Here is a 144,179-nt window from a genome sequence, read left to right on the forward strand (position 1 = left end):
TTATTGAGTTGCTGCTCTGTTTCTTGTGCAACTGGTTGAGACTGTTCAGATAAGTTAACAAAAAGGAAAAGGTAATCTGAAGCTGATGTTTTAAAAAAAAAATGTTCTTAAAATTAGCACTTTATTTTGTTGTCTCTGTATATGAATGCTGCCCTTACTAGGGTTTGTCATATTTTGTTCTTTTATAAGAGAAGAAAATCTGTAATTTGATTTTCAAAAGCCATTTATAGTTGTCAAACTAAAACATTTTGATATTGTACTTTTTTCTCATATAATATAGATTGGCCTATTTTATAGGCTATTTTTATTTAAGATATTTTTTTTATTTAAATGTGCACCTTATGGAGCTTTGATTTTATAAAAGGCACTCCTGTTGCACAGTGTTTATGTTTTCATTTTATTATTATGAGTAGTTTTCAATAAAACTACTCATATTTGGCTTTGACTTTGACTGAACATACACAGCTCTCACTTTGCGGAAAAAATATCGAGATATATATCGTATATCGTTATTCAACCAAAATATATCGAGATATGACTTTTGGTCCATATCGCCCAGCCCTAATACTGTGGTAAATTGTGTTTCCTTGCCAGAGATTTGCACTGTCATGTGTGCTTTCTATTTTTAACAAGTCTTTTGTTTTATGTAGCACAACACCATGGAAAGTCTTTTGGACAGAGGAGAGAAACTGGATGATCTTGTGGCAAAGTCAGAACACCTGGGAAACCAGTCTAAAGCCTTCTACAAGACTGTGAGTACTGACCACCACCATCATCTGAGTACTGAACTGTAAAGGCAGTTGGCCGGTCGCTATTCAGATGCCTGACTTGTGTGCATGTGTGTCCATGTAAACCCCGCAGGCACGGAAACAGAACTCATGCTGTGAAATCATGTGATGTCACTGCCTCGTCCTTGTGGAAACGCGTGTCTCTGCCTTTCTGCATTTCCTACACCTCCCATCATGCACTGGTCACCAGCTCTCAACACAACGGACAGAACAGACACCGTCTTGTAGGGAGTGGGGTGCCAGGATGAGAGCAGGAGAGGGTGGAAGGTGATATACTGTCTTAAGTGTGGCCTATCCGGATTGTGACTGATGGGGGGGGATGAAGGAGTGATGGGGCTTAGTCAGGGGGAGAAGTAACGTTTGAATTATTACTAACCTTGTCAAAGGGTAACTATCTGTATGGTGTTTTAAAACCAGCTGAGGACATAATGGTGTGACGTTGTATGTCGGTGATGTTTTATCTTCAAATCATTTAATATTATTTGGATTGAATCAAATCTTTATAATTTGATCTCAAATCTTTTTTTTTTTTTCCCAACAGAGTATTAACCACAGTTGTACTTTTGCGTCAATGCAACTCTGACAATCCCAGATTGTTCTTATCTTGTGAACTCGTACAGTGTGTCACTGTTACGGTTCAGATCTTCATTATTCACTTTACTCGCAGATGTAACCTTCATGTCCACTAGGTGGCCCTGTTTATTTCCTTTAGTGTTCAACTGAGCCTCAGTATTGAGGTTTAAACTAAGCACAGCCAAGATGGCAAGTCGCTGCTTGGACATGTGATCTCAAAATCTCTCCGAATTTTACGTTGATTTTAAAAAATATCTTTATTATACTGGATTGAGTTACAGGATTTCTTTGCTTTTTTTTTGTCCTGTAGTGGTAAATAAAATCTTAAACATTCCCGCTTTTGGTGATTGTGTTATATTGAGTGATAAAATGTCAAGATGGAGATGAGATGTTTAAATGTAGATACATGTTTCTCCATAGATGCAGCCTTATCGCAGTGTGACTTATGTGTAACTTTACTGTCCTGTGTAAGAATCGGGTCATCTAATGTGCAGAATTGGACTTGTAAGCTTTTTCTCTGTTGCTCTGCGTACCATGCTTGTTACTGTGGTAGCTGCCACACAACAATGGCACAAAAAACAATTTTTTTTGAAAACAAATAATTAATTATCTGCAAATAATATGGGTATAAATATTCAAGACACTTTGATAAGAATGACTAAATTGTTAATATAGGCTACAGAGTATCATTTTTAAACATTTTTGTTTGGTGGTGTGCCTCTGGATTTTTTCAATGAAAAAAATGTACCTTGGCTCAAAACAGGTTGAAAAACACTGCACTATTCCACTCGGGCCCATCAGGGCTCGTCTACACCTCTCAGACTTACCAACATAGAAGTTTTACTGTCATTCCTTGAGATATGGATCTTAGGAACCTACAGTGCTGTTGCACTCTCTGTCCTCTGATTATATACCGTCACTATAAATGGTTAATTTCTTATTGTCAGACACTCCACAGTTGACTGTTTGCTATTGGGCTGAGTGGTGAGAATCATTTTAAAATGAAGTCATGCCTTTGGTTGTGTGTTTTTAGATGTGTATCTGCTCTGTTCCCGTTCTGCAGTACGATTTGCTGATCTACAACATGCGCAGGCTGCAATGATGTCGAGTGTTTGTGTGTTTGTGTGCGAGCGATCAGAATTTGCTCTTTCTGCTTTTACAGTGTAAACATTTGTGCAATATCTCTGCAGACTGTTGGTGTTGCTGTGTAAAGCAGAGAGAATAAATTGAAATTTACCATAAAGGACACTACCTTTGTATTTGCTATTTTTAATTACTAACTCATTTATGGATTATTTCTGAGATGTTGCTATTTACAGGCAATGTCTTGCTGAACAGTCTGCATCTAACATTTTCATATTTAGAAAGTCTTTTTCTGTCAATATTAACAGTCACTTGAGAAAAATAACTTTTGTTGTGGCACGACTTCTCTGTTTTAAACATGCAAATGGGAAAACGTTTTCTCAGGCTTTAGTGGTGTGTAGTTGCAGAACATCCTGTAAAACAAGGTTAAGGTTAACCTGTTCTTAAATATACCTTATGTCAACATTTCATCTCCACCTCACTGCAGGCAGGCTGATTTATTTATTTTAAAGCACCCTTCATGAAAGAATTGCAGCATTGAAGTAAGTTTTAGGTTATATATTCAACACATTCCGTTCAAGTTTTTCTTCTGAGCTGTAACTAACTAAATAAATAAATCCAATAACAATGTTTGCAATAGCTTCCACACCATGTGACATTGTTTCCAAATCGTGAGCTTACAAGATTCCTCCTCACAAAGGCTTTACGATAAACCGATGAATCAAGCTGATTTGGAAGGATGTCTACATCCGGTTTTCAAAATAAAACACCGAGCTCACTATCTGAATGGGAGAAATGAAGAAAACCCTCACAGCTTTAAGTTTCAGAGGCCGAATAACTTGACTTTGAGCAACTGTATAAAGAGAGTTCTCTATGAGTTCTGAACAAGACTGATGCAATTATGTTCAGCTCAGTGATATCTACCAGTGTACTAGAAATTAGACATTTTAATGTTCAATATTAGAGAAGTTTCAAATTAAAAGTCCTGCATTAGCACCTTTAAATCAAAAGAGTTCTCTCAACTGTGAGATGTAATAATAATGCATGTTAATGCAATGCAACTTGTGATTATTCTTAAACTGATATAGGCACAACAGAAGAAAGATGTTTTTTATTGCATCATAAAGTTGATTGTGAATGTGGGAATTTTAACTGTACAGTAAAAATGTCTGATTTCCAGTATCCTAGTAATCATAGATGTCTCAAGCACAATTTAATCTAGCTTGTCCAAAACCCGTGGAAGTGTTTGTTTCCCCTCTATTTTTGGATTGAAAGTGTGAATATGGGACTTTAAACTTGAAATTTCTTTAAAACTACTAAAACGTCTGGTTTCCAGTACACTATGTGTGCTTTCAGGGATACGGTGCTCTGGGTGTTTTATTTTGAAAAACAGATTATTATTTTTTTTTTTACCGTAAAAACCTTTGTAAGGAGGTTGGTTAAAATTCAGCGTCAGCCTCAGGTAGACCCGCAGCTTCACATTCACAAACGTGTGCCTTTATTGGCGTCTACGCTGAGAGTGTGTGTTTAAAGCGCTGGTTCCAGCAGAAGCACCTGAACGCAGCACGAGAGGAGGACGTGAAGGAGGGGAAACAACTGACGAACACCGAGATGAAGTCTGAAAACACGAGCTCACTAATGTGGACCGAGGTGAAAAACACGAGCGACACTGTGAGCAGCAGCAGAAACAACTCGAAGGTGAGAGTGTGAACTTGAAAACGTGTTATTGTTATGTTTTTTTTATGTTATGGCACTTTACACTCTTGTTTACAGGCCTTACGTGTCTGGGTTTAAGCAATTCTGTACACACATTCATTAAGACTAAGCCACTATTACTTCAAGAGTCAGGTCTCTGTGGAGCTGTAATGTCTCCCTCTTCTCTGTCTTATCTCAATAAACCCTCAGATTTTCCACATTACTGGACTTCCTTCTGCTGGTTTCCTCTTTTTTTTTTCCTTCTTTCGATTTCTCTTCTGATCCAAACAAACATAAGTGACACACGTTAATGATTTCAAGCTGCACAGAATGAGACTGGGTGTGTGTGTGTGCGCGCGCGTGTGTGTGTGCGCGCGTGTGTGTGTGTGTGTGTGGCTGTCCTGTCTTTGCCCCCATGCTCTCTAACTCTTTGGACACGAATGTTTTTGCTGCATTTTCAGATGGTTGACCCAGATCTTCCAGGACAGCTTTTACATGCTGTTCAGCAGAGGAATGGTGAGGGCTCATTTCCTCTGTCCTGAAATGTGTACTTCTGATTGACTATGTTGAGTATGCACATGAATGCATCCTACTGATGGTCAGGGTTAGGTGAAACACTACTGGTCACAGTATGGAGACAAACATGGGGTTATAATATAACATGGGCTAAATGGAAAGAGAATTACAGTGTAAGATAAACACACTTAAAAGTAAAATCCCAGTTGAAAGTACTTTAACTTCCAATCAACATCAATGTTAATCAAAACTATCCAAGAATTGTGCTTTATTTTCGGAGAGCAGACAAAACTGAACATGTTCAGACAGACATGAGTAACTGTAAAACCAGTAATATGACTGTTTTAAATGTGCATTATGTAATAAATCTAAAGCAACTGGTCATAAAATCCTCCTAATATGTCACAGAGACTCGGGAATAATGTTCATATAACAAACTGAACTCACCAACAACAACAGTACAGCCAAAATATTTGCATTAAAAAATATTTTGCAGACTGCAAATCATATTTATGTTTTCAAAATCATGTTTTTAGCATGTGGCGCCACCTACCGCCGTCTACCAATCATTGCAGTCAGTAGAGTCTCAGCTGCTGAGCAACCACGGGTTGCCAGTTACGTCAGAAAAGGAAATATTATCGGTATTTTGAATTTGAATGTAGTAACTGTTTTTTGGCAACATTCTTACATATGGCACCTTTAATATTTATATAGTACATGAGCTGAAGAGAGTTGATGATTAAAAGATCAGGAGAGTGAACTGATTGATTCTTGCTGTTTGACAATCGCTGTAGAGAACTTAACTATATAGAAATAACCACAGTCCACAGTTCTAACACTTGTTTGGAATAAAAACCTGTTCACAAATAAGCATATTCTAGTAGCTGTCATTCAGGTTTTATAATTTGTTTTGTATTTAGTGCATGACTGAAATGCTGCGTACATTTTTTTTGTTGTTGTTGAAAATATTAATATTTTTCAAAATAAACTGAACGTAAAATAGGTCAACACTCGTAGCTTTTAGCATAGTTTTTATCGTCTCTCTCTTCTCTGTGAAGGTTCAACAACAGCTGTCACTGGTCCTTCCGACACAGAGGAGCCTCTAACACAGAGCAGTGGGATCATCCCAGGTGAGAACCACTTTGACCACAGTCTCATGTCTGTGCAGATCCAGGTAAGACATTTGTAAGACATGCCTCCTTGAGTCAACAGCGAAACAAAGACCACTTACTTCAGTCGTAATTCACAAATAAAAAAAGTTACTTAACGTGGTCTGAAAACGTCTTAAATGGCACAAGACTGAGAACAAAGTTGCAAGGGCGTCTTTTAGGTCACTGCATCGCTTTAATCCACCAGAAAGGCACTCCTTAAATTTACATTTGGCTTTAGAGCTCACATAATATGAGTGGCAGACACTTCCTCATGTTTTTACCACTCTAGAGGGAACTTTGGTGTGCGTTGTTAGGACATTAGGGCACCGGGGGGGGCAGTTGCCCCCTCTGTGCACGCCACTGGGAAAACGGGACATTTCTGTAACACCAACAAAAACATGACTCTGCTAATGTGACCCAGTCTCTTAACTGTTACGATGTATTACAGATTACTTCAGCGTTGACAGCTCACGTTATTTGTATTTTTGTGTGTGTGTGTGTGTTGTCTGACTTTTGTGTTGCCTGCCCTTATCTTTGTCTCTCCACCTGCCAAACTACTGAACACGCCAGCAAATGAAAACCACACCCATTGCTCTCATCAGCTTATAATAAAACAGTGTGTCTGCAGCTTAAATAAACTGCTCCCAACACAAACTAAATATTAGACTAGCATGTAATGTTTTTTTTTTTCAATCTAGTTGCGGTGTAAGAAAATACTGCAATATTTCACAGCATGATACTGTATCGGTTCTTTGAGGCGCTGTATTGATACGCTGTGGTTTATATTTAACCTGTCACACGGTTGGTGTAGAGGTTAACATTCTTACCTTTGCAGCAAGAAGCCTCGGGTTTGAGTTTGCATTTTTCTCCCCGTGTGTGCGTGAGTTTTCTCCGGGTTCTCTGGCTTCCTGTCCAAATACATGCAATATGGGGATTAGATAAATTGGACATTGACCATACACTAACGGTTCAAAAGTTTTGGGTCACTTAGAAATGTCCTTATTTTTGAAGGAAAATCACTTTTTTCAATGACATTAAATGAATCAGAAATGCACTCTATACATTGTTAATGTAGAAAACAACTATGGTTTTTAATGGAATATGTACATAGGTGTATAGAGGCCCATTTCCAATGTTCTAATGGTACATTGTGTTTGCTAATCGCGTTAGAAGGCTATTGGATGATTAGAAAACACTTGTGCAATGATGAAGCTGAAAACAGTTTTGCTGCTTCTTTGACGAAAGCAACGTTTGAAGGGCAACATTTTGCAACTCTCACACCGAATAAAAGTGTGAGTTTTAATGGAAAACACAAAAAAGTTGTATATGTAACCCCAAACTTTTGAATGGTAGTGTCGTTGTGAATGGTCTCTATATGTGGACTGGCGATCTATCCAGGGTGTACCCCGCCTATCGCCCTATGTCAGCTGACATTTGCACAGCTCCCCCCGCGACCCTCTGGTGGAGGATAAAGGGTTAGAAAATGGATGGATATTTAAACCTACAACAAACTAGTTGGCAGCAGGTTTTCAGCCATTTGCCTCTCACCTTTACTTCCACCTCTCTCGCCAGACAAAGTAACACATATTGTTTATGCATAAATACATTACATCACCCTTGCATGTAGTATTGCAACATCCCATTGTCGTCGTTGTAATGGCGTGTGTGTGTGTGTGTGTGGTTGCAGCTGCCGACCAACAGAATACCTTTGGCCTCACGTTCCCCGTTTTTGATTCGTCAGTTTTTGCACCTCATAATCATAATCAACAAGGACTTATAATGTAAACACAGCAGTTCTTAATTTTTACAGTTTTAAGAGAGCCTGGGTTGTACTGTTAACTATATAAGGTTTTTTTTCCCACTTTGTGGACGTTATTGATATACTGTATGGTCATAAAACAGTACATACTGTATATAGTACAACTAAAATACAGTGTAAGGGAGAACTTTAGATATGAAAATGACGAGTACAAATAAACAAATGAGCATGCACATAAATCACACAAAGCTCAAAGCAAGTAAACACATTTTTCTATGGAACTCTCTGCAGAAGATAAGATCTTTGAAAAAAAAAAATGAATCACCACTGCTGTTGCCTTTCTTAGAGCATGTGTTTGTGTGACACAGTTTTATTTTAACTTGTAAAAAATCAACAACATGCTGTCTTGCTTTTAGGTCTAATTGCAGCTACAGTGTTCATCACCCTTTTACTTGCTCTTTATGCCGTCCTCTGGAAGTGCATGGTGTCGCCACCGCAACGGTAAAGACGAGACAGATTTTACGACCCCGTTGCTTATGTCCGTCACTCATTGGTGTTTTCCCTTTCAGAAAGCACAGCAAGGTGAGGGTGAGAATACATCAGAGGAGTTCTGTGTGAAGACTGGCCTCCAGGTTGCACCTGTGTTCAGCAGGTTAATATAAGACGCCGTAATGGTACAGACTCCACTCTGAGAGCAGACTTTGCTCCCAGTCATATGAGAACAACCAAGTGGTAAAATACGCCACTGAAGATTCTCCAAATGGATCCAAAGATCAGACCATGAAAAACTGACTAACCAGTGTCACCAGTTTCCCCTCAGTGTGACTCTCCACTGGTGACTCCGTGATGATGATGATGCTGTGAAATATTGTTGTTTTACTAGGTCACTTTATGCTGCTTTTTTTCCTTTTGTTTTGATTTGAACTCTGCATTCACTTTAGGCCACGACTCACTTACACTTAAATTATTGTTTTATTTTTAAAAGCTGATGCTCAGGCCCAAACTGTTTTTTTTACTTTAAATACATATTTCTTCATTGAAATGCACATTGTTATATTTAATCGTTTACTCGGGGTGTTGGAACTGCTGTATTTTACAATAAATTGTAGTTAGTTCAAGTCGATGTCACTATATATATAAACAATAAGGACACAACTTAATGTCTGACGGTCACAGCCACGGGCGTAAGGTCTGACAGGTTTTCTGGACCAGTTCTGCAACTGCGAAAACACGGCAGCAACAAAACACTTTTATTGTACAGTTTTAGAGAGATTTCAAGTTGAAAGTGCCACATATGCACTTTGTAAATCGACAGAATTGTCAATTTTGAGGACATGTGTGTTCAGGACATGTATGAATACGAACATACTGGAAATAAGACATTTTTACTGTGCAGTATTACCAGAAACGTCAAAATTAAACGTCTCACGTTGACACTTTTTAAGTTGAAATGTTTGCTTCTTTCATAAGTTCCGTCACAGCCACAGGGTTTGTTTTCAGGACCAGTTCTGCAACTTTAAAAAAACAAATGAAGTATTGAGCAGGGAATGTGGTTTGGTGGAATCTGGAATAGTGTCATCAAATGAGACAGACAACTGCTCAAAAACCTATGATTGACTAAATATGAAATAGAAAAATATTAATATTGTGATCATTCTAGATTGAGAGAGGCATGAGAAAGACATCGGGATCTCCACAGGTCATGTCCTCTTCTGTCTGCTAAGGTCAGAAATCAGAGGCTGTTGTGGACACAGGCTATTCAAACCTGGGTTGATGAATCTGGATTCTTCTCAGGTAGGGGCCAGGTCAATATCTGGTGTGTACAGCAGAAATTGAGAAAAATAGAGCAAACCTGCCTTTTGGCAACAGCTTATTTGCTGCTGTTGCCTCTGGTGTAATGGTGTGTTAGGGAATGCTTTCCTGGCATGAGTTTAGGCCACAGTTTTTACTGGTTGAGTGCTTCCCTTAATGGTCACCTTTTACCATCATTTAGTGCACGTGTCAAACTCAAGGCCCGGGGGCCAGATGTGGCCACGCCACGTCATTTTATGTGGCCCGCGAATGATTAATTGGTCTTAAAAATCGGTGTTAAAATAGGTCTATGCTGCTTTAAGGCGTGCGTTGACCATAAACTACATTTCCCACAACGCATGGCGATCGCGTTACCCGCAAAGTGACGGCATCCCGCCACTAGATCGCGGTGTATCGTTGTATATGTGACGAGTGAAATTGAGATTGAGACTGTGATCGCAGCAGAATGTGTTCACAAAAGCCACAACCAAAAAACGATGAGGCAGTGAAAGCTCGCTTTATTGTGGCTGAAGAAATCACCCGTGCTTCAAAGTCTTTTTCTGAGGGTGTGTTTTTGAAGCAGTGCATGCTGAAGGTGTGTGAGCAGCTCTGATCCGACCAGATACAGACTTTTAAAACTGTTAGTTTGTCAAGAAACACCATCGTGGACCAGGTTACATCTATAATGCATCATATTTGTAACTTGAATAAGTAATAAATACAGAAAGTTATTTAGCAATATGTTACGGAGTAGTTACCTTTATTTTATTTTAGTTAAGTTACATTTATTCTGTATGACAATTACATCTGGCCCTTTGAGGGTAACCATTATGCTGATGTGGCCCTCAGTGAAAATGCTGCTCTCGTGGTAACAACAAGTATAGTAATGTACCATGGCAACAGTCTCACTCTGGTTTCCTGAATACTGTTTGTCCGTGAACTTTAGTAGCCTGAGCTGTTACTGTTCAATGGAATTGACAGAGCTTTGAGGCTAAAGTAGTTTCTCACACAAGCTCAGTGAGTGTCAAACTAGTCTAAATCAGGAAAATCAGCAAGATTCCTCTTCACACTGACCTGAATTTCCACCCCCGGAAACAAAACCAAGCTCATGTTTGCGTACAGCCGTGTCATTCCTGAACAAAAACGCCTAAACACAGCAGTTACCGGTGAAGTGAGACGATGCAGTAGACGGCAGTTCGCTGCAGTCAGATTTCCTGCTGTGAACCAGTTAAGTGTGTTTTCTTCACGAAGCTGTGAGAAAGCGCGAGAGGAATTCACTCCACTGAGCGAACTTCCTCCGACGTCGTTGATAATGTCCGTGATAACGTGTCACAATGTTTTCTGCTATCAGCAAGTGACCTGTTCCAAAACATACGAGTCAAGTGTGAGATTCCACAAGGTTTTCATATTCAAGTCAAACTACAGAGAACTGAAGTGAAGGTTTCTCAGCCTTTGTTCTCCTAACTATTCGATTAATTTTGCATTTTGTTCATGAATAAATCCTTGTACTACTTTATAATGCCTCATCACTGGTATCATCAGCATCCTGTAGATACAAAAAATAATAATCTCCAGTTGCTGCAGAATTAAACAAATTTTCATTGACTTCCTCTTAAGCCCCCATGTATGCAACCAAAAGCATGATTACTGGACAACGTGGTTAAAAAACTAGCTGCAAATTCAGATTATAGACAATAAAAAAAAGCATATCTGTATAGTATTTAGACTTAAAATAGACTCTGTGCTTACAGAGCATCAATGGAAACGTAACCATATGTAACTGAACATGAACTCTGCTGACGATCAGAAAGGTCAAAGCTCGGTTTGACTTCACTGGACGTCATTTCTCCCCGCGTCTCAGAGGATTCCTCCTCGGCCACCGGGTGAAAGTAGCTCTTGTTTATCATGCAAGTCATTTGCTGAGGGGCCGGTCCTTCGCCAAGCGGCGCGACCGAGTGCGGGCAGTAGTCTCGGACTGGCACGACACAGGAAGTCGACAAAGACGGAGCAGGAAAAGGTGTTTTCACGGAAACAGGATCTCTCAGCGAGGACGGTTTGTCCGGAGGAGGGTGGGAATTTAGGATCTCAATGTCACAGCTGATGCACTCCTCCATCTTGTGGGAGTGCACCCTCTCACCAGCCTATGCAAACAAGTACGGTGAATTATATTAACGTGCATTTATTTGTGTTTCATTGCAGTGATTTGTCCATACCTGCTGCAGGAAGCTGACTAACTCAGGCTTTTTGATGTTCATACCAGCAGGATAAACAAAAACCTCTGTCAGTCTTCTTTTCAACCTGAAGGTGAAACACAACAACGATAACACAACATAGTGTAGATGTGAGAGTCATCTTGTTGTATAGATTTAAATGCTCACAGTTTTCTTTGACACCACAGGAAAATGATGCAGCCGAGTGGAAACAAGGGAAAAGTCAGTATCTTGGCCAGTTGAGCAGAGTCTATGAAAAGGAAACACAGAGTGCATAGAAAAATCCAAGCCATAGTATTATATATTAATGGAATATGATAAATAAAGTGAATTATAATGGTGCTCACAGTTAGGTCTGGTTTTAAAGGTGATGCGGGTCGGTTGTCCCTGCCCGTTCTTAGTGAGAGCGCTCACACAGAACGTGTATTCACAGCTCGGCTTCAAACGCTCTATGGTCACAGATTTCCTTCCGGGGTCGTCCACTGACACGTTGAACACATCTAACGTAGAAGTAGATAACAACTGTTATATTAATGCCTTGTCACTGTGGCAACACAGCGTGCTTTACCATGAAATCTCATTTTAACCCTTGCCGTACCGATCAAGTGCACACTTGACACGGGAATAATACACAAAATGCATTTTTTCATGTTGTCGAGTCAAAGTTATGATTGAAAATTAAATAGTATATGAGTCAAGTGAAGTTTGATCTGTGACTTTTACAGATTTACAAAAAGAGACATACATACATATGAAAAGTGCAAAAGCATACAGTAAACGTGTGTGGGTTCAGTGAATAGTGTCTTTTTAACTTTAACTTTTCAGAAAAGGAGCTTCTCTCAGGCAGCATGTGCCATCTACTTGGCTCACTTGACACAGAGTTGGTGTGAGGGATGGCTAAAAGGCTGCTGCTGCTGCTGCTTGTGGATCTGATTGTTCAAGCTGATTTGTATCTTATGAACATGTACTGCAGGCCAGGGGTCTGCAAACTGCAGCTCTGCAGCTAAATGCAGTGGCTCCCTGAAAACAAAACAAAACAAAAAATTATTTTGAAGTAACACCTCTTATCTGAAGATCGAGGCGATAAAGTGTCACATCCTTATGACGACAAATGTGATACTGACAACCCGACAAAGTTGTTTTTGTACGATGGAAAATCATTCCGAGCTCCGGTTATAATTTATTTCATTAATTTTCCACAAACAATGTAAGGACTTAAATGGGTCTCCATAGTACTGTGTTTTTTTCCCCGTTAAATGTCAAGAATTTTCTTTTTCTAGTTTTCCAATGTACAAACTTGTTTATACATAGTACAAGTATCTAAAACTTGATATACATGACATTATTTTCATTATTTGGGTGAAATAGGTTTTGCAGCTCTGCATTTTTCAGCCTCTTTTCATACTTGAAAGCTTTAACCGGTTCTCATCGGGAGTCATCGTAAAGTTAAACACTGTAATACTTCCTCTGCACCCACCTGCGGAATGACCCGGCCGCACTTCCTCGACAGTAACCAGGTAACCAGTGATGAACGCCACATGAGACGGCTCGTCCTCATTGTAGCGCCATTCTAATGTCGCAGAGGAGGATGTAGTCTGAACTGGTTCAACCAGAATCGGGGACGGTACTTCTCCTGTGGGGGAAAACAAGGTTTTTTTTTTTGTTTTTTTTTGTAAAAGATAACCCACACCGTAGAGCTGGTGCCAATAGATACGTTTGAATCCTGCTCTTTCAAACCTAATCTGCCCTGACAATTAAAGAGTAAATGCACAAAACACATCAGTTCGAATTAAAACAACTTCAAATAAACACTGAGTGCTGATTTGCAGCAAAAGCCTCCACCTGATAAGCAAAAATAAATGCTGCTATGCTGTGTTTTTTCACCTATGGCTTATTTACAAAAAAGAAAAAACAGCTTTAAACCTGCTGCTGTGAATCTATATCAAAGATTTTTATCACTTCCTCCTCTCTATATATCTTACAAACAGGAAAGAAAAGGTGACATCTGGACGATGTTTTCACAAGAGCCTCAGATGAAGACATCCTGTGTCAAAAGTTTGCCTCCCACACCTTATTTATGCTGCAACGGTTCATTTTTAAAGACCTCTCTGTGTTTCGACACTCACATTTACAGAACATCAAATCTGATCACTCAGTTTCAACACTTACCAAGCTCTTGCGAGTATCCAGTCTGCATCTCCAGCAGTCTGTGTCCGTTTTCTGTGCACCCAAAGATATTGAAGGTATACCTACTTCCTGGTTTAAAATGCCCTGAGAAGATAAAGGTCTTTGACAATCAATGCAGGAATTCATATATGAGTATATGATGCACTTATATCAAAAGCCATTACCAACAGGGAGGAATAATGTGTTGTTTCCATGTGGGATTTTTTTCCATTGCAGAGAGCAAGGTGCCACATTTCCCAGGATGCACCACTCCACTGTATAGCCACACGTTGCTTCGTCCCACTCGGACCAGGACAGATTGAAACCACCAGCTGAGCCGCTGCTCAGCCGCTTCTCCGCCGGGAGGTTCTCTAGACAGAAAACAGTTCGTATATCATTATGTCAAAAGTGCTCAGTGAAGGAAAAAACTAAATGTCACTTTAAATTCTGTAATTAACCATATATAAAAGTACTGTAAGCAGCCAGCCGTGGATCAGTGGCAGATTTGATCCCAGCTCAGGCTACATGCTGCTGTGTCCCTGGCCAAGATACTTAAGCCCAGGTTGTTCTTGTGCTGGCAGCATATTAATGGTATGTAAAATGCATGATAGAAAAAGAATGCTGAATAATGAATAAAATGTATGTAACTGAATGGATGTGAAGGGGAGAGAACTGCAGCGTAAAGCACTTTGAGTGGTCATCAGTACAAGAAAGGTGTTATGTAAATACAGATCATTTGCTATTTGCAATGACACAAAAAATCTTAAAGGTACAGTTGGAGATCCTGGGAAAACCTTCTTGTATTCAAAAGTCCAAGCCCCTTTTCTTCAGACTTCCCTCTGAAGCCACGCCTCCAGAGCACAGGAACGCGCAACGAACACCGATTCACGAGCACTGCGCAGCATTGCTAACCTTCGGTAGTTTTCGGTGAAGTTTTTTGGATACTTTGATCAATTGATGATGAAAAACAACATAAAGACATAAAGTTAAACTACCGTTCCAGTAGAAACGACGTCACTGTGTCATCACTTTGCAGCCCTTTCTGGGCTTTCAGTTTCCGCCACCGTTCAAACGCAGCACCTTTTTTTTTTGGAAGTAGCTTTCCCAAAAAAACGTCTTTTCATTTGTTGGCACGTTGCTACAAGTCTTGCTGACCAATGCGCGATTAGTGCACTAAGAGGGGTACGAGCATAAGGGGGTTGAGGCAAATGGCAGTTTGACTGATGAATTACGATCCAATGATTTTGTTCGTGCCGTTCGATCTGATTTTTACAGGCCTGTCTGCTCCACACTGACTGACATTTTAAATTTTTGTGACAATGCATTCATTAATACGGGCCCACGGTTGGTGTAGTGCCTTGCAGCAAGAAGACCCGGGTTCCTGGGTTCGAGCCCCGTTTGGAACAACTTTGGAACAAGGGCCTTTCTGCAAGGAGTTTGCATGTTTCTCCCTGTGTGTGCGTGGGTTTTCTCCGGGTTCTCCGGCTTCCTCCCACAGTCCAAAAACATGCGATATGGGGATTAGGTTTTTTATTAGGGCCACATTAGGGTCACTCTAGAGTCTACATTGACCATAGGTGTGAGAGTTGTGAGTGAATTTGAAGTTGTTTGTCTCTATATGTGGCCCTGCGATGGACTGGCGACTGGGTGTCCAGGGTGTACCCGGCCTATCGCCTAATGTCAGCTGAGATAGGCACAGCGACGCTCCGGTGGAGGATAAAGCGGTAGATAATGGATGAATGGCATTCATTAATTGGTTACAGTTGGGTTGTCAAGAGGATTTTGAGCAATACAGTAAAAAAAATGTTCCAGAAAATGATCTCCCACCATACCTTTAAGCACCCTAATGAGGCCCTCATGCCACACACTTGCTGCCAAACACATAACTCTCCCATTGCTTGGGAGGAGCCCCAAAATCCCCTGGAAAAAACATCTGAGAAGAAGTTAAGATGAAGAGGTGAAGGCGACTGAAAAAGAGAGGATCTCAGCTGACTCCATGATTTGCCCACCTCTGTCATCCAACTTCGGGATGGTGATATGAGCAGGGACGGAGGAGCCGGCGTGGAGATCAGCCTTAACAGTGAAGTCACACCGTTGTGGGCCAATGGAAACCTCCGCATGGGTCTGTTCACCATCCGTCCGCACAGTCCTGTTCTTGCCCTCCAGCCACCACTGAACTGTGTAAGCTTTGGCAGTCACGGTGGTCGCCGAGCCAGAAACATCCTGAGAACAGAGGCGGTCATAAAAGTAGATGGTTTTACATGTACTGTATATTCTCCCATATTAAACCAAACACAATCAAAGACCGGGCACCAGTTCTTTAGTTAAAGTCTCACCATTTTCCACAATAGAGTAACTTGACGAGTGTAGGGGTTAGACATATGCTTTATTTTCCTCCATAAGTTTAAGGTCACCAATGGATCTGAGGGAAGCACATGAACATTATGTTATTATTATTCAGTGCATACATATACACACGGGGCAATTGTGTACTAATAAGACACGAAGAGCAGTGATAATGATAAAAGAAACAGAACTTTAAAAAAAAGTTTAACAAAGTGAGTTTAGTTTGAGATTTATTGTTTATTATTTTTAAAATGAGCTTGTTGAGGATAATGTAAAGATCATCATGTGTTTAGTGCATCACAGGCATCAACAGATCTATAGATCTATCAGTATGCTGGTACAGCAGGAAGCTACAGCTTGGCTTTGAACCAGTGTTGTGATGTCAAGGCTTTATTTTTTTCTAATCCCAGCTATTTCTGGCTGCTTCAAATAAAGATAACATTTGATAACATACAAGAAAAATGTCTTCTGTGGGTCCTTTTTGGTCATTGAACTCAAAGGACTTTTTTTTCCAGAATTTTGTACTCACTTGTTGTAAAGGTTTTTGGCTGCGTCCAGTTTCCCCAAAGTCTGCCATTTGCAGAGCAGCGCACCCTGGTAGAGTAGTGAGTGTTGGGGAGCAGACGCTCCGCTTTGACTTTGCAGGGTCCATTTGTGCTACTGCAGTTAAGCTTTGACACAAACACACAAACAAAATGCACTAAGAGCTCCACGTCTACTGCTTCAATATTTTTAGTTCTGTAGCGTGTCACTTTAAAATACAAACACATATCCACACAATTCTCTGTGTTTTCCATGTGTAGCGGCATTTAGATCTCGTGTCGCCCAGTGACATTATCGCACTGCAGCAGGGAAGCATAGGAGGTGAAGCCAAGATAGACAAATGCAACTGCTATGCATTGTACGAGTAAAGCGAAGCGCCTGCAAACTGAGGAAAATAAACTGAAAGCATCATCAATAGTTTCAGAAGTGAACTCTGCTGCTCGAAAAACTGCAAAAATTGACGGGATAAAGACTTCTTGCACCTTCCCAGCCTTGTGGTGCTGCTGTATACACACAAATGCTCCCTCGATCAGGTCTGACAGTATTGCGCGGTGCGAGGACGCAGCTTACAAATAAATGTAGGGAGAGTAATCATTCATCCATTATCTACCGCTTTATCCTCCACCGGAGGGTCGCGTGGGGTGCTGTGCCTATCTCAGCCGACATAGGGAGCGATAGGCGGGGTACACCCTGGACAGTTCGCCAGCCCATCACAGGGCCACATATAGAGACAAACAACCATTCACTCTTACTCCTCAATGCATTTAGAGCAGGGGTTCTCAAAGTTTTGATACCTGAGGGCCAATTTAAGAACCCAACATTGGACTGAGGGTCCAATGTTGGGTTCTTAAAGTCAAAGGAGTCAAAGGGGAAAAAACTGGAAAAAAAACTGAAATAAATCCCATTTGTAATAATTGTAATGACCAGATTGCAGTTCTACAGTTTAAACGTATTGGTCTGTATCCAGTTATGTCAAATAAACATTTAACAAGCTTAGTAGCTCCTGGATTAAAACTATCAACTGTAATTCATTGCGGGCCACCAGAAATGTTTCTGCGGGCCGCCATTGGCCCCCGGGCCGCACTTTGAGAACCACAGATTTAGAGTGTCCAATGCACCTAATCTGCATGTTTTTGGACTGTGGCAGGAAGCAGTAGAAAACCCACGCATACACGGGGAGAACATGGAAACTCCATGCAGAAAGGCCCTTGTTCCAACCGGGTCTGGAACCCGGGTGGCAAAGAGTAATCAGAGGCAAAAAACAAACAAACATCGACGACAAAAAAAAAAAGAAACTTTAAAATGGAAGAACCTCACCTCTGTGGTGGCTGTTGTGTTGATGGTGAGCTGACAAAAGAGTTGAGTCAAGTTCCCTTGTATGAACCATGACACGGTGGCGTCTGTCACTCCTGGGCTCACAATGACCCTCTCTGCAACAGGAAACACTAACACCCACGCAGATATGAAAACCCACATGGTTGATAAAAAAAAAAAAAAAAAATTAGGTAGGTAATTTCCTAAGAAACGATTTATTATTAACATGTGATTATATCTCTGGGTCATATGTAGTTGTGCAGACTGTACAAATCGTTCAGGCTCACAACTTTTCACGACGTTTGAATAAAAGCCAGACCTCTGTCAGAGATATTGAAGCTGTAGCTTTCTGCCTCCTCTCCCAGCTTGTCCTTCACTACCACAGTGATGTTGTATTCATTCAGGTGTGGTACGGCCGGGAAAGTACAAGACGAAGATGTCTGGCATTGGATGGGAGTCAGGTTTGCATTCCTGTGTTTACACCAACAAAGAAATTAGAGATATTAAACAGAACATCGTTATTCGGTGACGTTATATCTGTTGCTCAGGTTCACCGTTTTCATTCATTTTTTGTTGAGTTTTTAAAATGCGTTCGCTTTAATTTGTTTTATATTTTTAGCAAATGCTTAGTTTTTATTCGTTTTAGTGTTAGTTTGAGGTCATATGGAGTATACAAGATGAAAAAATGTCATAATAAGTAACAAAAGATGCCATTTTAAATAAATGTTTGAGGGCAGGTGAACAACCATCCCTGAATCAAATATAAGAGTGTACAAGAAATTAGCCTGAAGTGCAAAATGACACACATGAACATAAATAATAATAAATAACCCTCATGAGATACATCAGCTCAATCTCAAAAATAATCCAAATAAAAGATTTGAGGTTTTCTGTGTTATATTGTTTGACTTATTGAAACAATATAATATGTATTGTTTTATAAATCTTTATGTAAACATTTGTTGACATTTGTGTGCTTACTCTATATGAAGGGTGATCGTTTGCTTGTTTTCGTCATTCGGGTGTCGTTTTCTGCCCTGATCCCAGGTGCAGGTAACAGTTGTCATATATGATGTCGCACAGCTGAGGTTTCTGGGCTTCTGCGAAGGAACTACAGAAACATAATATGTATAAGACTGTATGCTGAGGTGGAAAGTAATGAATTACATTTCACGTTACTGTAATTGAATTGAGTAGGTTTCTTGTGAACTTTTTGTGAAGTAATTTTTTTCAAATTTGTAGTATGTTTTTTTTTTGTAGTATGTTTTTTTTCTGGAAGTACTGTACTTTACTACATTTTACATCACATCTGTTACTGAGTAAAGAAATGTTGGTCTGAATTTAAAAAGTAAAATTCAAGCACCGGAACCTTTGGCAGTTAATGATGAGGACAGGTGAATGATGAGGGCAGGTGAATGATGAGGACAGGTGAATGATGAGGACAGGTGAATGAGTGGTAAGGACAGGTGAATGATGAGGACAGGTGAATGAGTGATGAGGACAGGTGAGTGATCAGGACAGGTGAATGAGTGATGAGGACAGGTGAATAATGAGGACAGGTGAATGATGATGACAGGTGAATGATGAGGACAGGTGAATGATGATGACAGGTGAATGATGAGGACAGGTGAATGATGAGGACAGGTGAATGATGAAGACAGGTGAATGATGAGGACAGGTGAATGATGAGGACAGGTGAATGATGAGGACAGGTGAATGAGTGATGAGGATAGGTGAGTGATGAGGACAGGTGAATGATGATGACAGGTGAGTGATGAGGACAGGTGAATGATGATGACAGGTGAGTGATGAGGACAGGTGAGTGATGAGGACAGGTGAATGATGAGGACAGGTGAATGATGAGGACAGGTGAATGAATGATGAGGATAGGTGAATGAGTGATGAGGACAGATGAATGATGATGACAGGTGAATGAGTGATGAGGATAGGTGAGTGATGAGGACAGGTGAGTGATGAGGACAGGTGAATGATGATGACAGGTGAATGATGAGGACAGGTGAATGATGAAGACAGGTGAATGATGAGGACAGGTGAATGAATGATGAGGACAGGTGAATTGGCGTTAGTTAAGTAAGACCTAACCTAAGTTGACCTATGTTGACTAAAAAATTATGTTTACATATTTTATTTTGTCAGCACTTTAATTTGTAAAAGTTTTGCCTTTAATTAAAAACAATTCATGTGAGATATGTGTCCCCTTGTAACTTTGCACGACACAAGAAAGAACCCCAACTATTGAAAAAGTAACTTTTACTCTGAGTAAATTTTAAAATAGTTACTTTTTTACTTTTACATTTTTAGACTAGTACTTTTACTGTACTATTGAGACCTCTGACTGTATGGAAATAATATTATAGTAATATTATGGCAATATCACCTTATTTCTGTAGCAATAACCAAATGTGTGCGGGGCATAAGTGAGGCTGGTTTTCACATTTATAACATGGTAATTAATCACAGTAGCCTATAGTAATTTATTATTATCAAGCTATAACCTGGATATCACTTTGGACCTGATTTAGTGCGACGTAATACCACACTGTTGTTATTGTTATCACCAAGCTGGAAGTTGAATTACAAGTTATATGGCATTGCCATAATATTGCCTCCCAAAAACAAACGTAACCACCATAATATTATCATTCTTCTTTCTGTGCTGTAAACGTAAAGTGTTCACAAATAACGTGAATGTAATGTTCAAACTCACAGCTGACGGAGTTCAAGATGGACTTGCGGTTGCCTTTTGAATCGCTGCAAGTGAGTCCTATGACTTTAAAGAATTCTGTTGGGAAAGGCAGGTTCTCTACAGTGATGGCCTTGACTCTGGATCCGATGCTGATCAGAGGGTATCGATCTGGCCAGTTATTGAACGTAATGCTGGTGATGTTGACTCCTGCCTGGGGAACACAACAGAATGTGCTGTTGCTGCCCTCTTTTAGCATCTGGTCGACTGGAAACATCTTGATCTCCGTTGCCTTTGCACCTGCAGGCCACAGAGTCGTTATGCAGTGTGTAGATGATATGAGCAGCTAATTTGATCTTCGGTCTTCTGAAACTCTCTCTGCCATCACTCCTTAATTAGTTACTGGAGATACTAGACAACAAAACTGTGCTACTGTACTCCTATCCAAGCATACTGTAGACATATTGTAGGAGGTGCATTACAAAAGACACTTCTAATCGCTGCAACTCTTGTTGTGAAACACTGATATTTAGAATGGTGAGAGCAGAAAACAGGAACTAGTGCAACTATCTGATCATTAAACTTGTTCCCCCGTGTGTTTGGTTCATCTTTACTTGTATTAAGTACATTGCCAATGAAGGATCAGAATGACATCATCTCACCATTGTTAATTTTCCATTTGCTCCAGGGACTTGGAACAGACTGGTTGTAGAAATGTCGCACCCTGACAAAGTGATCCACGCACTCCAGAGGCAGCTCTGAGGTCCAGGTCCATTCATATCCATGTGAACCGACAGAGCGCGCGCTGACATTTTTCTAGATAAACAAAGACAAACGTTACAGTTAATACATTTAGTTTGATTGGTGACATCATCATAGTAAATTCTATTAGAGAAAGCAGGATAGTCAGTATTGTTAAAATGACAGGGATGCAACTATGCAGATGCTTTAAACAGCACGACTGCAAGGGAAAAGTAATTACTCACATTGTAGATAACGATGTGGTCTTCAGTGCGGCTAATCTGGATCTCATTTATGTCCCCAGCTGAGCTACTGTGGTTTAGCAGCCAGCTCACCACGAGGCTCTGCTTGTCACTGACAGCCTCCAGATGACTGATAGTTGGCTCCGGTGGCCGCCAAACTGAAAGTGGTGCACAATGGGTGTTAAGTCAAATATTTAAGGACATCCAGAGCAGGGATGTGGAGAAATTAAACTCACCAGGGTCAGAGCAGCATCCACCGTCATCCTCAGAACACGTCAGACACAACCAGAAAAGGTTGATGAAAGATATTCGGTGAAAACTTTTCATTCTTTAAGTAGAGAAATGATGGGTTAGCATAACCGGAGTGAAGCGCTGTCCATTCACTGCACACACTGGTCATTTGTGACTGCGTTAGACAGTTATAAGCAGCCGGCCTACGATTACAGCAAAAGGTATTACGTAAAATAAACCCCTCCCCCCCACACACACACACACTGACGTTTGCCACAACAGTTTTATATACAGCACAATACGAATATGGTGCGTCATACTTATGATTACAAAGATTACAAGAGCACACATATCAAACACAATATTATTCATCTTGATAGTGAATGAAGTCATTTACATACAATAAATTATCAGAAAAGCAGAGAGAGGGACAAAAAACAAAAAATACAGCCGTTCTTTAAAGAAAACAGTTAGAGCGTATCAGATAGTAAAAGATTTTTGGCACTTGTGTGAAAAAGAGGAAGTTGTGCATAGGTAGCTTGTCCATAACACTATACATATATTTATTATTTATACAATGATGTCATGTATATAATTTATATCTTTCAGAATCGCTAATAAATACCACTGAACATGACATGGAGAAATAATAGCACTCTCTGTTGGCGTCTTCTCAAACGTTTTCCGTTTTCTTATAAGTGCTTAGGGGGAAATAAAAATCCAGATTTCCTGACACTTTAGCTCCCAGTGTTTGTAGAACAAAAGGTTCCTCTTTCCCGTCGAACACATATTAAAACAAATCAAAGTAAAAACACAGCAGATGCAAATAGAAATGCTCGTTTTAAGAAAGGCACAACGGGTTTGATCCCAAAGAGAATGATTAATGGCTAATTAAGGCACATAAAATATGTCTTCCTATTGTTCCCTTGTGTGAACTTCAGAACTTCAATCCATCATTTAGATGGATACACACGCACAAACACATACATATAAGCAACAGATATATATATATATATATATATTAATGTTGGTCCAGTTATATATGTCAGGCAGCTTGTGTTTATTCTCAGAGATAAACAACATTCTCTTCGCCTCCCTCCTCCCCGTTCTGTCCTTCAAGCGAGAGGTAAGCCTGCGGGTGAAGGAGTGGGGTGAGAGTTGGCGAGGTGGAGGAGTAGTCCTCGCAAAGTCCGTGACCTGTGACCTCAAACCTCCAAGGACTTAGGGATCGTTTGTCTGATGGTGGAGTGAAACCTGCTGGAAGAAGAAAAGGACGTCATGTTTTGGAAAGACAAAAGAGTAACTTACAGAGACAGTATGTAACATTATTCATGCATTAATCGTCAAAAGGAGTCCCTCTGCAGTCAAAACAAACGAGCAGCTCCCAGCACAACACAGACTCCATACACACACACCCCACAATAAAAAGCATTGTAAGTATTGCCTTGGTTAACTCAAATAAAAGCAGCATCACGCTCATTTCAGGCCCAGATATTTAAACATAAACTCTTACATAAATTCTACAAAGAACAACTAGGAAGTGCAATAATTATGTAAAACTGAAATGCTATAATAGTGAAATGAAAATGAGCAATATCGCAGAGCAAATAACCACCAGCTATTTGTCCACAGACTTCCCTCGCTAAAGTCCACACAGGACTGAGACAGAAAAGGCTCCTTTGTCCTGTATGTAGTTCTGCAACGCTGTCAATCACACAGCTCCTCCAATCATCTTACAGAAGCCCAGCGGCCGTGCCCGCCCACTGCTCCATTGACTCGCAGAGAAACTGAGCTTCCATGGAAGTGACGTTTTTGCGCCGCCCTCAAGTTCACCGCAGTGAAAAAAACCTATACGGTGTCGTCTCGTACAGAACAGTTTAAGCTGAGCGTCAAGTGGTTTTTAATGCGGAGGCCGCTACGGGAATACGGAAATTACGTAAGACTATCTATTGCCGCGATAAATAGCTGATTCTGAACAAACCAGTGACTGATCGCGTGCTAGCGCTAGATTTGTATTTAAATGTAAATATAACACAGTACATATTCGACAATATGTTGTTGTCACAAAGCCCCGCAAATATAAGCCCCCTTAATGTGTTCTGTTATGATTCACCAGACTAGTATCACTTTAACTTGTATGACTTCATGTACGGCACATAGTCTTACTCGTATTTGTCCTCTGTGGTTGTGCCATGACTCTGCTGTTGAACGGGTGGACAGAGTCATTCAGAGGCTGAGGGCAGCTGTGGTTGTTGCCGAATTTCGGGTACGTCAGACAGTCGGGGGGCTGTTTGCTGTGGGCCTGACTCAACAGGGTGTTGAGGCTGTTGTAGAGGCTGGCGCTGATTTCCAGGTTAGCGGTGTAGCTGGAGCTGCGCACGGAGTCGTCGTCGTCGTTCGTTCTCGATGTGGAGAGCAGACACTGGTGTTGGTTGTTGTTGTTGACGGGCTGGTGTTGCTGCAGCGAGGTGAGCAGGGCCGCTTCACTGTACACTGACGCACAACCGTCCAGGCTGCCTGAGCGGCTGTGGCTGGACACCTGGGACAGTGGAAATCAGAGGGGGACATGATTTGCTCGGCAGTCTTCAGGGTTTTGTTTGTTTTCACATATCCTGCATGTTCTCCTGATCCCTCTCATACCTTGAAACCATCCAGTGGTATTGCAACAGGCAAGCTGCTCTGGCGGCTGTGTCTCCAGCTCTGGAGAAGCCTCTGCTGTGCTTCAATGTTCTCCTTCTCCCTCTCCACACCCCTCTGTCCCTCCCTCAGTCTGTCCAGATTCTGCTTATACTCCAGAAGCTGGGCCTCCAGCTCCTCACGCTCGCAGCGCAGGCGCTCAGCCTCAAGGAGGCACTGCTGCTCTCGCTGCTCCAGCACACTCTCCTGCTCATTCTATGAACAAACAGGACATAAGCACATCAGAAAAAAACAGCAGCATTTAGAAGTTTAAAAAACTTTAAAGTGCTCTAATTCAAACTTTGGTGCCGGGTTTCTCACTCCTTTTCTGCATCAGGTGTGTTTGAGCAGGGAAACATCTAAAACATGCAGATCCCCAGGACCAGGAGTGAGAACCCCTGCTTTAAACCAATGCTCCACTGAATGCGAGAGGCTCACCTGCTGTTTCTCTTTGACCAGACACTCTTTGTCCCAGCGCTGCTGCTCTTGTTTCAGCTTCATACTGAGTTTCTGCACCTCATGCACTTCTTCTTTCTTCCTGTCCGTACCCCTTTTTTCAGCCTCCTCCTTCCTCCTATCAAGGCTCCTCTGCTTCTCCTGCTCCTGGATTAAAACAACAGACAATGGATTTATCTTTTCTGACATTATTCACCAATAAAAAAGCAACAGAATTACAGTCCAAGTTCCCTTAGAGCACTCATCTGGTAGCCTATATGTGGTTAAAAAAAATAAATAAATACAATTTAACGTGCAAATAATGTGTCAGGTACCAGAGTGTTTTGGAGGGAAGTGAGGGTTCGTAGATGTGGTCTTTCTCCGTCCTGCAGAAGGAGTTTCTGGACTTCGTACCAGCTGTCCTGGAGCGTTACAGCAGCCTGCAACAAGGAAACGCCTGCTCACTCTCATCTCAATGTTATCAACGTGAATGCTGCCACAACAAGGTTGTCTATGCGTCTGTGTCAGTTTCTATCTCTTATCTTATCTGCCATGTTTGACCTCTACTGTAAACAATTTTAACAGGGTGGAGCAGGTGAACAATGCCATCATCCATCAAGTCTTTTCAACATACTCAGGCAGCTACAAATCAAAACAAGTCTTTGTCTTATTTAGTTTTTTCTTACCTGAAGACTATAGAGAAGCTGAGTCAGGCTCTGGACGCTCTCTGCCACCTACACAACAAAGGGCTTATTATTTCCAGTCAGACAGTTAAAGCTGGGGTGTGTAATTTTTCAGTATTAACAAGTATCTTTGAGCTGTGCCCAATGGCCATGCCAGCCAGATACGTAGGGTGATGTTATACCGGTGTGACGACAACAGCGACACACTGGACAACAATGGAGGACATTCAGCATCGTTACTCTGGTATCCCAAGGGTATTGAAAAATGGAACAGTTGGGGCCGGTTATTTTGGTACTATTCCAAATGGAAACACCCAAAAAAAAAACGTACCGCACTGAACCAAACTGTTCCACAGTATTTTGTTTCCGCGTCTGTGGTGACACTCAAAGGGAGTGAGACAGTGGCAAACTTTAGGTTAAGGAATTGCCCCCAGTTCTCTGAAAAACTGAATGGATTCAGAAAACACAATGTGACACTCGCAGTGTTCTGGTGACAGAAGTTACACGACGGAGCTTTAACCCTTAGTGCTCGCGTGGCACAGATCTGTGCCACAGATGCACCCATGGTAAACTGCCGTGGGAATAATACACAACTCCTTATATGGACATCCTGGATGTGTGTGTTTATAGGTCACATATTCAGGCTTTGAAGGTCTTCTTACATGTTATTGAGTCAAATTTATGATTCATTTTATATCGCACTTTTAGTAGTGATATAAACTAAGTAACAACAATTGTGCAGAAGTCACTAAATAGACTGCTTTTCTTTTTGTTCACAAAATCGAGCCGTGTGACGCATTTCCAAATGTCACCAATTCCATCCGATTTCAAATATTTTGAGTATTATTTGCTCATGTGTGTTTATATAGTTGTAATCAGATTGCCTATAGATAATGCTGAAAATAAGACGCTCTATATTGTACATTATTATAGCCCCTGTATATACTGTACGTATAAATAAATAATAAATATATAAATAGTAATGGGAAAAAGCAGCCATAATGCTCTGTGTTCTAAGGGTTAAATAAAATAATCCATTCACAGACAGTGCTAATGAGGAACTACAGTAGTCCAACCTTTAAAAGCGTCCCTTTGTTGTCTCCTCGTCTCAGCTCAATAGCAGATCCCCACAGCACGCTGTCCAACCCCGTCAACTCTGTGTCTGATCCAAGAGAAGTGGAGCTCACACTGTGCGTGCTGAGATAATCTGCTGTAGGAACAAGGCATATAGAGAGTGAACATGGTGAATTGCACTGCCTTTATATTATGCAATGTAGTTCATACACACATCAGTAAAGGCCACGCAGTATGTGCACTGCAATATCCATGTAGGATCAAATACTGAAAATGACATTCAGAACTAGGGCTGAACTAGTGGGGGGGGGGGGGGGTTGTGCCAATCTCAGCTGACATAGGGCGATAGGCGGGGTTCACCCTGGACAGATCGCCAGACCATCACAGGGACACAGAGAGACAAACAACCATCCACTCTCACATTCACACCTATGACCAATTGACCTAATCCCCATATTGCATGTGGGAGGAAACCGGAAACCCAGATGAAACCCATACACACACGGGGAGAACATGCAAACTCCATGCACAAAATGTTTGTCAAATTCCTAATCGCAAATCACATCGCAATTTCAGTCAAAAAATCATATTAAGTCATATTCGGAACTACAGCATACAGTATATCTGTGGCTCACGTTCAGAGGGAGACTCATGGATGCTGCTGCCATGACTGTTGTAGCTGCAGCACTCTTGTCCTCGCACAGGAGACTCTTGACTCTGTACAGCACTAGCAGAAGCCTGAAGGATGATGATCAGGTTCTCTGCTGCAAAAGTCAAAATATAATACAGATATAAGTCAAAAAAAGCAATATTATTAGGGGAACAAATCTGTGGAATAATATTGTTTTTCCAAACTCAACTTAAGTGAAAGTGAATTTGTTACAGCCAGAACTAAGTTCTCTAATTTAATTCTCTAATTGGATTAGGTTGCTTCATTTGGTGTCCAAGGAGGCAATGTTCAGTTTTTATTTTTACACATAAAAAGAACTATGTAATACATTTACTGGTGTGAAAAATCAAAGTCTCACATGCTGGGAGACGTCAATACAACATATCGGTGTCGGTCAGGGTTTCTCACTGGTCCTGGGGAGCCACTGTCCTGCATGTGTGTGACCAGGAGTGAGAAACCCTGGTGTAGGTGAACCATAAGGGGCTTACAGTAGTGTTATTATTTAATATCAATTTTATGGAAAAAAAGGTAGTTATTTCATATGTGTATGGAGATGTAACTCAGAGAGCGACACTGTACCCACACAGCAGAAACCTCACCTTCTCTGAGCGCAGCTGTGAGAAGCGAGGACGCCTGTTGTGGTGTCTCGCTGTCCGTGTCTGGCTGTACCAGCAGGTGGCGATGTGGCACAGTCTCTGGTGAGTGGAGGGTTAACTCCGTGAGCTCAGCATACAAATGAAGCTTCTCCTCCAGGCTGCTGCAAATATGCTGATCCTGACCCAGCAGTGTCTCTATATTATACGTAACCATATTAAATGCTTAAGGTGACATTGCGCATTATTTGCAACATAATTCCCTTCAAAACAACCATTATTAATATATTATTTACCCTGGAACTTGGTGATCTTCTGAACCTTGGCCTCTGCAGCTCGCTTGACTTCCTCCGACTCAACACTTCGTTCCTCCTCCTCCTCTTCCTCAGGACAACTGTAAACCAGTGGGTCAGATAATGAGTAACGCACACATATTTATACACACTGACCCCCCACACACACAAACGTGCACACACACACCTCTCTACAGCTTGACGTATGTGTTTCATCCATGCATTCCTCTCCTCTCTGGTGGTCGTGTGAACTTCATACATCTCTGGTCCCACTGAGGAGGCGGAGATAAGGAACATCCCTCTCTCCTCATTGGCGACTTCTCTAACAATGAGCTTCTGCAAGGGGATTACAGGAGGCTTCTGGTCCTGAAAATGTGGATAAAGCAAATTTAAAAAGTGGGTTAAATGTCGTAAAGGGATGGAGAGTGAAAGAGAGCAAGTGTGTCGCTGATTTTAAAGTGGAATGGCGCTTACAACAGCAGCAAATACAAAGCGCTGGTCTTTCTCTTGCAGGAAAACCAGTGCGTCTGTGAGCAGGAGTGCCAGAGTATCTGAAAACAGGAGTGGAAATACATATGCAATGGTCATCTCGAAACAAAAACAAAAAAAATCTTACCGGTATTGATGACATCATACATACCTTTTAGACGTCCTGTGGCAGTCTTCCAGTAGACCAGACCTTTATACTGCAGGTCCCTGTGTGAGCTGTGCAGGTTCTGTTTCCGAAAGACCTTGCCATTCTTCAGCTTGGCAAAGCTCTTGTTCTCCAGCCGGGCGAGCACTTCCTGCAGCTCCTGACACCTCACATACTTACTCACACTCAGGTCCACTGCTGCAATTACGTCACGGATCTGGGACAAGGCACTGGACAAGTCAGAGTGTTCTTGACTTGGCTCTGTCGAGAGAAAAAGTGAACATAGTCGTAAGAGAAAAAGAAAAACAACAATTTTCCAGCAATGCTGCAGAGGAAGTAGAAATATTGTACCCTATTTCTCCAAGTTAACCTAGTTCCCTGGTGTCCTAATGAACATGTCTGTGACATGCTTTGGTCAAAAGACCTCATGGATGAAGCACCACAGCAGTTCAATCACCCTGACAAAACAGCCCTGTTCAGAACGCTCTGTTTTGAGTGCCTGTCTCTTTAAATGCAAATGAGACACAGGAAACTACGTCAGCGACACTGAAGCTCCGGCAGCTAACAGCAGATAGCATTTGGAAAAGCGATCATTTGCCGACTCTAGCCGGCACATTACCATCATATATAAAATGTATCCACTGGACTGCCGCTCTTTCAGATACTTTTGCCCTCGCCTGCACGTTTTTTAGGGACAAAGCGGAGCTCCGTGAGACAACAATTGCAGGAATGTCTCATTGTGACGTTGCAATGAGTGCGGAAGTCAACATTGTTTGTTTCATCTCCTGTACTTAGACTGAGGCGGACTACAAAAACATGAGTCATCTTTTTTCACACTTTCACACATAGGGCCTCCAGAGTCTCAAATATAAGTATTGAAATGATAAAAAAGTAGATTTTGTATAATATGTCTCCTTTAAAATAAAAAGTTCAGAAATGTACACACAAATACAATACATGCTAACCATGTGGCATCATCATACTATGAGTTAAAACAGGGTTTCTCACTCCTGGTCCTGAGGAGCCAATGTTTTAGATGTTTCCCTGCTCAAACACACCTGACGAGGAGTGAGAAACCCTGAGTTAAAACATCTATAAACTGTACAATTTTTTTCATTTATGTTGATTGTATAATACATATCTACACAATACATTTTTAAATATTATTCTCTCTTTCCCCCAGAGTTAACACAGTTGCAGAAATAGTAAGAGTGGCAGTAGTAGTAGAAGTAATAGCAGTTTTATGACCCTATTCAAAAACTCAACTGAATATCATTGACTATGTAAAAATCTTAAAGGTCGTTAATGTTTAGAGTTTTGTGTATTTGTGCAGAACACACGGACCTGACCTACCCTGAGTGTAATGTAATATCCTCTCCAGCAGCACTGGATACTTGGTGATGCGCTGAGTCACCAGCAGAATAAATTCTGGCACCCCTCGCCGTCGGACCAGAGAGTTGTTGCTCTGTTGCTGTGAACGCAGGCAAAAATCAAAACACTCAGAAAAGATATTTTACTGTAAAACCTTGATTTTTTTTCGTTTCCAGGTAACTTACTCTGACAAAGTTTTGTAGTTTCTTGTTCTGCTGCTGCAGCTCTTTGAAGACGTTGACAGCCTCGGTGTGGTGACTGCAGAACTCGCCGTAAACCTCCTTCATCTTCTCAGCATTTTCATCTGAGAACTGAGAGAGAACACTGAGTACACACAAGTTACTGCGTTTATACACAATGAATGAGTGCTTCCCCAACCTGTTGAAGCAGGATATCTCCAATATGAAGGATGAGATAATCTTGGGGGTTGTCAGGTTGGGTCGCGGCCTGCCGACGTTCCTGCAGCGCTCCGAAGAGGTTCCTGTGGAAGAGCAGCAAGGGATCCAAGCATGGGAAGATCCGGGCCACGCAGTCCATGTCCAGCTGTAGCTCCTCCAGCATCCCTCTCCTGAACACCTCGGACATGACCGTCAGGGTCTGGATGTGGTGCAGCTCTGTCTGCATCAATTCTGCAGGTGAAAAGCAGTGAAAGTGGATTATGAGGCATCTTGTGAAAATGTTACCAGGTGCAGGCGACTCATTTATTTATAGAACCCACGGTGCAACTAGCCTATTTGATTAACTACCAGCACTTAAAATAATTTCATACAAACAAACACATGGAGAGTAAGTTTCACCAGATGTTTTTGGACTTAATAAGGATATTAAGGCCTGCTTTAACCTCTCTACATGGAATTTGCATGTTGCTCTGGGTTCTCCAGTTTCCTCCCATCGTCCAAAAACATGCAGATTTGGGGATTAGGCAAATTGGACACTGCAAATTGAGTGTGAGAGTGAATGGGTGTTTGTCTCTATGTGGCCCGGTGATGGACTGGCAACCTGTGCCGTGTGTACCCCGCCTTTCGCCCTATGTCAGCCAGGATTGGCACCAGCGCCCCCCCACGAACCTCATGTGGAGGATAAAGTGGTAGAAGAGTAGTAGAATGAGTGAGTAAGGTCTGCCGTTGATGGAAGTAGCACAGGTTCTTTGGGTGAAGCACGTTTAGTTGTTGAAGGAAAGAACGGAGAAAGAATCTCACCATAGATGACATCCTGTCGTTTGACGGTGTGCCTGTCGTGTTGCCTACAGAACTCCGGACTTACTGCCAGACTCCATGACTCCGCATCAAGTCCCAGCAGGTCAGCTGACAAGTCACTCAGCAGAGGAGCATCAACAGCATCTGTGAGGACAACCATCGAAAGGGATGAGCTGATAAGATCTGACTATGAATATCACTACTGGACCGATACTGGTCAAAATGACTACATTATATATCAGAAAAAGAAAACCATAGAAATCCAATATGATCTTATCACTCGAAATATCACTTAAATGCTTCACTAAATCGTAAAAATAAACTGATATATACTGAGTAGATACTCCTTTAATTCTCTTTCACTCACCCTGCGTAGCGTTTGGTGGGTCAATGGCGGGTGGAGTCGTCGTGACTGGTGTCCCCTCATCAGACAAACTGTTAGAGCAAAGTGAGGCCGTGCACTCTCCGTCCATCCCTGCTGAATCGCTCAGACGCCTGCGGCCACACAAATCACAAAGTTGCTTGTGTGCAAAGACTATATTTATTTATTTTATTCAATCTTAGGCTGGAGACGGAAAAACTGCTTTGTAGGAGTTGTCACACATCGAAGTATAGTTTCGATACCTGCTGTCTATGGAGATGGAAAGGCTCTTTGTGAGGGGAGCGACTGTTTCTCTTCTCTCTCTGGTCATCGCTGGCAGTGAAGAGGTTGAAGAGGAGGAGACGAGGAAGGCTGGAGAGTTGTCCTTCATCAAGTCTGAATAGGAAACCAGGAGAAAACGCTTTGGACGCATTCCCATTCAACAAAATAAAAACTCTGAAAGTCTGTTTCGTGTTTTCATGTTTCGTCTGCGTCTGTGTAGTCCCTGAATGCAACAGTAACTGGCTTATACAACTACATGTGTTATTATTCACTGTTTATCTGGGCATGCGGTCTACAGCTATGATCGGTTATTGATGTGGTGTGATGTATATACACTACCGTTCAAAGGTTTGGGGTCACCTATACAATTTTTTTGTGTTTTCCATTAAAACTCCGACTTTTATTCATCAAAAGAGTTGCAAAATTAATAGAAAATATAGCCAATTCATTGATAAAGAACCAGCAAAACTGTTTTCCGCTGTGCTAACATCATTACACAAGGGTTTTCAAGGGTTTTCTAATCATCCAATAGCCTTCTTACGTGATTAGCAAACACAATGTACCATTAGAACACTGGAAATGGGCCTCTATACACCTATGTACATATTCCATTAAAACCAGAGGTTAGCAGCTAGAATAGTCGTTTACCACATTAACAATGTATAGAGTGTATTTCTGATTAATTTATTGTTATATTCATTGAAAAAAAAGTGATTTTCCTTCAAAAATAAGGACATTTCTAAGTGACCCCAAACTTTTGAATGGTAGACAGCTGACTACGCATTGATTTTGCTGATGACAGAATCTCTCTTCCCCATTACTAAGACACAAACACACATGTAAACACAATCCGGGACAGATCCCCTACCGAGAAAGATTAAAATTTAACTTTTTCTGAACCTCGGAAAAAACAAAAGGGAGGAGGGGGAACGAGAACGGAGGGTGAGGAGGAGGAGAAATGGTTTACTTAATACATGACATGCAAAACGAGGGAGGACAGGTGAAAACCACATGAATCAAAGACCAGAGGAGGGGAGGACATGGCAGAGGTGAGGGTGGGTGGTGGTGGTGGTGGTGGTGGTGGGGGAGACAGGTTGTAATTTCTCACTCACTCTGTGGGAGGGACAAGGTCTTGCTTTTCACTAGAAGTGCATTCCTCTCCTGCGGCTTCTGGGGAACGACACAATCGTATTAGCAACAACAGATATCACAGTTTCTGTTGCAAATATCAACTTGCTGTGATTGCATGACACGGGAGTCGACTTATGTCCAGCTAAAACATTAAATAGACCCCCGTCTACACAGACAATAGCCATTTTGTTGTTGTTCATTACATTCCAGGAGTTCCTTTGTCTGTACCCACCTCCTCTCAGTCGGCCTGATTCATATATATTGTTTTTGGCATCAAGCCTTTACTCCGAGAGTGAGAGGAAACACGGAAAGAATAACCTGCAGTAAAAGCCAGATTTGAACGTGGGATGTTGTTGCCACACAGCACGCTTCACCCCACTGGACATGGTCGGTGGACACTTAAAGAAGAATTTTGACAACCGAGTGATAATGTGTGAACTTCCTCTTGTCATAACACTGAGTGGACAGTGGACAGAAAGTGTTAATACTGTACTTTAAGGCAATATATGGAGTTTTTGACCTCGGAGCCATGGTTCCATTATGTCTCATTTCGTGAATGTGCACAAGGACACAAATAAGTGAGTGTGAGCAGTGGTTTGATGACTTTCCACTGATGGACAATTGATGGAAACAGGATGCTTTATTCAAAAGACTTTTAAAAGAAGGGCTCCCAACCAGCCAGCAAAGGTCATATCTGTGACGGACCAGTGGGGGAGAAGGGATGTTAAAAAAAGCTGATAGTAATCTTCCATTGTACTAACGTCATGTTGCGATATACAATATGAAGTAGAGCTGGAAAACATTTTCATTTTCATATAAAAATAGCAATAAGAAACCAACGTAAATAAGAAAACGACAAAGGCACACAAAGTTGTCATCCTTGCATTGCAGCAGCACGGTTAATATTCTGATGGTATCTCGTGTGCTGATGCTCCATCTTGTTTTCACTCAATAACACACCAAATATTGAACTGAAGCTTAAAGTTATATCACAATCACAAAATCGCAGCACATGTCATTGTTCAGCCCCAGCACGAAGCATAGAAGCATAATTCATGGTTCGTCAAATGTTTGACAATGTTTGTGAATTGTAAATTAGATATACTGTATATTAGAGTTAAAACAATTAATCGATGAATCAATTATTAATCGATTACTAAATTAACAGTCAACTATTTTTGATAATCAATTAATCTGTTTGAAGCTTTTTTCATTATTAAAACAAGATTTCTGATTGTTTTAGCTTCTTAAATGTGAATATTGTCTTTGTTTCTTTGATCGAAATAACAAAGAAATCATTAAAACTCAATCATTTTGGTTTGTGGACAAAACAAGACATTCGAGAATATCGTCATTTCCCGGTTTGACAAACACTGATCAACGTTTTTTTTAACACTTTTCTGACATTTTATGGACCAAACGATTAATCGATTAAATAATCGACAGATTAATCGATAGCGAAAATAATCGTTAGTTGCAGCTCTACTGTATATAAAGTCCAAACATGCTCAATGCCTCCTGTAGCATCATCTCTGTAACAACTTTGCAGTCTCCAGGATCAACCAAGGATTTCCTTGATGTATGTCCTCCAGAGACACAGACAGAAAACTGTCACTGAGAAAGGGAAAGCAATACTTTCTCGCTGAGACAACATTTGACTTACTAAATCCTTTGTCACCAGCGCAAATGTCTTGAAATATAGTTTATTTGCACCTTTATCCATATTTGAAATAAAAACACATTTAATAGTTCAGGTTTGAGATTTAAAAGAGCAGCATGTGATGTTAGTAGTTACCTTGACACAGGCTGCAACTGACTCTCTGCAGCTTTTGTGGACGTTCAGGAAACAGCCTGCAGACAAAGGCAAATACCAGTTAATTTTGATCATTTCAGTGATCATAAATAAATGTCCAGATGTGTTTGTGCTGTGTGCTCGTCGTGGTCCATGGTGACTTCTGTGGGAGGAAGGAAACCGACTTCTCCTTCTTCTTCCCAACAGCGCAACATCAAGGCAACGCGAGCAAAGAGATTTACCCAAATCCTAAACAGTTCAGCCACCGCAAGACATCAAACAACAGAAACACTGACAATATAATACTCACTGGAGCACTGCAGCAGCTCCTTCCCAGAAACAGACTTCTCACAGGCCACACAGAGAGCAGGACCAGATGGAGAGACGGGAACAAACTGGTGTCCACTCACAGCTCCAGACTTCTCCTTCCCCTCTTTCACCTCTTTCCCCTTCACCTGGAAAACAAGTCATAAATATTCCTCATTTACTAATTCAGCCGTACTGCACTGAGTGCCACGATATATTAATTCAAACACAAAATTAAAAGTAACACGACTCTGAGCCAGATGTGGAGGTCGTCTGCTTGCTGAAAGACACCTGTTAAAGTTGCGTTAATGGAGATAAAGAGGCCTCAGAGTGAACTTTTCTATTTACTTTCTTAAGGTCCACAGGGACAGCTGCTGTTGTGCAGCTTTACCCTCTTCTTTGACGTCTGCCATACGACAATGTTTATTTTCAAATGAGACTTTACAGGGAAGTCTAAGAGAGCGTGTTTGTTTTTGTTGTTTTTTTTCTTCTTTGACTGCATGTGTGCATTGCGTGTCTGTGACATACGTGGAAAAAACGTTGTCGAGCACATGTACACGTTTATATAATTGAAAGTATACTATGGAATGTGTTTTGGTTCCTCATGCTGTGTGGAGGGGGGGGGGGTCTATGTATTATGTAAGAGGATATTTTCTCTGTGTCCCGTTGCTAAGACCTGTCCAGAGAGAATTTTCTCTCTCTCCAAATAAAGGCACAGTGAACATACAATGGCTCCCCAGCACAGGAATTCTGACCTGGCTTGTCTGAAAAGTGATAAAACCTTTTACTGCTCTACTTTGGAAGAGACTTCCAGTCTGACCTTTACTCCCAAACTAAAGGGCTTTTTCAGTAGTCCTTTGACTTCAACTATCTTTGAATAACCGCAATTCTAATCATGCACAGTGCTTAACAAATGTATTAGACCACACAAGAAAACTGAAATATTTTAGAAATAACAACCTGAATTCATCTTTTCATCGACTCACTGGGCTCCTGTTCAGGAATGCAAGTAGATAACTATAATTTGTCATCTAAATCATGAAATAATAATGTGCTTTATTATTTTTGATTGGTTTTTTTTGTACGTGGATAACAATAACAATTATTTCTTAACCCTTACAGAAACATGATTATTGCCATTGCTGTTAATTTAGGGCATCTGTGGCAAACCTTACATTGGGTGGTGGTCTAATAAATATGCTAAGCACTGTAGTATTCTTACCTTTAATCACAAAAACAGAATAAGACAGGTTTTTTTAAAGTTTTTTTTTTAGACTGTATAGCTGAGATAATAACATTTTTTTTAATTTTTTTTATAACAAATGTATAGCTCATAAACCGTTACATCCACGTTGGTAAAATGCCGGCTAAAAATCCTCATCCCCACTAAAGCTCAGGCCAACACCACAGCGCCTCACCTTGGTCTTGTTGCGGGTGCTGGACATCCTGCTCTTTAAGAAGCTGAAGGTCCGGCTGACTTTGTACTTCTCCGACTCCACCTTGGACGGGATGATGTATTTATCCCACTCCTCATCCTCGATCCTGTTTCCGTAGCGAACGTTTAGTCAGTGGTCATTTTTTTTTATTTTCAAAGCTGTGCACATAATCTTTGGCTTATGGAACGCTGCAGATTTCAAACGTCAACATGCACACACTTACAAAAGCAAATCCTTATTTCAGTATCTTTTAATATACTAGTTAATAATCCGGTTTTACTGGTGTCATGCTGGAATGAAAGAATGTCCAGACAGTCTTCCAGCCCCCCCTGCTCTACAGACTATTACTCTTAACAACATGCTTGGCATGCTTGGAAGTCACTATGGACTCTAGTGGATGCTATTTATAGAACAACCTTGACAAGATGCAATTATTAATGTGTCAGGTGTCTGAAGCAACGTATGCATTAGACATTCTCAGTGCGAGGCAGCAACAAAGTCAAGAGAGGATAGAAACATGACATGCAACATCTCATCCGATCTATATTGTCATATTAAACGTGTTAATATCATCTTTTCTGGAAGATTTGATGTCCACAAGGTTAATGGATGAGTTTTTTTTTCTGATGGGGTTAGAATGAGTTAAGCCACGCATGCTTGGTCGCGGGGGGTTGTTTTGCTGAAAACATACTCTTTGAGGAACTCTGTGAGGGTGAGGTGTTGGAGTGAAGCGCTGCTCTCCTCCTCCGCTGACTGGGCCCGCTTACGGAAACCCAAAACCCTGCATGGATATAACACACCTCAGACCAGGTTTTTGAGTTTTCCACTCATCAGGAGACACAAAACGTGTGTGTGTTTGTGTGTGTTTGTCATCTATGATTAAGTCTACAAACATCTTCTAGGCCTATGTATGGAAAAAGTAAGGTTTTACATGTGCATATGCAAAAAAATATCCACTTATTAGTACTATGTGAACAATGAATGAATCAAAATATTGTAATCAGTAACATTAAAGGTCCCATATTATACCCTATTTCTCCAAGTTAACATAGTTCCCTGGTGTCCTAATGAAAAATGTCTGTGACATGCTTTGGTCAAAATACCATAAGGATGAAGAACCACAGCAGTTCAATCACCCTGCCAAAACAGCCCTGTTCAGAACGCTCTGTTAAACAAAATAGTAAACAAAACTTAAGGGACAGGAAATGACATCAGCCACAGAGGCCACTGGGAGCTAACAGCAGTTAGCATTTGGAAAAGTGATCATTCGCAGGCTCGAGCAGGCACATTGCCGTCATATATGACATGTATTCACTGGACAGATAAATCCTCTGAGGCTGGAAGTTTGTGTAGGACTCTGTGGAGCCAAGAATAGAACTCATCGCAGAGTTTTTTCGGATGCCGTTGCCCTCGCCAGCACTCTCGTGTGTTTTACGGAAAAAGCAGTGCTCCGCGAGATAACAATTCCAGGAATTTAGTGTCTTCTGACGTCCCAGTGAGCGTGGAAGTCAACATCGTGTGTTTTATCTCCTGTACTTAGACTGAGGAGGACCACAAAAACATGAGTGAGTCATCTTTTTCACACTTTGGCGACTGATAGGACCTCCAGAGTCCCAAATATAAGGATTTAAATTATTAAAAAGTTGATTTTGCGTAATATGGGACCTTTAAAGTATTAACATGACCTATTCTAAAACAACAATCAATTTATCCTCTATGATAAAGTTGATTTCCAAAAGTGTTTCCACTGTCTGCGGTGCATAGTTATTAGCAAACAAAAAAGCATATTAGCACATGATAAATGTATGAAGCTGCGAGATGAAGTAAACAAAAACATGAATATGGATTATGGTAGTTGCAGGAGGAAACAGACAATTTTGACATGGAATGGATGGTGAGTCAGTACACATGGTAAAACGTATAGAACACAGTAACGCCAGCGTCGCCCATGTGATCTAGAAACGAGTAGGATGAGTCTGAGGTTTTATGTCCAGGAAAACCCTGGCTTTTTGCCGTTTACTGTTTACGGTTGTTTTTGAGGTTGCAATCAAAGCTTGTCCCTGCCCCGGTCTATGTCACATCCTGCACACTCAGACCTCAACCACACTGGAGATACACATACGCACAAGCAGACTCAACTGAGCCGACCTCTAACCACTCATCAACACTGATACCAAAAAAAGGGAGGGGCAACTTTGCAAGATCCCGCACAGTCCGGCGGACCTTGTCTGAACTCATGGAATTTCACACTGGTTTTACCTCTTTTCTCTCAGCGTCTCTGTCTGGGTGAACGCTCGCTGCTCTGTAACGTAGCGAGACAAGGAAAAATACATTTTAAGACATTATTACAATCAGACAGAGATGAAGACAATATCACAAAGTCATTCAGCTGAGAAGGTCAATAACCATTATTCCAAATCAAATCGAGTTAGACACAAACACAAGAATCCCTCAAGCAGTCAGTATCCAGCAAGCCCCAACAGAGAGAGAACAAACACAGCAAACAAGTTCTGCCTCGGAAACCCAGATGACAGTAAACATGGGAAAAATAAAAAGCAAGAGTGAAAGAAAAAAGAAACCTCAGAGTAGAAAGGACTTCTCCTACAGATCATCTAGCAGAGTTATGTGGAGAACATTTTTCCAAAGCCTTGGGATATAAAAATCTTACAGATTCAGACCTTTACTTGTGAATCATGTTTGAGATGTTTTTTTATTTATTATTAAGATGACTTGGCATTAAACGTTGGAGAAAGTGTGTTTTTGATTAACCGGCTCGTCCAAAACAAACTCCCATTTACATTGAAAAAGTCACATCAGCCACCAACCAAAACTAAATCTTACCACCACGAATTAAGAGTTGCACAATTATGACCACAACGAGAAAGACTGCTTTGTAAAAGTTTGTCACAAAAACCTCTGCAAATGAATTCGAATGACATGACTGAGGCATGTTTGGTAGATTTAAACATAGCAAATATGATTTATTAAATGCCGCAAATGAGCCTTTTAATTGTGCAGCTCTTGATAATCAGAAGATTGTCCAATAGTTTGTCCCCAGAAAGAGCCAAAAGACACAGAGAAGTGTATTCCACCAACCAACCAGGACTAGTGCTTGTACTTACTAACTTGGTTGAGACGAGTAAGGGATTTAGAGAGAAATAAAGCCTGAAGTAGAGAACGACTGCCGCTGCTGAACGAACCATCTATGTGGGACAAAGCAGGGACTTAATGCTGCACACTGGCTCGCACAGAGGAGTCGTGGTGCTGTATCAAAGTCGACCGTGAACACGCACATGCAGCGTATACACTAAAGAGTTTTAATTTACGACACCTGGCCTCCCCCTCTTGAGACATGTGTGGCACATGTGTCCGTTCAGCTGGCTCCTGAGAACAGAAAGGTCACAGGGCAAAAAGGGTCAAAGATCACTCACCTTCTGCCAGGTCAGTGACGGCTGCGTCTCGGTTTAGCAGCGGCCTTGACGGCTTTGCCTTGGGGGAAGAGTAGGAGTAGGAGCGCAGACGGACTTCCGCCTCCTCTGGATTCTGGATGAGCAAACAGATCAGACGGAGCAGTAAACAGATGTTTACAGGTTCAGTTGTTAAAGGACTGTCAGCAGAATCCTGTCGGGCAGACAGACTCACGTCTGCTGATGGTCTTGGTTTATCAGCTGATATTTGACTGTATTATCTGTGTTTAATTGTGACCGACTGTGATGCACTTTTACTTTATTGCTGCAAAAATAGTCTGCTAATATAAAACTAAAAAGACCTGTGTAATTTGATGTTATCAGCCAACTGATTACTAAATCGGTCTGTAAAATGACAGACATAACTGTTAAAAATCAAGGTGTGATTAAAGTGTGAATTCTCAGCTTTTATTAAAGGGATTGAACAAAAAAAAACATTAACCGTTGCGGAATTATAAGCATTTTTATACATTTTTGTCCATTTTCAGAGGCTTAAAAATTATTGGACAGTTGACTTAAAAGCAGTTTCATGGCCAGACGCCACGTCCTCACTATTTCCTGCCAGACCAAGCAGATAAAGGTCTGCAACTGATATGCAAGTGTTGAATTTGCGTTTGGTGGCTTTTTACTGACATTTTCAATATGAGGTCCAAAGATATGTCAGTGCAAGTGAAAGAGGACCATCATACGACTGAGAAAACAAAAGAGAGTGGGTCAAATCAACTATTAAAAGAAGGAATCCACTGGTAAAGAAAAAACACTTTACAACATCTAGCAAAGTCAAGAACACAATCAAGAGACACCTTCATGAATGTAAATACAGAGGGTTTGCAACAAGGTGCAAACCAGTGATAACACTAGAGAACAGGAAGGCCAGATAATAATGAAAATAAAAAAAGCTTGCAGAGTTCTGGAAAAAGATGCTCTGGACAGATGAAACAAGGATGTACTTGTACTAGAATGATGGGGAGAGAGAAAAGTGTGGAGAAGGAAAGGAAGAGCTCATGATCATCAGTCAAACAGTGGAGGAGGCAGTGTTACGACAGTGCCAGTGGAGCAGGCTCACTTCTGAAGTGTACAGGATTATAGTCCTTTCTGCTCAGATTCAGCCACATGTTGCAAAACTGACTGGACAACATTTCACCTCGCAGATGGATAATGACCCAAAACATGCTGCAAAAGCAACTCAAGAGCTTTTAAAGCTAATGAAGTCACCTGAGCTCATGTTTTTCAGTTACTGAAGACTAAACTGAAGGCCTGACAAAGCATATCCAGGGAGGAATCATAGCATTTGGTGATATCCATCGATTCCAGGCATTAGGCAGTCATTGCCTGCAAAGGATTTTCAAAATAAGCCTTTTATTTATCATGATATGAGTTTGTCCTATTATTTTGTAGACCCTGAAAATGGACGACAATGCATAAAAACTGCTTGTAATTTCTCAAAGTAAATGCGACTCGCTTGTTCAAATCCTCAAATTAAAGCTGCAGACATTTATAACAACGGTGTACCTTGGTGGGCGTCTGTGCACTGTTGGACTGCATGCAGTTAATGTCCGGAGACGCGTTGAAAGAATCCCTCTCCTCTCCTGAGCTGGATCGCAGGAATGGCTGCTGCTTTAAAGAGGAGCAGGGGTAGGAATGTCCCAGTATGTCCTCTTCCCCACTGTCACACTCCAGACTAGGACTATTTATATAAATACACACACAAACACATGCTTAGGTTATGAGCCTGCAGCCACAATATTCAGCAATGACTGCATCTCATTTTTGGTATCAGCTTCTTCAACCTGAAAGTCTGATAACTCCGATGCTAATTTTAAGCTCAATAATCAGGCTGCGCAGCCTCCTAGTCGTCGTACTGTACGTCTCAGCACAGAAAAACACTGCCGCTCTGAGGAAATTGGAAGGAATGTTCAGCAACTGCAAAACAAACAGCTCAATAGTGTCCAGACTTCCTGCCATTTTTCCGCACCTTCACTGACAACAATCGCTGCATGGGAACATCAAAAAGCGCTTCTGCTAACATTCCAAACATCTGATACTTGGCCGTCGCAGTGGGATGAAGTCACTGGACTGTTTTGTGACAAGTCATCATCACTGAGGAATCACATTAACCATAAGGTAGATAAAAACTGAATCAGTTGTGAGGTGTTCTTCTATTCTATTTAATAATAAAATTGCATTTTTAAATCGAGAAAACAACAGGAATAACAGTCTTACCTCAGGCCGCGGTTTGCCTCTGTCAAGCTGCATTCTCTTCGTTTTAAAGTAGGAGAAGCTGGAAGGCACGACTGTTTTTGACGCCTATGTGCTCCTTCAAACAAACGGAAGGCAGAAGCCAACGGGGAGGAAGGAAAAGACGGAGAGGAAGCGCAGGGAGAAGGGGGAGACATACGATGGTTCTCCTGACTGGGGCCTTGGATTCCCCTCTCTTCATTATAAGGTGAGGACGGGTGCCGGTGCTGGGGACAGTTTCCTGAGTCTGGGGGAGTTGTGGAGAAAGAGTCCCAGCACTGGCTGTCAACGTGGGAGCCCGGGCTCACCTCCTCCGGTCCTGGAGAGCGGTATCTAATGTCCACTTCCTCCACCTGGAAGAGAAACGCCAGAAATGGGTGACAAAGAGAAGAAGAATTGGTCTCTCTCTGTAGTTTGCATTCAGGTTTCTTTTTGACTTAACTGTACTTGAATTGGAATTGGAATAAAAATCAAAGCCCAACTCACCTGGTCCACCAGCATGGCGTTGGCATACACTCGATCTTTGCCGTGTATCATCGCCGTCAGTCTGGCAGCTGCAGCCAGAGTTGGGGACAAGGCCTGACTTTCTCTTATGGACTGGCTTTTCTCTATAGAGAGGGAGGGAGCCATAGAGAGAGAGAGAGAGAGAGAGGGAAGGAGGTAGAGAGAGAGAGGGTTTTTCAATATTACATTTGGTTTCCACAGCGACACCAAATAACTCCTCACAAACACAGGAAGTGACATAGACATCCTGAGCAGTTGCATGTCATTGTTCTGAACTATGAGTCTCTGTATGTGTGTGTCTGTCTGAAAGGCTCCACACACACACACACTCACACACACGTGTATGTGTGTGCATGAACTTGTGAGTAGGCATCTGTCGGCATGTTTTTTCCCCCCACCCTGCCTTCGATACACTGGGTGAGTGGAAATAACTCCCGGTGAGCACACAGTAGCATTGACTTGAAGTCTTTCAGCACAGTAGAGTCACTGTGAGCCAGTCGCCACGTTTTTTGCTGTTAAACAGAAGAAAACACTCCTTCTCTCAAAACACACACACACACAGAGCTCCCTCTGGGAAGTCGCTCTGTGCACCAGCTTCTCCACAACACACGTTCTTAGAGGAGTTCTCGAGCCAAGCGCTTTTTAAAACCACAGCCCCCACTACAACAAACCTTTGATGAGACGTTCATGCAGCACACTGATGTATTGTTGAAGCTTATTTGTACAGTGTCTGGAGACCTAATAAAATAAAACAGTGAATCAAATTGTAGCGGGATCGTGTGCAAAAACAACTGAAAGACAGAAATTCAAACACAAAAAGTTTTCCGCTCAACAAAAACATGAACTGAATGAAACACAAACAACTTGGAATTGACCTTTAAATCTGTTAAGAATGATTAGCATTGAAAAATGAGGATTGATTGATGAGGAAAAAAGGCCCAGAACAGCAATAAAAAAAGAGCATGTGATTGTTCTCTTTGTCATCTGCTGCTTCTCAGGCATTAAAAACAAAAACAAACTGTGGAACTGAAAAGCCAACATGTACAAATCTTTGGCAAATGCTGATATGACACACACCTTAAAATAAGCTCCTAAATGGACCGACCATGAGAATGAATGAATGCTGTTTTAAGGTTGGAACTCAAAGGCGGAGGGTGTTTTCTTGACAACCAAGTGTATGACCTAAACCTTAGCTTCTAACTTGGGTGAAGTACCACATGGGCCATAGTTTCCACTGGGTTTAAAGAGAATATGGCTGCAACTTAAGATTATTTTCTTAACCAATTCATCTGTTGTTCTCAAATGTCTTGTTTAATCATGTTGCAAACCAACATGATTCAGTTTTAACGATTTCTTTGTTATATGGAGCAAGGAAACCAGAAAATATTCACATTTAAGAAGCAGGACAATCAGAAAACCTGTTTTAATGACAAAAGAAACGCCACTGAATTAATTGATTTTTTTGATTAATTGATTAATTATCATTTAATAGAGTAATTATTTCAGCCCTAAAAGAGGTTGTTGTCTAAATGTATATAATCTCAGAGTCAATGTGGTGCGTCCCACACACTGTGTAAACCATATGTTCTTGCAGTTTTATCACTTTCAGTTTAATATCAACTTGAACATTAGTAAAAATCATTTGAGAAGAATAAAGCAATGGAAATGTTTAGGAGGTAAAAACTCCAATTAAAGCTGGCCAGTTGTCTGTGACTCACTCAAACAGACAGTATATTTGGCTCATGTCTCTACCTTCTCTGCTTCAGCAGTGTTTGCCTCTCTGGTTTATTGTGAAAACTCTGGTCAAGCTTCGCAGGAGTGTGCGCAGAGTACGCAGCAGGTAGGCCGGTCACTTAGTCCGCTTAATCATTCCATGCAATCTGAATGAAACTGTTTGTGTTAGAATTTGATTATTTATGGACACTAGTTTTAGCAGCACTAAATTACAAAGGCCTTAATGCTCAATAGATTGTGCGTACTTTAAAGCTTACATGTTATGACTATGTTATGCATTACAGGTGCAACACTGAATAGGTGATTTCATACTTCATACCTAAATAGAAATTAATTCTAACCTATGCTCATTTACTCCCATTTATAGAAACAGATGACTATTTCTGAAGCAACAGACTCCACAAAATAAGAGGAGTCCAGCATCTGCAACAGAAAATAAATCAGACCAACAATTGGCTGTGCTTCCTGTAGGCGGTGAATCCAATAAATCTGAAGAGGCAACGTGGAGTCAAGCGGACGTTGATGAGGACACCAGATGATGCCTGTTCCATCCACATCCACAGACTCAAGTTTAACCGCTGCAGGGTATACAGAGACCACTGCACTCCAAGAACTAGGTGGACTTTAACACAAATAAGCCTGTTTGAACAGCAACAACTGGTTCTTCTGCTATCAAAAAACGTCTAAGGTCTTACATGAAAACAGTATACAGTGTGTGAACCTGAAGCCTAATCCATAATACCTGCTGAAGTCACAGTAGATCTTCTACTACGTATTGCAGGATTAGTTTAAGTCTAAAATCAGATCCAGGGAGGGGGTCAGGTCCTGGATGTGGGTCAGACTGTTGTTTGAAAGCAGATACTATTTCATATCAACTCACTTCAGGAACCTGACAGACAGACCTAATATTTGAAGTTCTGGGCCAGATCCAAAGCCACAGCTGGCCGCCATGGGCCCGATCATTCACACACCTCTGACCCATAAACGCCGCTTCAGCGAACATTACTGTCAGGCACTGTGATCTGTGTTTAACATTAGTAAACATGTGGAATAACAAAGAAGCAGAGAGTTCATATTACTTGGACGTTTAAGCTGCACAAAATCAATCTTTCTCCAGGAGAGGCTCATCAAGGCAGAGTCACTTTTAAAGAGCGCAGACCAATGAGTGCGGCTGTATGAATGGGATTAGAAAGTAGACTTTGAGTGTTGTGATATTTATGTCCACGAGCGAGAGCCAACCCGATACAGTAGCAGCGCCGTGAGCGGGCAGAAGAGAGGAAAAGAGAAAGCTGGAGCTTTTACAGAGAGCCAGACAAAGACAGCAGTCACAGCCAGGTTTCCAGAACGGGGCAGTTAAACACAGAGTGTGACCCTTCAACCCATGCACACCCCTGGGAGAGAGATTGAGGAAAGCAGGATAAAAGGGGGAGGACGGGCTGTCACAGGGGGTTCTTTCTCAGGGTTCACTCTAATTTAGGAGCTGCAGTGCAAAACAAAAAGTAGAAGATAAACACAGGATTATGATTTTAAGTGCACAAACACCTCGGCTTGTTTGTTATGAGTAGAAAAATTATTATTTGTCCGGGCTGTGTCTCCTTTTATGATGTAAGTGTCGTTTTAAATCACCGCATTAATCAACCGTCACTTTGGAGAGAGCTGGGAGAAATTAGGAGCAGAATAAAATAATAAGCAGAGTCTAAAAAGAAGGGAGAAAAATAATCACAACAGAGTGTTTTATTACATCCTGAAGGGAGAGGTAATTATTTAACTGCACTATCCCGGGAAAGGACATTTAATTTATTAGAACTATAATCTACCAAAGTCCACAAACTCACTCCGAGTTCTGACACCTGTGGTCAGATGATCCCGATCCAAGCATCACATTGTGTGTTCCGACTTTGTTTACATTTCAGTGCGTCACCTGGATGAAGAGATCCAGGAGGAGATGAACCCCCAAAGAGAGCAGCCATCAGTCCTCAGAGTGAAGAAACAAGCAAACGTGAAAACACATGTCATTTTGCAGGTGAGCGGTTACACCAGAGCTGTTTTGCGTCTAAAAATATCTGAATTCGCTTGAAAATGGGGTTTAATGTTACTCGGCACGGTGGTGTTTTTTTTGGTATTCAACTGGATAGCACCAACAGACAGTTTGTGTGAAGTTTTGCCGACGTCAATCACAATTAAGAAGCAATAACTTGTTTAATCTTGCAGAGGTTTAGAGTGAAAGATGAGGAAAAGACCACTGGAGTTGAGCCATGACACAGACATGGCAGTAACCTGATCTTGCTCTGTGTCTGTCTTTCAGCACAAAGACATTTTCACACACAGGCAAAGAAAATGTTCAACTGTTCTGGTTTAGTTTGGAGCTTGTACGTAAGTTGAAGCACAAGAATTGACTTAATTGAGAAACTGGTAAAGCCTGAACTTGAGCTCCCACACAGACACATCACTGCCACCTGAACAAATCACTGATTATCATTGATTATCCATTTGCGGGTGCCTGAGCCCATGAAAGGACACATTAAGCTCTCATTTTTCTTTGCACTTCCAGCTGTCACACGCGGCCACAACAACTCCTCGCCAGGGTTCATTCATGCACAACAGTGTGGCCTGAGAACGCCTAAAGCCCAGAGCCACTTAATCAGCCTCGAGTGGACATCTGACATTCCCCAACATACTGTCACATATCAGGTTACATCACTGGCAAACATGCCATTATCTCACTCTCTGTGACTTGGTGATGCAGTGGAGGCCGGTGAGTAAAAATCTGTAATGGGAATGGTCTAATTTTAACTTTATTGTTCCACAGTGAACGGTGAAAACGTGTCCTGCCAAGAGCGCAGTTTGCTGTAAAGTTTTCCATTTGTCATGTGTAACATGAGGCAGCTATAAGGCTTAGCTCTGTGTACATTTCAGCGGCTCTCTCTCTCTCTCTCTTTGAAATCAATCCACACGCGTCTCAAGTCTGCCAAACACTTCAATTATCAACATGTCACATGAATATTTCTGCCTGAAGTGGAAACGTGGCTCAGTCAACATTTCTGCAACTGTCAGAGTGACAGAGGAGTTAAGAGTTACTCTCCACATTTACTCTCCGTTACCTTTCTTTCCCGTCTTCCTGCGCATCCTCATCTTGGGGAAAGACGGCCAAGAGTAGTTGAAAGGAGAGTCCGAGTCAGAATCCATGATATGATGCCTTCAAGAAAATCTTCATCTAAGCTCTTCAAGGTGTTTGATAAATAAAAGGAACAGCTCACAACATCCATTGCCTCATGGCTCTACAGAGTGCAGCACTCACTCGGCTATTCCCAGAGTTCCACTGTAGACACTGACACTTCAGGACTGAGGCAGCATGTTCCCCTCTGTCTCCCCCATCCACCCCTCCCCCTAAAAACCCTAACCCTCCCCCCTTCACAACTCTGAAACAACTGTCAGACAGTGCTGGGACCAAACTCTGCCTCCTCTCGGCTTATAAAGTTTTCTCTTTCCTTGTCTTCTTTTTGTCTCACTTAAATCTGTGCCACACTCCGATTACTTTCATTCGCTATACTAACTTCTAGTATGAAGGCAGAGGTAGAGTCACTGAGGCGAGGAGAGCGGGGGGGGGGGGGGAACAGTATTGACAGCCGGAAAGAATGAGGGAATGAGGGCAAGAAACAGGGGGAGACAAAGTCAAACACAGGAGTGACTTCAGAACCTACAGGGAAGACAAACATGTGGACAGACAGCTTAGTGGAGGTGAGTCTTAGACGCAAGAGAAATCATTAACCCTGTGAGTTCATGATTGTCTCACATATTTGGAGGCTACAGAAATGTAGAGCAACTCATTCACTGTAAACACGCCTGAGGATCACACCATTCCTTTGTATATTTCATCATTTTAGAGCCAAGCTGCAAAGGGTTTTCTCTGTGTTTGTTTGTGTGTGTGTGTGTGTGTGCGTGTGTGTGTGTTTGGGGGTGGGTGGAGGGTATCAGCAGGTCAGCAGCCTCACCATGGAGACAGCAGTGAGAGCCGCCGCTGTTTTCTCCGTCTATCCCCCCCTTGCCAACTTGCAGGCGTACAGTGCTCCATTTGCGACAAGCAGATTTCACATGGTGGTATAATCGAGAGAATGGGACGGTGGAAGGGGTTTAAGAGACAAACCGGACAAAAGGCTCTCTGGAAAGAGGGCAAACACGGGTTTATATACGCACATAAATGAAGGAATGTGATAAAGAAAAAGACAGAAAAAGGGGGATGAGTGGAGTTTTGTAGGCAGAGTATGTGCAGAGAGGTGTGTATTTGTATCGTCGTGAGGACGATTTTGACTTACAAACCCTGGAAGTGGGGACAAAAAGTGAGCACATTTTAGTTGGTAAAAGGGCTGATTATGGGTTACAAGCTGGTTTTAGGGTCAGGGTTAGAATTAGGTTAAGATAAGGGTTAGTTATTGAGGATTAGAGGCTAGGGAATGCATGTCTATGAGTGTCCTCACTAAAACAGCTATACAAAACTGTGTGTGTGGTGAGTGCATTGGCACTGTGCTGCAGAACATTAATGCTGCCACTGTTGGGTCTGTGTAAGACTTTGTCTTTTTTTTCCGTTTCCAATTAGATCCCTCAGCTGGGGTCAGAGCTTGTTAGTGTTCCTGCAGTTTCGCTCATTGTCTTATGTCACCATGCCAAACTATTTATATCATACATAATTCCAACTCTTACAACCCATTTTCCCCCTAAAACACACACACACACACACTCCTCCTCTCACCTCCCTCTGGGGATCTCACCAAACTGATGGGAAGACTGCATTCAGCAAAGCCCTGGCAACCTCCATTCAGCTACAAACAACCCCTTTTTTCACTTCCCCACACTCCTTGCCCCCCTCAGCGTGTTCTTTCCTACCACATGCTCCCTCTCAAACACACAAGTGTGCGCACACACACACACACAAGTTTCATTCTTTCTTCCGCAGAGCTCCTCGGGATGAAGTGGCCTTTGCTGTTTGTTCACTGAACTCAAATTAAAATGCTGTCCTGAGAAGATGGGACAGGGAGTGTACGGCTGAGGTTCTACCTGGAACCATTTGCTTCTGAAAAACCCTTTCTTTCCCAAAGAAAGGGTTTTTCAAGGGTTTTGGTAACACTAATGGTTCCAGTAAGAACCATTTTGATCCAGAGAACCCCTTTCCTGAATAAAGGGTTCAACCAAAAACCAAAAAGGGTTCTCCTATGAGGACAAGCCCAAGAACCTTATATGGTTCTACTTAGCATTTTTATTTCTAAGAGTGTAGGTATCTGGGTGCAAGTGTGTGTTTTGGGTGGGGAGGTGGGGGGGGGGGGTTGAATGTTGGGGGAATTAGAAGGGCAGAGGTGAGGGGGGGTATAGAAAATGAAAGACTTCATCTTTGTCTATGAAGATGTAAGAATATTTACAGAAAACACTGCGGCCTGTGTTTAATTTCAGTCATGCTCAAAAAATCATGGTCATTTAAAAACTGAAAAAGAGGGAAGCGCTGACATCAAGTAGAGGGAGGAAAGGACATAACAGCTACGTTCAAAATTCCACATCTCTTGCTGAAGCTCGGGCTATAGAAGCTCTGTCTGTCTATTTGATGACGCATTAGCACAAGGAAACGGCCACATAGCATGCAATAAAAACAGGCTGCGATCACAACACATGATTCATTTCTGTAAGAATAACTGTCACTCTGAAAAGCCTAATGAGCACAGAATCAAACAAACACTGTAATCCCGTAAGAATGGCGCGGACAAATCCTGAGTCATTTTCAATACAATTTTTCTTTTTCTTCATTCAAACAATTGAGAAAGAAACTTGAAGGGAAAACTTGAAGAAAACAGAAATCAAGTGACTAATGTTATTCGTCTGAACCACAAAAGGCCTTTGAGGGATTTGAACAGGGTCATCGGCAGGCAGCTTGGAATGACTGCACAGAAAATGTGAGACCAGCCAACACACACACACACAAACGCACATACACATGGAAATACAGCATGGAAAACAACACCAGCCACAGGACGTTCAGATTGCAGATGTCCAGCGCCAAGTGTTATAAAGCCTGAAGCCTCAGCTTGTAACCACAGCATTCTTACACTAAGGCATCAGTCTGCCCTGCAGAACACAAGCCAATTATTAACCCACAGGATGTTCCCTTTCTCGATCCCAAATCCTTCCCTTCCCTTCCAAAAGCAGATCAGAGAGAAGCCACCTTCTACCACCTAGTTAGGCTTTTTTTTCCCCTGCCATTCCTGGCAGGAATAACATGATTCAGGATTACAGCGGTCTCTAAACAGATCCCCTTTTATTGCTGTTGAGAAGATGCTTCGTCACGCTGGCTTTGTTTGTTTACACGGCACCAAACTAGCTGGCGTACTCGAAATCAGAGGTGTGACATGCAACAGCATCATCGTGTCCTACCTTGCTGATTCATTCCTCCAGCATAAAGCTGTAAAAAGAATGCCCCCAAATTGTTTTTTTTTGTACCTTTTACACATAACATAGGAGGAATAGAGGTACAACATTTGCACCTTGAACATGAGCTATAGAGTGACAAGACTCCAGAGAGAGAGAGGGGACGCATGGCAAGCCAGGTAACTGCAGAAATGTGATCTTTTAGTCTATGGGGACAGTGGACAACCACAGGCAAGGATTAGAGCTGAGTTTCAAGTTCTGTTCAGGAAACAAAAATGTTTCCTTCCTGATTGTAAGCCACTTGGATGACTTCCTATGACTAGAACAACACCTAAAAAAAACAATCATCGGTTTCAGTCGGCACAAAATGTGATTTACAGCTGAAGCACCACAAGCTAGACAACAAAACCATATCCAGAAACGGAGAAAGTGGCCTTGCTGGGAAAGAAGTTAAAAAAGACTTTAAAAATATATATATTTACCGGAGTCTGACTGTGATTGATCGTCCTCTTCATCCTCCCCGTTCAGGCAAAACATTAGCGGCTCCTCGTCGTCCTGAGAGAAGAAACGGGGAACAGTTCACTCAACAGCGTGCAACCGCACTCGGACTTCACCAAGCTACAAGGCTAACACATGCGCTAAAGAAAAAGTGTTTGGGCAAGCGTGTATACCTGCGTAGTGTATAGAAACGGACTTATGTCACCACCTGCACCACATTAAAAATGTCCCTCTGGATTCTCAACACACGGAATACACACTTGACACCTGACCACGAACATAGTCGCCTATTCAGTGGCATGTGCGAGGTGTCAACTCCAACACCTTAACAATGAATGTGAAACAATGTGGAGCATTGAGGAGCAGTAAAAGTCTTGTGTTATTAGCCATGGATGCAGTGGCAGGTGTTCATGGAGAATGAATGGAGCTTTGAGAGTTTTAGATTTTCGAAATCAAGATAACCCAGTGGCAAAATAGACTGTCGAACAAAATTATTATGGATGTTTTAGTAGTGTAGGACCCAGGTTCGCGTCCTGGTCGGAACAGGGGTCTTTCTGCATAGAGTTCACATGTTCTCCCTGTGTGTGCGTGGGTTTTCTCCACGTTCTCTGGTTTCCTTCCACAGTCCAATAACACGCAGATTTGGAGATTAGGTAAATTGGACACTTTAAATTGACCGTATGTGTGAGAGTGGGTGGTTGTTTGTCTCTATGTGTTGGCTCTGTGATGGACTGGCAACCTTTTGCCCTGTGTCAGCCGGAATTAGCACCAGCATGTGGAGGATAAAGTTGTAGAAGATGAATGTATGAATGAACAACAAATCACTATTTTTAAATCTTTCGGCCGCTCACATTAGGGGTCACCACGGCAGCGATATATTTGACTCATGACTCAGTAGATAGTGGTATATAATCACGCTAACATCAGTGAACTTGTTAAAGTGAAAGGGTTTTAAGGGAAGATGTTTCTTTGACCAGCTGAAGATCTACGGACAGAGGAAGTCGCTTCATGCAAAGTGTGATTTATGAATTATGGTTATAAGAACGAATTGATTTGGTCTGTGTATGCGAATTATGACGACAAAACCAATAACTGTCCGAGCGTCAAATACGTACATTCTCTTCCACAGCTGAATTTCCTCCGCTGATATCTGGATAGAGAGCTGAAAGAAGAGAAAACATATTCAGACGCAGCCATCAAACTTCAAAAGAATCTAAAGTAAGCACAGATGTTTGGCAGTCTCCAACAATGCTGTGTCAAGTCTTATGTTAGTTTACTTTTCATAACCTGAGGCGATTCTTAGCGTATGGCCTTGATCTCCTTTTATTTTATTTTTCTACCATGTGGATCCCGGTTTAAAAGACAGAAGTGTACTGTATGATCACTTAGCAGCAACACAAACCTTTAAGTAAGGGTGGTTCAATGCGTAGCTTGAGAAAAAACAGTAAATAAAAGAAGGTGGTAGCAACCCATAAAGGACATATAGGTTGGAGAGAAAACCAGAGACAAGAAGATGTCAAACAAATCTGCTATCATACATCTTTTAAAATTCTTCCATAATGCTTCTGGTTCAACCTGTTGGAGCTAAAGAATGCATACTGTTGGGCTGTGTTCCACTTCAGGGGGTGGGAGTGTGCAGATGGTCATGAGATTGATAGACCTTTTATTGTACATATTAAAAGCTTAACCCCTGAAGTCAGAGCTTAAAAGAATGAATAATCACTTATGGCTGTAGAGGTCACTGCTGCTCAGCAAAGTTTGGTTTAAACACACTGTACAGCTTGGCTGCTCCCTGGACATTCTTTTTCCCACATATATGTAGTACCTCTATTGCCCCAGAGGAGGGCAGCCAAGTTATTTCAGCCTTTGCAAATGTTAGTCTTGGTTTAACCAGGCCAAATCCCCACAAATCAGGACGATTATGAAGCGTGTGATACCATTCTCTGAAGGATCATCCACGAGTTCTTCCTTCCCAACAACGATCTCCAACCTTTCCCTCCTTAGTGCCTTGATCTGAGGAAATACAGGACATATTGCAAATAATAAGATGCAATAAATGTTATACAAACATCAACCAGTGAGAGACTGCAAGCTTGCTTCACTACACAATTACAGACACACACATGTATAGAGCTTGTATCAACTATCAACGCTGATAAGATGTGCTCACCTCTTTGAGGAAGTCCTCGTCTCTGAGTCTCTGTCTGAGAAGCAGGATGTCGGCGTGCCGGCTCTCCACTGAGCTCCACCTCAGGTTCTGTCGCACGGTCAAAGTCAGGTTCCCCGTGTCATGGCAGAACCTCAGCAAGCGTGTTCGGTCTGCCCACACCTGGGAGAGACCTGCCGGAGGCGTAGCTAAAGGGTTGGGTGGACTGGAGCAGAACAGCTGGATTAATTTACCAATTGTACAGTTATATATCTTTGTGATAATGTTAATAACTAGTGTTAAATGTGGGTATACAGTATATGCCACAATCAGAGAATGCACAACTTTTTTTTATACTGTAATAAAGTACTTCTGACATCCATTAATATAAACACATGTTGGTGTAATTTTCACACTTATTTTATATAAGCTTTAGGTCGTGTCTACATGAATAGGTTCTAAGTTGCAGATGCATTTTTGAAATACGGATGATATAATTTGTGTGACTTTGTTGTGACATCACTACTGATATAAAAATATAAGATAGGGATCAATCTTCACTTGTGTACATAAAGAAATATAAATAAAGAAAATGGATAGTCTGGTGAAAACCATGATAAGTTAAATTCTCACAAAATTTAGCGACATTTCATCAATATATTTTTGAATTAGCTGTGTTGAGCATTTCTAAAGGTACTAATGTTCGGTGCAAGTGATTTGTGTGTGCTTTTTTAGGTAAATGGTCATTTAAAGTTATTTTATGATCCAGGCTAAATGAAAAAATTTTACAAGTGTGAAATCTAAAAAATTTAAATTATCAGGAATAATGTTTTTCACATTTAGAAAACCTTCTCTTACTTTGGTGACTTTTTGTTTTCTGAAGAACTCTTCACTGAAATCATCACGTTACAGTGCACCAGCAATTCGTATCCCAGTGTCTCTCACTGAAGTCCTTTGCTGGAGCTTATAATCTTACTGTGTGAGGAGCTCCAGGAGTTCAGTGTTCCCTGCCGTCTGTGCCAGCTGCAGCGGAGTGATTCCCTCTTCGTTTGGCAGGTTTACAGCCATCAACCCTCCTGGTTGACAAAGCAACAGCTCCGCCAGGCGACAAAGACCCCAACGCACGGCCAGGTGAAGGAGGGACTCTCTGGGAGTGTGCTCTGCAAAGGAGTAAAGACGTACAGTATAAACGATACTAGTCATACTTTACCGGGTCACTGAGGTGGGGGTGGAACCAAACTCAGCTCTCAACAACCACCTACTCATGATAATTAACCTAAATATTAATATATTCTGAATCTCTCTGCTCCACTGACCCACTTTAAGAGACACTTTTCTGTGTCTCCTTTCCAGCATTTTCTGAATCCAGGTGATCAGCTGTATGCGTACCTCAAATCCACTTCAAAACTCGTAGATGATTACATTTACAGTATTTAATGATGTTTTTTATTTTTATTCTTTCCCTACAGGGCAGGGCAACTTTGGTTACAGAGCACATTTTATCACAAAGAAACTCAATGTGCTTTTCATCGAAGGAAAAAAAGATGACATGAAACCACAAACACACACACACAAGTTTGCACTTCTTTCATGGCCAGGACAGTCTTGTAAAATAAATTTTTATTCTCAATGTGTCTTTTACTGCTTAAATAAAGGTTAAATAATAAATATCTAAATAAATAAATAAAATAGTGAGGATCCTTATGCATTCCCTACTCCCTTACCCTAACCTTAACAATCACAACTAAATGTCTAACCCTAACCTTTACCCTAACTCTACCATAGGAAGACATAATGGCTTAATGTGACTGTGTAAACAGAGTTAGGTGCCCACATGATTAATATCTGAAACACACACACACTATACTAAACCAGCTTAAAAGCTTGGGACAACAGGGAAGTATTGAGTTAAGAAGTAAAAGTGGAAACCATATCTATAAAGTGCAACTCATTAGGTGACGAATTCCACAGTGCAGGTCCACAATAACTAAAGTATAGTCAAGGAATGTTGGAATATCTGAGTGGTCAGACAGAACAGTTACACGGTTACTGTAAACACACTGTTTAGGATATTCTATGCAGGATTCCTGAAGAGATTCCATAAAGAAGCATATGCTTACTATGGCTGAATTTTACCTCTGCAGCAAGTCCAGAGAAAACATGGTGATGTAATAATAACAAAAGAAAAGTTGGAGCCTGAAAATTCAGTCACACACACAGCGTCAGCGATAAAGTGATGTCATGGGTCAACATTATCGAATTAACCGCAGACATTTAGGCGGGCGACACTGCGATGAAACAGACTGCCGTAACAGTATTAGCGCTAAATCTAGTTTGTTATTTATGTAGGTGGCTCTTCGCAAAACACTCAAATCATACAAACAGATGGTGGCATCGAGTAGTCATAGTGGTCACACACACACACACACACACAGATTTATTGAGCTGTGCCGAAGGCTACTTCCAGCTGGAAAGGCTCTATTAACCACATTACACGCTGCTTGATTGACTTTGATGAATTCAACAGGAGGTCACATGACCATGCTCACTTCCGACTTCAGCGCAACGAGCATGGAAAATGGGAATGATGGCGGAGACAAAATAGGAGGGTGTATCAGAGTTGAAAAGTTCACGTTCTCCTGCCACGATCAGCTTTAGCACAATGATGACGGATGAAGATGTCATTAAACCTGTGTCAATGCTCGGTAACAACACCCTCAAAAATATTGGCTTATTAACCGACATGTAAATGACTAATTAGGTCCTTCTATTGTTTCATAATAAAACACCAAAAACAGATCTGTGCAGAAAACGCCGTTCGTCAAGGTAAGATAATCCTGCTCTCACCTTCTCCACTGTGGCTGCCCAGTACATTCCAGTTTTGAGGGATGTCCAGGTTGGCCATGGCCAGAGCCACGCGGCGGTCCATAGCCCAGCGAGAACTCTCCTGACCCACGTTGAAGAAGCTCCTCAGCTCTTTGTGATCCGTGGAGCTCAGGCAATGTCCGTGGATTACCAGGTGCTCTGCAAGGTCCTGAGAAAACAGCAGCAACCGTGAAGATGCAAACTGAGATAACTGATAACAACAGAACTGCTGCAGAAGTGAAATGACTGATGCCAAATATAGGACGTTGTATGACTTTTAATGGACCAAACAAGGAATCAATGAATAAAGAATAATTGTTAGTTGCAGCCCTAGTGAAAACTCCATCTCCTCAGTGGAGTCGTCACTGCTGTGCTGATGGATGAGGTTATTTTTTCCAGTACTCAAATAATCCAAGAACAACCTGACTAATGTTTCACCTAATGTCTGATCACCAGGGAAAACATTTTTCATAACAGTGCCCTCATTTACAAAACCATAAAACATAATTAAGACACTTTTCATTTTGCAAAGAACAACAATCTAAGTTATGCAGACATTTTGTAGCTGCAGGAATAAAAAGATTGTCATTGTGTGCACCATATAAGATCACGTTTGTGTATTTGTCTCTACCTGCGCATCGTCTTGGACATACTCCAGTGAGGCTCCGCCCACCCATATGAGGGGTGTGGTTTTAGAGCACAGGTAGGCCTGGACAGAGACCATCTCAGCCTTGTTATGTCCTAGAGAAAAATACAACACAGCAAAAGCTCAAATTAAAGCTGCACTGTGTAAGTTTAGGTGATTTTTGTTGTTGATGTTATTATTCTGCCTGTTTAGACTTTGTGAACAGAAAGGCTGTAACACTATCTGTATGATGAGCCATTCATGTGAAAATGGACTTAGTCAAGCTAATATCAGCATTGACTAAGGGGGCGTCTGTATGTATACAGCAGCAGTGCAGGAGTGGGTGGGGGCAACAAGAGTTTATTGTGTGAAACTGCTGAACAATTTTTTTGAGCAGTAGTTTGTTTTCCATAGTCTAAAATGTTTTGCAGAAATTTGCTTTATTAGCACAGATACCTGTTGCCTTTGCCTGTCTTGACATAAAAAAAAAAAAAACAAGTTCTGTGTGTAGCACAGGAATGTTGCATTGTGGGAAGTTTACAACATTTTCGAGTTAAGAAATTTGAGGATGTAATGCTGCAAGTCTGGAATAATGTCCAATGTAGCAGTTTCCATACTCATGAAAAGCACCCAGGGGTTTCGTGAGGATTACATAAATTCAGTCTGACAGGTTCTGAGATTTTTTTTTTTTCTTGATCTCTGCGGATTTAAAGTGTGCATTGATCTCTTAAAGCTTGAAACCAGCACTGGTGCTGCTAATGTTTCAGGAGCTTTTCCAGCCAATATGGCGCTGTGAGCAAACTGTGTCATGTGTATTGAGACAGTCCACTGTGAATGATAAAAAAGAAAACTGGCTAAAAATGATGACTGCCAGGTTTCTATTGAATTGATAACAATAACACCTTTGCAGAAAGAAGACCCAGGTTCGAGCCCCACAAACATCGAATACAGGAATTAGTTAAATTGGACACTGAGAGAGTGTATGGGAGTGGAGCGAGTGGATTTGGCCCTGTGATTGGAGAATAAAGCGGTAGAAAATGGATGGATGGATGATGACAATAATGTGTAAAACAAGTCCAATTACACACAGTTTTGTCATACACTAGTGTTAAAAAGTTTATAAATATAACATTAAATGAATCAGAAATACACTCTACACATTGTTAATGTGGTAAACGACTATTCTAGCTGCAAATGTCTGGTTTTTAATGGAATATATACATTGGTGAATAGAGGCCCATTTCCAGTGTTCTAATGATACATTGTGTTTGCTAATTGTGTTAGAAGGCTATTGGATGATTAGACAACCCTTGAAAACCCTTGTGCAATGATGTTAGCACAGCTGAAATCAGTTTTGCTGGTTCTTTGACGAAAGCAAAGTTTGAAGGGCAAAATTATTATTTTGAATTATTATTATCATTATTTCTAATCTTGTCAATGTCTTGACGGTATTTTTTTTTAATTCATTTTGCAACTCTTTTGATGAGTTTTAATGGAAAACACCAAAACATGTATAGGTGACCCCAAACTTTTGAACGGTAGTGTAAATACAAAACAAGTCACATTTTTAAAATGCCTTAGTGCTTAAAAAAGCCGCAATGTAATTAACATGTTCTCACTTTTTCTTTATATATACACTAATGAAGGCTTTTTTGATGAACAGAGAGAGCAAGACCTGGTTTGCTTACTCCGTCAGGCTCAGTGCACAAGCCTGCAGGACTTCCTGCTGTCTGTGTCAGCCTACACAGAGGCTCACTAATGATGACATACTGTTTATATGGTGCTGCTTCCCTCCTGAGAGGAAGCTGATAAGATTCTGTGCCGTTCCAGACCTCAACACAGACTACTGTATGCATCAAGTGTGTGTGTGTGTGTGTTACTCGTATTTCTTACCTATTTAGGACCTGTTCTGGGATAAACACTGACCTTGTCAGGACCTGTTGTCTTTGTATGGACCAAAGTCTGATCGTAATGAGGCAGGATCTCATTCATGAGGAACTGGTTGTTTAGATCTCAGATATGAACTGTGGTTAGGTTATGGCAGGGGTTTGGAATCGACTGGTATTACGTTTTATTAGGTTAAGGTTAAGGCTTTGTTTTGGCTGTCCTAATGAATGGAGGTCAAGCAGGGTCTTCAGAGGAATAGTGGTGCAAACCTTTGTGTGTCAAAATACAAATAATGATACACTGCTCCTTACTGTACTGTATACACAGTATGGAGTTAAAAACCTGGGGTTGTCAGTTTGTTTGACTTATGAGGATATTTTGCTAGATAAATTCTCCTTGGATGAACATCAGAAATTGGCCAAATAGAGAAATCATCCATCCATCCTTTCACGTCACATTCATATAATGAGATAGAGTACATGTGCAGATACAGATATATTTGTGCACGTACCAGGCACTATAAAGCAGAGCATGACATCACTATGAGCCCTGGTGACATGGACGAGCGTGGATCCTTCCAAAACAATATAGACCTCTGCATCCAGCGGCACAGAGTCCAAACCCTCCAACAAAGCAAATACCTTGGCCTGGCCCTGTAACAAAGAAAGTCGAGAGAGGTTGTGGGGCAAATTTATAAAGGAACATGCTACAGAACAAAAAATAAATCTACTCCCATAGCTGCAGGCTCATTTTAGAGTAAGGTGTTCTAATGTTCTACTTTTCTCTAAAGTACACCAAATCTCCTGACAGCATTCCTCTTGAGGGTATAATAAAATATTACCCCTCAATAAAAAGAGGAATGTCTTAAGTGTCTATTGTGGAAACCTGCACTGATCCCAACAGGGCAAAACACTTTAGATCAGAGGCAGAGGAACATGAAAAAGGCCTGAACGCTCACACATATGCACCCTGATTGGTACTTTTTACAAAAAACACTTGTGCAGGTCAGGAAGTTCAGGGCGAGTTGCTCTTGGGTCACCGATTCATCTACGGCAGGGTTTCTCACTCATGTTTTAGGTGTTTCCCTGCTCCAACACACCTGATTCAAATAAATGGGTCATTATCTGGCTTCAGCAGAGCTTACTAACGAGCTAACGAGGGAAACATCTAAATCACGCAGGACGGTGGCTCCCCAGGACCAGGAGTGAGAAACTCTGATCTACGGTGTAGGGTTAGGGTTTGAAGTTTTGACACTCGAGCTAGCACTCTAACTGAGCGCTCACCCTTGAGTTTTTCTGTTTTTTTTTTTTTGATGAATGATGTCCAAAAACTTGGACGTGGATGTCGAAGGCTGGGGAAACACAATCAATATTGTGTGCCATTTTGTGCGTTTTAATGACACAAAAATCAAAAATCCTTCTGGTAACTTTTGTGAGGCTTGGTCCAAGGATCATGTACGTAAAGTTTCGTGAAGATCGGACAAAATTTGTGACAGGTGAAAGTTTAGTTTCGCTTTCTATTCAATCCAATATGGCGGAAAAAAGACAAGGGTCAGTAACACTATGGAGCAGTGGAGATATCTCAAAAGGTCTATGAGCAGGAGCTGACCAAAAATCTGGCTGACAGGAATAAGAAAACTTAAGAAGGACAATAGTGTGCTGCCTTTCAGCAAGCACACTAATTCCATCCATCTTCTACCACTTAATTCTCCACATGAGGGTGGTGGGGGGGCGCTGGTGCTAATCCCAGCTGGGCAAAAGGCAGTGTACACCCTGGACAGGTCGCCACAAACAACTCTCACATCTATGGTCAATTTAGAGCGTGCAATTTGCCTAATCCGTAATTCTGCATGTTTTTAGACCTGGAGAAAACCCATGTACACATGGGTATAACATGCAGAAAGGATCACAAACCCAACCTAGTGCTAACCCACTACACCAACCGTGTGGCCGAAAGATTAATCAATGATAAAAAAAAAGGATTTTCTTGTAGTACCAACAACAGGTCAAATTAATTTAGTGTTCCCACAATGTTGGTTTTGATTGCAAAACAAATCCATTTTGTTTCATGCCATGAACAAATTTGCTCACATACTAATGAGATTTACCTGATATGTATCAGCATATTAGCATGGCCATTGTGAGCATCTGAGCAGGCTTGTTAGCATTTTTGCTCCAAGGAGGCTGTAGGCCAACTGTGGGCCACTCTTGTTAAATCAACAGTTCACTTAAGTGTTGCAGCAAACTATCCTCTGCTGCATAAATGCATTCACTCATTTATCTGAGCATTAATGTGTGCGCCCCCGGAGAAAACATGTACATGTAAAGGCTGTGTGGTGGTGCATCGACAATCAAAGCATAGTGACCTTTAAGTAACCTCACGCACGCACAAGGAAAACATCATTTCACATGTCAAATTATTATTGACTAAATGTCCAACTGTACCTCGTCTTTGATCTTCAGAGCATTAGTTCTTATTAATGTTTGTCTACTAAGTGAAACCAATCAAATATTATATACCTTGTTTGACTACAGCTTAACCAAACGTTTCACAGATGCATCACGAATCAAACTGCGAGCAAATAAGTAAAATACAAACAAATAACACCACGGTGAATGAATAACGAGAGTTATTAATTTGCTAGTTATACACAGAAGTGCCAGGCTGCCATTGTCGCTGTTGTGCTGATGGATACGTTTATTTTTTTTTTGCCCTGGAGAAACTATGATTCAGTGCTCAAACAATCCAACAGCTAAGCCAACAATTTTTCCCACCAAAGACCAATAAAAGCCATGTTTGATCAACAGGGGAGACATCTTTCACAATGTTGCCCTCATTAACCTCTGTGACAAATCTGCCGTCTCACTCATACAATCGTGAACTGACTGACTCAAAGTTAGTGGACTACAATCATGACACATAAGCAGAAAACACTTGTGTCTTTTCAGATATTAGATGTTGTTTACTGTTATGTTTTCATCTTCAAATATACCTTATTTCAGTTTATCCCTTCAGGGGTCACCACAGCAGATCAACCTATCACTTGCGTCCTCTTCTGTTACATCAACTGTCCTCATGTCCTCCTTCACAACATCCATGAACCTTCTCTGTGGTCTTCCTCTTTTTCTTCCACCTGGAAGCTCCATCTTCATCTCCATCTCAACCTTGCCTCTCTTGATGTATCTCCAAACTATTCAACCTGAGCTGTACAATCGGATAAGCTCATTTCTCATAATTTCCATCCTATTTTTTTTTTTTTTGGCTGCTGTCAACCTCTCTGGCTACTTTCCAAACCCAATTTTCAGAGATGTTCCAGAGGGATAACAAACTCTTGGGATTAACTGGAAAATAAGAAGACTAAGAGAAAGCTGGAACATATACTTACATACAAAGGCACTTTCCTCCTGCTCAGCTCCATCTGTACAGTAACTGCAGGCGAAGACACACATGAAACAAAGGAATAACGCAACAATTAAAAAGTCCTAGCTCATTCATTCTGCTTGCTCCTTTGATCCCAAAGAGATTATCAAACCTTAATCTGTGCCAAGTAGAGAGTCGGAGGTTGTCTGACAAGACAGGATAATCTCTTGATCACCAGTGTGTGGGTAATGATTTTAATGATGATACACTCCAGCTAAAGACAGTGCCAGAGCACTAGTGTGCCCAGTATGCAGTGTAATGTACACCTGGACAAACATGTTTGTTTGTTTGTTTGTCACCTCTGTGGGCCCTCCAGTAGTCCTCTTTGAGACCAAAAGCTCAGTACTAATTAGGTAAAACCTCATTTTTGTGGGCTCTGGTTTGGGTTAGTAAGATGTGATTTGTGGTTAGGTAAAGATTAGGGCAAGGCATTAATTGATGTGGTTGTGGTTTAGGCCATGGATAAGGCTTTAGATAGAATGTTCAAATGAGTCAATGCTGTCCTAACAACTGTGTGTGTGTGTACCTGGTATTACTCATGTTGTGGGGACCTAAATCTGTTTACACAAACATATTATGGGGACGAAAATCAAGTAGCATAAATGACTACAAGGTGAAGATGTGTGTTAAAGTTAGGCTGTTAGGGTCAAGGTTAGGGATTATTAATTACTGGATTAGGCCAGTGGTAATTATGGTTAACCCTAGAACACTATTGCCAGGTGGTTTTCACCCGAGCAAATAAATGCATGTGATTTTCATGAAAACCAAGTTTTCATCTTCATTATTGTTTTTTTTTTTGTTTCTTTGTTCCCAAATTCCTTATTTTCCAGTAATTTTTGGAGGATTTTTATATGGTTACCTCGTGATGCTTTTCTTTTCATTTTGTTAGACATGACACAGTTTAAAATAAAAGAACACTGCTCAAATGTGTCATGTATTGTCATGTTTTGAAATATTTTGATGATAAAAAAAATCACCCAGCATTAGTGATGGTGTTTTGAATTTGAGCGATAGTGTTCTAGGGTTAAGGTCAGAGTAAGTCTCCAGGAAATGAATGTAAGTCCATGTAATGTCCTCTAAAGTGATGAAAACCTGTGTGTGTGTGTGTGTGTGTGTGTGTGTGTGTGTGTGTGTGTGTGTGTGTGTGTGTGTGTGTGTGTGTGTGAAACCACTTCACTGCTGTTCTTCATCACTGGTCACTTTCTAAACTGAACACAACACTGTCTAAACAAATACAACCATTTTGTTCCCCATTAAAATACACACACACACATATATATATATATAGAAATGCAGTTGCAAAATATATAAATATGATTAAGTAGTTATTTAAAAAATGATTTAATGATATAATTATGTCGTTAACAGACCAAACGTCACAGTGAAGTCAAAACACGAACAAACCAAAGAGCAGAGGACTTCTTAGTGAAGTGCCATTCTGGCGCCATGACTCAAACATTCAAACACGTAGTGCTAATTATCCTGGAGTTGTTGTAGAAAAGCGTTTAAACTGTTCATGTACTCACCCTCACGAAGACTCCAAAGTCCAGCAGAAGAAACCTGCGTGCTGCGTTTCATACAAAACCAAAGAAGAAGAAAACAGCAGAGGCTTTAACTGGGACTCATCCTCCCTCCAGGGTCGGTGTTGAAGCTCAGTGCTGTCAGTGTGGAGCTGTTGCTTCTGTTTCCAGTTTAAACAGCATCCTCCTCCTCTGCTCTGACCGTCTTTCCTTCCTGATGAATGCAAATTCCTCCCTGTACGTTAGTGTTTGAAGTTACAGCGCCCTCTACAGGATATAGATACAACTGCGACACTGTACTCTCTCATGATGCACACCACCCTATTTGGAGTACATAAACGACTACGCTCACCTGACACCTTTAGTTACACCTGTGTAACTACTTGTAAATGTAAATATCTAATCACACAATCACGTGGAAACAACTCAAAGCATTAAATAGTAGAGACGACCTGCTGAAATCAAACAGAATGGGGAAGAAATTCGATTTAAAGTTGCCATATGTAAGAAAGTGGCCAAAAACGGTTACTACATTCAAATTCAAAATACCAAGGTCTTTTAGGTTTCGTTTTCAGACGTAACTGGCAACCCGTGGTTGCTCGGTAGCTGAGACTCTACTGACTGCAATGATTGGTAGACGGCAGTAGGTGGCGCCACATGCCAAGACATGATTTCAAAACATAAACATGATTTGCAGTCAGCAAAATATTTTTTTTTATGCAAATATTTTGGCTGCACTGTTGTTGTTGGTGAGTTCAGTTTGTTATATGAACATTATTCCTGAGTCTCTGTGACATTAGGAGGATTTTATAGCCAGTTGCTTTAGATTTATTACATAATGCACCTTTAAGGGACATATATTTCACATATGATTATGTCAAATGTTTACAGAGAATGAGAAAATATCCAGTTAATGTTAGCGTGTCTCCACACTGCACCTGATGAAGTGACCGGGAAATGTATATTTTAGGTTTATTAAGTGAGTCAAAATATACATAAATGGACCAAAACTGTAAAACCAGTTGCTAGTTATGTTGTGGCAGAGTAAATGTTGTACAGTAGTGATCGGTTAAGTTTAACAAAACATTTGTTATTTGTCACTTTCAATATTACAAATTATTTTTTATTTCATCTGCTTATAAAACAATTCTCAATGTCAAATATTATGAAAAAAAAAAAATCACAGCAGACATTTACAACGAAACATTTCATACACACACTGAGGCTCAAACTATTGAAAGTGTAATTACTTACACTTCCAGTCAAAGTGACGCCTCGTTTTACAGCCACGCGTTTCTCATACAGTCAACGCATGTTCTCTGCGCCATCAGTCAGGTTATGTTAAAACTCCAAAATGAGACCTCCAAGTTTGTTTGTCTCACATTTGGTGACATGTAGCCCGACATGCCGGCTTGTGTCTGACATTTCAAACAGAGGTTTATAGATCTGTGATGGTTCTCGAGCCCAGTCTAAAGCAGTGTTTCCTCCTGCTTACCAGGCCTCAGGTGGCCTGAAGCTGTGGCCTTGCTTCTTCTTGAGCCAAGCCATTAGACCTGCTGATGGCAGAGCAGGGCACTTCCTTCTTAGGGATGGAGGAGGCGAACATTGTGTCCAGCATGCCCAGCACCTCCATGAGGTTCTGCTGGAAGTCAATTTCCCTTTCCAGCAACTCCTGTAGACGCAGCAGCTGTCGGTCCACGACCGGTGACTGGCCGATTACCGACTTATAAATGTCCAAGATCATCTCAGCTGCTGTAACAAGGACGGGAGCAAACCTGGGGTCCACCAAGTTCCTGCATAAAAGCAGTCACAATATCTCTGCATTAGTTCATCCAAATATAACACAGGATGTCAACACTTCAAGTTTGTGGGGTTTTTTTTTTTTATTATCTGCCTCTTACCCAATGAGGAAATTAAGAAAACGAGAGAGCCCTTGCTCGTCCCTTCCCGCCAGAGCGTTCTTCAGCGTTCCTCTTCGATCCAGCTCTTTTACAACAGCAACTGTGATCTCTGGTTTTTTCAATCTTGTCCATGACTATAAAGAAATTGCATACAAGTATAATAACCCCACTGTAAAGCATGTTTGTGCATCAGAAATGGTGGAGAGTTTCCCCAAATACAAGGCAAAACACTCCACTTTACATGACAAAGTGAATGAATTTTTTTTATATATATATAAAAATTGAAAAAAAGGCCATTAAATAAACAAATAAATTATACCTCCAGAGCTGTATCCAAAGCCTTAGATACATTAAATCTCTTCAGTTGCTTGTCATATTTTTCCAAATGCTGTTTCACTGGTTTACTGACAAGATAATCATCCTGAAAAGAAAATAAGAGAAATTAGTCATAAATTAACCCAGAGTCATAGATAAAGTTGTCACAAGAGCCATACATAACATCAGCAAGCTAAAATGAAGTAAGTGTCAGACAGTTTGACCTTTGTCTCAGACTGTTAAACCACAGCTACTGCTAAATGGGAAAAAAAGTACCTGTTTAGGGACATAGTTCTTCCCCTTCACAAAAACACGATACGATGGCCGTCGCCTCTGTTGGCCAGAGAGTTCCTTTGACTCCTCAGGGTTTTTCCTGTGTTTCAAACTCAGAATACCGTTGGTCATACCCACAACAATGGACTCGTCATCCGGCTGAGAAGAAAGACATGAACATATATTGATAGTCTTACTGTTTAGGTATCCAAACTCTTTTTCCTAAAGCAGGAGCTTTTTGTGCGTCTGTTTACAGAACAAATCATTTCTACTCTTAATTACTCTTCAAATAAAAATAATAGAGTTGAATGAAATTTCTTACAGCCAAAGCCAGACTGAGGATTGAGGCAGAGTAGTCGAAGTTGTGGACCACTTTAAAGTTGGTTGTGCTGTACACCTTAACATGCCTGAAAGACAAACGGGGACTCTGCATGAGATCAACTTCACATTTTTGAAAGTGCTACAGAAGAGTGGCCACTGATTTCCACAGTTACGATTTTTTTTTTTCCATTTGTCTGCCACGTCAGACGCACACATTGTACATTCACCTGTCCAGAGAACCAGAGAGCAGTCTCTGTCCGTTGCTGCTGAGACACAAACAGGTGACTGTTTTGTGATGATTCTTCAGGGAAACCAGAGGCTGGCCTCCTTTCAGCAGATCCCACACCTTCACATAGCGCCCACCTGCAGGGAGAGAATTTGCACAACACGTTTTCTGATGTATTCGGTGAACATGAATAAACAGAACAACAATATTGTTTATATTGCAGACTACCTGCAGAGACGAGGAGACCCTCCGAGGGATAGAGGAGCACACTCTCCACTGGCTGACCATGGTCCATGGTCATTGCACTCTTATTCACCCTGGCATCAAACAGTTTCAGTGTGTGGTCATATGACCCTAGGATCAAACAACAAATATTTAGTCACACAGACAAAGATTTTCATTACTCAGAACTTTTTTGCACATTATTTATGAATCCTGTGGCATGTAGAGAAGAAATACTTAGAAATAAAATTTTAAAAAGATCAGACTGGCTGTGTCTGTCACTTTAATCTAATAGCCACATTTTATACTAGATTAAAGTAAAGTGGCTGTTGAAATTATAAAAAATATAGCTTCCTTCTCACCAGTAATGAAGAGATCTCGGTTGAGCTTGCTCGTGACACCACAGCGGATGTAATCGGTGTGTTCTTGGTAGGTGTTGAGTTCTGCTGCGTTTGCGAGATCCCAAAGTCGACAGGTGTAGTCGTCTGAACCGGTGAGAATCTGGTATCTGTCTGACGTGAAGTCTGCTACGTGAACAGCCCTTAATAGGAATAAAGACATTCGTATTAGTTGTGTTTCACCAAGAGAGAGAGAGACCTTTATAAGTCAGTACGACAGTTTGCATGTTGTCAGAACTCTTGAGCTCATCATGAAATTCAGTCGATGGATCACTCAAGATATCATCATTCAACAGTTGTTTGACAATAGCAGACTAGTGCAGTGTGGCAGCGCGGAACGGTCTGAAAACTGTTATTTATGTCACATAATATCAGCGGAAAAATCCACACAACACACAGAGGCTGTCAACCTCTGGTTCTTAAACTGGTTCTATTCAACTGAAAATGTGAAAAGCAAAATTGCATTTTGAATTCCTTGAGCTCTATGAAAACCCTCCACTTGATTTTCTGTATATTTATCTTATTGAGAACACACAGTTCTGAGAAAACCTGGCAGACACACAGAAGAAGAAAAAAATCAGTAAAAGTAAAGCACCATCATTGACACCTACTTTGTGTGCCCTCTGAACATCCTGAGTGCCACCTTGCCACCGACGTCAAATAGACGGACAACAGAGTCCTCACATCCTGCAACGAGCAGCTGGCCATCTGACCTGAACCTCCCGCAGTACGCTGTGTCTTTAAACCGCGTAAATGTCTTCACGGGCTCTTGGGAATACGGCCCATAAATGTGGATCTGAAGAGGAAGCAGGGTTAAAATGAGGATACATCTTGAACAAATGCTGCCTTATTAATACCAAATTACCAAGTGACTAATCAGGATTTAATACATACTCTTGTGAATGCTGTCACTGCAAAATTATGTGGCGCCACAGGGGAAAAGTCAATGTTTGTGATTGCTCCAAATTCCTTTATTTGCACCGGAGCCTGTGGGAGGAGAAATAAAAATGTCTTGTTAGGTAAGGAAAACAAACAAACTTGAAGAAATCAGCCATTGTGTTTTATTTTTAAGACACAGTAGCACTTTGAGTCCACAATAAAGTCTGGGATAGAAATGGATTACATTTGAATACACTCACCTTGTAGTTTTTCCAATACAGGGTGTCTTGTGTGATTTTTTCTCCAAGTTTGGGATAAACTAGAACTTTTGTAGGTTTGAACGAAGCCATGTTCGTGGTAATTACCGTCTGGTAAGATACAAACAAATTAGATGTACATTAGAATACAGTACAGAAGCATGACAATAGCGTCAGTACAAGATTTCTCTTGTAATCTTGTACTCTAGCTCTACGGTATTGTAATTTAAAGAACTCAGGCATAAAGACACAGTACTATAATAACTAAAATGAATAGCTGAGATGGCAAAAGCTGTGCCAACATAATCGCGATTTATTACTGTTAACAACATCAACAGTAATACAGATCATATTTGTTCATCATATGTGGAAGTTAGATACAATATGTTTATGATTACCTTTCCTGAAGAACAAAATGATAGTTAACTTTTTTGGTTTGAAACAAAAAGCCGCTTGTGAGACATTTCCCTGAACCAACGTGGTCTGAGCAGTACAACTTAGTTAGCAAACTGCGCTTTAGCCAGTTAGCATTCCCTACTAATCTGGTTCTGATGGCGATTCTCACCTTTACGGGAAAACGTCCTGGAGCACCAACGACTGGTTTTTGAAGGGTGTACTGAAATCAGATGATACAGACACCAGCAGTTCAAATAAACCATGAATTGGTTATTTCAACGGGTGGTCACGTTGCCTCTCAGTGAACTGGAGGACGCCATGATTGTATCCGAAAATTACTTCCGCTGCGAAAACTAGCAAATCCTTTTAAATATTTCGAAATCTTTTTTCTTTTTTGTATTTTTACACTGATTTATTTGGATATGGGTAGTTTATTTATGTATACAAATATAACAACTCTCAGTATACATTCATTTGTAATGATTAAATTCCTTTTGGGTGAAATAGTCTAAGCACGTCACTTCCGCTCTTCGTTCCTTTCTCCGAGAGCGTCTGTCGCTGGTGGAACCCGCGTGTTTACACACTCACAGGTCAGTTCGTGTTTATGTGGCCCTTTTCAATCGTGTCACACTCACATAGTGGAGACTTTGTGAAGAAAGTACAGTTCCCAGTGTAACGGTGTGTTGAATTGTGAGGAAATGTTCAATCTCGATTGGACGTCTGTTTGGTTGGCCTAAGTTAGCTGCCTAGCATGGTTTGCTAACTAGCCGACAGTTGAGTGACACAGTGGGGGTTTATTAACGTTTTCCACTAGTGGCAGTTCACGCTAGACTTTTCTCGTTAGAGCTCACTTAAGATAAGGACACGACGTGGTTATTAGCCGACTCTTCCCTCTTCGCCTCTGGTAAGGTTGTGAACCTAACTTAGCCATCAACTTTAGCTTCTCACCTCTGTCTTATTCATGCAGAGTCGAGGCTTCAAATGTGTGTAGCTATTTGTGGGGCCCTGACAGCTGTGCATTCTTGTTAGATTGGGGGAAACCGTCCGTCTGCAGTTATTTGAGTTTAAAATGTGTTTTTTTTAAGTAAATAGCCTTTCGTCTATTTGTGTAGTTAGACGTGTGGGGGTTTTGTTTTGCATAAGTGTTATTCTCATAGTTTCATTCCCACCATCACAATGGTGTGTGAGCAAATCGGTATTGATTGTAAATTTGCATTGGCCAAACACCCCCATCACGTCAGTGCTGTGTTGGGGCTGCAACTTACATTTGTCACTATTGAATAATCTGTCCATTATTTTCTTGATTAATAAGTAGTTGTTTAATACTTATAATGCAGAGTAAGAAGCTGGAAAACAAATGGTTTAATTAGAGATTAGTGATTGATTTAATAATGAATACATTGCTGTATATATCCAGATGATATAGTGAAATGACTCATTGAATGAAAATGGTTTATGTGCCGTTTCAGATGAAGGAGTCCATAATGAATCAGGAGAAGCTTGCCAAACTGCAGGCGCAGGTCCGCATAGGAGGCAAGGTGAGTTGGTGTACATGCTGGTTACAGATCTAAGACAATGTTAGTCATCAGGCTACGGGTTTACACATCAAAGCTCACTGTTGTTCTTTGTAGGGGTCAGCCCGCAGAAAGAAGAAGGTGGTGCACAGAACGGCAACAGCAGATGACAAGAAGCTGCAGTTCTCCCTCAAGAAACTAGGAGTCAACAACATCTCTGGCATTGAGGAGGTATTTGGCCATTTCATTCCAAAATTGCACAGTAATAACTAGGCAGAAATGTCTCTGTCAGCTTACAGTTATGTACATTTACTAATATTATATAAAACAGTAAATGCACTAAGCATTTTTGGAAGCATTGCATGTATCAGCAACTGTCAAATAGGTCAAATGTTAAATAAGCTGCAGAGGACACAGCCTTTCAAGCTGTTGCATTATCTCTTCTGACACAGATCTCAATTTCCTCTTATTTTTCTCCTCCTTTGTTCCATTCATCACTTCATTGTAGGTGAATATGTTCACAAACCAGGGCACAGTGATCCATTTCAATAATCCAAAGGTTCAGGCCTCTTTGGCAGCCAACACCTTTACCATCACAGGGCATGCTGAGAACAAGCAGCTCACAGAGATGCTTCCCGGAATCTTAAACCAGCTGGGAGCTGACAGTCTTACTAGCCTCAGGCGATTAGCAGAGACCCTTCCCAAACCAGGTAACCTCTAGACTGATCTGTTCACATACATCGATAATTGTGTCTGTTTTCTGTGACTAATTCACTTGTAATTGTTCTTTCTTAGCTGGAGAGAACAAAGCACCCATGGTTGCTGCTGAAGAAGAGGATGATGAAGTTCCAGGTAGGCAAATATCCCCACCTGGTTTTAAACCAATTTGCATTAATTCTTCCATATAACCAAATTAATATCAGTCCACAAGTTGACCTGTTATTGGCGTTTACCTATAATCACATCAGAGTACCTATGAGTTTATAAGTTAAGTCCTTGGTAGGTACGTAAAAGTTTCAGACAGTCTTGCCATCATTGAATCAAAGTCCTGATTTTGGTGGCTCACAAGTGTTGTGCTAATTCATTTTATGTTTTCTGTTCTAAGCCAGTATTTTACCTTTTTCTGTTTTCATTTTCAGATCTTGTTGAAAACTTCGATGAAGCTTCAAAGGACGAGGCCAACTAACAAAACACCGTTGAACATTTAGAAGCTCCTGGCCTCACCATATCTCCACACACATTTCTGCATTTGGAGTTGGTCATCAACAAAACTTCATTTTTTATTGTAACACTTAGAATTGATGTAAAACAAGTAAACACGCCTTTTTATGGCAACTGTTACCTATGCCTTGGTCTCATTTAGTTCATCCCAAAGCACACGTGATTTTATTTAATTCAGTGCGATGTGCAGAGCTTTGTCTTTCTCATGCTGCCTCCTACATTGTGATACCCACACATCAAAATTGCATTGTTGGAATTAATCATGTAATAAAGATTACATTAAAGTTAATCACTTTTTTTAATGTTCCACATTATTTACTGTGAAAATGTCCACTTTGATGACATGATTGGTTGATATAAATCTTAAGTTTACAGTGATATATTCTGGTAAGGCCCATTTTGACAGCTGCATTGGACAAATTGACTTTAATTAAACAATACCAAAGGCTAAATGCACTGGAACAACATGAAATGTAGACAGTTGACAGCAAAATTGTGCTTCAGAAGTAGTACTATTGTGTCATTGGCTCTAACTCCTGCACAACCCAGACAGAATGTTTTCACAGTTTTTAGAAATATTTTAATGCTCGTCCTGTGCATTTTCAAGGTGACCCTATCTCTGGATCGACACGGGTCACGTTTCCTCTGTTGCAACAGTGTATATCGGATGATGAAAGAATCTGTGATGCTCAGCTTCTTGCGAGTAATCATAGGCCACAAGTGAATCTTGAAAATTTACTGAAATAACTTGAAACTGACAAAGGAATAATACTTAACTGAAAATAAACCAATGAAAATCAGCTTTTGAATTGTGGTTCAACAAAATTATAATATTAAAAAAATGAATCTGGCCGTTAATCTGTCCATAATACCTGTCAACAGGTGCAGAAGTCTCATTGAGTTACAGGAATCACTTGATTGCAGTGATTGTCCAAAAGGTTGTGCAACAAAATATTAAGTTAAGGGTACCATCATTTTTTTCCAGGCCAGTTTCATATTTTTATTTTTTAATTATTCTATTGCACTTTCTACACTTCAAAAGTAATGTCTGATTTTCATTAGTTAGTTAATTATTATTATTATTATTATTTATTTTTTTATGTAAGTTTGTAGTTATTTCAGTGAATATTGTGGGTTTTTCTTTCTTTAACCCTTTAAGGTACACACCAAGAAAAAAATAAAGGAAAAGTCATTTCTTTGCATAACAATAACGACAATCAATATATATATATATATATATATATATTTTAAATTAGACCCTACAATATTTCAGATACAGTCTTCTACCAAATAATTGAGTCGTCTGTTCATAATAAAACTACAACATTCAGAGAAGTCACATTAAGTGCAATTCCTTGATCAATAAATTAAAGTGATCATTTAAACAACACTCACTTTACCATAAAATGACAAGTCAACTGTTTGGTAGAGCATGTTTTGAAAAAAATATTTGACCCTTATAAGACTTATTTTGGTTGAATTAATTTACATAATTCTGTACAACTCCTCTGAAACGATAATATGTCAACAAAATAGTCTTGCCTTCGAAAGTCCCTCTGATATGCGTCATCAAAGGACGAGTGAATTGTCGTTGTGTCACTTGCTGTTTGAAGGAATGCTGTAGAGATGGCTCATTCAGGCTGAGTTCAGCTTGATGCATTTTTCAATGAGATATAGTGACTTAAAGTGTGGTCGACCAAATAGTTGAGTAGTACCAGGATTAACGAAATAATTTTGTCCAATATATGTGTGACCTTCATCACCTCTGCGGTCACAATAACTCATTTAAGGATGTATATGTTTCAAATAGTTTGAGGTCCAAAACATTCACCGTCATCACTGCAGCGATTGAAAAAAAAAAAAGGTTATTCAAGGTCATTTACATTTCATTTACAGAACTATATCTGTTGATATGTAGTCAACTGGAATTGCTTGAAATCCTGAAGTTCACTCTCATGTGAAACTGTAGATGCCTTGAGAAGTGAGAAGTGAAACATCTGCAAAAACCTCAAGCAAGTTAACATAGAAATGCCAGGAGTGCCTTTACTAAGAATCTTAGTAAAGTTATTTATGCTTTTAAGGAAATGAAACATGAGGAGAATTATTTGTGTTTGTCTGACCTAATGGGTAAACACATGATTTATATGAGATGATCAACACATGAGCAAAATGCAAATGTGTTTTCTCTTTTTGAATGACCTAATTCTTAGAAAGCTGACATTTGGCTGCCCCACATGTGACTAGGGGAAGTCCATTTATCTGTCCCTTTGTGTGTGTGTGTGTGTCTTTTCATGGTAAGTTCTAGGACTGAACTTTGTTCCACTTTTTCCATAATATAATGTTAATTTAAACAGTGTTTAAACTAAATGTTTTCAGATATAGTCTCCCCTAAAAAAATGTCAAACAATTAATGGATGAAAAACAATGACCAGTGCAGTGATCAATTTGCAAAACTTCTCGCTCGTAATAGCGTTCCAGCTTAAAGGCCCAGGGCAAACCCCCGCCTCACTGAACACCCACACTAACACCTCTTATCGCCATCCTCTCAGTCCCTCTAGTTTATCTGTTTACATCATTTGTCTTGCAAAGCAACACCGAGGAAATGCACTGCCTATCACCTCTGTAATCAGTTTTATTATCACGGTTTCTCTCTCGGGGCTGAAACAGCGATGATGATGATGATGATGATGATGATGATGATGATGATGCATGCTCTGTATGGCAAGATATAAAAATGAAGCTCAGTGGGCTGTTGGCCCATTCAATCATCAGGATTACTACAAACCTGTTGGCACCGCTTCATCCACTTGCATCTCAACAGTAAGATATAATATTTGTACTAAAATTCAGTTATTATTAAATGTTTCATTTGATTTTTATTTGATTTTTTTTTTTTTTTAATAGCCTGTGATAAATAATTGATTATTTTTTATGATCATGTTGTAAATTGCATATTTTATAATCAAATGCATTCAGCAGTTTGGAAGGTCTGATGAAGTGATTTAGGTTGGCAATTTAAGATGATTTTTTAATGGTCTCCTCTTGCTGTCCCTTAGATGTCAATGTCTCTGTGGATCTTTGGGCTTCTGCTCATTAGCGTCACAGAAACTCATGGACTAAGCCCCTTTCCAGAGAATTGTACGTTGAATTGAAAATGTGCATTTCTTCCATATTTTCAAAGGTTATAAATGTATTCATGTCTTCTATCGCTCTGTGTTTTGCATAGTCGTTGTGGCCAAAGAAGGTGATGCAAAGCCCGTCATACTGACCTGTGGAACGGAGAAACCCGTCACATGGAAACATCTTGATAAAGAAGTGTTAGCAGATGGGGTCATGATTCAGCACGAAGGTCAACATTTGAGCTTGTCAGGTGTCGTTGCACCCATGTTGGGAAATTACAGCTGCTGGGCTGGTGATGAGATGATATCTTCAACCTATCTACTGCTGGAGGCTGAGGAGGAAGAAGATTTAGGTGAGACGCTTCTTTTATGTTTCACTTAGTCTGCAAATGACTGGACGCTCACAGACAGAGGAACATGCTGCCCACAGAGCCAGTGTTTTCGTATTTGAAATGCTCTGCATGGTAGTCTGAGTGGAAACTTCCTTCTTTTGCTCAGTTAGGGTCTTTCAGCAAAAACATTCTGGTAACACTTTACATTAGTAACAATATGGTGATAGTATGGTAATATTTGACCTATTTCAACTGCAACTTCCAGCTTCATAATAACAGTGGTGATAATGTGGTAATAAGGAAAGAGTATTCCAGTAATACTGTTATTTCCAAAGTAATATCCAGCTCAAAGCTTGGTAATTAGAAACCTGTGTCATACATCCTCAAGAAAATGTTTGAAAAACAGAATTGATAATGATCATATTAGTAAGCTGAAATTCACCATCCCCTAAGCCATGTAATGCACAATAAACAACTTTCTTTTATTCAGTGATGTTTTCTCCACATGACAAAGTCAAGACATTTTCCACTAAACTTCAAACACACTGTGTGTGTCTCTACAGATTCCCCCATCACCTATTGGGCAAACTCTTATTACTGCAACTTCACCTGTAACTGGACTGACAATAAATCCTCGGCAGTGCGTCTTGGACTAGGCCATGAATGGTAAATTAAAAAAAACACAAAGAATACATATATTGATAGAACAAATGTTATCCTTCTCAGGTACACATTTCACTGAGTGTGTGATTTACTCTCTGGCTCCACAGCGCTGAAGGTGGGAAGTCGTGTCACTGGGTCAGCATCTATGATTCACTCCCGGGTGGGGTATCGCAGTTCGTGCTGTCGCACACCCTCTCACCCTACGCTGAGGAAAGCACCAAGCTCCAGCTCACCGCCCAGGCCATCGAGGACGACTACATCCGCAAGATAAAGAGGACGTTTTATCTCAGAGACATCAGTAAGTAGAAACTGAACCACATTAAAGGCATTCAGCAGAAGATATAGGCCAGTCAAAGTTGTATTTTTTAAGATGTGCAACAATCAAAAATGACATTACATCGACATTAAGATACAGTAATTAAGAAATGCTTAAATTGCTCACCTTTTTCTAAATACATGTGATCTTTTTGCAGTTCATTTACAGTAACCCATAGTGACCCATATTTTCACTTTTTTTTTTTAACTTTGAATTTCTTTCTGTCAAGTCCGACCTGATCTTCCCAAGATTGTCAAGTGGCAGGTTGTGGGAAAGAAGCTGAATGTGACCATTGACCCTCCGTCCACGTGGTCCACTCCTCACAGCTTCTTCCGCCTGGAGCATGAAATCGAATACATCCGTAGAGACGATGGCAAGGTACAAACAAACTTTACTCTGATCTCCACGTGTGTCCGTCTGTCCACTGCAGTCTGTATTCTGATTGTGTGACCTGTCTGACCTTTAGGGAGTACGCACTCTGTCTGCCCTGATACCAAAGAGCATCAGTAAGATGAGGGTTCGGTCCAGAGACCTGGTGGTGCCATCAAACTGGAGCGATTGGACTCAGTGGGAACATGTATAAAACCCCTGACATTATTCAAAGCTGCTACTGCTCTGTCTTTGTCCTTCATTTCCTCTTCTGTCCTCTCACTTTGGCCAAGAGATAAGACAACACTCACCAGAAGCTCAGTGATAAGTGTAAGTGATGCTTCATTTAAAAAGCATTTATGTGTTATATATTTTTAATACTGATTATGGTCAAGTTATTTATTTGTTTAATTATTTGTTATTTATAGTAAATACTGTATGTTTCACAAGAGAGCAAACTAATGCAGACACTGTTGTTTCATCACTGTGATGTCACAGCTCACATCACAGACATGTCTTTGAATTAAAACGGGATCAATTACTATTAAATAGGTTCTCTGCCGTTTTGTCAATTCAAGCATAATTTGTGCCATACAAATGTATGGAGATCTACATAAACATACAGTAAATTACATCAGCCACAGAGATTACACTGTGAGATTACACACAGGAAACCAGTCAGTAGGCAGAATTTTTACGTTACGCCTCTTTCCCTTTTTGTTTCCGTGTGATTTATTGTTTTTTTTGTGTATTTTGGCGACTTGATGTGCAAAAAAATGTCTATTAAAAGCTTGTGCTTCCTTCCTCATATATGTTCCCTTTTCATTTACGTGATCCTCATGACATCCTCATGAAGTCTTATGCCCTGTCAAACCACATTTACGTAGTTTAGATGAATGAGTAGACAAAATCTATGTTTTTTTTTTAAAAAGCAGCAGATGTTTAAAAAATATTGATTACTTTACAACAGGAATTCAAAAGGGAAAAGTCACTATACAGCAGGAAAGGGGACAACAACTAAACTAGATGATAGTACTTTTCATTACAAATCAACAGCATGTTTCTTTAATTGCATACAAATACTGTTTATTAGGCAATGCATTTATTGGGTGAATTATTTATTGTTTTTTGATGATGTTGGTGATAGTGAATGAGCAATAGCTAGTTTTCAGAATTCACTTCAGGTTGTATTTTTAACTGTATCACTTATCTTAGAGACAAGGAAGTTGATATTAAGACTACTATGACAAGGATCTCTTGAATGGGCCTTGTAAGCAACTTTTTATTTATTTATTTATTTTAAATAGGAAGAACAAATCAAGGTTTATTCAAAGTAAACATGTCATTATTGTCATTTGTCATTGATTAAGTTCAAACTATTCAGACCTCTCTGGCACCAGCTAAAGCAAACATTCAGTAAAAGTTGATCACAGCACTTTACCTGATTTAGGGAATTAACTGCTATCTGAAATTTTATAAATTATTTTTGCTGTAAATCCACAAAAGAATACAGCAATGGCTACCTTAACCCTTAGTGCTCACATGGCACAGATCTGTGCCGCAGTTGCAGCCATGGTAAATTGCCGTGGGAATAATACACAACTCCTTATATGGACATCCTGGAGGTGTGTTTATAGGTCACATATCAAGGCTTTAAAAACATTTTTTGTAGCATTTTAGTAGTGCTATAAAGTACCAATAATTGTGCAGAAGTCACAAAATAGATCTTTTCTGTGAACTGTGAAAGACATTTGTCTTTGTGTATAAGTTTGATGTGTGTTTAATACTCGCTAAAACTATCACGGTTTATGTGCTATGTTCTTTACATGAAGAATGGAGTTGTGGTTATTGTTATTATTGTTATGTTTCCGCTTTTGCTGTTGTTGTGTTAGTGCTTAGAAACATAACACATTGGAAATGATTAACAGTGCAGTCACATCGAACTTGATGCAAATGTTTCCCATGACGAGATAACATACAGTGCAAAGTTAATGAGAATATACAAAAACAAAAATATGCAAATACTGATTTTGTGATGCTGGACAACACAAATAGCACAATGCAAATTCAGTGTCACTCACTCAAGTTGAACTATTTAAATTGGAGCACAAAAATCGACAAGTGATGTCACAAAAGACTGTCAGATGTAGTAATAGGTATTCACAGGTAGATGTGATGAAGTCAAGTGAATGCACCAAATTTCTCCATTTGAAATCTGACAATAAGTACCCTATCTTAAAAAAAACAATTTTTAGTAATTTCTTGACATACTTTTATATTGTTTTCATGTGGCCCATAGAATGGATTCAATTAAAATTGAGTGACCAAGTTGCCTGTTTGGTTCACTCAAGTAACTTGCACTAGAATTGCGAGTGAACACATGTGAAACAGTAACACGAATCATGTTCACATTTGCCAGAGCTGGCCCAAAACAAAAACAAACTAAGCCCCATGACAACCAGGTAAAAGTAAACTCAAAACATATTTATTTAAAATGGCATTTAAAATTCAGTAGCATGGTGACAATTTCCCTCTGTTCTTAATTGTACATTTTAATTCTAATGATTATTATTTTACTTATTGTTTTATTGTGTAGTTTAATCCTACTAACTTATTGAGGGTTTTTTTATTCTAACTTTTTATGAGAAGCACTTTGAGTTCCTTGCATATATTGTACTACATAACTACGTAAATTAAAAGAAATGATTCATAGCTAGATAGATATTCACCTCTTATTATTATGCCATTTTGAATAGAATGTGAAAATCAACACAAGAGCATTATTTCGATTTTTCTACCATTTAAGATTAAAGTCATTGTAAGGGTAAGAACATGAACATAATTTCCCCACAACCACTATGTCCTTACTGCTTTATTATTGGTGTTGACAATAGGCCCCACAATCTAATTTTTACTTAGGGCCCCTTTCCGTTGGTGCCCAAAAGGCGCCCGAGCATTTGGAGCCGCCTCTGCTACTGACGCATGCGCATTATAGGGAGACTTGCTCGTGTCAACCTGCTGGTTTGTTGTTCCCTGGCACAGATACAATAAACGCAACAAATGAACGAAACACATTTGACAAATTTGAAGCCACGCTGAAGCCCAGTTTGTCTAATTTTTCAAATGTCTTGAACATGGCACATGCTGTTCGTGCTGCAGCGTTACTTTTATACATGTGGAGTGTTTTCTTGCAGTTCAGTAGCTTATCAGGTGAGAGAATCAGCAGAGCTGAGGCGAGCTAACTGTGTTAGCTAGTTAGCTAATTTAGCGAACAGCCCGGTGTTAGCTAAATATTCGTCCGTAGCCGTACATGCGCTCTTTTACACAAGTGTGTGTTTGAATCGAGTATCGAGGTCCGAACTGAGTCATCGTCCCCTGTGAATTTCCATTTTAATGTCACTACTACCACAGAACTGACCACATGGTTGTTGATTCATATTTGTTTCGCTTTTCTTGGAATGCTCCACCAGCACTTGGGATCAATGAGCTGCTTTATTTCCGGGTCATCAGTCCAGAGGAAATTGGTTACATCTTCAGTGCAGCACCTGCTAAAGACTTTGGAGGAGATTTTGTAAGTAATTTCTTCCCTCCTAATTTTCATTTCATTCCCTGTGGTGTGTTTGTGTAAATATAAAAAAAAAAACACAGACACATACATACCTATAATGGGACAGTACATTGCTTTCTATCGCTTTGATAGGTTTATTTTTGTTTTCTCAGTCGAATGATGCGTTGACATTGGACATAGTCTTTGGACCTCATTTTGAAAATATTAGTGAAAAGCAACCACATGCAAACCGCTGAGCCCCTGAATATGGACAATAATGTATATAAAATGTTCATAGTTCTTCAGCAGTTAATTAAAGCTGAGTCCACACTCTTTCATTGTACAGAGGTAACATGACATGTGTGTCCTTATCCAAATATACATATATAGTGTGTGTGTGTGTGTGTGTATGTATATGTATGTGTATATACTCTCCAGGATGTTGTCTATGTACAGTGCCTTGAGATAATATGTTATGATTTGGCGCTATACAAATAAAATTGAAATATATATGTATTTATTTATATATATATATAAATACATATGTGTGTGTGTGTATGTGGGGGGGGGGGGGGTTATATAAATACTACCTGTTTTCTAAATGGAACTAGACAGTCTTGTCTGGTGGAAATTACCCTTGTCGCCCTATTTTATATATACATACTGTGTCTCTATCATTTATATTAATGGAATATTTCAATAGATCATTTTAATTTCTGGTGTAGTACATATACTGAACTCTCTCTCTCTCTCTCTCTCTCTCTCTCTCTCTCTCTCTTTCTCTCGCCATAGAGTACTGTAAACCACACGTTCAGTTTTAGTACATGTACTTCACTAGAAATGAAAGTAGTATATACAAATACTACTTGAATGTAAATTATATAGCTAATTAATCTTTTATTAGACTGACAATGGGAAAACAAAGAGCTTGATATATACTGTGCTTGAGTATGTATAGTATTTTGCTATTAAAAGTGTGGATTTTGAGAGTTATTTTATTAATTTACCAACTTGAACATTCAGCTTAAATAAATAAATAAATAAATAAATAAATAAATAAATGCCATCTCACCTTCCCACCCACTTATTTTAACATTTCCTCTCCCTGTGTTACCTAAATGCCAATATTAACTTCAGTTATCCCAGAGGAGCAATTGGCTGTAAAGCAGCATTAAAAGAATATAAGAATATTTGATAAAGCAAGGTACAAATAAGTGTTTTTGTCTTTATTTCTTGTGTCTGGGTAATTTTAAAAAGCTTTTAAAAGGAGGAGAATGTCATGCATAAGATATTCCTGCGCATTTTGCAATGCAAAGTAGTTTTTTGTTGTTGTTTTGTTTATTTTTTAGGCATAAGAGGCACTTTATTCTGGAAGAAGAATCTGTTACTCCAACATCTTTCTTGTTCACATGACCTGGAGTGAATTTCTTCATTATCCATGTATTTTGTCTTGTGGAATTCTCCCAGAGATCTTTATGGTTGCTAACATCTGACACGCTACAGTTTGCATGGAAATGTACATACAGTGACACCTGTTTTCACGTGGATTTTGTTAACCAGTGACTAAACACTTCCATCTTGCCTTATCAAACCTGTTGTGTTTTGTTTTGTTTTTCCCAGACTTCATTTTATGATGAAATTTTGTTGGTGCCAGCAGAGCCTGCAGATGCCTGCTCTGAGCTGAAAGACAGAGAAATCGTCCAAGGACAAGTTATCCTGGTGGAAAGAGGGTATTCAAACATTCTTCAGCACATATACAACACTTGTATGAGTCACAAACAGTGAAGGTAAACCGCACGATTCATATGGAGGTGTTTTACGTTGTATATAAGCATCAAAGGTTAAAATTAAACTAGAGTAAGGGAGAGACAGCTGACAATAAATCATATAAACATGGTATTAATTAATGATTGTTAGGTTAAATGTGGGAGCAGACGGGTGGAAAAGTGTAAGTAAGGGCAGCAAAATGAGTCCAACCCAGTTTCTGGAATAACTGGGCTAGAGCATGGGACAAGAGAGATGGGTATAGGGAGTATAGGTTATGAGGTTATGTAAAAACCCCTATTCTTCCTGATACTGTACCACAGTTCCTCTATTGGCATCCGATCACATCTTTCTCTAGATCCACAAAGTTCCTTGACGTGAACCCATACTTCTGCTCGCTGATCTTCACTTATTTACTTAATCAAGCTCAAACAACTCTTTCCCACATCTTCATGGTGTGTCGCATCACATCACCTTACAGATGGACACCCCCACGCTTCTTCTCCATTCCTCAGGCATTTTCTCACACTCCACAATTGTCTTAAACTGGTCAAAAAGTCCACTGGTTTCCCTCCTAGACATCTCCATCCCTCCACAGATACTGTATGTCATCTGGACCACCTGCCTTCACAGTCTTCATCCTCTTCATAGCCCTCATTTCCTGCTTACAAATCCTCTGCACTTCCTGCGTCGCTAACTCCCTCTCCATCGTTCCTCCTTTCTTTCTCATTTTCCTCATTCAGCTCCTCAGAATACTCCTTCCAACTTCTCAAAACACTCATGCATGTCTTCAACTTTTTTCTCTGCCATCCCCTTCCTTTGGGTACTCTTCTATTTTTAGCTTCCACCATTCCACCTTCTCACCTGGCATCACTTTACAATCGCCCATCTCTTTCAGATTGCATCTTCTGCATAATATATAGTCTTCTTGTACTCTTATAGGTCACACTCTATGCTCCTCCTGTCCCTGAAGTAGGTATTTACCACAGCCATTTCTATCCTTTTCGCAAAATGGATTGAGAAACCACGTTTACTTTTGTAAGGGTCATCACGCTAAGAAAACCTTGGGGACAACCCCAGTCCCAGTTATACTTGGGCCAGGCGGATGTCTTTTGGCAAGATATTGGTTTGAACTCTTCCCTCTTAGCCTTAATACTTGACTCTCTGCTACAAGGACACATACTATATTTCTGACTGTAAAAAATCATATTTCTCATGTTAAATAGTGTTGTTCGAACCCCATACAGAGGTTTAATGTATGAAGGAAACCTCTAGATGGAATGGGGCTATTTATAGTTGAAAGTAATGGTTGGAGACATTTATACAGCTCAATAGACTCTGTATAAATCCGTGACACAAGAACTTTCATATAATATGATTATTTTGTTTTTGGTCTCACATTTTAAGAGTATTTCTTTTTCTGTCTTACTCCAGAGAGTGCTCCTTTGTCCAAAAGACACATTATGTAGAAGAAGCAGGAGGCAAAGCTGTTCTGATCGCCGATAACGCGGTGGACAATGACAGCCAGTACCTCGACATGATTACTGATGGAACCTCAGCCAAACCGAACATACCTGCTCTGTTTCTGCTGGGACGTGACGGGTAAGTCGGACGCAGGCGGTCATTTAATGCTGTTCTATCTCAACGCAACTTTCCCTTCCCCTGTTTTTGTTACAGGATGATGATCAGGCGATCTCTTCAAAGACAAGCTTTGCCTTGGGCTGTCATTTCCATTCCTGTCAACGTTTCCTCCCTGGCTTCATTCCCCCTCAAGCAACCACCATGGACACTGTGGTAGAAGTGACTCACACGCCCACAACTTCATCCTCTTTCTTACTCAGTCACTCAGTCACTCATCATTCTTTCTTCATATCCTGTCAGCCACAAATGCACCCGCAGCCTCACAGGAAAGCCGTTGAAGGCGGTTTAAGAAATCAAACACGAGAGATGAACAGATAAAACCGGCACACGAAATGGATGTTAACGTGGTTAGATCACACATAGAACCAGAGGCATGTGGAGGAAACCTCTTTGTTGGAGTTTTGATGACACGTGAAGACACATGAAGAAACATTTGTGTGCTCACGAGGTGCTAAGCTGAATTTTTGAATTACTTGTTCAGTGCCCTCTTAAATTGTGCCTGTCGGACATAGAGCTACAGTCATAGCTTATATGACATCAGATGTTTGTGTAGGTGTAATAAATGTACAACTTTAACTCTGTATTTTCAGTGAGTCAAACAGATGAGTGGGCACACAAACACACTGGAGCACTCTGACTCTGCTGCCTTGTCTGATTGTGCATGTGGTTTTTATACATGAATTCCACATAAATCTATACGAGTTTTGTATCTGGACATCCTCTAGAGTTTGCCGTTGTGAACACATCAGTTGACTCGCTGAACTTGAGCAGGTGAGGAGGTGCTGTGAATGATCCGATATGATTATAGTAGGAAGCTGGCAGAAGAATATCAGGAGAAGTGACTCCGAAGTGACGTTTGTGTGCGCCTGTGTTCATACATGCAGCCGCTCTGGATAACGTCCAAGTCTGACGGTCTGCTCTGATACACTGCATATGTGATAGTAACTTATGAGAATGAAATATAACATAAAAAAATAAATCGCCTATGACTGCAAATGCTATGATGCCCACGACATGGCGTCTTAATATGAAATACATTTCTGTTTATCTGCATGAACTAACAGGGTTAAACTCAGTTTTTTTCTTTTGGTAAATAAATATGAGATCACACATTTCTTTACAGAACAGCAGTCATTTATTTCATTTCTGATACATTTTTATTTTTTGTACTTGTGCCTGCATCACAGAGACTAAGCATAACTATGTTTCCTTGTATTATGTCGCGCTAACAAATGTATTGTTTTAATACTCATCAGATGAAGAAACTGTGAAAATAATGAAAAGTGAGCAGTTCTATAAAAACGTTCCTGAAAAGTACGACGCATTATGACAATATTGGAACATCTGTTGTTTTTCCAAACACTCAAAATAGTTCTTTAAAAGCTCCAAACACTCTTTAATGCTGCAGTTTTCGCCAACCTTTTTATTTATTTCTTAGTTAAGATTTAAAAAGTTTGTAGCCTGTGATGAGAAGCAATGATAACAGAACCAAAGACTTGTTTGTTAATAATATAAGTACAAATAGTTGCAGTAAATTAAGCCATTAGTCGCTCCCCTTTTATCAAGTCTTTCAAAAATAATACACATAGAGGTCACAGAGATTCTTAAATATCAGCGTTGGTGTGTTTTCCACAGTTCCCTTTAACCCAGTTTTTCCCCTTGTTAATTTAATGTAGTTTTAAACACCAATGAAGCACGATCTGTTCACCCGACACGCGTCATCATCACAGCGATCTACAATCTAGTTGTATTTATTTATTACATGCTGCTCTTGAGAGTCTTTGACAAAGTTGGTAATAAATGAAATACAACTATTATTATTGTAGTTGTTGTTCATACATTTTATAGTTTGGATTTCTCTGATTTCAACAGTGCAACACGACAGCAATCGTTCCACATTTGACAAAGCGACAATCTGGACATGCACATCCTTCAGTTTTTGTGATTTCACAGTTTTTCTTTTCAGAAAAAAAGCGCTTGTTGATGATGCTGATGATGATGATGAATGTGTGGATGGAGTCGTCATAGCTTCTTGTTATTTCCATCAATTCTTGGTTGATTTATCTGCATTCCCTTGAATGGATTCCACTCTGAGGAAAAGAATCACAATGTGAGTATTAATTAATTAATTGATCATGATATTGTTTTCCTTCACAGTCTAGTGCTTGGCAATATTCCAATAACAATGTGTGTATCCCAATATTTTTTGTTCATTACATTGCTTTACCAATGCTATAATGACCATACAGTTTATTTATTTCTCTATCACTTAAAAGGAATAATGTTTATGCAGCTTTAAAACAACCATTCTTAAATAAAAATAACCTACATATGTTAAACCTGGAGTGGAACCTTAATTCAATGACCATTCAAACCCATTGTGACCATTAGCACTTAATTATAATATAGCTAGGGGAGTTATTAACAGCTAATTTTAATCACATTATTCAAATTCAAATGCAGACGTTCACAGAATATAGTTGGCATAAACACAACAAAACTGGTGGAGCCCTAGGACATTTGCACAGCACTATATAGAGATGTTTGAGAAACAATACATAGATTTGTGAAATGTTCCTAATAAGTGTTTATTTGTTACCTGTCCATTAAAATGTTCAACTTTACAGGAGCAACATTTGATCTTAAACTATCTGAAATGTTTTCAAAATAATAATTATTATTATTGTTAGTACTATATACATATTACTATTGTACTATTGTTACTATGTTATTTTTTTTGTTTAATTTAATTGTTTGTGCATGACAATAACAGTGAGTCTTTTGCACATTTTACAGAGTCGTTTTAACATATTTTCTTCTCGAACCATTTTGTTACAGTTCCATCTCTTGATTTATTATGTAAGTATTTATTTATTTATTATTGTTTTGATAGTGTCTTTTGTGCATGTACACTTATTTGCTATATTTGACTTTCATTCTAGTGTGATTTCTTTTTTTGTATTGTAACTTTAAAGCATTTTATGATAATGTATTTTATTTAGTTATTATTATTGTTATTATTACAGTTTATTGTTTGTCGCTCTTTAATTGTTGCTGCAATTTTGCACATCGCAATATTTCTTTCTCTTTTTTTAAAGTGAAATCATCGGCATGGTTACAATAAATGTACAGTCTATAGTTTTATCTTGTTAGTGTTTATTGGGCTGACACTAAATTCACCTCTTAGTGTTGTGCCATTTTGAACACAAGCTCTGATTTTGTTTAATATTTAAAATTAAAGTCATTATAAGGAAAAGAAAATGCAACACAGCTACAATTGTGCGTAAATATAATATAATATAATATAATCATAAAAATACTGCTTTATTATTGGCGTTGATAAAGGGCCCCGTAAAGCCTTGGGCCGGCCCTGATTCATCGTGATATAAGATTAAATAAGACTTTATTGATTTATTGAAAATTCCCGTTTTTGCTGCACCTAAAGGACACACTAGAAAAATGAGAACAATTGTAGTGCAACGTATAAAATAGGATGTATATCAATGTACATTTACATTCTGTGTTTACACCGTTTTAAGACAGAGCGATATATAGATGGGGGGGCATCAAGGTGGATATTTCATCACAAAGATTGTGCTGTTATCATAACATTATTTCAACATTATGAAGAGTGTCCCTGCCTCTGTTACCTCCTCCTGCATCCAGGACACAGTCTCCTCCACACTGTCCTCACCGTGGCCTCCCTCAGAGCCGGACTCCCCCACAGATACACCGCAGGGGTGCACACTGCGTTAAAACGCGCCATGATGGCGAAGAGGTTCGTGGCCTCGTTTCTAAACGACATCGCGCCTCCTCCCACGAATCTGACGACGATGTTAACGAACGAGGGACACCACAGCACCAAGAAGCATATGACGACGAAGATGACTATTCTCAGGGACTCCCTTTTGTTGTCTCTCTCCGCGCTCGGCGGGTCTCTCTCCAGCTGCACTCTGGCGACCACGTACAGTTTGATGGTCATGGCCACTTTGGTGAGCACGACGAGCTGGAGGAAGACGATGCTGAACACGTACAGCTGCATGGCTTTGGACAGCGGCAGCACGATCCGGGCCAGCACGTGCGCCGCGTTGTACAGCCAGCAGTACAGGTTGACACCGATGACGAAGTGGCGCGTGACGAAGCGGCTGTAGACGAACGGGTGACACACGGCGAAGTACCTGTCGAACTGCGCGAACAGGAAGGTCAATATGTTGACGCCGAGAAGCGACGACAGCACATTATACGTGCCGTTTCTCGGGGGGTAACCCTCATACACGTCGAACAGGCCCAGGTAATAGACGGAAAACCCCACCAGGGTGTCACAGATGCTCGTGTTCAGCATGAATATGAACCTGTTCTGCAGGCGCAGCGCTCTGGTGAACAGGATGCCGATCACCACCGTGCCCGCTATGAGGACCGTGGTGGTGGCGAATAAGATCTGGAACATGAAGACGAGATAGTCTTCAGGACTGTCGAAGTCCACAGAGAGAGGGACTCCTCCTGTCATGGAGTCTGTGAGGTTGGAGAAGAACATGGTTTACAGGCGTCAGTGAAGTGCTCCGATTTATTTTATATGTTCACTGTGACGTCACCAGCCAGTGCTATAGTATCTGTAAGTTTAGGTGCACGTACAGCAAGTAATAATCCACTTACAGTCATATAATAATCAAACGGCCCAAGCAATTAAAAATGATAAGTAATGAGACCGGACACCAGAGGGCGCTGTGGTGTTTGATATAGAGAACAGATAGTCGTATAGACCCACTTAATATTCTACATTTTCTAAAAAGGAAATACAAACTAGGAACATCGAGGGAAAAAAGATACACGTTATACATAAAAACACACATATACATGTAAAAGATACCCACATACACGTGTATGAACAAATACATACAGTGTGCACATTCATATGCATGCACACATGCCCACTTAAAAAATACGAAGCATTTAATTTGTCAATCAAATGTGTAATTAATTAAATATAAATTATATTTGAAAGAAAATCTGAAATGCGAAAGGATTTAGTAAACTCTCTATAAATTACATGCTAGCAGGTTTATTTACAATATATTTTATATAGTGAAGTCCACACATTTAAAAATATTAGAATTTATTTTGTGTTTTTTTTTAAAGTTTTTTTTTTTATTATAACCAGCATGAACAAAATAACTGTTTATGGATTAGGAATCGTATCTTGATAATCCGTCATGGTTGTTACAATTAAAACTATTTAGGGTTATATTGCACAGAAAGTGTTTGTTTTGATAGATTATATTACACGTTCATGATGCAAAATGAATCCGTACATAGCAAAAACCGAAATAAAATAGAATCAAAACATTAAATCATAAATAACTCGTACACCAATAATTAAAACACCGGACACGCTTTTATATGGTTATGATTAAATGTTGAATTTAATAATGTGATAAATATGATTGTATTATTACTATTATTATAATAACCAAAAATACTGTTCACTATTTTGCAGTTTGGGCCAGTTTTCATTATCATTTTTAAATAAATATAGGACCGCAGGACATCGACTGTGGACCCGAGTTTTAGAGTCCTGGGTTAGTAGGTTGTAATTTCAGCACCGGGAACTGTCCACGCCGTACAAACTGCTGTCACCGCATGTTTCACCGAGAGTCGCAGGCCCTTAACGTTTATCAGTGTTTTATCCAAACTGTGCACTTATTTTATGCTTGAACATTTTTCTCTAAAGGAAACTCTTTGCAGTTCCAAGAGAATTTTAGACATATTTTTCTGACCACATCTCTGCCATCAGTGTACTTGCTTTTGTTGGATACAACATTATTTATTAAGGCTTATGCTGACTACACACATTTACTTTTTTTTGTTTCTCATTTAGAATATTTGAGCTGGAAAGTTTTTAAAACAAGCTGACATTTCTAAAGGATACGCACTTAATTCTATTTTTAAAAGTGCTATGCTATTCACAATCACATTGTTTTCCTGTCTCCACTACATTTCTCTTGAGTAGGGAAATATTCTGACTTTATCTTCAATTAATTAAATTATTACATTTAGATTTAAATTATTATTTACATACGTTGTGTAAACAATTTAGAATTTATTTTGTTTTTGGCGCTTGCCTTGTTAATTTTGCTTCCTTTTTTTTTTACACTCAATCTGGAGTCCATTTCAAAATTTCAAAGAACATGTAAACAAGATTGACATGTGGCATTGAACTGATTTCCCCTGGAGTGAGTTAAGAAGAAGAAGAAGGTGAGGCCTGGCTACATGCATTTCCTCTGTTTACTTGTTACATAATTCAAACCTAAATGGATGTCAAATTTTAGATTTACACATTATACTTCTGCCCACAGGAAGGTTAAAACATGTTCACAAGACCAGGAAAAGTAACCAAGATTCAGAGAGGGGAAGGAATGATCGCATCGACCTCTTCACAAAGTAAGTGTTAACTTAGGGCTGATCTACAAGAGTTTAAAATGTCATATTATAAACAACATTAATCATTGGCAACAATCTACTCGATTAATGGGTTATATTTTTTTATTTTTTTATTTTAAATAATCCAACCCAGTACTCTGGTATTCCAGCTGCTCCATATAATAAATAATAATTAAAATAGAATAAGTGTTGGTGTGCTTGCTGCACTCATTCAAATGAATCTATAGTAGTGGAATAAAAGGACATTATATATATAAATATATATATATATATATATATATATATCATAATATGTTCCTTTAAGTTCAACAGAATGAATGTCTTGGTTTTAATCATCAAACCTTGAAAACATGTGAGACATTTCATCTCTAATTTCTTAGGTTGAGGTGCAAAATGTGAACTTTACTATATATTTGATCTGAATAAATTATGTTAAAAAAATAATAATAGCCTGATTCAAATCGAGCGTTGCATGAGATTGAAGTTGCACGACTTATTATGTCGAGTTTCTCTAAATTGATACAGTGAAAACTATTGGTTGAAGCTGCACTCGCCCACATTTTACTTCTACATAGAGACATTTGTAAATAGTCCAAAAGAATAAAAACGTTAAACTCAAAATGTATAACCCTTAATAATATAGCACTTCATTGTGCAGCCTTAAGCTGTGCGCGTGTATATATGAATTTAAATAAAGAAATAAATAAAGAAATAATGCTTTAACAGAAAAATAAAGCTGTAGATATTACTAAAGAAAATAATGTATTTATATTTTTGTTGAAAACAATAATATAATAAGTCCATGTTGTCAGTGAAACCTCGCGATGATCCCGTGTTTCCACTCTCAGTGACTCTTCATCGGCCTCCCTTTGTCGTTTCCCTTCACCCGAGTTGCGCCAATTCTGAGAACGAAGCGGATTATGACGTGTTTAAAACATGTTTGCTGTTGAAATGACGGCACTGATGACATGGCCACGTCTCTCTTACCTCCTCTTACATCTCGGGCACAGTTTGCGCCACACTGTCCTCATCGTGGCCTCCCGCAGAGCCGGACTCCCCCACAGGTACACCGCAGGTGTGCACACAGAGTTAAACCGAGCCATGATGGCGAAGGGATTCGTGGCCTCGTTTCTAAACGACAGCCCCTTTCTCACCATCAGTCTGAGTATAATATTTACAAAAGAGGGTCCCCACAACACCAAGAAGCTTATGACAACAAAAATGATGATTCTTAACGACTCCTTGTTGCTTTCTCTCTCTGCACTCGGAGGGTCTCTGTCGAGCTGGTACCTGGCAACAACGTACAGTTTGATAGTCATGGCCACTTTGGTGAGCACGATGGCCTGCAAGCAGACGATGGTGAAAACATACAGATCAATGGCTTTGGACACGGGCAGCGTGTGCGAAATAACCCACTGTCCGTACACGTGAAACCAGCAGTAGACGTTTAGAGAGATGATGAGTCGCCGGGTAACAAAGCGTGAGTAAATGAAAGGATGACACACGGCGACATACCTGTCAAACTGCGCAAATAAAAACGTCATGATGTTCACCCCGAGGAGATTAGGCAGAATATTATAAGTGTGGTTTCTAGAAGGAAACCCCTCCTGAACATCGAACAGACCCAGATAATAGACTGAGAACCCCACCAGAGTGTCACAGATGCTCGTGTTCAGCATGAAAACGAACCTGTTCTGCAGGCGCAGCGCTCTGGTGCGCAAAATGGCAACGACCACGGGTCCCGCTACGAGGACTGCAGTGGTGGCGAACACAATCTGGAATATGAAGACGAAATAGTCCTCGGGACTGTCGAAGTCCACCGAGAGAGGGACTATGGAGATGTTAGGGAAGAGCATTGCTCACAGGCGTCACTCAGATGCGCTGCCATTGTTTAATAAATACAGAAAACACCAAGTCAGCAGCAGCAGCAGCAGCAGCCTTGTTCTCATGAGATAAGTCGTTCAGCTTCACCTTGAAATACATTACCGCCTTCACATGCAGCACATTATAATCAGCTTCAGGTGAGGAATAATAATAATAGTAATAATAGTAATAATAATAATAATAATAAAACACAGATAATTCAGGGAGCTGCTGAAGTCGACAGAAGCAGAGGCTGTGATGTCAGAGAGAAGCAATAACTGTCTTATAGCTCGTCGATGAACCTCACGTCTTTTCCCAAAAGACATGACCTCATATCATTTATTTGCCCCGTCGTCGTGATAACAATAAGTAAACCTTACTGTCGTTATACATAGTTGTTTGGTTTATCGCCTCTAATTGCACTGAGTGCTAAAACAAGTTTGCATTTCTTTTTTTTTTTCCAATTTCATTTGTGTTGATTGCACCAATAATAATAATAATAATAATCAGTTCAGTATCAACATTTACGTTCAAATAATGATGCACCAACATAAACTCTTAGCCCACAGCACAACATTTCCCATAATGCATACAGTTGGGTCCAGCTTATTTTAGGCAAAGTGTGACTTAAGAAAAATGGTTCATAAAAAAATCTTTCCACAAGCACTGTGACCCCCAATATCTGCTATTTAACAGATCATTTGGTCAATATATTAGGGTTTAAAAAAAAGGAAAAATAGTAATACAATAATAGAAATAACTTTTGTCATTTAAATTACAAAACACACCATGCATTGTTCACTATAACACTGAGTTATAAGGGAAGTCGAAATGCAGCAACTGAAATAGCGTCATTGCATTTCACTGTATGGTTTATACAGTGCACGTGTATTAGTTTAAAGTGATTTGATACAAAGCTAATATTATATTGACTTTTCAATCTCTTTGGTTGTTGTTATTTCAGAAACTAAACACACATACAGAGAGTGAAGCGAAAAAAACAGGAAATATCCTAAAGAGCAGAAGTTCTCTGGACGGAAACACCAGAGGTCAGACTGCTTCAAATTGAAAGGTAACAGTAACTTAAATAAATAACCACTAATTATAGCCAAGGTCAACAAAAAACTCAGGCTCACTGTTGCGGCTGTCGCTGACAGCGGAGCTGACCATGGTCCTGAACGTGCGGCTGACAGCGGCCCTTTGCGTAAAACACCGTCAAATTATGAGTGAATATGAACTTGAACTTAAAAGTTCGTGTGGTTTCAGTTTCATTTTAGGCCACATCCTGAGACTCGGGTTATACAGCCTAGACAGCCTGACATGTTTTTCAAGACAAGACATGTCTGGCGATAGAAAATGTCTGTTTGTCTGTTTTTTTCCCAATTACAAATAACTTCACAGTTTGATGGCAGTTTCCCAAGAGTATTTCCCTTGCTCTTGCGCCCGAGTGGGCCTGGAAAAAGGCATTAATTCAATATGTTGTGATATGACCTCAGCTGTGTGTAAACACCTTCATTTCGGGAGAAAAACAGTATTTCATTATCTCAGATACATCATGATAATTAGAGTGACAGAACATTTGTTTTGTGTCCTCAGAACCATTTTGGTCATGTCGCCCAGGCCTATACACACACACCTGTGGAACATTCCAACTGCAGATCTGTACTTCCAAACATCGAGCCTGGAGCTTTTATCACAGCTTTTTGTTGTGATCCAGTGATCCAAGTACAATTGTTCCGTTATCCTAAAAAAACATGTTTTCTTGACAATTTGTTAAACAGAAAAACAGCATGTATTCAGTTGTGGTCTGCCTGCAAAACGAGGATTCATTATTAAATGTCAACTGAACTTGTGGGAAACAAATAGACATTTATATATATTTTTTAGGGAAAAGCAACAGAGGCAGCTGTTAGCAAAATATGAAATAATTTATTGTATTTAAACATCATTTACATGTATACCAGCGTAAAACGTGGAATGAACTTTCCGTCACCAAAGTTCACACCCTCCAGTCTTTCTTTCTTTCTTTCTTTCTTTCTTTCTTTCTTTCTTTCTTTCTTTCTTTCTTTCTTTCTTTCTTTCTTTCTTTCTTTCTTTCATCATTCATCTTATTCATTTCACACAGTAATACCACATCTTTTTCCAATAACGTGATGAAACCAAAGTATGTGCCTCACGTGGCAGTGCGGTTCATCTTCGTGCATGCGTTGGTGATGCAGATTCAGCAGCTTCATGGTTTGTTTGTCACTCCATCAGTGGTGAAACCAACTCTGGAGAGAAACCTATGGAGAGGGCAGACATGTAATGTAAGAAACACAGTTATTTTCTTACATTATATTTATTATTTTACGCAAAACAACAAAACAAACAATCAAAAAAAGAAAGAAAGAATACACATCTAAACAGTGTGACGTTAGGACTGACCTTGTCCTCCACATGGGACAGACCCTCCGCCACACTGTCCTCCACACTTCCCTCCGCAGCGCTGGGCTGCCCCAGATGTACAGAGCAGGTGTGACCAGCGCGTTTAAACGCGCCATGGTGGCGAACAGGTTAGTGGCCTCATTCCTAAACTTCAGACCCTTTCTAGTCAACTGTCTGACTATAATATTGACAAATGACGGACACCAAAGAGCCAAGAAACAGATAACCACAAACACTATGATGCGCAGCGACTCCTTCTTGTTGTCCCTGTCCGCGCTGGGCGCCTCCCTCGCCAGTTGATTCCTGGCGATGATGTATAGTTTCACTGTCATCAGCAGCTTCACGACAACAATAATCTGCAGAGTCATGACCCCGAACGCGTTTATTTGAGCCGCCTTTGAAATTGGCACCATGTTCTGCACGGTGAGGATTGTGTACGTGTAAGTCCAGCAAAACACGCAAATCCCTATGACGCAGCCGCGCGTGATGTAGCGGTTGTAGAAGAACGGATGGCACACGGCGAAGTAGCGGTCAAACTGCGCGAAAAGGAAAGTCAACACGTTGACCCCCAGGAAGGAAGGTAGAATATAAAACGTCCCGTTTCTGGAGGGATAGCCCTCCTGCACGTCGAAGAGGCCGAGATAGTAAACCGAGAAGCCGGTCAGTGTGTCACTGATGCTCGTGTTCAGCATGAATATAAAGCGGTTCTGGCCTCGCAGTGACCGAGTGGAGGAGATACCGATCACCACCGAGCCGGCGACGAGCACGGCGCTGGTGGCGAACAGGACATGGAAGATGAAGATGAGGAAGTCCTCGGGAGTGTTGAAGTCCACAGACAGAGGGATGGTGGCGTTCAGGAGCATCGTGAAGCTCCAGCAGAGGACGAGCATCGATCATGTTTATAGGCAGCTGTTTGTCAGTGTTTTACGCACGGCTCCTATTCCACAGAGGCTTTGACATAAACAAGTGACATGTGCAGTGGAGGACCACGCGTGGGTGACATCATCACCGACAGTAACAGTGTTGAGGTTACACGTTTTCCTTGTTCCCTATAGTTCACAGAGCATAGAGTAAAGAATGAATGTTCTGACAGGACAGGCCCGAATTAAGAAGGACATGGTTATAACAACACGGTCAAAGCGCGGGTATCCATGGTCTGAAGTCTCTGAATACGTGATGATGATGATGATGAATCGATGTTTGGCACTTATTGGACGTCTTCCCTTGCCTTTGCAGCAAGAAGGCCATGGGTTTGCGACCCGGTTGGAACAACGGCCTTTCTGCATGGAGTTCGCATGTTCTCCACTTTCCTCCCATTGTTCAAAAACATGCAGATTGGAGGATTTGGGCCAATTTGCACACTCTAAATGGACCATAGGTGTGAAAGTGGTCAAAAGCCCCATGGTCAAGACACTAGTCTCTCTGTGCGCCATACTGTACATGTGCCAAATGGTGTGGCTTTACCTCACAGCTTCACACAACGTATACTGGCTCCAAACACAATCAATATTCGTTCACTTTTCTACGCAAAACGCAATCATACATAATCAAAACAAATATTCTTCAACAAAATCCTTATTTCTGCTGAAGTCTTCAAAAAATTGATGCAGAGTGAATGTAAATGACCTGCGTCTATACAAACCACAGAGTCAGAAAATAGAATCAGTGTAATGTTGTCGCTATGACGTGATACTGAACTTCCAAGTAGTACTTTTCTTATCTTTTTGTTTTCTTTCTTATTATTAATCCCTTATTAGGGACATTCTTTCCAGTGGTGTGCACAGAGATTTCAGGCGACATGGGCTTAATTAAAAAAGGCACCTCATAATTATACATGAAAACAAAGAATAATAATGTAACAGTGGCAAATCTTCTACTTTCACAGTTAATTTCTTTAACTATATATATATATATATTTCTTTAACAAACTTTTAATCGAGAATTGCTACGGGCCACATTAAAATAAAAATATGACATTAGGCAGACTTTTAATTGTGGGTGATTTTGTTAATATTCTACTTTGCCAAATCCAAGTTACTGACTATACAAAACAATGATGCAGCATATAATGTTTGTCCTCCAGTTATCCTGCACGCTCTTTCGTAAAAAAACAACTCACTTCTTTAAAGACATTTTAAAGCAGTGCACAAAGTTTAGTGAGAGTTGACTGCAACCTGATAAAAGTCAGTACGTTTTTCAACCACTAGAAGGAGCTACAAACCATCGTTTGACAACAGCACAGATAGTTGACAGTAATCATCTCAACTAGAGCTTGTATAGATTCACGTACCTGTTAGTATCTGGTATATGGCCTGTAATTTGGTTTGTTTGTGTTTCCAATTCAGTACAATTAAATTGTCCAGAAATGTAAATCTTATAATCTACTCGTTTTTTTGCCCTTACTGTGGAAGGTCAGTGTTTACATGCTTGTGTAAACACATAATTTGCTATTAATGTGCATGTACATATACATACGTCTTCTTATGTTTGACATGTCCTGTAGTGTCTTTAGGTAAAACAGGCCCATATAAGAGTTTGTTGTCCAGCTGTTTCAGGCAGCTTTCATACATTTTTGCTGACATTCATAAAGTCAACACAATAAATGTTGTGATTGTGGAATAATTACAGGACTACTGGACTACTTTAAAGGCAGTATCATTATTAAATGGCAACTAAACTTTTGTGAATTTTTATTTTTAATTTTTATTTTTTTTTAATACATACATTCTCTGTGTCCTCATCTTGCAGGTTGCAGGATCCAGGTCCAGTTTTGAGACTACTATTATTATCATAAATATAATCACCATTATTATTAGGCTATAATTAAAGTCAATATCTGTATAATTTTTTTTTAATCAACATTCTCTGCTGCTGCTTGTATAAATTACACCGTCGTAATATAAACATGTCATCACTGACTCAGAACTGTCCTGTATAAACTTATATAACTGATACAATTGTTGTATATCTGCTCCTGGTCTCTTTCTACTGTCTGTACATCATCTCCCTCTTGTCCTTCTCTCTCACCCCAACCGGTCGAGGCAGATGGCTGCGCATCATGGAGTCTGGTTCTGTCAGAGATTTCAGTCAGGATAGATAGATAGATAGATAGATAGATAGATAGATAGATAGATAGATAGATAGATAGATAGATAGATAGATTTCATAGTGTTTGAGCAGAAAAAGTATGTCAGTTTATATATTTTGACATAAAAACGCTGATGTCAAGACTACGTCCTGAAACCTGACTACGAGTAAGATTAGTTTTGTCATATTTATAGGCCTCTCACTGTTGTTTGTTGTTGGTGTGTGTGTCATCATTAAGGAACTTGACTTGTTGTCAGTGGGGAAAATTCACCCATGTCGACTGTTGGCTACAAACAGCTTGACTACAAAAACGAGCAGCGTGAACCTGCCACAGCTCAACAGTCACACGTGGAGTAGCAGCACAGAAATGAAGATTTAAAGTACTGAGTAGTGATGAGTAACCGCAGCCAGGGCCTGTCTCTTGTTCTTCCCCCTACGAGCTTTGGGAATGTGATGGTGCTTGTGTTCAGTGTTTCCCTGGCCGCGGCCATCATTTTCCTCAACATGTCCGTGTCTCTCTCCATCCTACTGAACAGGGCGCTGCGCAGCGAGAACCGCTTCATGTACATGCTGAGCACCTGCCTCAGTGACATCTGCTCCGGCGTGTCTTACTACTATGCCGGCGTCCTCGACGTGAGGGACGCCTTCAACTCCCCCACGAGCACCTTCCACATTGTGCCCACATTCTTAGGTCTGTCCTACATGGCCATTCTGGCCGCGCAGGCCGACAGGTACCACGCAGTGGCGTCACCTTTCAAATACTCGCAGCGCATGACCAGGAACAGAACCGTGATAGTCATCTGTGCGTACTGGCTCTATGCTTTCGCCATTGTGGCTCTGCACAACCTGGTCGCAGTTGGTGTGGCCAAGCAGATCACAGGCATCAGCACGTTTATGGCCAACATATTCACAGTGATTATAATGATCGGGCTGAATATAAAGCTGTTCATCGTCGCCAGGTACCAGCTGGAGAGGGAGCCGCACTCTGCGGAGAGGGAGACCAAGCGCGCGTCCGTGTATCTCATTCTGGTCGTGGCTGTGTTCTTCTTGGCGACGTGGCTTCCGATATTCTGTCATATCATTGTATGCAATTTCATTGGTTCGGTCTGCTACAGCTTTAAAAACGAAGGCACCGACCCTCTGCGCATTTTGCCCCGCGTGAATGCAGCACTGACCCCCGTCCTGTACATCTGTGGCTGCTCTCCGCTCAGAGCCACGCTGCTCACCAGAGTGTGGAGACCCTGCTGCGGGAGGAGGAGGAGGTGAGATTTAAGAAGAAGAGGAAGTAAAAAGGAGATAACGCACTAACGTACAGGCGCTGACTTCTATTTCTATTTCATTTCTTAGCTTGGGGCACATTTCAGTTCAGTTCAGCTCGTTTTTTCCGTTTTACGCATGAGATCGAAATGTGGTTTCGCACTGCCCCAGGTGTTACAGTGCAAATACGTGTACGTACAGGCATTGACGCTCTATATGTAACCACAAGTTGACACATACGCTGTAAAGTAGTTCCAGGATTTCACAATTAATTGCATCCTTATGATTTTTGTAGGCTTAATTTTCAATGTATTACCATATTTTGTGAAATTAAAATAGGCTGTGCAGGGTATTTATCTGAAGTGTGTTTGGAATACTGCATTTATGAAGGAAGACATAGATTAATCGCTATTATACTGTGTATACAGGACAGGACTAATACTAGTAAATCACTGTAAAATATGGCATATCTTTCATTAGGTACAATCAACAGCTGTCAAGTTTTCAGTGATTTATTACAAAATGACACAGTGGCCTTTGAAAGAACAATTTCTGACACAATTCCCTGTAAATATTTGTGTGAAAGTAATGCAGTAGTAGCCAGTGAATGTACAGCCAAATATTCTACATGTTTTTTTTGTTTTTAAAAATGTAATTAATGCCTTTATAATGTTTTATTCTTATATACAAATATTGCTTACAATGTTTTTAATATATTAATCTCTGTCCACTTCCATTTCACAGGTGTCTTGGGCGACTCAATCTCTTCAGAAGGACTCAGCCCTCAGACTGAGTTTGGAATTTGGAAAATTACTAAGTGACTGAATTGCATTATGGCTGAATGCATTTCAGATGTTAATCCCCAAAGAAGTGGTGGTAAATGAAGTTAGTTTGTGTGTAAGGAGCACACAAACTATCCCTGGAGTGTTTTTGAACTGGTGTATTTCTTTTAAGTTATAGCCATGACGTCAACTACAACCCTTTTCCCCATTTCTTTTAGTCATTTTTTTTTGTATGTAGATCTTTGAGAATACCTTTTTGTATTGGAAACAAATGTGAAGTATGTGTGCTTAAGCTCAGGGCGTCATTACATTGGCATTTCAACCACTTCATAAACAAGAAATGTCACTTGCTCTCCATAATTTCTCACTCATGTGCCTTAAATGCAAAACAGAAATTGGTACTCACTGTCTTTGGTCACGTTGTATATGGGGAAAAGACACGCACATACAACATGTGTCATGAGAAACAATACAGCTGTATATACTTTTTTTTTAACTTACACCGTGAGGAAAACATGTTTTGTTGCAGTGGATCAACTAAGCAACTGCGCTTAAAGCACGTTTTATAACGACTGGGAACTCTTTATGAAATGCTCCAAACCTGGTATTTCTGCCATCATATCTTTATTCTATAACATATGTAACATATGACGTCATGTATATGAACCTGAGCTCATGTTTTGTTTGTTTATCTTGTAAAATGTGAGATTTGCTTTGATGCATCTGATGCGTAATTCGTCAATTTTGAGGTTTTGAGGAAGTGAAATTATTGGAAAAGAAATAGTAAATAAAAAAATTAAATGAAATAAATGAAACTTGATCCATAAACTGCAAATGCATCAGCTTCATAGAACTTATGATTTGTGTTACACTCAAACACGATGTGAGCTAATAATCCAGAGTCTAAACAGGGCACTTTTTACGCATTGATGATGCAGTTTCCTCGGCAACCGCCACGTGTCAGAAGAGCACTTTGGCTCAGCGCCATGAAGAGACTGTCACGGTGTGAGAAGCGTGGGTGTGAAGGAAGTGGGATACTTGGATCAGTGTGGGACTTTTACATTCATATCTTTAAAAAAAAAAAAAAAAAAAAAACGAAATAACCAGATGCTATAATTTCAAAAATGGTCCAATAAAAGATGCATTATAATGGGTGTGTGTCCTGTTTTCTATTGGCTGAATGAGTGGTGAGTGCGCGCGCGCGCGTGCGTGTGTGTGTGTGTTTTCTAAGAGGAGGAGCCAGCAGATCTCCACGCTTCCGCACATCTGGTGCCCAATTTCGGGCCCACAACCATCTCATCTCATCTATATCCCACAATAATCTCAGGAGAAAAGGAAAACAAAACAAAAAAAACGTTCCAATCACATGTTGTATGTGTGAGCCCATAAACACATTGAAAGTGTCTTATTTTGAAAGATTTCGCAACTTAAAATATGCACAGTTGATTCATAAAAAAATGTAAATAAATATAGATAATATTAGGTCAGATGTTGATTTGGCATCCAATTTGTGTGGCCAGAAATAAAACAAGTCCACACTGCAAGAACATGTCAACTTAATCTTAATCCGTGTATTCTGTGTTTACCTTTATCAAAGCATTAAAAAAAACAAAAACAAAAAAAACGATACACTTTTTTTTTATTTCAAATGCACGAGCATGTAAATGGAGCACGTGCTATTATTGTGGCACGTGAAAGAAGTGTGAGTCTCTCCACCGCCCTGTCAAAATAATGCGGTTTGTTTAATTATTGTTAAAGGAAGTGAGGCTGGAAACGCGTTATCAAAAAAAAGAAAGAAAGAAAGAAAGGAGGTCATTTGTGTGCAGCACAGACAAGGATTCGGCTTTTACGTGAGTTAGATGGTCATGCATGGTGCTGCTGAAGGCCCAGCAGTATTTTACATTATATATATATATATATATGTGGTATGGTATAGTAAGTAGATCGTCTTCTCCCCCCCTCTCGTCTTTCTTCCTCTCTGCCATCTTGCAGCAGGTACAGTTTGCCTGCCGTGGGGTCCTGGGGCTGCTGCTGCTGAGAAAGTGGCCAAACCCTCCCACAGTGGGACGTTTTCTCTGCTGCTGCTGCTGCTGCTGCTGCTGCACTCTGGGGCTGGTTCCTATTCAAATGTGGGTCAGGGGTGAGGAAGCCTAACGTCATAAGCTTGCAACATGGCGTCCCGAAAGCTGTGAGATGAGCTAGAGGATGGTAAAGAACGCCTGAGACCGATCCTACCGATGTGAAAAGGTAATTTTTTTTGAAGGAAACATTTCCTCTTTGACTTGGAGTGTAAATGTGACGCGATGCCCCTTTTTTTAAAAGGTTTATACGCGTCGGCTTGTGTGTGTTTTTTCCCTCTATCTCTCTGTCTCTGTCTCAGCTGCTGCTGCTGCTGCACGGATCGCACGGTTTTCGTTGGTGTGTGTGTGTGTTTTTTCGCCACAGCGTGCCAACAAAAAGCTTGTGCCGTGCTCGGTGCCTGCTGCTGCGGCCGCTGTACGACTCTACCTCCGCGTCTCTTTTCACCGTGAAATCAAACGCTTGCAAAAAAAACGTTTTTTTTGCTGTTTATTTTTGGCGTCGTGCGTTTTGTAAGAGACACCTCTCTCTCTCTGTATCTCCCCTCTCCCTCTCTCTCGCTGGGCGAGTGAGTGTGTGTGTGTGTGTGTGTGAATCAAATAATGAACCAGGTTTTCTGCTAAAGCGACAGAAAATGATCCGGCACCGTGTGCGCTTTCCTCTCTCTCATTATCCAAATAAGTTCATTGAATTGTTTGCAGAAATGCGCGAGCTAATCAAGCGAAGGGCTTCGTGTGAATCGATCGCCGTCATGTCATGATGCCGCTAACCTGTATTTATTGTTTATTGTTTAAAAAATGAAAACATACACATACACATACTTTCCAATTAATGCGTTAATTGATCTGGGAACGTTGTTGTGGATTTTACGCTCGGGTTGTTGCGCTTTCATCCCGATAATCACTGATGTTGATGATGATGATGATGATGTTGCAGCAGATGTAGTAGTTCATTCTTCATTGTTTATGTGTCGCACACGATCCACGAGTGTTCGGTAAGGCTAATTAGAACTGTGTCACGTCATTAGCCGCCGCTATGCTCACACGGGTTCATTATATGGTTCCTGAACGCTGTGTGTTTATATAAATATATATAGGTGAGCTGATCGACTGTCTTTGTGATTACAGTGTGGGTGTAACGTTACATAGGGACCCATTTGTGTTCTGCATTTTTATTTATTTATTTTAAAAAACAGTGTTGCATGATATTGATTTTCATACACAAACATTTTTGGACATTAGTTCATCTGAAGGCTGCTGCTGCTAAAACAATGCATGAGCTCAGGTGTGGACGCAGCTCTGCTGTTCAGGTGATTAGAGTGGTTAAAAGTACCAAGGGGCTTGGAGATAATAAGGCCCAGGAATCCCAGTAATGTGGTTTTCTATAACCACAATTTTCACTTGTGTGTGTGTGTGTGAAAACATTTCTCGGTCCAGTACATGTTTACAGGGAAGGGAGAACATATTATACATATTATCGTGTTAAAGGAATTTGTTTCTTTGTAGTGTAGTTGGTTTTCTGAAATATTCAACTCAAAAGTTATGTACAGTGGTTCTCACTTGTCCAATAACAAAAATGTTTGATTTTTCTTTTATTTTCAGCATTGTTTTTGTGTTATTCTTCCTATTTATGACACTCAGTTTCCCTGTTCTTTTAATGGTGAGACACTAGTTTTGATACAACTTCATGAAGATCACGCTAACGAACTAATCTGTTTTCATAACCTCTCTTTCTGCTCAGGGCTGAAGTGTGGTTCAGCCTATATGAAGATTATAGGACTATATTCTGACTGGTTACACCTCCCCAGATGAGTAGTTACAATGTGTAGTCACCATGTCTGTCGGCCAATTAGCTCAGCGTTGCTTGTCGGCTTTTTTTTCGGCTACATAGATGATGAACTCGAGACTTGGCATAATGGATGCGAGTTTTTACACCGTCTATACATTTGTAAAGCCGGAACATGGCTCCTGGCTGCGCTGCCCTTAAGCGTTTTCGGTGACAATGCTGCGTCTGTAACAATAATGAGCTCTGAAAACTGCTAGTGTACCATGAGTGTAGTCCATGTGATCCTTTTTTTATTTGAACACCCTGTGTTTTAACTAACTTTAACAGGTAATCGCTAACTGGTATCACTCCCTAAACTCCACAGAAACAGAAAAGAGGCCCAAACGTGTAGTTGTCAAGTAACCGTCCGTGTTTTATTGCCAAGTTTCAAATATGGACATGTACACATCTAAGTTAATTTACTCAAGGCAACTGATCAGTGTGACTAGTTTGATTGATTAGTATGGATTTCAAAGTGGGGCCTGGAGTGTAATATGAGGCCCATGTGTGTGTGCCTCATGATTCTCATGATCGGTGCGTTGGTCTTGCCTCATCCTACTCGTCCCTTCCTCTTCTCAAAAAAGACACACAGTAGTATCCTGTGTACACTGTGATCGTGGCGTTACAGTTGCACGTGTAAGGAACACGATGCAGTTAAGAAGGCTACTCGGGCGATGTGTTCTGCTGACACGTTGGACGAGGACTTAAAGATTGTGCTTTGCTGTCATGTCTGTACAGATCTGTGTGTTCTGTGTTGCCTGTTCCAGGGCAGATTGGTTTGTTCTATGGTGAAAAAAAAACTCCTTAGGGCAGGGTTGTTGTTCTTAAAGAAGAAGACAGTCATTGGAATGTAGTGCTGATAGCCAGAAGGTTATGCGGTGTGTAAAGGCTGAAGGAGGAAGAGGAGGGGGCGGTGGGGGGGCGGCAGCAGCTCTGTAAAACCTCGGACCATACAGGATCTTTACTTTACCCAACATGCCCTCCGTCCTTAACCTCAACATTAGGCATCAGGTCATGTGGGTCTGCTGCTTTTTATGTAGCATTTCTGTTAATCTTGTCATCAGAGTCAATTCCCTAAAGACAGAGGGCGTTTAATCACACTAATCATATGTTTGCTTGTTAGTGAAGTGGGTGATTACTTCACTTTTTTTGTGTGTGTGATCAAACTGTATTCCTTTTTGAAACACAATTAAAAACAAACAAACGATAGAGGATACAAATGACAAAAAGAAAATGAGAGAAAACGCACACAACAACAACAAACTGGTGATTACTTCACTTTTAGGACAGAACTTGTTTCAAGTATTGTTTTTATCCATATGGAACCCCTAAAAAGCCGTAGTACATATGCCACACCTGTATTTATGTGGGCACGTAACACTGTTACAGAAATACACCAAAAAAACAGACATGGACAATGCAGGCTGTGTACCATTTTCTTTTAAAATAAAGCTTTATTATAAAATCACAGAAAAGTGATTCATAAAGCGACCAAACAAACTCCAAACACAAGAATAAGAAGATGACGTTATATAGCATATTAGTTGTGTATACGCAAAAATGCAAGGGTGGCATTTCAGGTCTCTCTGAATGCTGCTTCCCTCCCTGTGGATAAAAAGCTTAGAACTTTGTGGATTCTCTTTAACTTGTTTTCATATACAAGAGGCCTTGCTGAGCTCACAGAGATGTGTACAGCGTGTGTGTGTGTATGTGTGTGTGCCAGGTGCAAGTCTAAGCATTCTTCAGTCTTTAATTAATTTCTGCACAGGGAACACAAGATGCGATTGAGTCACAAAATAAATGCATTATAGTGAAGGTGTACACTCAAAAGAAAGACAGTAGTAACTTTATATTTAATACCTGTCTTGATGGCCTCTTTCACAATAAAATGAGCAGTTTTACCTGGGATTTTTATAAACCTGGATGAAACCTGCTAAAATAGTGTCAGTCTGAATTTGCCAGAATTTGCATCACTGCCAAGAATGAAAGGGATTAAGAAGATATTTGTGTATTCACTTTTGTCATACGTTCCCACTAATGCCATACAGAGTCAAAGCTGATTTAAAAAAAAACAAAAAAACACACATTTATTTATTTTACCTGTTTAAATTTGGGATTATACAGGTTTTTTGACCAGTGTGAATCATGTGATGTGAATGTCAACATTCATGAGGTTCCTTGGATCCTTTTGTGTTGAAGCCAAACCCATCATTTTTTTTAATGATTAAGATATGATGATATGAAGACTTAAGTCTTGATTTTTTTAGATCCATTATAATTCTGTACTATGGAAATAAGCCATACTAGTACTACCTGGTTAGTTTTTTTTTATTCATATTTTTTATTTATTTGTTTTTGATCGGCCCGCCAAGTGCTGGAGTCAAACAGTTTCTATTATTTCATCAGGGGATATTGACAGGCGGTGTTGCACACTTACCTCGTTTGTTGCTAGATTAAGACATTCTCCAAACCCTCCTTAAGTGGAAAAAAACACCTTGTGACCAATCCAGCATCTGCTTAGATGAACCTTAGTTGCACTCAGAAGGCAGCGTTTCTCCATTTGAGGTTGCACGCATCTCTCTGCATGTCATTCAACTGACCACACAGCAGCAGCTGTCGTGGACGTAAATGCACTCAAAGATTTCTCCCAGAGTGATCGCTTTATGAGCAAATGTAGCAGAAATCGCGGCTCAGCTTTTGCCTTTTAACTTTTATATGCAATGTGGTTAATCTGTGAGGCGGCATCGCTATGAAATAAAGATTCTAGCGCAGCGGCTTGGAAATGACTGCTTAATGTGCGGATGATGTATTGAAAAGAGGTTGGCAGTAAGTGACAACATCTCTTGAGAACTACATTGTTAGATAGATGGAAAGTAAAAAAAAACACTGTAAAAAACAAACAAACAGAAAACACTGGACATCTGGACACTAGCACTTTATTTTTAGCCTCACATAATGACCGTTTAGTTCTGCCTGAACACCGCAATTGAAGTGAAAATATTATCATTCCTTTTAGCACTGCTTACATCTGGCCTTCTGCTCCGGTCATCTCCCCTCCGCCGTGTCTGTCGTAATCTGATAGCTTGTTATTGATGTTTTATCATGTCCTTTTAATCACGACTTTAAATTGTCCCACCTCTGCAGCTCTAATGTCGCCTCGAGTTAAATGAGAAGGGACCTACGGAGTTTAATTATCTTTGAATGACTGAACAACAAATGTGAGGGAGAGGAATTTTGGGAACATTTTCATATGTGCTTATGTGTGTGTGTGTCTGTGCGTGCGTGTGTGCTATTTTTGCACACATGAGAGAGAGAGCACACTTGTATACCTGTTACTCCCTCTAGACTTGGCTGTGGCTTTAGTGTCTAGTGTTACCTGTGGCTGACATGTACACCACAGAACACATTCATTCATGACCCGTTGTTGTGATGTGATGGAGGAAAAAAAAAGGTTAAGACTTGCATTGCTGCCATTTTTTCCCACTGGTATTAATGCCCTGTTGTGTGTTTATGCGTGTGTGTATTCTACCAAGACTATACATACCTGCACACAAGCATTTATATCTTATATAACAGATATCTATCTTGTGCACACACGTTGTGTTCCGTTTACTTCTCTTCTGAAGCCGTCGTAACTGGAATTGGATCCACATTCAGAATTCCACCAACTAACCCTGTATTAGAGCTTTTCAAACCATTGGCCACAGAGGCAGGTTTTTCGTCTAAGAAAAGCCCACAGCAGGTGATTTCACTTATTATTTCACAGTCTGTAGTCTCTGGCTAAAAGCAGTCATGATGTTTCTGCTCTACATGGCACCTGTTTGAACAGCCATGCTCTCCATATGTGTCTGCCAGTGGAAAGCAACAATGATCCTTAAAGTAACTACTACACATATAACATTTTTAAATGTAAGATTAATGCGCTGCTAAACCTTGGAGACATAATAACTGTTTTAATTGCATGGCAGATCCGTGCATTTGCTTTATCCTGCACTGTCGTCTTCAAGCAAGAACGCGGTTGAAACTCGGTTAACGCTGCTTTATTTCAGCTCGGGAATAAATATTTCATTTATACATGCCACAGGCTTCATGAAAAGTCTTTCACTTGTGTCCATGAGCCTGACAAAGACCTGGCAGGGATGGTATCGCTGTGACTGCAGTGCTTCCTGGATGAATGGAAAACACTCGTACATGTGCCTCCTTGTAACCAAAACCCAACTGCGATTTACAACAGAACTAAGTGAGCTGGCTTTCACAGCAGAACAGCGTTCTGTGTGTGAAACATGTACTGTACGAAAATTCGGTCTGCCCCCTCCCACTGCAAACTCAGAATATATATAACATATATATAATATGTGATATGTATAAAACTGCTCACCCACTATCTGTAGTTACCTGTCAAAGTTTCAGACGTATGTTTTTTTTGAAACTGAAATAATTTACAGAGATAGTTGTGATGCTTCCTGTACCGTAGCAGGTATTACACACACACAGGTGTAAAAGGAGCTCACGGAATGGGCTGCTGGAAAAAAAATAAACACAGCTGCTGTTTTAATCTCCTCATTGCATTGAGTGAGCCGTCCTTTCACTGACGAGAGAAGTGAAACTCGGATAATGGGCTGTGCCCAGGAGTCCAGCTCGGATCAACCTCACCCATACAGCAACGTCAGCCATGTTGAAATGGCTCAGAGGTGGTCGCTCTGTGTTTGTATTTCAAACTGGCTTTGTACCATCCCCCTAACCCCTCCCCCACTCCCTCTGCCCACCAGCATACACTCCAGGCGTGTGTGCATGTCTTTAAGTGCACTGTCTCTGAGAGTGTGCACACACACACACACACACACACACACACACACACACACACACACACACACACACACACACACACACACACACACACACACACACACACACACACACACACACACACACACACACACACACACACACACACATCAAATACAGGCCTTGTGTAATTGACTGGCTCTCTTTCTCTGTCTGCTTACCTGCAAATCCTTCTCTTCTGCCAATTCTTCCTTGCGCAGTGTGGCCATCTACACAGTTCTAAAAGTCATTACTGTAAAACATGTAAAGGATAGAACCCTGCTATAAAGCCCAGGTTGAGCATGTTTTAAAAATCCCACTTGGTCATGCTTTTTCCGTTGGTTGTTAGTGGACGACCTTTCACAGTAGTAGGGTGTGTTTTGTTATTACGCCACAGGACTTTGCCTCACCTCTGCCCTCACTCCTGGCTCTCTACCCTCTGCTCGGGAGATTAGTGCCACAGCCCACTGCTCTCTGTCACCTTCGCTGCATGAACACTGACTCTGAAAAGGTTTACTTGGTCACTGTTTAATCTGTAAACTCCTCAGGAAAAAAAAAAAGGATGCAGTGGCAGGCAGTAGCAAATGAAGACAAACCAGATCGTCCAGATCTCTAGTGTAACCAGTTTAATTTTAAAAGGACTGAAATTAAGTCACTGCTGGGGGCACTTTGACTCATCTCTTACCAGTTTTCAGCCCTAGTTCAACACACGGGATATGCTATCCGGAACTTGTCTGTCAAGTCTGGGTAAACATCCCTGCTCATCTCTTCATCAGCAGGTCGGCTGAACTGAGTTAATGTTGAGGCTCAACATTAGGTTGCTGTGTTTTTTAAAATGCACTTGTGCCACAGTCGGTCATAAAAAGGTTACACTGCAGCAAGGTAAGCTGATCCTGTAGCTGTGCTTGAAGGGCAACATCTACACTGGTCTGCAGTCCGAGCACAAGCACTAGTGTTGGTTGGTATGTAGTGCCATATTTGGTCTGAGGAAGTCCTCACCAGGGCATAATGCCACGTTGCTTGCCAACAACAAAACATGCATACCCAGCATAATGTAAACACCGTTCATGTTGGTCTGAAAGTATCATCTTTCTAAGGGTTCATCCACCGGTGACTTTTCACTTTAACCATGGTGCTTGCCGTGTTGTTATTGCAATAGACCATCCGTCTTGATATTACATGTTCCCTCAAAGGGCACTGTGCATTCACTGATAGGTCTGCACCATTATGCTCGCTCTATCTGTCTCTTGTGGTATTAAGCCTGTTTTTCCTGGGCAGCGCCACTGGAAGGGGAGCTGGGCCTACACGTGTACCACCCTAGCTGCATATAGATCAGCCGTAATCCATTAGCAGCTCCCTGGAATCCAGCCGGCACGGCACAGCACTGGAGAGGCCAGTTGGAGAGGGTAGCTGTGTGGGTGATGGGGGGAGGAGAGCGAGGACTCAGGATGAGAGGAGGAGGGGGTGGGGGATGGCTCTTTTTTTTTTCTCCTCCTGAGCTGGCTCCTCTACTCTGAGCCCAGCCCCCTTTTATGTCGGTCTGCTGGAAAAGCCTCTTGAATCCCCCCCATAAAGCCCACAGAGGTGTGTGTGTGTGTGTGTGTGTGTGTATGTTAAGAGAAAGACTTGACTGATATATGGCTTCCTGGCTGGCATCGCAGCAGAGGCCTTTCTCTCTCGCAGCCCCTCTTATCCCGTACCGCCTGCAGGTTTGAGTGCCATACGCCCCCTGTAGCAAATTCTGCAATTAAGTGCAGCAGACCTTGATTATGTATTGCAGAATGGGTCACTGTGAGTTACATTGTGAACTGTTTCTGGGATGTGTCTGCATGCCCGGTGAGAAACTGGTGAGGGTGGGATGCATCAGAAAGATGGGGGGGGATGGTGAAGACGGCCATGAGTGGAAGTGTCAAAGCATCAGGGGCAAGCCCAGGCCTGGACCTGGAGAGTAATGATCACTCCAGCTGATTGTATCAGCTACCATGAATGTTCCACAGAGCTGACTTGGGTACATCAACCAGACCTCTCCCTCTTTTTTTTTTTTTTTTTTTTTTACAAAAGTGCCCTTGTTTTTCTTGCACATTTACTGTAACATCTAAACTACTTTTACATCAGTATATTTAACATCCACATTTGTTATCACTTTCTTTAATGGCAGTTTGCACTTTTTAAGTTATCCACTCAACTTAAATGTAGGACTTGGCCCGAATGTTGGGTTGGAAATTTCAGATTCTGTGACTCACAGATCCAGCATAAGCAAGCTGGATTCTCATTTCTTCCATCTGAAATGAATTGGCGGTGAACTATATTCTTTCAGAATTATTTGTTAAAGATTCAGATTCAGATTTGGTCTGATAGATTCAGATATACTGTTACCCCTGAGACGTTTTGGTTATGATTTCAGTTGTGTGTTTAGTTGAATTTATGTGTGTTTCTGTCTCGAGCAACTAAAGGAACCCCTTTTCTCCTACTGCATATAATGAAATATGGTTTTCAGTCTATCTCTAATTTGGCACAGCATTTAAATGGCACACTTCCATATGTATTTACAGCTTGAGCTAAGCATTTCTCTGCAGTACTCCGTAATCTCCTGTAATACGGCACACCGTACTCTGATAATGGGCATTAAATATGTGGTTTCATTTTCCCACTAGGCTCAGGGCTTTAAAGCTTGCTGAACATGAGTCAGGGACAGGCCCTGCTGTCTAAAGGCCAACCCCACTGTTAATATCACACACAGCTGTGTGTAGGTTCTACATGAATTCTGCTAAATGTCTTTACAAAAAGTGTGTCCTCATTGTCGGGAGGGGGGGGGGGGGGGGAAATTGGAGCATTGAGGTGTGTAATAGGTCATCAGTATGTAGTTTAACAGGGAATGAGATTCATCTGCCCTAATTCCATAAATGGGTGCCTCTTCGGAGGATCGAGTGGTACTGTCCTTGTCTTTGAGCCACCTACCCCCACCCACTTCTGCCCTAGCTCCTATGTAGTTTTACCTGCTCAGGTGTCACCTAATCCCTCCCCCCAGGCCCTGTTGTGCCACTGACCCTCCCCGCCTCTAGACAATGGGGCAGGGCTGACATTACCATGACCTAATGGAGACGAGAGTTAACTGTGTTTCCAAAGAGGGCATACCACCGAAACTGGAGTTGCACCACATAGATGGGGGGGAAAGAAGATGAGAGGAGACACCTTTTTTTTTAGAGAAGTAGTTACTTTGCTCTTTGTTCTTCTCCAGCCTTTGTGCCACAACTGTGGCAATATGTGCACTCAGAACCTGATCCATGTAGGATTGCAATTTGCATAAAAAGAAAAATGAGAGGGAAGGAAGGGTTCTAGTTTCTAAGTTGCTTTGGTATTGCGTGGCACGCTGTGCTAACAGGTTGCTAATTTCCCTGAGAGCTAAGAGCTTGGATTGATGCACTCACAGCAGAGTTTCACTGTTACATACGTCAGTTTTTTTTTGTTTTGTTTTTTTTTTTTAAACTAAAGGCTGTTGTGAAATGAAAATGAATGTAAGATTTTGGAGCAAATTGTTCTCATGCAATACCAGCTCACATGTGGTTTTGTTATTCTCTGCACAAGACCATTACACATTCATTTACTTTCCCTGCCTTATACACAGTTGGGCAGCCTATTATTTGATACCAATCTATCACTTCTTAATGTCTGCAATGTAATACTAATTACTTTTTTCATTATTTTTCTTTCAGCTTCAGGTGGTGCTCGTGTAGGAAGAGAGAGAGAGAGAAGGAAAGAAGGAACGAAGGAAGGAAAGAAGGACGGAAGGTGGAAATGGAACTGCCAAATCATGCCAAACACCTGCTGCTGCAACTCAACCAGCAGAGAGCCAAAGGCTTCCTCTGTGATGTTATCATTGTGGTGGAGAATGCACTCTTCCGTGCCCACAAGAACATTCTGGCCGCAAGCAGCATTTACTTCAAATCTTTGGTCCTCCACGATAACCTCATTAACCTTGATACAGAGATGGTTAATCCCTCTGTATTCAGACAAGTGCTGGACTTCATCTACACTGGGAAGCTCCTGTCCTCATCGGACCAGAGCAGTGAGCAGAACTTCAGTGCCCTATTAACCGCAGCCAGCTACCTCCAGCTCCATGACCTCGCTGCTCTGTGCAGAAAGAAGCTTAAGCGCAGTGGTGGGAAACCTCTGCCAGGTAAACCTTCCACTCCAGGTCCCCATAGCCGCTTACGTCTCAACAACCAACGACTGTCCTCCTCAACCCCTGCTGGCCCAAACAACCATTATCCTCCAACTCCTGACACAGACCAGCCACAACCAGATGAAGGTCTTCGGGACAAACTCTCAGATGATGAGATGTTTGTCGGCAGCTCCGGGAAGAATGGGAACAGTGGAAATGGCAGCAGTAATGGTAACCTCAGTAGTGGAGGGAGTGCTGGAGAACCAGACCTTGGACTAGACCTGTCAAAGAAGAGCCCTCCCTCTTCAGGCACAGCCACCGATGCCCTGAGCCCACATAGTAACTCACAAGAATCCCCTCAATCTGCCTCAGTATCCACAACCAACAGTGCCTCACTGGATGACTCCTCTGCCACCCTACTAGGTGTCGACACAGAAACCATGGAGCTCAACCCTTCCTCTAAAACCTCAGAGGAAACCCAAAACCAGCAAGATGGGGCCCCACCCCAGAAGAAGTCCCGACAAGGTTCTCGCAAGAATGAATGGCCCAAGAGGGAGGCAACAGGGTTAAAACCTGAAGACCACGAGAGGCCTCTGGTTAATGGTGTGATAGTTGGTCCCAAAGATGGCCGTTCCTCTGGCGTTGGAAGGGGAAGTGGTAGCAGCTTTGCCTCTGACCAGTCCTTCCAATGTAAAGATGAAGAAGAAGGAGGAGAGAATGGCCAGGACCACAGTGAAGAGAGTGGTCAGAGTGATGGAGAGAGTGCAGGAGGTGGAGGAGGAACAGGCGGGGGACATCAAAACACCAACTATGTGTACAGACAGGAAGGTTTTGAGCCAGCATTTGGAGACAACCTCTACGTGTGCATTCCCTGTGGTAAGGGCTTCCCCAGTTCTGAGCAGCTCAACGCTCACGTGGAGACGCACACTGAGGACGAGCTCTACATCAAAGAGGAAGGAGGGACCTTTGTGAAAGAGGAAGATGAAGAGGAAGCAGAGGACCTGTCTGCCCCTGTAGGTCCTTCCAGCATAGGCTCTGAGCGTCCATTCAAGTGCACAGTCTGCAGTAGGAGCTACAAAGACCCGGCAACGCTGAGACAACATGAAAAGAGCCACTGGCTGACCAGGCCCTTCCCTTGCAACATCTGTGGCAAAATGTTCACCCAGAGGGGCACCATGACACGCCATATGCGCAGCCACCTTGGCCTAAAGCCATTTGCATGTGAAGAGTGTGGCATGCGCTTCACTCGCCAGTACCGTCTGACAGAGCACATGCGTGTCCACTCTGGGGAGAAGCCGTATGAATGCCAGCTGTGCGGTGGGAAGTTTACCCAGCAGCGTAACCTCATCAGTCACCTGAGAATGCACACCTCACCCTCTTAGAACTGCATCAAGCCAAAGAACTCTGGGAATAGAAAACAAAAAATTCTCTACTTTTTTTTTTTTCCACATCTCAACAGGAAAGAAACGCACACAAACACATTCACATGCAGACATGCAGAGTACTTCATATGAATTCCAGTTTACAGTGCCCCGGCTAAGTGAATGATGTTGCCGTTGGTGACAGTGGGATCTTGTTGATGCAAGAATCATGTCGTCATCATTTATATAATTTGCTCACCTCTCAGGAGTTCTAGATGAACTATTTACTCCTGTCACTCTCCAAAGTCACGAAGCCATGGTGGAGTGGCATGACTTCTTGTCCATGCTGCGAGTCTATCAAATGTGAATGTGGGTACTACTATAAATACCCCCCCTCCTCCCCCCCCCACCACCACCACCACCACCTCATACCCCCCACCAACAACCTTCCACTGCTCTACACTGAGTGATGGTTCTTGGAGTTTTTCAGATTGTTCCTCAAACAGATGAACTCAAGAGTCCCTTCTGCACTTCAGTGCTATTTTGACCAAAAACCCGTGCAAACAGTACTGGCAATAATTCAGCAAAAAGATTATTTTTAACCCTGACAGCTTTATATCCTTTGTTATGTTGGTGATGGGGATCTGTATGTAACAGAAGGGATAACTGGGTTTGGGACCATCTGCATGCTTTAACTGAAAGTCCTGAAAGAAGGTCCATGGTGGGATACCATTGAATTAAGATTTAGTTTTTACAGGCAACAAATATTCTAAGTCCTCTCTACAGCTGTTCACGTTAATATATATATATATAGAGAGAGAGAGGATTTTTCATTGTTTTCAATTTTGCCTGCTAGTCCTTCCAGGGGAAATTACTCCTGGTTGAAAAGACAAACCCTTTGAGGTACTTGTTTTACTTAAAGAGCTTGTAATGTTTCAGTGAATGTTAAAACTGGAAGGTCTTGGGATTTTACTCGTGGAGGGGAGGGATTTGGTTTGGGGTGGGGGTTTAATGGGGGTAAGAAAAGGGTGTTTTAGTCTGAACGTTATGTTCAGTGGGTACGTTTTGATTATTGCTTTTTTTTTTTGTCTGTATAGCTTTCCTCCCCTCAGAAAAAAAGAAAAGAAAAGTCTATTTGTATGGGCTTCTGACCTTGCTACCTCTGATTACTCTTACAAACTCTGTTGTTTAGTTTAAAGTTCATATGTAATTAATTGTAAAAAGTGTGTAGATTATGGTAACTTTTCACCGAATGCTTTAACCTGCCCAACTCTCAACACAGGTTTTTTAATGGTCATAGATTTTACACTTTAATATTGTTTTAACTATTGTTTTACTTGTCAAATATAGCTTTTTGGGTGCCCTGCTCAGTGTGGCCCCACTTCAAAGTGTACTGTAGCTACCTGCCTGGAGCAAATAGTTAGTTAGTTAGTGTAGATGTATAGTGTTCCAAAGATCTTATGAATGTTGAGGAGAACAGAGCTAACTAACAAACATTGCTAGACAAGTTCATAACCAAAGTTTTTAAAAAGATGTACTTAAGATATATAGCATACTAAATTATTTTGCTTTTGATTTTTCTTTTTTGCTGTATAAAACAAATTATGAATTATATTCTAAGTCCAGACAAAGAAATCCACTGTTGATGGAGTTTTGGCCAATGACTCTGAGACTGAGGAAGGTTCTTGCAGTTTGCAAGGAAAGCTTGTGCTGATTGGTGGGCCGGTATAATGTGAACTTTACCACGTTACGGAACTGGTAAAGTTTAAAACATGTCCCCTGAACATGTTTGTTTGTTTGTTTTTTGTTTTTTTTCCCCAGAGTCCTTATCACTTTATATTCCCTGACTTTAAAAACAGGACTTGATGACATTGTGTATGTTCTTTTCAGACCAAAAAGAAAACAAAAGATAAAAAAAGATAAGAATTATAATCAGAATTTTAAATGTGAAGTTCAAGTTGCTTGTTAGTTTTTTTTTTTTTTGAGCCAGACTTGTGAAAACTTGTAATAAGAAGGGAGGCGCAGAGATGCACTGGACAGCTGGACAACTCATTGTCTCCTGCAGCATCCTTTTTGTATTAGATTGTATTTCATTATTATCACAGAATTATTTTAAATTATTTTAAACCCTTAAAGCTTTACCTCAAACAACCATGAGTTGGGAATGACTCCTCTCTTTTCTGGGGGTTTCACTGAAACCTGTCCAGTGTATCTACTCTAAACAGTTACTCTGTGGAGCGTGGACCTTCACTACAAGTTTTTGGTATAGGCATTCCTCTATTATGTTGGATTAACTGTCCTCTTGGTTTTTAAGAAATTCCTCTTCTCCCCCCCCCCCCCCCTTATGTTACGGTCTGTGAAATATTTGTCATCAGGATACCACTGCAGTTACAAACATTCATTTTAAGGTACCTGCGTCCTGGACTCCCAGAGTTGTTACTTGGTTATGATGGATGTTGGTGTCTTGCCGTTTGAGCTGTCACATTTTTAGGGATTGCATGGTACATCTGTGAAATCGTCACACTCCTTTAACCCCCCCCCCCCCCCCCCCCCCCCCCCCCCCCCGACCCAACCCAACCACAAACATGTTATTTATCGCCTGATCTGTTGTTGCTTGTGTTCTCTTCTGGCTTTAGAGGGAGTCCCACAATGCATTGCCTTCAAATGTTACATGTACTTGTCAGCACTTAGTGCAGTACAGCATAATGTCTGTCATGCAAAAGGTGTTTTTGTAGAACAAGATCTGTAGCCATCTCTGCAGAAGACTTTGCAGCTGCATTTGAATGCTCGAAGAAAAAAAAAAAAAAAACCTCCAAACTCCAAACTGTGACCATACTACTTCTACTACTACTATTGCTACTTCTACTACTACTACTACTACTACTACTAGTACTACTACTATTCAAATACTTCAGGGATTGTTCTGCATCTGTGAATGCAGACTCTCAGCTACATTTGTATGACATAGTATTGTATCAATTTCTCTGTATTTTAATCATATGGGAAAAGCAAAACACTAGTTTCATATTTAAGATATACAGGGGGGTACTTTATCAACTAACACAGAGAGCCTTGACAAAGGCCAGGCAGCTTGAAACAAGTCTACATTTTAGTTAGCGACACAGTATGTTCAGAGATAGTTGCAAAGTTGTACAAAGAACTTAAAAAAAAAAAAAAAGAAAGAAAGAAAAAAAAAAAGCTCATACCCAAATCCACAAACTATTTTTTAAACCAAAGCACATTTGAATGATTATGGAACCATGTGTGGCTCTAAAAAAAAAAGAAACGTATGTATTTATCTCATTGTTTACATAAACTCTTACAGTTTTACAGACCTCAGTCGGGGCTCGGCCATTCAGAGGGGTGATCTTGTGTTGTTTTTTGTTTTTTTTGTTTTTTTTCCTTGATGCTTTACTGCAGAGGTTGCTGCCAAAGTGAAGGCATAGCATCAAACATAGGTTTAACTGTTGTATATTCAATTCGTCGGAGGGCGTGTGTGTTTTAGGGGCACCTTGCCTCCTCCTCTGTCTCCTCCTCCTCTGCCAGCTGGCTTTGGGGTGACCCTGCGCCCCAGTCCCCCTGCCCTCTGGCCCTGTCTTCTGATGGAGCTGCAGCGGTGGGGGTGTGCGCTGTGCATCCTTGATGTATTAATCAAAAGGCATTGTTAGTCAGGGTCTTTAGCTGAACGTTGTGTCTCTGTGTTTACCCAAATGCTCTTGAAGACTAACTCTGCTGCTTGGGTCTCTTAATATGTAGAAGTGGGTGTATGTATGGTTTTGGGTTGATGGAGTAACGCGGTACATCTCTTATGCTGGCTCTTCTTAAAACCTACCTGGAGAATGTAGCTTTGATTTGTTCCCCGCATGTTAAACGAGGCTCATCTGGTCGTCTTAACTGTGAATGTTAATGTTATATTCTGCGTTTATGACTATTTTCTTTAGCTGCCTGAGTTCTGGGGGCGAAAGCAGCACAAACCTCTGACTGGCCGGGCCTCACACAAAGTTGGTGCAAACACTTATTGACAGTGTTCCTTTTTTTTTTTTTTTTTTTTTTTTATCAAATGTCTATTGTCAGTGATGAATGTATTTATTTCTGGTCCTGCCCTCACCTCTGCAAAGATTTAGCTCAGTGTGTGAGACTGAGGTGGAGGCAGGACCCCCTTTTTGTTTTCTTTTGTTTTCGTTTATAAGGATTTCTAGCTGAGAATCAAAATTGAGACCCAATACCTAGCCATTAACCATGATCTGTGAAGTTGACTTTTTTTTGGAGGGAGAACTGATTTTTTTTTTTTTTTAACTCAAAAAATGGTCTATGGCATTTAATATCTTTTTTTTTTCTCAGTTATATATGACAGTCTGTAGGGTTTTAATTTCATGTATTTCACTCTGGGTGTTATTTTTTTTGCCCATGTGTTCTTGAGTTCTCGCTGAATGACTGCACATAAGGGGAGATGAACTTTAACCCCTTGTGTGTCTGCGGACACAGACAGGACGCTGTGACCTGCCTGTGCCGAATGGAGGCTACTGTATCTTTTCAAACATGCTCTCCTTGGGTGTTGCCACGCTGCTATCATTTAAAAACAATGTACAACATTCACACAGTAGAAACACGCACATAATCGACATTTCTTTCCACTGAACGGTAATATTCCTCTCAGACTGTCGTTACAGTTCTTGTCTTTAACCACTGGCCACTTCCTCCATCTCTTTTTACAAGAAGTTTAACGTTTTATTTCAGTGTCTGTCTGTTCCACAATGGAGGGGTTTTTAGAAACCTTGGGTGAGATAGCTTTACTAAGTGCACTTTGTACGTATTTCACAGCCTCTGGGAAGACCCAGACGCTTCAATATCACTCTCCATTTTACCAATACAGTGGTTTTCTCTGAGACTTTATTTTCTCACCCTCTAATTGTTACCGTGTGTTCTTGAAAGATCATTATGCAGTGTTACAAAAGCTTTAAAATGAATTTACAAAGCAGGAAACTCAACTGAGACTATGCTCCGCTCTAAGCATTCAATTTGCCATCTCATTTCTTGGCGTTGTTGTTGTTGCGCCATGTACAGTTGTTTCTACTTCCATCCTCTCCAGGCATGTGTATAGTTGAGGGGCTGGTCTGTCCAGTTATTACGGAGCCGTTCCTTCTTACCTCGGCAGACTAAACCAAAGCCAGTTTCAAAATGGCCTCCGGTGCCATTAAAACTTCTCGAAGCTTTATTGTCCCTTGCTTTATCTCCGACTCTGCCTCAGATTCCCCGGACCCTTTGCTTTAGCTCTTTCACCCTCTGTCATTTCTGTTGATGCACAGGCGACTGCTGCATTTTCTATTTCACAGAAGAATCAGCAGTAACTCCCTTGATGATGTGCAGCAATGACTCAAACTGAAACACAAAATTACCTCAGAAGTTGTAAAGAAATGTGCTATTTTTTCATATCACTTCTCACCGTTTATACTCGCTCATTCTCGCTATCTCTTTGCCGTCCATCTATTACCAAAATGTTTTTTTTTTTTTTTTTTCTGAAATGGAGTTTGTAGCAACATATTTACATATATATCCCCTTAAATTTGCGTCAGTTTGTAAATGTATTAAGGCTCAGTGTCACCTTTTGATGTGCACTACATTAATAGAAGGACACGATTAGCTGCTAAAAAAAAAAAAAAAAAGTAGTACTTGAAGAGTTGATTAGTGGAGGTGCCCATGATATGGGTGTATCAAGCCTCCCCTCTGGTCCATTTTCTTCAGGAACAGTCTCTCAATAATGTATCAGGATCTGTGGGCTGAGAGGCTCTGGAATGGACATTTAGTGTCTTTGCTGATGAATAATTAAAGTCCAGGAAGTCCTCCCCTTTGGCAAACACACTTCATATGCAAAGGTGTACACACCCAGGTCCACTTTTGCTGGCATGCATGCACATTACACCTTCACTCATGCAAACACCGATGCAATCGCGTGGACTTCAAACACAACTTAATCTGCACACACCAGTATTTAAGGTGGGGCTCTTTGGTGGACCCCCTTTTGTGGCTTTTGGCAGCACCCAGGCTGGGCTCTCTCTTTATCTCCACTCCTATGAGAGCTCGTATTCAGGTCAGAGTTGCCGCCGTGCATAACGACGGGGCTCGAAAAACTCAAAGTGTCATAAAAGTGTAATACAGCTGACCTCAGCACTCACAACCTTGCAGTCTTAATGTACAGCAGTGAGGAAAAATAAACTGTTATTTTATGATCTTTTCATTAAAAGCTTGATTGAAAACCAAAGCTTTGTCTATGAGAGTCTTTTCATTTTGTGTGGAAGTGTCATTCTATTGTTTTGTGAGTGTAAAGTGATCCGGTTCATAGGTGACGTGTCTCGTGTCAAGTCTTTTTGCCTGTGCCGGTCAACTTGTGATCACGGGTCCCTCATGCAAAAGTCGTCTTATATTTGACAGCATTTAGTCATGATTCTGTCAACTTAATGGTTTTTTTGGTTTTGAAAACTGTGATTGTCAGACCTCTGTGAAAGAAATAATGCGAATCACATTTCTGCAAATGTTCAACTCCTTTTGTTTCAGAGAAAAACTGCTTTTACTTCCTTGTGGGGGGTTTTTGAGCAGTCACAAACGGCAAAGGTTTAATCTAATAACGACGCTTCCTGTAAATGGACACTGACATTTACTGAGGTCAGGGCACTTACAACATGCGTCAGACGGAAAAAACAAATACTTGACAATAAGAGACCATTATTTTAGATTAGACATAACATTAAATTCAGTTTTACTTGTATAGTGCCGACCCTCAACTTGGATATCTCTAGGCACTTATACTTCCATTTTATATACAACAAACTCAACTTATTTTGAGTTTTGACACTAACTGGAGGCTACACATGTTCTCCAACTCACTTGAAAATGAAGGGTGAGGTGAGAGATATTCAACTGCGACTGGTTTATACACACTATACCTTTTTAGAGGCTGAGACCTTACAATATTACAGAGAGAAACCCCAACAGCTCCCGACGAGCACACACTTGTGTCTGTGGCAGAACCAGTCTCAAAGCGTAGCACTTTTGTAATGAAATAGTGTCGTAATAATAGCGGCGGCTTTAACAGTAGCACCTGTTGAGATAATTATGCTGATATCACTAATCCCATCACCCACCCTGTCATCTCCACCCCCTGTAGTTATAAGGCAGACATGGGTATCGGCGGCCCCCTCCCTCCATTGTCTCTTTGTAATATTCCTTTTGATGCCCAGGCAGAAATGCCCTTGGCTGTGGGCTGCCGGCCTGCCCATCATTCACAGTAAACGCATTCTCAACACAGACAGTCATGCACACGCCCTCTTCAGGTATGTAGATGGCCACCTTAATGGCCGTCTGCTTTACATTGTTCTGTCTCACTGCCATCCTCCCTGTGTGTCTTTCCTCTCTCTCTCTCTCTCTCTTGGTATCCATTGCCTAATTTTGACTCTTCTCACCCTGCCACTCACTGCTCCGTCCCCACATCTATCCCTGCCTTATTTCATTATCACCCTGACTGTGATCAGAGTGTACGGAGCTGGTATTCTGTGCCATTAGAAATTCACCATGCCCCTTAGAGGTGTCACATGTTAAATGACCCTGAATGGGGTCGCTCAGAAACAATGGCCCTGGTGTCGATAGCCCTACTCTGCCCTCCCCCATCGCGAGCCCCTCTCTCCCCTTAACATGAGCGCCAAGCAAACACAATAGCCGAAGCTGAGGGGGGGGTGGGGGTGGGTGCCTTAGGTGGGTGGGTACCCACTGCAAAAACCTGGAGTGCCTGTTCGCCTGCCAGAGGTCATTCACGTTCAGAGCTGTAGTGGCTCCTCAAGAACCAGCCCCAAACAGAGCGGATACATATACTGTAAATTTGATCTATATTTTTTCAGCTGGGGAGAAGGAAAAAAGAAACCGCCCCCACTTTTCTCCAAACTTTCTTATCCCAGTGGGTCTTTGAGCATGAGTGGAATTTACCAGGGTCTGCCCAGGTGGGTCCAGGCTTGCCTCTGCTTGTCCCTCTATAATCAGAGGAATGTGGATGAAAGATGCCTGGCCTGGCCTGCCCATGCTGGGCGAGGGAGATGGACAGCGTCTGTTTTAAGTGGTATACACACACACACACACACACACACACAAACACTCTGACACACACATATCCCACACCCACCTTTATCTACAACACCAGACAGCTTTTTTCCAATGCTGATATTAAACAGAGGGACTCTTGTCTCGGCCACTGTTGCTTGACTGTTTTAACCTCAATATGATACATTATTTAACCTTTTACGAACGGGTGTTTTTGCTTTCTCACTGTTTTTTTTGTTTTCCCCTTGTCATTAAATGTGTATTTTCTAATATAAATGTAAAGATACGTTTCTACTCATTATACATGTTCAGCTTATTATGGCACTTCACAGCAGCTATAGGCAAAACCAATGGCAATACACATTTTTAGAAACCTTGAGAATTTCAGAGTCTCTGTAGCATCTGCTCTTTAAAGTACTTTCAAGTATAGATGTTTTAGAGTTTGTTAGCAGAGACAACAGGCGCTGATGGCAAAATAATCTGCTATTGGTCCAAAGTTGCTAGGAAAGAGAGATATTATATATATATTCAATGTTTCAGTTTTTTTGATGCACATCAATTATTAACAGTGTGTTGAATTAATGCCTCAGAGCTCCATGTTGTCTGTATAAGTATCATGGTGGAGAGCAGGGGGAAGGTCCGGGGAAATGTTGATTCACTGCTACCTTGACCCCTGATAAAAAGCTCAGTCTTGTGCATCCCAGGCTCCAAACACTTCTTCATCTCTGCTTCATCTTTTCATCTCCCTGCCTCTGCCTGTGAGGCCATTCTCTCTATCCGTAGTTAAATGTGCCCTCCTCCTAGTTTTTTTTTTCTTTTTTCCTTCTACTTTATCCTTAGGGAGGAGTGCAGGAGATCTGGTCCCAGTGGACGGACGTGTGTCTTGGCACAAAAGTGCAACGCTGCAGGCAAGGTATACACACATCCATTTGTGTAGGATTGTTATTGATTTTGCTGTGTGAGTCTACACACGTACACAGTATGTATGAAAACACCTCACTTAAGACATATCTCATTATTTCGTCACACTCGTATACACTCACTCACTAACGCTTCCCTGACAGTACTGGTCTCATTATGGTGCGATACGAGGATTCACTCACTCCTTCATCAATAACCCATCAGTATTGATGGGGACTGAGTACACTCTGAGCATCAATACCTGATCTTAAATTCACTGAGTCCGTTTATATAGCACGGGGAGGATGTCCAAAGGTTGTGTTGCAGGTTTGGGCAAGAAGCTGAGGCCAAATAGACACAGATTCAGATCTATATAAGACATGTATACACTGAGATAAACTTTGTAGAAGATCACCTCCAGATCCAGAGCCAGGTGCAGCCGCAGCCTCTCTCTTTTTTTTGGGGGGCAAAACAAAAATACAGTACCTATGTATGTGTCTGCTTCTTTCACCGCCTTTCACTCTCCCACTCAAGAAATTAATCTTTTCTCTCTCTCTTTTTGTAACCGTCTTTTTTTTTCTTTACTTCCCGAGGCCTCAGCCTGAATTGAACCAAGCTGCTGAGTCACCGAGCGCTTGATGGTGAAAGGCAGAGAAAGAGAGCAGAGAGAGAAGGGAGAGATGAAGGAGAAAGAACTCGGCAGGTGGTGGGCACCGCCGCGGCTTCAGTCCGCAGAGTCTTTTCAGCTGGCACACAACTGCTAGGCTGCCACAGAGGCCCTGCTTTCCATCAGAATATCCCCCTCTCTTCCCCCTCTTTAAACGATAAACGAGGAGAACAGGCTTGGGCTGGAATAATAGGATCCTTTCTTTCTGCCTCTGCCATGTGTGTGGACAGGAACAATGGCAGGGTCCGGGAGGGGAAATGATTCAAAGTGAGATTTTCACCTGCTCTCTTCAACCCTAGGCTCTGCTCCTTTCAGAGCATGCTAATGCCAGTTCATTTACAGAGTGGTACTGTATGCTGTAACACACAGGCACACACAAAAATGCTTTCTTTTTCTCTTTGTGACGGACAGTTTAGTTTATTGTGCTCCCAAGACTTCCATCTGAGTAATCGTACTCATTATTGTCATTATCCCATTTACAGAGCTAAATAAGGATGAGAGAGTGGCTGACCTGCTTCAAGGCATTGTCTCAGTTTTGAGGCTTTGTTCGTACCAATCGCCACGAGGACAGCAAAGGTAATCGTCAGCTAATCTTAACCTTGGTACCAAGTTGGTGCCAAGTATCACTGTGAAACAGCCAGTTGTTCTTCCAACAAGATAAGCTTCATATCAAACTGTCCTCATCAGCAAATAGTTGTCATGGAAATACAGATGTTTACAAGTTTACCTTTAAAAAAAAAAAAAAAAAAAAAACTTATTCAGCTTAAATGTTGTGTTTAAAAGGTCATTCTTGCCCTTGTGCCCTTGTGTCCAAGTGTATCAACGTTGATAATTGGTCTTAAAAATCTGTGTTAAAATAGGTCTATGCTGATTTAAGGCGTGCGTTGACCATAAACTACATTTCCCACAATGCATGGCGATTGCGTTACCCGCAAAGTGACAGCACCGCCAATAGATCGAAGTGCATCATTGTATATGCATCAAAGTTATTTAGCAATATGTTACGGAGGACTTTACCTTTCTTTTACATTATATTTGGTTACATTTATTCTGTATGACAGTTGCATCTGACCCTTTGAGGGTAACTATTATGCTGATGTGGCCCTCAGTGAAAATGAGTTTGACACTCCTGCTCTACACCATATAAGGTTCTTCGGCTTGTCCTCATAGGAGAACCCTTTTTGGTTCCAGGTAGAACCTTTTATAAAGGACCTTTTAAAACCCTTTATTCAGGAAAGGGGTTTTAAAGGGTTCTCTGGATCAAAATGGTTCTTACTGGAACCATTAGTGTTACTAGAAGAACCCTTGAAAAACAAATGGTTCCATGTAGAACCTCAGCTCAACACTTTTGGTACCCTTATTTCTAAGAGTGTATAATAAAAGCCCTGAATTGCTTGAAGGTTCCTTGGTTTTGTTGACTGCTGTTTCCAAGGTCAAAAAGGGATTGACGAATTGTTCACGGCAGCGACAAACAAAACAAGAATGAACAAATGAACAAATGGAGAAAAGAGATGTTATCGGCAGGTTGCAGTTCATTAATGTTTCAAGAATCTATCGCCATAACATCTGGTACAAAGATCAAATTCACCCACTGTTTGCAACTGTTTATTGACTATGAGACGTAAAGCACAGTCAAGCCATTATGAGATTATCTGTGGGAGACGGAGGAGGAGGAGGAGGAGAATATCATGATGAAAAAGATATTTGTCTCAAAGAGTAATCAGCGTCATGGCTTGTAGGTAAACTCATTTGCTCTAATCTCCTCCTCCTTTCTATTAATTTGTTTACGTCGCTCTCTATCTCTGTATTTGGATTGTAATTCCCCTCAGTGGGTGAAATGAGTTAAAACTTGCACCTAATTTGTCATCCACCGACCGTCTTCGAGCGTTAATCAGTGTGTGCATCACAAACACGGCGAAAAAACACTCGCCTCACACGTGCACGCGGGCACACCATCGCTCACGCTGTCGTCTGTGGACAACGGCGGTTAAATGAGTGGCTGCTGTTTCACGCACAGTGAAACGTGAACGTTCATTTCATAAGAACACAGTTATTAACAGTCATTGAAGAGTCACATTTAGATCAGTGGAGTTCAGTAGATTTCTTTGCATGTAAATAGAATGTTTTCAATCACAACGACTTAAGAAAAAGTTAGGGATTATTTGGACAAACGTTAGAGAAGACTGTGAGCATGATGTCGTCTCTTTCACTCTGCACGGCTTTAAAGGCAGGTTAGGGAATCTGTTTCAGAAGATGTACTGCTAGTGTGTCTTCAAATACTGTTTACATACTAATTGCAACGTATTGAGTGGAACAGACATTAGTTTGTATGTGAAAGTTACACACTGGGATGGAAACGGTCTTTCCAAACGTTCAGTTTTCTTCCGTGGTGAGATGACTGAGCAACCTGCCTGTCAATGTAGGCAGATGCTATGTTGACTTGACAGGCAGGTAGCTGTGTTTCCGAGTGCTGCTGCACTCAGCGCACGTGTGCAGAGTCTTCTATAGACAACTCAAACGAGCATAACAATAATAATAATAACGATGTTTGTGGTTTTCTTACCCATGAATGAGTCATGAGCACAGTTAGTGCTGTGTTCAAGCTCTCAGCATTAGATGCTGGCTGCGCTCACTTTTGCATGCATGCATGCATGGCTTCAAATGGAGGTCTGAAGAAAGGTTTTTTTTTTTCTTTCTTTCTTTTGTTTGTTTGTTTTTTAACATTTACTTTCACATTCCAGTTTTTCCTCCAGCACTGCCAACTACACCAATAACTAAGGAGTGTGGACTGAGGAGCAGCGGCTTGAAATCGTCTGGTTAACAACATTGTCTTGATAAACTGAGTTTTATTTCAGGCTTGTTCCATGTGAAAACAGCTTATTTAAAAATACTGTATGTGTGTTGTTGTACTAAACTGATCACCTCCATGTTTCATTTCATCAAAAAATATCGCAGCTCTACAGTCCGCTGACCTCTCCTCTCCTTCCTGTCCATGAGAGTACCTCATCCTTCCTCTACCCATTTCACTTTACGCCTCAGCTCCCTCTGTAATTGGACAGAATTTGATCTGTTTTCCTTTCTCTTTCTTTCGTCCGTCTCATTTCTCCTTGTTTTTTCCTCCTTTTTTTAAAAATGTATTATTTACTTCTCTATCCCCACAATGCTATAGATTCAGTGTTTTGTTCGAAAACCTTTGCTCGTTGTCTGTGTTGTCTTCTCTTGCTCCCTTATCTCCGCTGTCTTTTAAGATATTAATTTGTGTTCGGTGCCAGAGAAAGAGAGCAGGAACTGGGAAGAAAAGCAAGAGGGGGGGGGAAATGAAATTAAGTTAAGCAGAGCCATGCTTTTTGGCAGGAGGAATTTCTTGTGGCAAAGAGCTACACCCTTTGCTCTGAGGCCACCAGAGAGCATTATGGGAAGGAGCAGAGGTAGTTTGACTCAAGGGAGGAGTGATTAGATTGTTTCCCAGCAATATGTAATATTAATGCAAAACAGTCGTGCGTTAGGTGCATGTGTTTCCTTTCTGGTTGTTTACATTCGTGTTGGAGCTCTGTGGAGAAAATGGCAAAAATGTTTTATAATACATTCTCACTTGAGGCAACATTTTAACTAAATCTCATTAACGAAACCCCTGTATAATGTAGCTTCTATTAATATGTATCCGCTTCTTTGGAAAAACAAGCTAACATCACTGATCTAATTCCAAGAGCCTTGTGATCTGGGTTTCAAAACAAAGAAACCTTAAATAAAAAAATAAAAAATCTTAATGTAAAAAAACTGGAAACTGGTCTGTTTTAAATTATTATTAAAACCAGGGAATATCCATTTATATACAGTATATAGTGAGTTCTTATTTTTATTTTTTAAATCAATGTATAGAGACCATAATAGAAAAAAAATTGTCTTACAATGAGAATTTAGCTGTAGATTTTCTTTCTGTGTCTTCTTATTGCACATGAAAATCCGCAGATTTCTACTTAACACGAATAGAATAGACACAAAATGGAAAGAAGCAGACATTGCAAAATGTCCAAAACATCATTTCAAAAAGAATCCTAATCCTGTCCTGCCCCAGAACCTTGCACTCTCACACATTACACTACATTTAGCTTGCTTCATGTACGCAACGCGTACTTCATCCCATGAATATCAGCGAGCCCTTGGAAAGAATACTTTTTTATTGACACAGAAAAACAGCCCACAGCCACAGCTGAATGGGGTCATTTTTTGATTTGAGGCACCTGGAGGGGGTCTAATAACCTGAGAGCTGTGCCTGACCCTGTATTCAAGACACCATTACTATGCTAATGCTTACATAGCAATTGTGGTGGTATTGTTCAGAGAGAGCTTACTAGAGCAATCCTGTATTTGTGCACGCTGATGTCAGTAATAAGTGTGCGCGTGCATGTGCGCGCGCGTGTGTTGCAGCGTCAGTTTGTGCCTGTGGAATCGGATACTTCCGCGTCTGATACCCTTCAGGAGATAATGGAACCTGCAGTGAATGAATGAGTGGCAGCTTCTGGTGGATCCCATGGATTCATCAGTGTTTTCTTCGCTCCCAAGTTTCTCCATGCCCTCCCCCAAGATTCCTCTCCACATTCTTGGCATATGGTGATTGGCTGCGAGCACGAGGGGATGTTATAGTGTATGAATAATTGAGCAGAGGGTAAGAAAGAGAGAGGGAGAGATGTGTAAACTGACCCTCAGCTGTCCTCACCAGTATAGCCAGACCTGCTTAGGAATCCATACCCAACAGTACAACCGTACACAACATGGGTACCAAAAATATACCAGCTACGTTCGCGAGAAGGTTAAAGCTACAGAGTTGGGTGGATTTCCCTCGGAAACGTTGTCTTTTGTTTTGTGTATGTGTGGTGGTTGTGCATGAATGCACACACCTTCGCTGTGGTATGGGTCAGTCCGAGGTTGCATTGCACTTAACCCAACGGTCCCACGAGACCACCGCATTCTGCAGCTGTATGTGTGACTGTGAATGTGTGTACTAGTGAGTGGGTGAATCAGTGAATGAGTTTTATGCCCTCCCGGTTTCTTTTGAGGATCTCAGAGTGGCCACAAAGGGAGACGAGATTGTTGCCATGCAGGGTTGACCCTATTCAGCTCCTGAAAGATGTGGAGTGCTTCTCGTGAGGGCCAGTGCAGTCAGTCAGAGTGTGTGAGGCTGATGGGCACAGGAGACCCTTAAAGGCAAGTAAACACACCATATGCTTTCACTATACCTTCTGAGGTTGCCATGGTTTCTGGGGAATGTCGTTGGGCAAGCTGAAGCACATCTCTGGCAATTCCTCCCTGCCTGGCAGCGATATTCGAGTGTGTGTGTGTGTGTGTGTGTGTGTGTGTGTGTGTGTGTGTGTGTGTGTGTGCATAGCAGACAAGATTGACGTAAATATGCTGTGGCTTGCAACCTGCGAGTGAATTCCACATTTAACATGAGTTAAAGATGAGGATCTTATCTGTTTCACATCACGTGTGCTTCTCTGGCAATATCCGTCCCCCCCCCCCCCCCACGAGCATAAGCAGTGTGGACCAAAGTGTGGCTGATCTACAGTACATCTATAAAAGAATTAGGACAATGAGTCATAAGAAGGGCTCCGTGCAATCGATGAGAGCAAACATTTCAGCTTCTCCTTCGTGTGACTCATGGCAATGCTTTGAAAATTCCATGTATGTAATTTACATTACATAGCTACAGTCTTAGGGATTATTGATTTAGTGTGGCAGTGGGGTGGTTGGTCATAAGACAATTTACTGTGGCATTTCTTAATGTCGTGTCATTGGTCAGTTCTCTTTCAATGATGCAGAATAGCAATTTCTCTGCAGCTCATCGCTCTTCTACTTAAAGGATCATGGTTATTTTAATCAATCTGTATACAAATTACATAAACTTTACAGCTAATCATTACATGCCTTCTTTTGTATTTCATATTTTTACCCTCATCATGTCATTTTTTCCAGTGCTGCCTCTCCCTCTGTCTGTACGTTTGTTTGCGTGTTTGTAAGTTTGCACAAAACTATGGAATTGATTTTCGAGAAACTTGGTAAGAGGGTGGGGGGTATACAGGCCAAGGAACAAGCCGATGACATTAGCGTCGGATCCTTGTTACACGACATACAATACAATTCAAAAAAGACAACACACTAGTCAACCAGTAGAACCAAATGTTTCCTTCCTCACACCGATGTTTCATATAGGTTTGTCCCTGAAGCCATTAAAAGGCAAAACATATCACATCAGTCTCGTCTTTTGAGATATTTGAACGCAAACATTTGATGTGTCCAACTTTATTTATGAAGCACAACAGCTGAAGCAAAGTGCTGTACATCAGAGATCAAGACAATATAGAAACACAAGAAAATACTGGAGAAAATCTAAAAATAACGATCAGCTGATCTAAGAGACCTGGCAGGAGGACAGAGCAGCTCGGAAAAGTAACGCAGGGCAAGACAATTTACGGACTTAAAAACAAATAAAAGTATTTTTAAAAGAACTCTAAAATGCACGGCCAGCCAGAGGAGTGAGGCTAAAATGGCTGTTACATGTTCCGTCTTACGTGCTGCAGGTAAAAGACGTGCAGCAGCACTAATGAATAATTTCAAAACAAACACTTAGATGTGGAGCAAAAAACCACCGACACTTTAAACCATTGGAGGGTTTAAAGTGTTCTAATGGGTCATGAACGAGTCAGTACCTGCGAACAGCTTATTCCCCCATATACTGGCATATAAAAACAATGAAGTGGTGCTCATTTTATATTCACTTCATCGCTCACACACACACACACACACATATGCGTGTTACAGTTGTGTCCTGCAGCTGGGATGTGGCCTCTTGACTTTGACTGTTAAACCAATAAAAGGCAACTTCATTACAGTCTAACCCCCAGCTATTGGACACTAACACTGTGGCAATGAGTCGACGGGCAATAAAATCAGGAGCTACCTCAAGAGGACGGATGAACACGGCGCACACACACACAAATGCACACAGAGACGAGCCCATAAATTGATTTAATGATTACCATGCTGTCTTTTAATATACACACACACATGGACATTGGTAAATTCAGGATTTCTTAGCTTGGCTGAATTTTTTTTTTTCTCTCTTTTTGTTTTTGAGTGTGTTGAACGTATTTCCCCGAAGAGTAGGCTCTGTGATCGCACACGCTGACACGATTTGCTCTGGGCTTCCTGTCCAGCCAGTGTTTAACAGGGTCAAGCTCTGTGTCTGTGACTGACGCTCTACCAGCAACAGTGGACACACACTGACTCATACAAACACTGCTCCAGATGTTGCAGTTGTGTAAGATTTCCTTTACAAAAAGGAAAAAAAAAGTGTCCACTTTTCTGATGGATGCAGCGAGCAGAGAAGGGAGATGATTTTTGCCCCATAATGGATGGCTTTGGCTGGGTCTAGCTCAGCAGTTCTCTGTCTTGGTGGGGTCTCAGTGGCCCTGTCCCTTTCTTCATTCTCCAATCCAGTACACCTATCCTCCCCTTCCCCTAATCATAGTGACCCAGCCCACCTTGAGCCTATGTGCTTTAGCATACTCAGCAGTACAGTGGTAATCAGTAATCAGCCTTTGGGTGTAAGCCTTTCTCCCCACACCAGCAGCATAGGGTTCTCAGTCACCTAATAGGGATGTGGGCTAAGCATCAGTGCACCTGCCTTTTGCTCACACAGGAAAACACAATTCTTTTTTTTTTTTAAACAAAGGGATAAATGGATGGTTTTGAAGCACGGTAGACTTTGTGACCACCTTGTTGGAAAAAAAAAAACACGGCAATTTAAAATATAGCAAATAGAAGAAACTCTGCTATTCTAATTCTATGTTGATCCTCCTTCCATCATCACACAGAATATGCATGAATACAGCACAGTGTTTGCAAAGTGGCACCAGGAGCAGTACGCAGACACATTGTTTTAAAACGTTTGCATGTGCGATGTATATGCAAACACACACTGGGTAAAATGGAAGACACAAATATTAAGTGAGTACATATGGAAGATGACACCTGCAGGTGTATACTGGCTCCTGGTTTTTCAGTTAATACCTGACAAAAAAACATGCTGTGTACTCAATTATTTCTGACACATTTATAAAAACATAGTATAGTTTTATTCCTCCACATTTCAAAAGACTATCCCCTTTCATTTGTTACTCCAACAAGTAATTCCATGTAACTCTCGTGTTGAGCTTGTGCGCGACAGTTTGATGGCTCTGTAAAGTGTTTGTTTTAGCATTTGCACCCTAATGAATTTCTTTTATTGCTGTATTTACCCTTCGATCAGATGATGGGAACATGCGCCGTGAAAAAAAAAGAGCCTTTGGTGATTTGTTTCTCTGTTGTAGATTGTTGTTGTAGTGGTTTTTGCACAAGCATGATTAAATCAAATATATCACAGTCTTGGCATTTTTATTCCAAGCTTTTGCTGGAGGTTTTCCTCCATCACACAAATCTTCACTCTCGGCAAAGAACAAAACAGTTACAGAGCAAAAATCCTTCTCTGGTGAATTTCAAACACCACCACACACATAATCCTGGTTAAATCATTGTGTGTTTGTGTGTGTGTGTGTGCTGTTTTGCACTTCTAACCTCAGCACGAGCTACAGTTATATTGTATCTTGAGGAAACTGCCAGCTCACCGACACAGGAGTGTGTGTGTGTGTGTGTGTGTGTGTGTGTGTGTGTGTGTGGGGGGGGGGGGTTGTCATTAGTGTTGCCACAGCAACCTCCATCACCCCCCCTCCTGATTTTACGAGTTTCCCCCACTAATCTAGCACAGATACAGGGGAAGTGGCAGTAAATGATTTATTAACAAGCTGATGGAATTATTCCTGATCATCATTCATGGACATTAATTCTCAAAGTGCTCAAATTTGACATTGGACATGCATTCATTTGCTGCACAAGTAGGCATTTACAGGGTCATTAGAATCATTTTAGCTTCCCTTTTTGGTGAACACATAAAACAATGGCGCAGCATCTACAGCACAATCAGATTCAATACTCTCATGCACAATGCTGACCCAGAATATGACTTCATCCAATTCCCATCGTGCCTTTACAAGCACCATGCCACTTCTGCAGCTTTTTTTTTTAATGTGACTCAGATTCACACAACTATGTGTTGCTTAATTATGTTCTACACGGTGTGAGTAAAAGTGTCAGCACAAAGTGGTTGCAGTGGAATTTGGTCATCTGTAGGTCATAACAGAACACATGTATGTGCAGGAAACGGCAGAGCAGCTCAAAATGTATTAAAATAGATCACTTTCTTAGTGGGGATAGAAATACATTAAAGCCTGGGTTTCCCTGCAGCTCATCAGCAAACACGGCAGAAGCCTGATAACAAGCCATTTATTTGAATCAGGTATGTTGGAAACATGCAGGACCAGGACTGAGAAACCCTGGCCTAGTGCCTGTTTCTTCTGGTTTCCCTGTTTCTAAACCAACACATCAGCTCAAGGCTCATTCTGGTAAGAGACAAATGCCTGACAACCCAATTCTTATAGTACATATATATATATATATATATATATATATATATATATATATATATATATATATATATATATATATAAATATAAATAGCATACATGTATAAGGAATGAAGGAAATGAATAGCAATAATTAGTTTGAAAGTGTGCTTCATCGTCCAAAATCCCAAAATGTGTTGATCCTGTCATCTGTATTTTAATTTAAATGCAGCATAAATTAGTTAGTGCATGTTTATTGTTTGTATTACAGTCTGAAACACTGTGTCTCCTCCTCACATCTACATACACTACCATGGATTGTTCTCCCTGCTGTCATAGTAAAACTTGATTGATATTTAGATCTTTGCTGCCCCCTTTTACTACATCACTGATGTGAGGGTCTAATGAGTGATGTTTGATGAAAATTGTGTTTGTGGTGTTGGGCTGTGTAAATACAATTGACTTGGCTTAATATCCTCTCTGCTATCTGACAATCTCCCTCTTATTCTCCCTCTTTCATAACCACCACCTTTCTCCGTTCTCTCTGCTCACTGGCATGTTCATTAGTCTGACAGGAGAGTGCTGTTAATTGTGGGAGGAGGAGGAGGAGGAAGGAGGTGGAGGAAGGAGGTGGGAGAGCCCTGAGGCCCATAATGGGCACCAGCATGGTGCATATGGCACATAAAGACATTTTACATCAGTCACTCTGCAGAAAGGGCTGTATGTTTGTATGTCCACAGCAAAAATAATCATTATTATGGACATAACAGGTATAAGGTGACTGAGGACTGACACGGAGCAACACATACAGTATTCAGACACACTTTCAGTAGCCAGCACGATGCAGGTGCAGTGCTATTTTATGCTCCATCACAGCATCAGCATCACAGTTAGGAGGCAGGTCACACTTCATGCGTTGTTTCAATAGAGTCTGAACATGTTCACATCTTATGCTATTTAACATAGGAGTTTTCATAATTAGCATTTTTCAAAGTTGGTTATTTTTCAACCAAGTTAACTCTTAGTGCTCACATGGCACAGATCCTTATATGGACATCCTGGGGTGTGTGTTTATAGGTCACATCTTCGGTATTTTTTAATCATCATCATTGCATTAGCGATAATTGTGCAAAAGTCACAAAGTAGGCCGTTTTTCTTTTCTTTTTGTTCCTAAAAACGAGACGTGTGAACTTTGAACTGTGACTTATTTCTAAATTTCATAAATTAAATCCATAATTTTTTTTTTTTTTTTTTTTAAATGTATAACTTTTTGCTCTAGTGTTTATATAGTTGATGTAAATGGACTCTTTTTCATCAGATTGTCTATAGGTTCTGCTGGGTAAAAAAAAAGATATAAGATAGTGCACATTCTTATCGCTTCTCTGTTTTGACATAGAAATGGAAACCAGCTGCCTAAATCCTCTGTGTCCTAAGGCTTAAAGCTACTGTGCAGCAATTGCCATATATCCATTCACATACAGTAATACTCATTAAACCCATCGACTTCTCGTGGCTCTCTCTGTGTTTGTCTGGTCTGGTGATGTTTTGATGAGGGTGACTTTGTATTAAGGATCTTCACATTGACTTCATTTGTGACCCTATAAACACCACCACCAGTTGGTCTGCACACATTTAACCCAAGCAATGAATACTGCAATTATATGCAAAGAAGGGCCTTGTGAGTGGCGCGATAAAAATCAAACCGTATTCATATGCATGTTGACCCACAACCCAATTTTTCACCAGATTTCTTTGAAATGCTGAATGATTTTTAAGATTGTACTCACAAACTAAAAATATGTTGACCTTGTGCTAAAGATGACTTTGAAACAACAGACAAGAAAAGATATTTGATTTGTTTGCCACATGGCAAATAGATCATGTTATTATTTCAGCTGTGAACAGATTAATATCAGATTTAAAGCTGAATCGTCTCTAGCTATCTGCTGCATCTTTCTTATGTACTTATTAAAAAAAAACAAAAAAAAAACATTGTTCTTTCTGTTGTAAAAAAACAAGGGATCAATCTCATTAAGTAATGGATATCAAGCAAAGATGCTCTTGCCTTTGTGACACTGAGAGCACAAGGAGAAATCATGAATAACCCTTCTTATGAAACCTTCATTAGGATCTGTCAAGGCTGTTTGATTAACATTAATGGGACCAGCCCCCACTTCTCAAATCTGCTTATCGTTTCATTCTCCTACATCTGCAAAACCCTTTCACTATCCCTCCTTCCGCCATGACCCTCTTTTTTTCTCTCGCTCTCACGTTATTTTTCCTTGTTACCTTAACAACTCGCTCTCTCCTCACCTCCAACATGTGCCGTATCAATGCTGAGTAGGTTGTACCTCCCCTCCTCCTTCTTCTCTCTATAGGCCAGGGCCAACACCTGCATCCTTCCCCCTCTAGCCTACCTCCTGTTATCTATTTCCCTCCATCCCTCTCTCTCCTCACCCCCTGGAGTGCCTCATCTCTTTCCGTTCCTTCACCGTTCTCTACACTTTCTCGATATTTTGCCTCCTTTTGCCTTTTTATGCAGATAACTCCCTCCGCTCTCTGGACCCCTCATTGCTGAAAACTGTGTGGTCCAGCTCCATTCATCTCTGTCAGACTGCATTAGTGCCATGAGGAACATACACACACACACTTGGGTCCCTGGTCTGGTCTGCAAAGGGGGGGTTGGGGAGGCCATGACAGCAGGCCCCTCCGAACCTGGCCAATGAATATAGATCACCTAGCAATTCTCTACCACTGGGGCCCTGAGACCCTCCCTGGCCCTTTGGGAATCTAAGCCCTTAGACTGGGTCAGACCTGCTCTATGTGGACATGCAGATAGAGCTTCCACCAGTACCACACCAGCACGCTTTGTGTGTTTGTCAATAAATATATGCACACGCTAAAAATGACTTTAAATGTGATTAGGTTACCAAGGTCCTGGAAATTTGCAACTTCATTACTTTAATGTCTCTGCTCTGATCAGATTAAGATCAGATTTGAAAATGATACAAAGGCCTTGTCCAACCAATTTCAGTGTGCTATATTAAGTTTGCTATCTTTGAGCCAAGATAGAATGAGAAAATAGTAAATTGTACACACGCATGTTACAGTTTTTCTCAGTCGCTTTGGTGCTTTTCTCACATCACTATTAACATTTGCACAGCAGTTACTGCATTTTTCAGAACAATTAGTGCAAACTTCAAAACCTAGTGGATAACCTGCAAAAGCATTTGCTCAAAATGGATAGTCCATTCCTCAAAAGCACGTATGTATGTCAATGAAACTTCCAGTGTCATCAAAATGAGAAGTCTTGACACCGTCGTTTATGAACAAGATAGTCAAATGGCTTTGTCATGTTTTCATTATGACATTGGAAAACAAACCTTTTTATTGCATTTCCAATTTTATTGCATTTCCAATGCAATAAAAAAGGTCAGAACTCGGTGACACTACCCGTAAATGCTCAAGACAGCACTATAAACTAATTGTACGGTCATTTGAAAACACCAGTAAAGTTACACATTGCTGTAGTTAGTGGAGTAAGTGAGATATTATGAGATGTTGGATTACTGCCCAATACTATACATACATGTTCTCCCTATGAAATGTTTGAATGATTGAATTCACAGTGGTTCTTCCAACATTTGGTTGCACCCCCTGACCAGCCTCAGCCATTGGGAGGCCGTGATTGACAACATGGTCCACAACTGTAGCTCTAATTTCATTAGGAAACTGCCTATGTGTTTGGTCTCTTCTCCCTCTTCCCATGTTTTGTCCCCTTCCCCTTCCTCCTTGCATTCTCACCCCTCTTCCACGATGCTGACCTTCCATTTCTGTGTCACAGAATTGTAGAAATGGTGCACACTATTTCCTGCTTGGTTCACGGGATTCATCCCTGAGTGACTGTGAAGAAGTGGCTTATCATTGGTTACAACTCACCTCCTCATGAGTGAAATCTGAAGTTCTCCTGAGAGCAATTGTTCAATTTAGGAGACATTATAAAGAAAGGTTTGAAATTTGCATGAAAGAATTTGATAAGTAGTTCAACAATTTTGTATGTAATGACTCAAGCAATAAAATGAAGACTATTAGTTTTATTGGGACTATTTAGCATCTAAAGTATAGTTCATTTTGACTGACATGACGGAAGCAAATGATAATGTTAAAAAAACAGCAGAGAATTGTATGAAAGCATCTGATACATGTCCAAAAGCAATTTGTTTAGAAGAAGGAGAAATTGCTGCTATGATGTGCACAAATGACTAAATGTTGTGGAGGTTGAACTAATAGTTATGAGAATTTTCATTCTGATCTGAGAAAAGCACGTAAGACTGAGAAAAACTGTTATCAATTTATCAAATGTTCCAAGATATTCATATATGGTATTATGTTCTTGACTAATGTTGACAATTGAACAGACGCTGAACGCAAAATGATGCTGCGATGTTTTGGAGAGAACAACCATTAGATTGAGAACCAACACTCAGTTTAGATCAACAAGAACTATTTACATGGAAATTGTGCTCACTGTAGACTACCTGTTCTTAATCATTTGCAAAGATGTACTTAGACATTTGCAGTTTGATGAAATTAATGGGAAATTCAATTCTGTTGGGAACAATTGCCAAGTGGTTTGGAGGTTTTGAGAATGTAATTTCTGTTTCAAGAAATGAGCCAAACCAACGGAGAAAATCTGTAAATGGCTGGTGCTGCCATATCCCTTAAAATGAATATTACACTGTGATTATTTCTGGAGTGAAAAATGAGCCTTGTTTTTTTTTTCTTTTCTTTACAAACAAGCACGTGAACGCTCATATAAGTGTTTGTGTCGATAATGCGATGTATTGTTAAGAACGAAATATGACCTTTGTACATGCAGCAAAGATCAACAAGATGATCAGGATCAAATGCTCGGGTATTGGTGTGGTATGTGTACATGAGCGTTTATGTTGGTATGCGCGCCTGCATGTTTGTGTGTCGGTGCCGGTATATCTGGAAAGACTTGGTCATGAAATCGACGCCTGGGGGGAAAGGTGGGTAGCTTTTTTTCCCCACGCTTATATGTGCGATTATTTATTTAATTGTGTGACACTGTCAAAATTTGCACAAGACTGAGCTGGAGCCAAAAATTAAAAGTAACTTCGTGTGTAAAGGCTTGCATCATGTGCCTTTATGTAAGCCTGCATGCTTGTGATTATACGGGCAGGTGCTCAGCCGTGTGCCACTGTGGGTAAGTAATCGGTCTTGTTGTATTGTTGTACTCTGCCCAATCCCCTGCAAGCATGCAGTAGGCATCCTAATCTGCTTGGAGAATTAGTAAAACAACTCTACGAAGCTCAGTGCTGCAGTTAAAAAAAAAAAAACAAACACTGAAGAAAACACCTCAATGACCAGTGCTGTCTGTTTCATTTTTATCATGCAAAACAGATTTTGTTTTTGTTTAATCACATGCGTATGATATGTGGTGCCTCCATGTGATGTAAAAACGTGAATGGAAATGTGTTTATCGTGATCCAGATCTCAAAGCACTGGATTACCCTCGTTTGATCTGAGGAGATGCAAATGACTCCATTGTTATGAACAGATGAGCTGATTAGATTGCCACCAATGTAGAGGAATGTTTAAGTAAGAAAAGTACTGATTGGTTTTAAGGAGGAAATACAGTGACATAAAGGCTGTGACAAAGTATATTAAACCACATGTGGAACCCAGTAGTGAGTGAATGCCTGTTATTAACCACCTAAGCCTCAAAATGCCCGTCTGGACTTTTTTGTTGTTGCTAATTTTAACCATAAATACGCTGGAAAATGTCCTGTGAGTAAGTGCTTTTGTTCATTTTTCCAGAATAACTTTCAATATCTGGCAGTTATTTCTAGTTTATCGCACGTTAAAGTAATGTTTTAACAATTTAAAATGAAGACAAACAAATATTTGAAATGAAAACAGTATAAAGGCCAAACAAAGGACAATATGTACAGGTGGTTTTCCAACTCTCTCCTCCCTGGTGACAAAGACGCCAAATCTCTGGCTTCCTGCAATAACCACACGTTGGCTTTGATGTGCGATTTCTACCTTTCAGAAACCGTTGGAATGTTTTTTTTTTCCGTCGTGTAATCATGGTAATGTAAAGTGCACTTGCGAAAAAACGCGTCGCCTGCGATACGCTCGGCGTTACTGTTTACATTTCTGAGTGGAAATGGAAAAACTCCTGCTCATATGGATGTGAATACCATTAGGCGTGTTCGTGCGTCACCTCTAAAACACACTCTACGGGGTATTTGCCACAAATATTCACAATGAAAGCCAGTAAAATAAAAAAAATTGTGCTCATACTGCATGATTTGGCATCAACCTATTTTTTATTATTATTATTTGAATTTTTTGTTTCTTGTAAATAAACCTATCATTTTGCCTTTCACCTCTGCATGGACAGAGGAGAGAACAGCAGTCTATCTTGCGTTCACCTCATGGGTCACCTATTACTCAGCCCAAGACACTTGTGTCCCCCTCGCAGCATTTGTCACTAAATCAAACTCAATGTAATTTGTTGTCCATAATTTATGTAGAAAGAGATGACAACTAATACATAAACTGTACAACCAGTCTATTGAATATAATTAACCCTAGTTAATAGCAACTGTGTCACCTGTTTTATGACTGCAAATGGAGGGAAAAAAAATGCAGGTAGAAAAGAGTTACTGTATGTATTCACATAATCATTTTATCTCTCCCATGTATCTCACCTGAAAACAGTGTTGCTTATACTTTCCCTGCACATGTTTGCTTGCATGCAGATGTACAGTGCAGGCGCAAACACTCAGAGACATTGTGCACACAGATACTGGCAGGAACCAGTAAATGAGGCACCGCTGGTCCTGCAGCAGTTAATGAAATGTACAAACACACTTACCATTATCATGAATATTAACTTTCTCACACTGTAAAATAATAGTTGTGTTTGGACAGCCCCAGAGGTAGTCAGTGTCACAGTTGAAGGTATTTCAGTGTTTCTTCGGCGTTGCCATGCAGTGATGAGTCGTGTATCCCAGGGGCTATTTGAGATTCAAACAGACAGTTGAACTGCTTGCACACCCACTCCTAACATGCAAATATATAAAGGGAATGGCTCGCAGGCCCTCAGGGGGAAGTGCACAGGGTAGCTATTAGAGAGAGAGAGGGTAAAAAGAATAACAGATTACAGAGAGAAACAGACACTACGACACACACACACTCACACACACTGAGAAGAAGCCACATTCCTCCATGCCAATGAAATATTTGCTCTAAAGACAATTATATCCTAAAATTAGCTGTCCCTGACCTGGTTGAACAAATCACATCAACTTTATTGATATATAAAACATTTAACAAATCCATGTGATCCACACACATGCACATTGCACAACGTGTCAGGGTCAGTGTGTACTTGCTTCCAGACACACACACACTTCAGCCTGTTCAATTAACTAATGATTGACAAGGGTTTAACGGTAAAAAAACGAAACAAACAGCTGTTTCATATGTAACACAAACTGAAACCAAGTATTTTACCATCACAGTTGAAAGAGATTGCATCAAACAAGTTGTTTGTAATGAGCTAACTTGTGCTAGCCTGGTGCTGTGTGTGTTGTCCTGTCAAAATAGCTTTTTCACTGTGGTATTCTCACTTTATCTTTCCGTGCAATGTGTTGAAATGAAGGGGCTTTAGCATGTAAGAGAGATTTCTAATCTCAATGGGATTTCATGGTTAAATAAAGGTAAATAAATACGAATAGACTTTCGAAACACTGTTTAGTTCTCAGTTCAGTTGAATGTTTCAGGACTCAGTATTTGTCACAGATACACAAGGAGGAAAATAACTGTTATTTGCTCTGATTAATATACAGTGTTTTCAACAGGTTGCAGCAAAGATAATATCATTTACATTTGGCGGAAATGGTCATGAAAATGGCTGATGCTTTAAGGTGCATTATGTAATAAATCTAAAGCAACTGACCATAAAATCCTCCTAATATGTCACAGAGACTCAAGAATAATGTTCACATAACAAACTGAACTCACCAACAACAACAGTACAGCCAAAATATTTGCATTTAAAAAAATCTTTTGCAGACTGCAAATCATGTTTATGTTTTGAAATCATGTTTTGGCATGTGGCGCCACCTACCGCCGTCTACCAATCATTGCAGTCAGTAGAGTCTCAGCTGCCGAGCAACCACGGTGTTGCCAGTTATGTCAGAAAAACGAAACCTAAAAGACCTCAGTATTTTGAATTTGAATGTAGTAACTGTTTTTGGCCACATTCTTACATATGGCACCTTTAAAGTGTGAACCTTGAAAGATGAAAATGTGAAATGTGTATGAGACCAAGTTTAAGCCAAGAATTAAAAGTGGCTTAATATCACAGACCATTCCAAAATATGTGTGTGAACCTAACCTCCATGATGGAATAGTAGCGAGAACTGTTGTTGTTCACTTTTCTCCAAACCCCACAATGAAAACATTTACACATTCAGTCAAGTTGGTCTCTCGCAGCATCTCCGATCAACCCTCCACCAGACCTCACAATTTCACTTGTATAATGAAATAAAGATCCTCTCCTAATAGTTTAAACAAAAATAAATGACAGTTGCATTCAAGCCATTAAGTTCCCACAGTGCTCCATGTGACTCTCGTTCTCAGAACAGCAGTGTTTTGTTATCACTGACATCCCCTCACTGCTCGCTGCTTGTGGGAAGTGATTCATTTCACTTCAAGACAGTCGGAGTTAAAGCAGAATTGTGCTTCTTACACAGTGCTGGCAAAGCAAAATGGCTGCAGGAGGTTGGATGAGGCTGAAAATGCCAAAAAACGCTTCCGCGAAATGTTTCAGAGGTGGATTTTACTGCAGGAGAAAGAGGTGGACGCTCAGGCGATTGACAAGATAAATGCCTCGTGCGATTGAGTAGCAGAGGGGTGGAGGTGGTGCAAGATCACCCAGGATTAAGTCGTGTACAGGCACCAGCACTATTTTGGTAATTACTCAGAATACCTCGGGGGGGAATGACGGGAGTTACGCACTGAAGCTTTAACCTGTTGAGTTCAGGATTATAAGTTCACTGTTACAACCGGGAAAATACGAGCAGAGACTGAAAAAACGAAAAAAAACAATTATCCTTTGATGCTGCTGCTGATTGAGTGTGTACATTGATTAAGGTGTCCCATTAGATGATTTAAAGGCAAACCAAAGAGCCCAGCAACCAATCAAACATGAGCGTTTTCCCCTGATTATTGTATGAAATATGTGTGTGTGTACATGTTTGAAGTGAAAGAGTGAGAGTTGTTGCCTGCGCCCTGACCTCTTTCATGTAAACACGGACACACTCGGGTGAGGTGCTGAATGGCAGTGATTATGAGACACACACACACGCACACACACACGCAAGCGCACACATACACACACACACACTGGGATTTCTGCCAAGGAGGGAAGACCTACACAGCAAGGCTTCCCCTGGCTCACGGCCAACAGTCCCTTAACAGACAGAGGAGGAGAAGGAGGTCAGGAGCGAGGGAGAGAGGGAGGGAGTGGGGAAAATAAAAAAAAAGGGAGGAGAGAGAAAAGAAAGGGAGCGAAAAGCAGCAGCAGCATTGGGAATCAAAGGGAATAGAGAAAAGGGAGACAGCATTCGGGAAGGATAAACTTCTCAGTGACTGTGTTTTTCGTTTTCTAATCTGAGGATTAGAGTTGTGCCCATGGGATAAGACAGTTAATAGTTCAAATTATTTTTAACAAGATTAAGAAAAGCTTAAAAACTGGGTACCGGTACTGGATAAATGTTAATTCGAGAGATATAAAAATAAGTGTTTATGAAAGCTTAAGCTTGGGCATCGCATGAAATTGAAAGACATTTATATTACAAGAGCAGAATAGCAGAATATGTAATCGTATTTATTTTACTACAAAACATTAGCGGACACATTTTACGACTACACGAAATAAAAAAAATATAATTGACTAGTATGGCAAGTGCATACTTCTGCCAAGGCACAAGAGTTAAGCCTTACGGCTAAACCAACTCCTGCATCTATTCCCCTTGTCTGGATCCAATCCAAAATGTTCTCGCCTCATATGATCCCTGTAAAAACTTTCATGAAAAGTTTTTTCCATCGTTGACAGATTTGGATTTGAGGCTATATAAAGTACTTGTTGAATTCTTTTTGACATTTTGTTTTCTGGCTGTGATATTTTGTGGTTAACTGCAGCGTCCTGCAACAACCCAGATCCGAGGGAGATACACAGTGTCGTGATTGAAGAAAGGAATGATTCCAGAAGTAGTGCTATGTATGCAACATATCAGTAACTCAGGAGCTTCAGGAAACTGAGAAAGAAGACTGGGCTGAGTGTAACACACTTTCAAGAAGACAGACAGAGTCTCAGAGAATAAAATGGACAAACAAGGACGAATAGACAAAGATCTCTGTCGGGGTCACGTGTTGTTTGCCAGGTCATGCTTTTCCTGTCCTTTGCCCGTCTGGCCTGTTATCAGAAAGGGCCTCGGTCTGTCAGCTGACTGCAGATGACCATGTGTTGACCCCTGCAACCTCCAATCGAATCACGTGATGACTGTTTTTTTTACCCAAGAACCAAAAGTCAGACGACACGCTCATGTTTGCGCTTCGTACAGACACAGGACGACTTCACCAATCGACCGTAAGCAGCTGAGATGAAGTCAAAGCAAGAGACAGCGGGAGACACTTCACTTGATAGTCTTTTCAATCGTCAGTGAATAATTGACAAAATAATATGAGCCAGATTGGGTTTTACACCCAGCTCTATCATTTTTAGCTTCTTCAGACTGATATTAAGACTGTTCAAGAAACAACAAAGTTCTGTGTTTGTTCTGTGTTTTACACCGACAGTATCTAATCTAGACATTTGGTCAAAAGTCGTCTTTGATCAATGGGAGGGTAACTGTCAACATAAAAAAAAAGTTTGTTTTGGACGAGAAAATCTACACCAACACTCTGTTGCTGTATTTTGGTAAAGGTTAATACAGCTCACTTTGAATAGAAACCAAAAGAAATGAACCTCACTTCGTTTTAGTTTTACGACACATTGTTTTTTTGTAGCTTGAGTAAATGGCCATCATCCCCAAATATGAGATTTGACTAATC

General features: G+C 40.8%; 12 protein-coding genes across 13 annotated transcripts in view; 6 read left to right on the forward strand and 6 right to left on the reverse strand.

Annotated features, from left to right (window-relative positions):
• Positions 1 to 2,732, forward strand: part of ykt6 (YKT6 v-SNARE homolog) — a 5,836-nt gene extending 3,104 nt beyond the window's left edge. Inside the window, exons 7-8 of the mRNA XM_083905054.1 lie at positions 651 to 752; positions 862 to 2,732. Coding sequence (XP_083761180.1) covers positions 651 to 752; positions 862 to 897 — 138 coding nt within the window. The 3' untranslated portion in view covers positions 898 to 2,732. The remainder of the gene's footprint in view (positions 1 to 650; positions 753 to 861) is intronic.
• An 8,369-nt stretch (positions 2,733 to 11,101) lies between these two features.
• On the reverse strand, positions 11,102 to 21,949 carry osmr (oncostatin M receptor; the record flags this gene model as incomplete). Its single annotated transcript, XM_083905200.1, has 17 exons — positions 11,102 to 11,497; positions 11,570 to 11,654; positions 11,750 to 11,816; positions 11,914 to 12,066; positions 13,044 to 13,199; positions 13,736 to 13,837; positions 13,918 to 14,103; positions 15,742 to 15,955; positions 16,147 to 16,154; positions 16,608 to 16,749; positions 17,939 to 18,051; positions 18,255 to 18,406; positions 18,917 to 19,046; positions 20,664 to 20,939; positions 21,302 to 21,455; positions 21,626 to 21,780; positions 21,859 to 21,949. The coding sequence occupies 17 exons, from the start codon at positions 21,947 to 21,949 to the stop codon at positions 11,102 to 11,104; spliced, it is 2,580 nt and encodes an 859-aa protein (XP_083761326.1).
• Positions 21,950 to 22,520: 571 nt separating this feature from the next.
• On the reverse strand, positions 22,521 to 62,576 carry LOC310940407 (rho guanine nucleotide exchange factor 28-like; the record flags this gene model as incomplete). The annotated part of the gene is made up of 39 exons (XM_083905362.1): positions 22,521 to 23,110; positions 24,020 to 24,392; positions 24,494 to 24,745; positions 24,968 to 25,132; positions 25,300 to 25,404; positions 25,651 to 25,698; positions 26,724 to 26,857; positions 27,357 to 27,485; positions 27,991 to 28,182; positions 28,281 to 28,378; positions 28,465 to 28,643; positions 28,752 to 28,828; positions 28,918 to 29,172; positions 30,265 to 30,382; positions 30,468 to 30,593; positions 30,661 to 30,911; positions 31,482 to 31,622; positions 31,846 to 31,973; positions 32,103 to 32,235; positions 33,234 to 33,291; positions 35,048 to 35,103; positions 35,355 to 35,499; positions 36,769 to 36,892; positions 37,478 to 37,567; positions 39,046 to 39,088; positions 39,909 to 39,989; positions 40,218 to 40,329; positions 41,766 to 41,940; positions 42,477 to 42,844; positions 42,978 to 43,099; positions 51,620 to 51,692; positions 52,751 to 52,797; positions 53,573 to 53,648; positions 53,806 to 54,007; positions 54,758 to 54,941; positions 56,629 to 56,815; positions 57,278 to 57,387; positions 59,670 to 59,811; positions 62,544 to 62,576. The coding sequence occupies 39 exons, from the start codon at positions 62,574 to 62,576 to the stop codon at positions 22,920 to 22,922; spliced, it is 5,523 nt and encodes a 1,840-aa protein (XP_083761488.1). The 3' UTR covers positions 22,521 to 22,919.
• Positions 62,577 to 65,599: 3,023 nt separating this feature from the next.
• utp15 (UTP15 small subunit processome component) lies at positions 65,600 to 69,496 on the reverse strand (the record flags this gene model as incomplete). Its single annotated transcript, XM_083905458.1, has 12 exons — positions 69,456 to 69,496; positions 68,894 to 69,001; positions 68,649 to 68,741; positions 68,366 to 68,550; positions 67,719 to 67,897; positions 67,363 to 67,488; positions 67,136 to 67,271; positions 66,910 to 66,994; positions 66,591 to 66,746; positions 66,319 to 66,420; positions 66,000 to 66,133; positions 65,600 to 65,891 (listed from the first exon to the last, which is right to left on the reverse strand). The coding sequence occupies exons 2-12, from the start codon at positions 68,981 to 68,983 to the stop codon at positions 65,600 to 65,602; spliced, it is 1,578 nt and encodes a 525-aa protein (XP_083761584.1). The 5' UTR covers positions 68,984 to 69,001; positions 69,456 to 69,496.
• A 324-nt stretch (positions 69,497 to 69,820) lies between these two features.
• LOC310939683 (transcription factor BTF3-like) lies at positions 69,821 to 72,141 on the forward strand (the record flags this gene model as incomplete). Of its 2 annotated transcripts, XM_083904496.1 has the most annotated exons (6): positions 69,821 to 69,876; positions 70,756 to 70,824; positions 70,918 to 71,031; positions 71,309 to 71,510; positions 71,596 to 71,652; positions 71,940 to 72,141. In XM_083904496.1, 5 exons carry the CDS (start codon positions 70,756 to 70,758, stop codon positions 71,984 to 71,986), a joined length of 489 nt encoding a protein of 162 aa, XP_083760622.1. In that variant the 3' UTR covers positions 71,987 to 72,141. The 2 variants fall into 2 exon arrangements, with proteins under 2 accessions (XP_083760622.1, XP_083760621.1); XM_083904495.1 differs by lacking the exon at positions 69,821 to 69,876 and having other exon boundaries at positions 70,735 to 70,824.
• A 2,942-nt stretch (positions 72,142 to 75,083) lies between these two features.
• On the forward strand, positions 75,084 to 77,034 carry il12b2 (interleukin 12B 2; the record flags this gene model as incomplete). Its single annotated transcript, XM_083905201.1, has 6 exons — positions 75,084 to 75,159; positions 75,248 to 75,493; positions 76,036 to 76,138; positions 76,243 to 76,433; positions 76,681 to 76,829; positions 76,918 to 77,034. The coding sequence occupies 6 exons, from the start codon at positions 75,084 to 75,086 to the stop codon at positions 77,032 to 77,034; spliced, it is 882 nt and encodes a 293-aa protein (XP_083761327.1).
• A 2,867-nt stretch (positions 77,035 to 79,901) lies between these two features.
• LOC310939909 (protease-associated domain-containing protein 1-like) lies at positions 79,902 to 83,929 on the forward strand (the record flags this gene model as incomplete). The annotated part of the gene is made up of 5 exons (XM_083904769.1): positions 79,902 to 80,030; positions 80,291 to 80,391; positions 81,988 to 82,097; positions 83,566 to 83,733; positions 83,809 to 83,929. The coding sequence occupies exons 1-5, from the start codon at positions 79,955 to 79,957 to the stop codon at positions 83,927 to 83,929; spliced, it is 576 nt and encodes a 191-aa protein (XP_083760895.1). The 5' UTR covers positions 79,902 to 79,954.
• Positions 83,930 to 87,418: 3,489 nt separating this feature from the next.
• LOC310940351 (kappa-type opioid receptor-like) lies at positions 87,419 to 88,306 on the reverse strand (the record flags this gene model as incomplete). Its single annotated transcript, XM_083905300.1, has 1 exon — positions 87,419 to 88,306. The coding sequence occupies one exon, from the start codon at positions 88,304 to 88,306 to the stop codon at positions 87,419 to 87,421; it is 888 nt and encodes a 295-aa protein (XP_083761426.1).
• Positions 88,307 to 91,193: 2,887 nt separating this feature from the next.
• Positions 91,194 to 92,066, reverse strand: LOC310940076 (uncharacterized protein; the record flags this gene model as incomplete). The annotated part of the gene is made up of 1 exon (XM_083904998.1): positions 91,194 to 92,066. One exon carries the CDS (start codon positions 92,064 to 92,066, stop codon positions 91,194 to 91,196), a length of 873 nt encoding a protein of 290 aa, XP_083761124.1.
• A 2,237-nt stretch (positions 92,067 to 94,303) lies between these two features.
• On the reverse strand, positions 94,304 to 95,360 carry LOC310940271 (uncharacterized protein; the record flags this gene model as incomplete). The annotated part of the gene is made up of 2 exons (XM_083905202.1): positions 94,304 to 94,355; positions 94,498 to 95,360. The coding sequence occupies 2 exons, from the start codon at positions 95,358 to 95,360 to the stop codon at positions 94,304 to 94,306; spliced, it is 915 nt and encodes a 304-aa protein (XP_083761328.1).
• A 2,617-nt stretch (positions 95,361 to 97,977) lies between these two features.
• Positions 97,978 to 99,634, forward strand: LOC310940273 (adenosine receptor A1; the record flags this gene model as incomplete). Its single annotated transcript, XM_083905204.1, has 2 exons — positions 97,978 to 98,846; positions 99,586 to 99,634. 2 exons carry the CDS (start codon positions 97,978 to 97,980, stop codon positions 99,632 to 99,634), a joined length of 918 nt encoding a protein of 305 aa, XP_083761330.1.
• Positions 99,635 to 112,142: 12,508 nt separating this feature from the next.
• On the forward strand, positions 112,143 to 113,894 carry hic2 (hypermethylated in cancer 2; the record flags this gene model as incomplete). The annotated part of the gene is made up of 1 exon (XM_083904429.1): positions 112,143 to 113,894. Exon 1 carries the CDS (start codon positions 112,146 to 112,148, stop codon positions 113,892 to 113,894), a length of 1,749 nt encoding a protein of 582 aa, XP_083760555.1. The 5' UTR covers positions 112,143 to 112,145.
• Positions 113,895 to 144,179: the final 30,285 nt, after the last annotated feature.

This window comes from Microchirus variegatus (genome assembly GCF_963457635.1).
Source record: "Microchirus variegatus genome assembly, chromosome: 18".
Classification (NCBI taxonomy): Eukaryota; Metazoa; Chordata; class Actinopteri; order Pleuronectiformes; family Soleidae; genus Microchirus; species Microchirus variegatus.